The following is a 136,750-nucleotide window of genomic DNA, read 5'->3' as shown; positions in this document are numbered from 1 at the left end:
AAAAAGTTGGGATATCTCATTCTAGTGGTTGCCAATCTCTCTCTCCCCCCCACCCCAACACTCTCTCTCTCTCTCTCTCTCTCTCTCTCTCTCTCTCTCTCTCTCCTTCCTAAAAGGGGGGGGAGAGAGAGAGAAAGGGGTCCCTCAAAAAACGTGCTAGTCATTCCCATTGCATTTGTTAAGTAAGAACAACTGGCTTCATTTCTATTTCCTATCTACTCATGGTTATGCGCACCATATTGCTAATGATTTTCAACTTGTAGGTAGAGCCTCATAGCGATGTCATTGACCGTCTTTGTATACATCTTAATTAAGCTCTTTATACAATTGAGAATAAGAGTGTAAATGAACTAATCTTTAATTTCTTTGTGAAAGGAACAATTGTGCAAGAATGGAGAGCATGAGAAAGAGAGAGAGAGATAGAGAAGAGTGCACAAAGACTTTTGTGGAGCACAAGCACCACAATCGTGTAGCTCTTTATTTTCTATTCTCCACAATGTAAAGAATAATATATTAGTGATGGGTGTGTGTAAGGGGATGGGTTGCTACCATGTTTGGCTACTCGGTCATAGTGGCGTTTATCCCAACAGCCTCCCACCTAAAGACTAATGTGACCCTAAGTGTCCCAAAACAAGTAATATATACAAAACCTATACAAGTGTGAAGCATGTCAGTGGCATTCATCTTACACCCATCAACAAGTCCATGCAATGTGCTCTTCATAAGAGCATTCGCAAGGTTGTCATCAATATGAAATTCGACTAGCTTAATCTGCTTCAGCGTCACCACGAAATGCGTTTCACTCTGCCTAAAATGCGAGACATTTTATGTTGCACTAAAACACCATGACTGAAATGCCTAAGTGAAATATGCGGCAAATTTTTGGGAAACCCTTTGTACGGTGTAATGTTTTGTAGTGAGATTTTATGTATCATGTGGCATGCACTCATTACGAGTATCAACTCATGACTCATTTGCACTTTGGAATACACATTCATTTGTTTAGTTTTACCAGCTTAATTGTTTGATAGCTATGGAGAGCTCAGGCTCAACCCCACATACACATGAGCTTCTCCTCACCCTACTCATGGTCATGGGGAACACCACCCCTTACATGGGCAATTCCCCTCGATAGTTGACACTTGGCTTATTATCTTTTAAGCCTTATTATTTAAATCTACATGAGGTCGTTCATCTGTCCATGCCCCTTAGCTCCAAGTGTAGGCATGCATGTCCATGCCCAGCTATAGGATATCTCACATTCCTTCCCCCTTAAGAAGATTTTTTCTTCAAAACAATCTTTCCACTTGACTAAACGCTCTTTATAAATTGTAATTCCCGTTTTTCTCTAGTGTTTAGTATTTTTTATGGTTCATGTGAAAGAGGTTGAGTATCTATGAGTTCCACTATCTGATCATCTCGAACAAGATTATCAGATTGACCCAATTTCTTTTTGAGTCTACTAACATGGAATACTAGATGCATGCCACTTGTCTCTAGTAATTGGAGTTTGTAATCTATATCTCCAACTTTCTTTAGTATTTTGTAAGGTCCACAATACCTTGGTGATAATTTTGGGCATGGTCCCATCTTCATGGTTTCAAACTTTTAAAGCACCTTCAAATAGACTTGCTCCCCTTCCTCAAAGGTAAGGGGTCTTCTATGCAAATAAGTATATGTCTTTGCTCTATCTTGAGCCTTTTTAATACTATCTTTAGCAAGTTAAGCATTTCCTTCATATTTTCAAAAAAATAAATAAATGCTTGAGCCTTTTCCTTTTGCAATCCTAGTGCATAAGGAGCTCTAGGATGAAACCCATACATTAACACGAATGGACTATATCTAGTGGAAGAGTGCTTGGCACTATTATATGCAAACTCTAGGTAAGTACTCTTCCTAGTTAGTTTGTCGTTTACTTACATATCCTCATAGCATATCTTCTAGGATTTGATTAACCCTTTCAATTTGACCATCCGTTTGAGGATGTTCAGCTCTATTTGTGCTTAGTTTAGTGTCCAATTTCTCAAAGTACTGTTCCAAGTTAGTTTTCGTTTACTTACATATGCTCGTAGCATATCCTCTAGGATTTGATTGACCCTTCAATTTGACCATCCGTTTGAGGATGTTTAGCTCTGGTCATGCTTAGTTTAGTGTCCAATCTCTCAAACACAGTCCACCAAAAATGGCTATTAAACTTCTTATCTTTGTCTGACACAATGCTTGCAGGTAAACCATATAGTCGATAAAGATTTTCTATAAATAATCTAGCCAATTCAAGATTTTTAACATCAGATATGGTTGGAATAAACCTAGCCGTTTTGGTTAATCTATCCACTATTACCCAGACAGAGTCGTGTCCCCTCTGTGTTCTAGGTAATCCAACTATAAAATCCATGGAGATACGCTCCCCTTTCTTTGAAGGAATGTCTAATGGATGGAGTAGTCCTCTCATGTTAAGCCTTTCAAGCTTATTGATCTCCATTTACCACATTTAACTACATACTCTAAGACATAATCTTTCATTTCAACATCAGAGTCCTTATTTATGACAGATCGACACCAAAACATATATAAATCACAAGTCTTTTTATTTACAAGCTTTTGCAACTCAAGAGAACATATCATTTTGTACATCATGATCACCTTGTATAACAAACGTTTTGCCTTCTTTTTCAAATTTTAGTGAGATTTGTTGGTACCTCCATTGTAAAGAAGGTCCTAGTCCCCACAAACATTCCCTTCCCAAAACCAAGTCATGCACTATTCATATTCATAATTTGGAAGACAAGCATGTCTTTATACCCTCGTATCTCAACTTCCAAAATGGATACCAAGGTATTCCACATCTTCTTGTCTTCACCATGCATCATGGAGACAACATATTGTTGAGCACTTGGTTGTCAAGAAAGTTTTAATTTCTTGACACATAGTTCACAAAGTTATGTGCAGTAAAGTCATCTATCATGACCCTAACCATTTTCCCACTTACAAACCCATGCATTTTCACTAGTTCATGCTGACCAAAACTTGATTTCTACATATTGGTCAACAAATAACAATGATGCTCTTTGTTCTTATGCAACACTTCTATGAATTTATGCTTTTCATTTTCATTTATTGAAAGTATTTGGACCACATGGATTTGCATGTCTTTATGGTTCTTGTAAAGACCTTTACCCTTTTTATCGTCCTTTTTACTTTTGTTTTTTGGACAAAAACATTGAGAATGGTCGAGTGACAAACAAGTGAAGCACAAGTTTTCTTTTTTAGCCATTGCAAAGTCCTCTTGGTTCAACCTAGGTCTTGTTACAAACCTCTAAACAAAACAATGGCTTAGCCTCCTTATTAAATGGAAATTTTATTTTTCCTTTTAGGAAAGGCCATGGTACCCCCGTTTTTGTGGACTTGAGCAGGATTAGAAGACATCAAGCGAGTATTATCTTCATAAATTTGTGTAAATTTAATTGCTTCCTCCAAGGTTTTAGGCGCACTTCTTTTTATCTCTCGCTTGAAGTGTATATCTAATCCTCATTTAAACCCTCTTCTTTTATGAAAGTCATCTATTCCCTAAAGCCTGAGTATTATTTCTCTTTACTCTTATGAGGCCTGGGTGTTTGAAACCTATCTCTCCTCCTAGTCTCTTGCCCTTTTATAGGCAACCCCCGAGGTATGGTTCAAACTAGACCCCTAACCTCTAGACCCTTAGTCGGACATTAGTCCCCCCTTGGAGAAGTGTTTCTGTCCTCGAAAAAAAAAGTGGGAAATTTCTTCTTAATGTTTTTTCAAGTGGCACCTTCCTCAGGTCTATCTTTCCACCTGACTAATTCTTGATGACACACATGATGATGAGTACATAAATCATGATAATTGATAATGTGCTTAGGTTCATGTAGCTAGGTTGAAGGTATAATGAAATCAACCAAAATTTGTTGCTCAATTACATTGTTGTCCCTATGCAAGCGTTTATATAAACAGCGTACATGAAAAACCGGATGAATACGAGAGTGCACAGGTAAACACTACAACATAACATGAGGATATCGATGCATCATATATCGATGGTCATGCCTTTCCACGCGTATATCGACGTAATTATAGCACGTCGATATACGCGTCGCAATGCGCGTCGATATACACGTGGAAAGGCATTATTTGCCACGCGTATATAGACGCAAATTCCCACGGGTATATCGACGCTGGTTGTGACGCAAAAAATTTTGGGGAAAATCTGCGCGCAAGGGCCATTTTTCCCTGCTCAAATCTTAGCCGAAACCTGCTGCGCAGGTATTATGTCACTCCCCCCCCCCCCAACCCCTCTCTCTCTCTCTACATCGTGTCGTGTGTGTGTGTGTGTGTAGGAGAGAGAGAGAGAGAGAGAGAGAGAGAGAGAGAGAGAGAGAGAGAGAGAGAGAGAGAATTAATGTATGTGTAGGAAATTAAAATTAAAGAAAGAAAAATTAAAGAGAGAAATGAAATGAAATGTTATATTAACGTCTTCGAAAGGCCAAAGTGACCTATGAGACAAGAAAGTTACAATGTGGTGGATCTGATACAAAGTCAGAGTAAAAAGATGACAAAATAAAATATTATGGAATCCAAAACTGTTGGGTGTGGACTAAACGGTTAAAACAGCTAGCTGGGATAGGTAGATCATAGTGGATCCAGCATCTGTCGTTGGCGGATCTTATCAATCTCCTCCATGGTCAGTAGTCTGACCGGGCGTTGTGCATGTCGAGCCAAAGTGACCTGGATCGTCTGATGCAGCGTATGACTTCATTTGACCAGCTCAAAATACATTCGAATCTCAACTCTCACCTTTACACATGAAAGTCCTCTAGGGAGCAACAACAGCGCCGTCGTTGCTCTTAGAGATAAGCTTCCTCCTCAAAAAAGGTTGGGCGGGGGCATATAACAAGCCGTAGGTCAAACGGATAGGAGAAACGCCCAAAATACAAGCCGTTTTTTAAGTCCGGTTGGGTTTTTCTATGGAAAAACGCAAACGGACTTCATAAACAGCTTCTACACAGTAGGTCAAATCCAGTTGCGTTTTTCTATGGAAAAATGCAAACGGACTTCAGAAATGGATTCTATGCCTATCGAAACTATCCGTAGTCCATTATGTAGTCTTAAGGTAATGTCAAGAGCATGTATCGCAAGCTGTAGGTCAAACGGACAGAAGAAACGTCAAATACACAAGCCGTAGGTCAAATCCGGTTGCGTTTTTCTACGGGAAAACGTAGACGGTCTTCGAAAACTGATTCTATGCCTACCGAAACCATCCGTAGTCCATTAGGTAGTCTTTAGGCAATTTCAAGAGCACGTATGGTAAGCCGTAGGTCAAATGGATAGAAGAAACGCCAAATACACAAGCCGTAGGTTAAATCCAATTGCGTTTTTCTACGGAAAAACGCAAACGGACTTCGAAAATTGATTCTACGCCTACCGAAACCATCCGTAGTCCATTAAGTAGTCTTAAGGCAATGTTAAGACCGTGTATGGCAAGCCGTACGTTAAACGGACAGAAGAAACGTCAAATACACAAGCCGTAGGTCAAATTCGATTGCGTGTTTCTACGAATAAACGCAAATGGACTTCGAAAATGGCTTCTATGCTTACCGAAACCATCCGTAGACGATTAGGTAGTCTTTAAGCAATGTCAAGAGCACGTATGGCAAGCCGTAGGTCAAACGGATAGAAGAAACGCCAAATACACAAGCCGTAGGTCAAATTCGATTGCGTTTTTCTACGAAAAAACACAAACGGACTTCGGAAATGGCTTCAATGCCTACCGAAACCATCCGTAGTTCATTAAGTAGTCTTAAAGCAATGTCAAGAGCGTGTATGGCAAGCCGTAGGTCAATGGGTTTGAATTAACGCCAAATACAAAAGCCGTAGGTCAAATCCGGTTGCGTTTTTCTACGAAAAAACGCAAACGGATTTCAAAAATGACTTTTATGCCTACTGAAACCATCCGTAGTCCATTAGGTAGTCTTAAAGTAATGTCAAGAGCGCGTATGGAAAGCCGTAGGTCAATGGGTTTGAATTAACACCAAATACACAAGCCGTAGGTCAAATCCGATTGCATTTTTCTACGAAAAAACGCAAACGGATTTCGAAAACGACTTCTATGCCTACTGAAACCATCTGTAGTCCATTAGGTAGTCTTAAAGCAATGTCAAGAGCGCGTATGGCAAACCGTAGGTCAAACGGATAGAAGAAACGCCAAATACACAAGCCGTATGTCAAATAGGGAAATGGAAAGAGAGAGAGATAGAGAAGTGGAGAGTGAGACAGAGCGGTTTTGCTCGCTACATGCATTGCCATGTACACCTGGGAGTGCACGTATGTGTCTACCCATATAGGATTTGACCAATAAAGACAAGATTTTGACCCGGTGGTCCTGATCTCCGTACACCTCTGGACCGAGGTGTACGGAGATTGGGCAAGACTAGAGAATGCGAGGTAGTTTACATTGTGAGTAGTATATATATTAAAACAACTTTCATAATCATTGTAGATGGCAACGCCATCAACTAACATGGAGGAAAAGATTGCATGCTCGTGCACGCTCTGCAAGTATCAAATCCTGCGCAAGCGTAGGATATGTAATGAGCATGTGCACAAGTACGGAGAGTTTGCTAAAGAAACCGTACAGAATCTATGATACGACTCCTACGGAACGGGCATTGATTTTCGCGACATAGCACCTACATCTGAGAAAGAGAGAAAAAGGATTATGCGTGAAGGCCCAACCAATATAGAGCCAAGGATGGAAGCAGAAAAGGACTTACAGACAGAAGACGACGGCATGGAGGAGATGCTGGATGCCTTCTTCCAGACAAGCGAGGAGAACGCTAACGAAGCAGCACCAAAAGCCGTGCGCCTATCTCCTGAAGACATGTTGAGGAAGTTGGCACGTCAACCAATTTATGAAGGTGCCAAAATATCGACGCTTTGTACTTGTCTGGCGTTTTTGAATCTTCAGTCAGTGTACGGGTGGTCAGATGCAAGCGTCACTACTTTGTTTAGGTACGTAATTTACAAAAGAGATTTTCCGATTGCAACGGTGACATGCTTGGAGAGCTTTTTAATTTAATGTGGCTTAAACAGGTTGTTGCGGGAGCAACTTCTCCCGGCTGGCAATGAAACGCCCCTCTCCAGGCCAGACGCAAAGCAACTATTGACCTCAGTTGGCTTAGACTACAACAAGATTCATGCATGTCCAAATGATTGCATTCTTTTTTGCAATGAATTCGCAGATTGTCTGTCGTGTCCTAAGTGCGGAGCAATGCGCTACAAACAAGATGCAGTTGGCGAGACAGTGCCAGCTAAAGTGTTGCGGCATTTCCCTATTATTCCTAGGATAAAAAGTATGTTTTGTTTTGGTTCCATTGCAAAGTTGATACGGTGGCATTCTACGAATAGATCCACTGACGCAACATTTAGGGTGCCTGCTGATTCAAAGGCCTGGAGGCACATTGAAGATACATGGCCACATTTTAAGAGTGAACCACGCAATTTGCGTTTGGGCATGGCAATGGATGGAGTCAATCCATTTGGCTTGAGAAGCTCGTCATGGAGCACTTGGCATGTGTGCCTTATCAATTACAACCTCCCGCCGTGGCTTGCCATCAAGAAGGGTCATTTGATATTAAGCTTGATTGTACCTGGTAAGTTTCAAGGCAAAAAACATGGATGTTTATCTAGCTCCACTAGTTGACGAGCTCCAGGAGTTATGGCATGGGATCGACATAGCAGATGCGGTTGAACCAGTAGGACAACAACATGCAAGGATCCATGGACTTCTTATGTGGACTATGTATGATTGGCCAGGATACGGAGAAGCTTCTGGTAATGGTTCTTGATTTACAAAATTCTCGCTATTCGCAAGCACTTTACCTTGGCCTGATTCATGCTTTAATATATGCAGGGCTAACAACTTCGGGATACAATGCATGTCCAATTTGCGGGCAGTCTTTGGATGTGCGCTATTTTGCCTCTCTTCGAAAAACAATTTATCAAGGCCACCACCGTTATCTTCCAAATGGCCATCACTTGCGCGAAGGTCAGCTTGGTCGCAACGAATGTCGTCCTATGCATGTACAAGAGTGGCGTCGCCGATGGAAGCAACATGAGGGGCAACCTGTTCTAGGAATGAAACGTTTGTCCATTCTCCATACATTGCCGTACTGGGGTGATCTACTAATTAACCATTTGCTGGATCCAATGCATATATTCAAGAATGTGGGAGAGCTCCTCTGGAAGACAATCATGGGAATGAAAGACAATCGAGCTTCACGAGATGATTTGCAGTCAGTTGGAAAGATGCCAGAGCTGTGGCCTTTCACCAATGCAGCTGGCCAAACAAAACTTCCAAGAGCGCCATGGGTATTGCTAAAAAACGAAGAGCAACAAGTTAAAAGGGTGATTTCAGAGTTCAGGACGCCAACAGGATATATGCGATGTCTCAAGACAGCATTCACCCGTGACGATCAACTGTCAGGACTGAAATCGCACGACTGGCATAAGTTCTTGCAATTCATTCTTCCAATTGCGATCAAGGGGTGTTTAACGGAGGAAGTGCGGACCTGCATATACAAGATTTCAGAGCTAGTGCGGTGGATCTCTTCCAAGGAGATACAGGAGAAATCTATTGCAGTCGCAAGGGCTAACTCCATTGAGGCAGTTTGCATGATTGAGAAGTATCTACCCATGAGCTGCCTAACTATCCAAATGCACTTGCTCGTCCATGTAGTAGATGAGGTTGTAGTAGCAGGTACAATCCATAGCCGTTGGATGTTCTTTCTAGAGTGGTTCATGAAACACTTAAGGGTTTTGTTCGCCAAAAAGCGCGTCCAGAGGGGAGCATGGTAGAAGGATGGCTGGTGCAAGAGTCTCTTGTATTGACGATCGAATTTCTATCCGTTTCTGACCCAGAAATGCCTCGACTGTGGAGCGATGAGGAGGATGCAAGACTGGTGGGAGAGGAGCTGTAAGGGCAAGGGGTGCCAAAGAAAATGAACGACGCCATGCGAGAAAAGATCATGAAGTTCTGTATACTAAATTCAACGCCGATGCAAAAATGGCTTGAAAGGTACGAAGAAGAGAAAGAGAGACACAATAGGGAGCGACATGATTTCAGGCGAAGCCGAACGACTAGAGGTTTACCCTTGCCAGACTATCTCGCTCCTCTACCTGAATTCCCTACAATGGCATGGTTGGACAAGACAGTGAGAGCAGCTCGACAGATCGGAGAATCCATATCTCTAGAAGAGGAAGAGCTGGCTATTGGATGTGACTGGAAGTATCATACATACATGGCACTGTGGTCGCATGGAAAGCATTTCAGAACACAACAAATTGACAGCAGAAGAAACATGTTTGACAGTGGGATAATGGTTAGTTTCATGCAAAAGAACAGGGCTAGTGCCAGAGACATGAATGAGAGCACTAGCAACCTAGATTACTGTCGTTTGTTGTCAGGCATCCTGAAAGTAAGCTTCAGGCGGTTTGAGATGTTTTTGTTGGATGTGAAGTGGTTCAAGGTGATTACTTCTGGTCGCAATGCAACGGTATGCAGAGATGAAAACAAACTTGTGCAAATAGATTCTACAAAGTTTTGGACAGATGCGAGCGACACATTTGCTCTCCCCGAACATTGCGAGCAAGTGGTCTTTGTATCGGACCCTCGAGACCTACAGGGGTGGTTTGTGGTTCAGGTTGCTCCAAGAAATAAACAAGTATTTGAAGGGCAAGATCTCCTGGAGGAAAGTCAGTCAAACGACGTTCATACTACTGTGACATTAGATGAGATGGACGAAGTATGGCAGAGGAAGCTGACAGATATACGAGGGATGACGCAGATGAGCCAGAATTGACACTTGTAGATGAAGATGCAATGGATGAAGACAATCTGCCAGAATGAGTTGGGGCAGAGTTATGTTTGCAATTAGAGATAGACGATGAAACGGTGCAAGATCTTATCGATGATGCCTCACTCGTCGAGGCCTAGGCCTGTAAGTGTTTGTGTGAAGACGTTGATTTAAAATTAAGCTTAAAGTTAATTTAAACAATTGTGTTCTGACGCTTTATTTTACTTTCTTTATGCAGGACTTTAGTATGGCATACCAATTTCTAGATCTGGCTTCTATGAGTGCAGATGCATTCATGGGCTTCGTTACACGGATGACGTCTGCTCAGATGGCAGAGGCTTCTCAGTACTGGGTAGCCAGAGGCACGGGTACTACGCCTTCGGGCTTCACACCCGAGGGTCCAACGCCGGGGGGGGGGGGGGGGGGGGGGAGACGCCTATGGGTACGACGTCTGCTTCTCTCATCATGGCCGCTTCGACACCTAGGGGTGGGGCAGAGGTGGGTACGTCCTCATCTCCGCAGCACATGCGCACTCGCCGATCTCGGCGATCGTCAGGTGGAGGTGGTGGTTGCTGTGGAGGAGGGTCCACAGATGCTTCGACCCCTCCTCGCTCACGACCCCCGTCCTACCCAAGCACACCTCTCAACACACCTCTTGGCACACCTCAGACACCTTGGGGGGCACACGATCCAAGTGCCTCCAAGCTCTATACTGTACGGCTAGATGGTTCTGTTGACATGGATAGAGTCGGGGCTGAGATGAGACAGCGGATTCGCCAGCTCGTGGAGCTACAGTTTTCGACCAGCAGTCTGACATCTTGGGATCAACAGGAAAAGGACAAAGTCACTTACATAGTGGACACGATCCTGAGAGAGTACCAGACTGCTCCGGGTTCTGACGTTGTTCCGAGGAGGTGGATCAAGGGTGTTGCACGGGACACCGTGAAACATCGACGAGATCCAGCTCGGAAGGCTTTCAGGACCGGCTCGCCGAAGCCTTCAGGCATCCCACACGAGACATGGCTGCAGATCAGGGAGGATGAGCGGACAGCGGCCACGCGGTTCAGACAGCAGCGTGAGGCCGCGCAGATACGATAGATGACCAGGGGGACATCTCATCTTGGCAGCGGAAGCTTCGACACCTTTCGCTATGAGTTTGTGAGTTTCTAATCCAATCTTAACTATGGCGTTTTTTAAAACGCGATGAATCATGTATTCTTATTACTCTGATTTTTGTATAAACGCAGAATCTTGCGATGCATCGAGCCCCGACACGTCAGGAGGAGTCAGATGGATATCGCAGAGGTATCTATGAAGTATTGAATGATCTTGATGCTTCATGAGAGCCTGTAGACTGGGCGGCCTTATAGTCTCGTTGATCGCTTGAGGTGAGACGTTAATATGTGTGAGTTGATTTAATTAAGTATTGTATATGTGAAGTAATATCAATACTAATTTTGTGAGTTGTCCTATGTGCAGGTTGTGACGCCTAGTCATCAGTGGACCGGATTTCATATATATGCTTTGTGAGACACAGACACTCTTCTGTGTCTCCTTTTGTATAGACATATATATATGGTTATGATTATTGTTCAGACAGTTATTGTTTTCCTTATGGTTATGGTTATTGTCATTGTCATTGTATAGACATGGTTATTTCTCCTATTCTTGTATAGACATAGTTATGGTTCAGGTTTTGTTTATGGTTATGTTTAACTTTCTGGTTATGCTTATGGTTATTGTTAATTTTGTTTCTGGTTATGATCAAAGTGGTTATATTGGTCGGTTATGGTTTTAAGTTATGGTTATGGTTCGTTATGGTCATTGGCCTTAAATCTCATGTGAGATCCTACATGGATAGCATGTAGGAGGCGTATACATGATTTTTTTTTTGGAAAGTTTGTGTAAAAACGAAGGGAACTCTGCCGAAATTTCTGCGGGAGCACGGTTGATTTTGGTGCTGCTCGCTTTCTTGGGCAGAGGGCAGGAAGTCTGGCTATGGTGGCTGTGTCTATCCTTTCACTGGGCACAGGCCAGGCTACATGCCCTCTGTCCAAGATTTTTTTTTTTTTTGTTATGGTCGTCGATATATGCGTCTATATAGCTGTCCATATCTGCGTCGCTATCTGTGTCTATAATTGCGTCCATATCTGCGTCGCTATTTGCGTCTATAACTGCGTCTATATCTGCGTCGCAAATAAAGCCTTTCCACGCAGATATCGACGCAAATAGCGACAGATTCACAGCGTCGATATCTGTGTTGATGACACCTTTTTTTGTTGTAGTGTTAAAGAGAATTTGTAAGCCATATCTCCAACCTTCTTGAGTATCTTAAAAGGCCCACAATATCTTGGAGATAATCTTGGTGTTGGCCCAATTTTTAGACTTTTTGAATGTTCTGGCACACGTAAAAATACCTCTTTCCTTCCATAACGATTACTTGCCGATGTTTCTCATTAGCATACTTTTTATATCTATCCTAAGCTTGTTGAATATTTGACGAGTAAGTTTCAACATTTCCATGTGATCTTGGGAAAATCCTTGACGTGCTGAAGTTTCTCAGTCGCCACCCCTACCATAATTGGTGATCTAGGTTGAAAATAATACATAAGCAAGAAAGGACTAAAACCAGTTGTTACATGCTTTGCACTATTATAAGCAAACTCTAGAATAGGGAGATAATGTATACTCTTAGCATATCCTCTACCACTTGTTTAACACGTTCAGTTTGACCATCCATTTCTAGATGATCTGCAGTATTGGTGAGAGTTGTGTACCCAATCATTTAAACATAGCCCTCCAAAAACTACTATTCTTGGGATCACAATCACTCACAATATTGTTGGGCTTACAATCTATACAGATTGTCAACAAAATAACTTGGCTAACTCTGGAGTTTTAATTGTGGACTTGGTTGGAATAAATTTGCAAAGTTTTGTTAACCGATCTACTACCACCATATCAAGTTACCATCTTGTATAATGGTTTGTAAACCCACAATAAAAACCATAGAAGTACTTTTCCATTTACCATTGGATATCCTGAACGGATGCAAGAGACCTCCTACTTTCAAGCGCTTTGCTTTATTAATTTGACATTTTTGGCAATGCAAGACATAGTCTTGAACATACCTATATTAACATAGCTAGTAAAACTATCATTGTACGAGTACATAAGTTTTCTTTATGCTTGGGTGCCTTGCACTAGGAGTGTCATGACATTCATAAAGAATTTGGCACAAAATGTTTGCCTCCTTTGGTACACAAACTCTCCCCTTTTGGATTAGGTACCCACTACCTATGGAAAAATTATTCCACCTTTGTAGCTCATCACTCAAAAGAAGAGAACTGGGTATCTTGGAATGCATTGGTCACAAGATTTTCTTCATAGGGGAACACTCTAGTATGTTTCCAGATGCAAAGCAAGGGCCTCTCCACAAATGCAATCACCTACAGATGCATCTTGAAGGCATGTGGCTCTACGCAAGATGCTGATATAGGCGTAACCATTCACAATTCTATTGTTAGTCAGAGGTTGTTGAAAAATGATTTCGTGCTTGGCATTTCCTTGGTCAATATGTATGCCAAATGTGGTGCGCTTGAGAAAGCACAAAAAGTGCTCGAGGAGCTTCCTATGCGGAATGTCGCCTTTTGGAATGCATTGATTATGGGATGTGTGCAACAAGAGCAGGGCCGTTGAAATAAGATGTTGTGCTTGGAACTGTCATGTTCAATATGTGTGCCAAATGTGGTGCACTTAAGAAAGTACAAAAAGTGCTTAAGTTGCTTCGTGTCCGGAATGTTGCCTCTTGGAATGCACTGATTGCGGGATGTGCAGAATAAGAGTGGGGACAAAAAGCTCTAGGGTGTTTTCAGCTGATGCAAAGCAAGTGTATATCTCCAAAATCAGTCGCTTATACTTTCGTCTTGAAGCAAAGTGGCTCTACATAAGTGCTTGAGGAGCTTCTTGCCTAGAGTGTGGACAATTAGAATGCATTGATTGTAAGATTTGACCCACAGGGGCAGGGCCAAAAAGCTCATCTCCATTGAAAACAGAGATGAAGAAAGGTGCTATGTCCAAATGCAATCACCTATGAATGCATCTGGCTCTTCACAACTATATTGTTAGTCAGAAAGATCTAGGGTTGTTTTCAACTTCCTATATGGAGTGTGGACTCTTAGGATGCACTGATTGCAAGATTTCCCCCATGGGATAAATCTCTAGTCTTTTTTTGGCAAATGCAAAGATAGGGCATCTCTTGAGATACAATCACCTACGTATGCACCTTGAAATCATCTGGCTCTATGCAAGATGCTAATATAGGCACAAAAATTCAAAATTATATTTTTTTAAAAAGATGTCATGCTTGGCACTGCCTTGGTCGATATGTATGCCAAATGTGGTTCGCTTGAGAAAGCACATAAAGTGCTTGAGGATCTGGAGAGTGGACTCTTAGAATGCACTGATTGCAAGATTTGCCCCACAAGAGAAAGCTCTAATTTTTTTTAAGCAGATGCAAAGTGAAGGCCTCTCTCCAGATGCAATAACTTGTTCATGCAGGCTTGAAAGCATCTAGTTATACATAAGATGTTGATATGGGCACAAAAATTCACAATTGTATTGCTAGTTAGAGGTTGTTGAAAAAAGATGTCGTGCATGGCATTGCCTTGGTCGATACGTATGCCAAATGTGGTGTGCTTGAGAAAGCACAAAAAGTGCTTGAGGAGCTTCCTATCCGGAATGTCGCCTCTTGGAATGCACTGATTGTGGGATGTGGGCAACAAGAGCAAGGCTGTTGAAAAAAGATGTCATGCTTGGCACTGTCTTGGTCGATATGTATGCCTAATGTGGTGCGCTTGAGAAAGCACAACAAGCGCTTGAGGAGCTTCTTGTCCGGAATGTCACCTCTTGGAATGCATTGATTGCAGGATGTGCGCAACAAGAGCAGGTCCATAAAGCTCTAGGCTATTTTTAGCGGATGCAAAGCAAGTGTATCTCTCTAAATTTAGTTACCTATACTTTATTCTTGAAGGCATGTGGCTCTACACAAGTGCTCGAGGAGCTTCTTGTCTCGAGACTGTGGACTCTTGGAATGCATCAAGATTTTCCCCACAGGGGCATGGCCAAAAATCTCTAGTCTATTTTCAATAGATGCAAAGCGAGGGGCTCTTTCCAGATGCAATCACCTACACATGCATCTTGAAGGCATGTGCCCCTTCACAATATTGATAGTCACAAAGCTCTAGGTTGTTTTCACCTTCCTATCCAGCATGTGGACTCTTGGAATGCAGTAATTGCAGGATTTTCCCCACAAGAGAAAGCTCTAGTCTGTTTTTAGCGTATGCAAATCAAGGGCCTCTTTCGAGATGCAATCACCTACACATGCATCTTGAAGGCATATGGCTCTATACAAGATGTTGGTAGAGGCACAAAAATTCACAATCATATTGTTAGTCAGAGGCTGTTGAAAAAAGATATCGTGCTTGGAACTGCCTTGGTTGATATGTATGCCAAATGTGGTGAGCTTGAGAAATCACAAATAGTGCTTGAGGAGATTTTTGTCCAGACTATCACCTCTTGGAATGCACTTATTGCGGGATGTGTGCAACAAGAGCAGGGCTTCTCAAAAAATATGTTGTGCTTGGCACTATTTTGGTCGATAAGTATCCCAACTCTTCAAGAGCTTCATGTCTAGAATGTCACCTCTTGGAATGCACTAATTGCGGGATGTGTGCAACAAGAGCAAGGCTAGAAAGCTCTAGACCATTTTCAATGGATGCAAAGTATGTGTATCTAACCAAATTCAGTCACCTGTACTTTTGTATTGAAGGCTATGCTTACATCTTGAAGGCATGTAGCTCTATGCAAGTGCTTGAGAATCTTCTTGTCCAGAGTGTGGACTCTTGGAATGCATTGATTGCAAGATTTTCCCCACAGGGGTAGGGACAAAATGCTCTAGTATGTTTCAAATAGACGCAAAGTGAGGGCCTCTCTCGAGATGCAACCACCTACACATGCATCTTGAAGGCATGTGGCTCTATGCAAGATGATGATATAGGCACAAATATTCACAACTATATTGTTAAATAGAGGCTATTGAAAAAAGATATCGTGCATGGCACTGCCTTGGTCGATATGTATTCCAAATGTGGTGCGCTTGAGAAAGCACAAAAAGTGCTTGAGGAGCTTCCTATGCAGAATGTCCCCTCTTGGAATGCACTGATTGCGGGATGTGTGCAACAAGAGCAAGGCTATTGAAAGAAGATGTTGTGCTTGGCACTATCTTGGTCAATATGTATGCCAAATGTGGCACGCTTGAGAAAGCACAAAAAGTACTTGAGAAGCTACGTGTTCGGAAATGTTGCCTCTTGGAATGCACTGATTGCGAGATGTGCGCAACAAGAGTAGGTTCAGAAAGCTCTAGGCTGCTTTCAAGGGATGCAAAGCAAGTGTATCTCTCCAAATTCAATGACGTATGCTTTTGTCTTGAAGGCATGTTGCTCTACGCAAGTGCTCAAGGAGTTTCATGTTCGAAGTGTGGACACTGATTGCAAGATTTGCCCCAGAGGTGCAGGGCCAAAAAGCTGTAGTCTATTTTTAATAGATGCAAAGTGAGGGCCTCTTTCTAGATGCAATCACCTACACATGCATCTTGAGGGCACGTAGCTCTACGTAAGATGATGATGTGGCACAAGAATTCACAATTGTATTGTCAGTTAGAGGCTGTTCAAAAAAGATATCGTAGCAAAAACACTTGCAATGAATTGGTGCTTGATGGTGCTTTGATCAATGTATTTGTCAACTTTGAGACCCTAACAAAAGCACAAAAAATTCTTGATGGGAATCCTTTCTGAGATGTTGTCTCTTGAAGCCTCTTGGTTGTAGGATATGCCCAACATGGCTGTGGCAAGAAAGGTGAGGGGTGTTTTGACCAGATGCACAAGGAAGGCCTTTCTCCAAGCACGATCACCTATGCTTGCAACTTGAAGACATGTGGCTAGTGGCTTTATGCGAGGCCTGTACATGGGTGCAAGAATTCATGATAAGATTGCTTATCAGGAGATGTTGGAGAAACATGTTCTGGTTGGCAGTGCTTTCGTTGATATGTATGCCAAACGTGGGGCCCTTTCAAAATCACAAGAAGCTCTTGATGAGATTTTTTGTCCAAAACGTTGTCCCTTGGAACGCGTTGATTACAGAATATGCCCAACATGGGTATGGCAAAGAGACTCCATGCTGTTTTCTTGGGATGGTTAGGGAAGGCCCCTCCTTAAATGGGATTACCTATGCAACATGGGTAGGGAAAAGAGAGTCCATGTTGTTTTCCCATGATGCTTAGGGAAGGCCTCTCTTGAAATGCAATTATCTATGCTTGCAGCTTGAAGGCATGTAGCCTTATACATGATCTTCACACGGAGGAGAAAATTCATGATAAGATTGTTGGTCATGGGTTGTTAGATGTAAGACCTAGGGGACTGAGACGTAGGATCCTCCTCCCTACCGCCCTTTAGATAGGCTTAGCTCCTAGCTCTTGCCCTAAGCGGATCCCAATCCACACTGGTCTAGTCCATGCCCTTGGCCTAGGTCCCTGACCCCCTAGGTTGGGCCTTGGACCCTTGTCCTGACATTACTCCCCCCTTAAGGAAGAGTTTTCGCCCTCGAAAACTAGAGTGAAAAGAATAAGTTTTCACAAAAGTTGTAAAGCAATAGACTTGACTGTAGACTAGTCAAATCATCTTTAAACCGTACCATAAGAATCATATCAAGAGTTGTAATGTGCATATGCTATTTAGCATATCCTAAATGTATGCTCTTAGCACCTCTGAATGGTGTAGCCACCTTTATTTTATGCTCATAGCAAGTTTATGCTCTTAGCATGTCTATTCTCCTTTCTTAAGTTGCAGAATATAAACCTTTGTTTATAACATGCTCATAACTTAAGTTACAGGAATGATTGATGATTTACTCCTTCCCTTCGAAAGAGAGGTTTCATCCTTGAAACAACTAGAGATGTAGTCTCATGCCACCTTAGACGAAAGAGTGTTAAACACTAGGGCCCATAACACCTAGTGTGCATACAATAACAAACCTTTATCCTAGCCTGTAGAATACAATAATGCATGAATCATCATAGATGGATAGCATTCATTTACTTGGGTAACACATTAGATCACATGTTCCAGTCTAAAGTGTGTAACTTTTTTCAGTTTCCTTGAAAGTGACTTGCTGACGTAACTCATCAGCCAAGTTTAAGTCCTTGACTTGTTGTCAAATTTCATCAATAAACAACCATAACTAATGTTCAAAGTTGAGAACTTGACTTATACATGAAGACTAAACCTAGTCGCAAACATGCTTTAACTGATAGTAAGTAAACTCCAAATAGAGCAATAAATGCTTATTAAGTGGATATGCTTGGTGCTAATGTACGCACTTTGCATATCCTTTAGCCCAAGATTACACTTTGTAATCTGCCTATCCCCTTGGATAAGTGACAGTATTGAGGTGTGTTTCCTTATGGTTTACAGACATTCATCCCACATGACTGGTAAATGGGAATCACAATATCGTGTAACATTGTTGAGGAGTCAACAATGTCCGCAATAACCATCGTGGTTAACCTGAAAATTCCACAAACACTCAAACCGAGCCATGACCTCTTACTGCACATAGAGTGCAAAAATGCTTCATAAGCAACAACTTGAGGAATATGCATGCCGTTCCAAATCAGCCTTTGCTAAACACTAGGGCCCATAACACCTAGTGTGCATGCATTTAGCAAGAAACAGATCCGAACCTGTATATCCATGGTGATCATTGCCAATACTTATGGCAAATGTGATGCGCCTAGCACACATTAAAAAGGAATGTAAATAGTTCTGAAAAGAAACTAAATACTTTCAGTTGCAATCTTTTGCAAGCCTTGCTGAAACGTCTGAATCACAATAGAAGGTGAAACATTGATCACTTCTAGGTACAAACACTGAAACTTTTTCGTTAACAACTTATAGCCTTGCTATATGTCTAAACAACCATCTGTAATGTGTTTAGAAGTTCTTGTACCTAGACAAGTCATTCTAAGTATCAGACAATTTCTGGCCATGAAAGTGCTCCTGATACGTCGTGCTAAAAATGGTCCAGAAGATAGATTTAACTAGCACCTATTGGACTTTGTCGTGACACATAATTGAAATAATGGCGCCAGTGTCAGTCAAGAGACTCATATTCTCTGCATGTGGAATATGTCTCATGTAAGGATGTATAAAAAAGAACATCCTTCAAGTACAAGATGTACTTGTGTGTGGAGGTAACTCTAAACACTCGTGACAAGAGTGAGAGGGACCCTCATTCTTTGCTCCACACTGGCTAAACCAAACTCCTTGAGTTCATAGACCATGTTGTATCCCATGTGACAACATGTGCCAGATTGAACCCTACAAGTAGGTTCGTAACAGCATAAGGTAGAAAGATAGATTGGATACTTGGCCCAAAATACTTTGTACCGACATGTCCTTGGCGTGGCTCTGTAACATTCAAGCGTACTTATACGTCTTGAAAAACCAAGCAAAGCATACTAAAAATGTAATAACACCAAATCAATAAATGCGTACCTGGAGATTTGAACGTAATGTTCACTTACCCGTATTCAAATGGAGAGGAGTATGTCCCCTACCTGAAAAAACAAACAGCATTGCACTGGGAACCCTGGGTGTTCCCCTTGCAATCCAAGCCCTTGGATTAGAAGCTACGTAGTCAAACCCGTTGGTAAGACTCTTTGTAGAAACTGCTCAACTAGCAAATAACGGTAACCAACAGAGTCAACCGTGTACAGAATGATTGGAATCAACTTGAAAAGTGTGTTCGTCCGCTACCGCATGGTAGATTGCGGAATTCTTTCCTTGAAAGTATAACTAGGAGAGATCAACTGTGATCCTCAATGCAGATCAAACTGTGATCCTTAATGCCTATGGGGTGATGTATCAATCACCCGCCGGGTCTTACCCCAAAACAGTATTTCCATAGAAAATCCGTAGTGCTATAGAGAGAGCCGGAGATCCACACAAGTGAAATGCCTAGCCTTATGGAGAGCCATGCTGTCTCAACCTATTGCTGCATCTATACTCCGTGGTAGAGATCAGCTGATGGGAGTTTAAGGTTATCAAAAACTCAACTCGAGCGTCGCACTGAAAACATGTAGTGCAAAATGACACACTAAACATCCGTAATGGATAAGACTCTTGCTTGTCCATTAACGTCGATGTGTACTTCCTTGGGTAGATCTTGAAAACAATCACCCAAAGAATGCCAAGAGTTGGGTCTTACCCTTGTCCTGACAACGACTCTTAGCCTGTTTGGCGCATAGCCCTTATGCAAAATAGTGTTCAATCGACGAACCGACGAAGACTAATTTGAGTAGCATCTTAGCCACGTGCTAGCTGTGAGTTAGAGCACCTTGCTCAAGCTGACTCATGAGCAAAACATGTATCAAAAGCTTCTTAAAAGAGTTTCATTTTTTTTTCTTAGAGAGAGAGATAGAGAACGAAAAGAAGAGCATGATGGGCTAAGGAACTTTCCTTAAATTTCTAGTGTGTGTGTGCGCCCAGAATGTGTGGTCTTAGACATCTTATGCCTGACTGGCAGCTTATCCTATAAGCATGCAATAGCCTGCATGTATAGTGCTATCAACGAGAGAGGAAAGAGAAAAAACAAGCCACATCTTGCCCCGCTTACCACGTATGGGGTCTGACTTTAGGACGATGTAGCATTGGCACTTTGCCCGTACAATAAGTCCTTGATTTAGGTTTCTGTTAGTGTTGGTGTGTGTTGATAGCAACCAACAAGCATAGTAAACAATCCATCCTTAGTCTGTCCTTGAGAGAGTTGCGAGTGTTATAATAGAAGTGTAATGCATGAAGCGCTAGAATTGAATCCATCGCCCTAGCATGCCTTGCATGTAGAATTGTAAGCCCTTGCGGAGAGTGATGGCCTCCAGTGTGAGAACCAAAACTATAAGTGCCTTGCACAGTGTAGACTAGTAGGGATTCTTAAGTGCCTTGCACAGTTTAGACTGGTAGGGATGCTGTGAGCTGTGATTCCCTATTTTGCCAGTTCCCCGAATCCTTGTTTCATATAAAATTGCCAAAGCACTTTGCTTTGCACAATGACAGTAATCGCCAAGTAAAGTGTAAACAGGAAAAACTTAAACTTGGCTAACCTGGTCGTTGTTGTAACCAACATGAAAGTTGGAAGGAAAAACTCGTTCCAAAACGGCACAGACGCCATCGTATATCCTATACACCTGTCTACGTGGCTTGATTAGGTTGTCTTTGGGATATACGTAAATATTGTCCTTGACATATATGTAGATATAGAGCCCTCCTTTCGGAATCCTTGCTTCCCCCAAGTCAGCGACCATGCCCGTATATCGAAAGTGATTCCCACCACTCTGTGGCTTTGTCGAGAAAAATGCCGTACCCAAGGCATATAAATATTTACCTTAAGGGCACAAAGAAAGCATAAACGAAGAAAATAAAAATAAAAAGAATTAGTCGGCCATGCCAACATCTGTACCATACCCATTGCAGGCATTGCATGTACGTTCCTGAATGCAATTGAATAACATTACCAATTGGTAGCAACATCAAAACCGTTAACCATTCGTGCATGTTTTTCCTGAAAACTTTAGTCAAATACAAAAATTGTAAACTTTATTGAGATCCGTACCTCCCTTGCATGTCAAATTTAATCAGTGGCATTTGGATGAATGTTCCAATCCTATGACAAACTGGTCGTTTGTTATTTATGTGTAGATTTCTTCCCGAAACCGAGGAGCTTCCTTGCCACATGATTGGCATCCAAATTTCTGATTGGATGTACTTGACAGCTTGTGAACACGAGGTTGATTCCATGGTCATGATGTCCTGACATCATGCCGATGGATTTGCAAAGTGGCATTAATCGTCGACTTCATGATGTATTTGCTTGCCCTCCATGCTTTGAAACGCGGTAGACTTGCCCTCCGTGCTATCCGTGTCCTTGCAAAACTGCAATAGCCCGTGGGCCAACACCCCTAATTGGGGTGGTTAAATTTAGAGCCAATTTACTTTTTAAAAAAAATAATAATAATAAATAAATTGTGTTGGAAAGCTTCCATGGCGTGCTGCGGCTATAGTGCAGGGGAAACTCGAACGCAGGGGGTGATGGGGTCCTCCCCGAGGCTTGCGAGCGTGTCGAAAAAGGATCTCAATGGCATGGCGCTCTTGTTTGGAACCAGCGCCATTCGATTTTCTGAAGTCGCCGAAGGCGTACCCCTGTATGCAGGGGACGGTGCCCGCGCTGCCCTCTTCTTCATCGTCCTCCATGCAAGCGGCTTTTCACGCCATGCAAGCTTGCATGCAACCCTCTCGCACCCTCGTGGGTCATGCCCACCTCCTTGGCGAAAGCCATGCTTCACCATGCCAAGGTCCACGAACGAGAGAGGGAGAGGAAAAACCGAGAGAGAGGGAGAGAGAGAGAGAGAAGAAAACCATGCTTTCTCCCCGTCATGGCTCCACCCTCCTTCCTCCTCTCCACCTTGCTCTGATACCAGTCGTTAGGGAGGAGGATCCTACATCTCAGTCCCCTAGGTCTTTCCCTAAGCGGATCCCCAGTCCACACTGGTCCAGTCCAGGCCGTTGGCCTAGGTCCCTGACCCCCTAGGTTGGGCCTTTCCCCGCAGGACCCTTGTCCTGACATTAGAGATGTCGTGTTGTGCAATCTTTGGTTAATATACGTGGCAAATGTAGAATCATTATGAAAGTACAAAAATGTTACTTGATGAAATTTGTTTTTGAAATGTCATTTGTTGGAACCTATTCATTGCTCAATATGCCCATCATGTTGTGTCAAGGAAGCTCCTTGCTATCTTCATCAAATGCTAAAGTAAGGCCTCTCTCTAAATCTAACCACCTATGCTTGCACCTTGAAGACCTATGGCCTATGCAAGATGTTGACATAAGTGGAGAATTCATGATGAGATTGCTACTGGAAAACATTGTCATTCTTGGTGGTGCTTTGGTCATTTAATAGGTTCGCAACATCATCTCTGCTTTGCATATCTTAGATTCACATTATCGTAGCAAAAAAAAATCTCACACCTCTTAGACTCGTGGCTTAACAACAACGCAAGCTCACTACTTTATAGCTTTCTCAAAGGAAAAGTAATTGTTTTTATCAGATGCAATTCAAAAGCATGAAAGCACGAGAAGTCTTCATGGATTTCTATCCAAGATATCATCACTTGGAATGCATTGATTGCAGTGTGTGCCCAACATTGCTATGGGAAGGCAACTCCGTAATGTTTTCAAGGGATGCTTCATGTTTCCATATACAGTCACCTGGGCCTTGTGCAAGATGTGGGCATGGATTGTCTTCTCATGGCATGCGTTGATTGCAAGACATGCCGAAGTTCTCTGTGAAAGAAATTTCTAAGTTTTTTCTTTTAATAGCAAGGTGAGGGTCTCTCCTCAAACAAAGTCCCTTGGGCTGTTGTGACAAACTTTTGGCTTGGTTTAAGGGATCGCGCCTCTCCACACACTTCCACCAGTTCGGTTAGCTCTTTGAAGGTATGTGGCCTTACACAACACCTTCACATGAATAAGAATCCACGATGAGATTGCAAGATATACCAATAGGTGTAGACAAGCAGCATGTCGACAAACGCAGTCACAAAGCTTTAGCCAACATTATCGTGCAGAGGACTGTGCAAACTCCCCCATGCAAGGAGACTTGCATGTTTTCTTTTTTCTTTTTCCGAACATAAAAAGGGAACATATCTAAATGTGAACATACTTCAAATGATCCATATCATCTCTTTATATAAATTCTATCCTTCTTATGGTTCTTTTGCAAGGTACACGTCAAAATAGGGACATCACTATCACAGCGTACTAAAAACGATACCAATTAAGAAACAAGAAAACATGCTTTGATGAAAGGTAACAAGCTCTCTCTCTCTCTCTCTCTCCATTTTTTCCTCCAGGGATGTTTACTCTTGTTGAATCTTCAAATGACACAACCACACTCACACAAATGACAAGAATGCACACAATAAGCAAGATTGAATGAAAGTTTTAATACAATCTAAAAACTAAGGATAAATTTAGGCATATCAAAATTGGGACAACATGAAGATTGCAGCATTCTAAACACAAGACCGTATCAACTTAAGGTAACAAGATTTGTGGATAACAAAACGCAAGCTCTCTCTCTCTCTCTCTCTCTCTCTCTCTCTCTCTCTCTCTCCCCAAGCTTTTCTCTTCTAGGTGTTTGTTTATGGATGCGTACTCTTGTTGTATGTTTGGATGACAACAAAATGGTAAATACAATCTTGTATGTATGACACTTATGCACACAATAGTGAGATTGATTGAAAAAAATAGTACATCCAAATTTGCCCTCACTTCAATTCAATACACATGCAACTAACAAAGCACTCTAGTTTTCTCTGACGCTTGGACTCACTTCAATTCAATACAGATGCAGCTAACGAAGTACTTTAGTTAACATGAATTTTCATATACTAGTTAACTATTTTTTTTAAAATCATCACTTGCCAATTTCTCCCCTCACCTTGATGGCGCCTGTGCTCGCATGTGCGCCTTTGTCCTGCCTTCCCTCTCATCCCCCTCTACACTACGTCAACAACTCGTGTGCCAACATCAGCCCCATCTTACAGCTCCTGCGTCAATCTGCCTCTTCCCTTCCCTTACCACGACACTCCCTGACTAGCAATCTCATCGTGAATTCACACACACACACACACACACACAGCTTGGGCTACCTCTATATTGCGCCCTCCTGCAGTCTGAGCATTGTCTCCACATGTATGACCCTCCCCCTCCCCCCTGGTGCAATTACACCGGTTTGATTCACCTACGAATGCTAGCTAGTGCAGACCCTTCAATGGCTACTGCAGGTGCAACGAATGCTCTTTGACTACTTGTCCTCTTTGCGCCCTAGTTTCGTCTCTCGAGGACTAGAAGTTCTGGTGCAATCGATGCTCTACGACCCACCTACTTTTGTCCCTTGACTAATGCTCTCTAGCCTGACAACCAGAGGGCGCAATTGATACTCCTAGTTTCGTCCACACATACACACATCTAAATAAATAAATAAATATAAATATATATATATAGAGAGAGAGAGAGAGACGAGCGTGTCAGTTCTCGGCCGTCGTTGAGAAAAAAGGATGTGAAGAAAGAGCATATCTGAAGATGTCTCAAGTTTTTCCTTTTTTAAAAAGAACATGTCAGCTACATATATATATATATATATATATATATATATATATAGATATATATATATATATATATATATATATATATATATATATATATATATATATATTGATCTGTTCTAATTTTATTTATTTCTTTATGAGATGCCTCGGAATCCCATCCTCTCCATCCTTCCTACCATGAAAAAACTAGTCTTGCTTGTTGGGCCTTTGTCGTACATAATATGATATATGATAGATTCTAAAGCACATCTGGTTACTTGGTTAATTGGTTTTGATTGTTGTTGCCTTGGGTTTATTGTGGGGACACGAGAAAATGAGTAAAACCAATTGCGAGAAAATGAGTAAAACCAATTGATAGGCACCAAGAATAGCTTAGCTTGGGACTTGATGAGCATTGGGAAGAAGCAAATTGTGTCTCATAGTTCTCCATACACTACAAGAGGTCACTTGAATTCCGGCGCTACATTATCGGCGTCACTGGCGGGCATCGATATATGTGTGTGTATTTATGGACGGAGCTAAGGTTTTTTTTTAAAAAATTCATTTTCAAAATTCTGACGCCTATTCCGGCAGGTCTTCCAACGCCAGCGCGACTGCGCATTCCGACGCCCCTTCCGTTGACTATTCCGACGCCTGTACCGATAGCTGTACCGTCGATACCTGCAAAAACCGAAACCACGAGCTTTCTCTGCGCATTTCTCTTAATTCTTGCGCCACATCTCAAGCTCTTCTCCTCTTCACCCTCTCTCACAGATCTGCTGCGATACACGCCATCGGAGGTGCTAATCTTGCTTGTGGGTTAGCGCATAACACTAAGGTAAGATTATTTTCATGTTTACTTGTAGATTTAGGGTTTAGGGTTTAACTTTGTGTTTGTGTGTGTGTTTTTGCAGGTTACAGGACTTTAGGCGACGACTTTCATTGCTCAAATAGGACTAATGTAAGTGCTCAAACCTTTAAATGCATATTAAGTTCATTTAAATTACTTTGTATTTTTTAATAAAAAAATCATGCTTTAAACTTTCAATGCTTTAAAAGAAATTAGGATTTGTTATGTGAAATTTCATTTTAAATTATGGAAAAAATTTGTTTAAGTTTAGGAAAAAATCTTGTTTTGAAGAAAATTTTTATTAAATTATATCGTTTTTCAAATTATGTAGTTGATGGGGTTTATGTTTTAGGTTAAGTTTAAGTTATAAGTTAAGTTAAATTAGGTTAAGTTATGTTAAGTTAAGCTACGTTGTTATGTTAGGTTATACGTTAGGTTAGGTTGAGGTTATCTTATACGTTAGGTTAGATTAAGTTAAGCTACGTTAGGTTAAATTATATTAGCTTAGGTTAGGTTAAGCTACGTTAAGTTAAGTTAAGTTATCTTATATGTTAAGTTAAGTAAAGCTACATTCCGTTAGGTTAAGCTACGTTCGACAATACGACAGCTATAAAGCTTACCCACAGCGCATATTAAAAATAACACAATGGCGTTCCGTTCGTCAATACGGCAATCCATAAAGCTTACCCACAACACATATGCATTGTGGGCAAGCTCTATGGCTTTCCATATTGCCAACGGTTCGCCATTGTGTTGTTTATATGTTCGCGAGCAGATTTTAAGTCTTAAAATAGTACCATGACAAATCGTTTGGTAATACGACAAGTCATAGATCTTGCTTACAATGTATATGCATTGTGGGCAAGCTTTATGGCTTGCCGTATTGCCAAACGGCTCGTCATGGTGTTGTCTATATGTTTGTGAGTGATTTTCACGCGCTAAAATTACCTCGTGCCCCTAAAAACAACACAATGGCGATCCGTTTGGCAATATGGCAAGCCATAAAGCTTGCCCACAAGGCGTATGCATTGTGAGCAAGCTCTATGGCTTGCCATATTGCCAACGGCTCGCCATGGTGTTGTCTATATGTCTGCGAACGATTTTCAGGCCATAAAATCTCTTTGTAACTCTAAAAAAAACACAATGATGAGCCGTTTGCCAAATTGGCAAGCCATAGAGCTTGCCCACATCGCATATGCATTATGGGTAAGATCTACGGCTTGTCGTTTTGCTAAACGCCTCACCATTGTGTTGTTTTTATGTTAGGTTAGGTTATGTTATGTTTATGTTATATGTTAGGTTAGGTTAGAGCATCGACGGCATAATAGTCAAAAAAATACAAACGGACTTCGAATATGACGCATGTACTTCTAAAAACGCAATCGGACTTCGAAGTGACTCGTGTACTTCTAAAAACGCAAATGGACTTCGGTTAGGTTAGGTAGATGTTATAAGATATGTTACATTAAGTTAGGTTAGGTATAGGTTTTATGTTAGGTTAGATTATATTATAGGTTAGGTATAATGATTATAGGTTAGGTTAGAGCTAGCGTCAAATTAATAGTAGTAAAAACGTAATCGAACTTCGAAGATGACTCGTGTACTTCTAAAAACACAAACGACTTCAGATAGGTTAGGTAAATGTTATAAGTTAGGTTATATACATTAAGTTAAGTTAGACATAGGTTAGATTATAAGTTACGCATAACAATTATATGTTAGGTTAGAGCTTTCGTCAAATTAATAGTAAAAAAAACGCAATTGAACTTCGAAGATGACTCATGTACTCCTAAAAACGCAAACGGACTTCGGTTAGGTTAGGTAGATGTATAAGTTATGTTACATTAAGTTAAGTTAGGATTATGTTATAGGTTAGGTTAGATTAGATCTAACGTCAAATTAATAGTAGAAAAAACGTAATCGGACTTTAATAGTGCACACAAACTGAAAGAACCTTAATATATAGTCATTGACCAATAAAGACGAGATAATTACCCTGTGGTCTTAATCTCCGTGCACCTCTAGACCGATGTGTGCGGGGATCGGCTCTGGCTAGAAAATGTGAGGGTGTTAGAGCTAGCAGAAAATAGTTGAAAAAATGCAATCGAACTTCAAAAGTGCACACAGACTTCAAGAACTTTAATATATAGTCATTGATCAATAAAGACGAGATTATTATCCTGTGGTCCTAATCTCCGTGCACCTCTAGACCGAGGTGTGCGGGGATCGGGCCTGGTTAGAGAATGTGAGGTTGTTAAAGATTGTAGTTATAACAACTAGAGTGTTTTAATTATTTGTTGCATCATTGGTAGATAAAGTATGGACGATAGGATGGTGTGTCCTTGTGCGCATTGCAAACATCAGATCTTTTGAAAACGAAAAATCTGTGACCAACACATGCGCAATCACGGTCTCTTTCTATCACACCGTCGATCAGAGGCCAGACACAGATTCAACGACGGCGATCCCAAGCCAGCATGGTTGGACGCAGAGGAGTGGATTGAGATTGCACAAGAGACACAGACAATCCCAATAGATTTCAGCAGTAGAGAGATGCAGCCAGAGCACGTTTGGAGTCTACTTGTCACATCTTGGGAGTGGAGGCTACGATACGCTTTGACATGAGACCTTGATTGGATATGTGTTGGTCGCAGATTTTTCGTTTTTGAAAGATCTGATGTTTGCAATGCGCACAAGGACACGCCATCCTATCGTCCATACTTTATCTACCAATGATGCAACAAATAATTAAAACACTCTAGTTGTTATAACTACAAGCTTTAACAACCTCACATTCTCTAGCCAGGCCCGATCCCCGCACACCTCGGTCTAGAGGTGCACGGAGATTAGGACCACATGGTAATAATCTCGTCTTTATTGGTCAATGACTATATATTAAAGTTTTTGAAGTCTGTGTGCACTTTTGAAGTCCGATTACATTTTTTCAACTATTTTTTGCTAGCTCTAACAACCTCACATTCTCTAGCCAGGCCCGATCCCTGCACACCTCAATCTAGAGGTGCACAGAGATTAGGACCACAGGATAATAATCTTGTTTTTATTGGTCAATGACTATATATTAAGGTTCTTTCAGTCTGTGTGCACTTTTGAAGTCCGATTGTGTTTTTTCTACTATTAATTTGACGCTAGCTCTGACCTAACCTATAATCTAACGTAACCGATAATATAACCCTAACGTAACTTATAACTTAAACATAACCTATAACCTAACCTAACCGAAGTCCGTTTGCATTTTTAAAAAGTACACAAGTCATCTTCGAAGTTTGATTGCGTTTTTTCTACTATTAATTTGACGCTAGCTCTAACCTAACCTATAACATAACCCTAACCTAATTTAATATAACCTAACTTATAACCTAACCTAACCGAAGTCTGTTTGCATTTTTAAAAGTACACGAGTCATTTTCGAAGTTCGATTGCGTTTTTTCTACTATTAATTTCACGATAGTTCTAACCTAACCTATAATCATTATGCCTAACCTATAATCTAACATAATGTAAAACCTATATCTAACTTAACTTAACTTATAATATCTACCTAACCTAATTGAAGTCCGTTTGTGTTTTTAGAAGTACACGAGTCATCCTCGAAGTCCGATTGCGTTTTTACTACTATTAATTTGACGCTAGCTCTAACCTAACCTATAATCATTATGCTTAACCTAACATAAAACCTATACCTAACTTAACTTAATGTAACCTATCTTATAACATCTACCTAACCTATAACCTAACCTAACCGAAGTTCGTTTGCGTTTTTAGAAGTACACGAGTCACTTTGAAGTTCGATTGTGTTTTTAGAAGTACACGCATCATATTCAAAGTCCGTTTATATTTTCTCGACTATTATGCCGTCAATAGCTCTAACCTAACCTAACATATAACCTAAATCTAACATAACCTAACTTAACATAAAAACAACACAATGGTGAGGTGTTTAACAAAACGACAAGCCGTAGATCTTACCCACAATGCAAATGCGATGTGGGCAAGCTCTATGGCTTGCCAATTTGGCAAACGGCTCACCATCGTGTTGTTTTTAGAGTTGCGAAGCGATGTTATGGCCTGAAAACCGCTAGCAGACATATAAACAACACCACGACGAGATGTTGGCAATATGGCAAGCCATAGAGCTTGCCCACAATGCATACGCCTTATGGGCAAGCTTTATGGCTTGCCGTATTACCAAACGGATCGCCATTGTGTTGTTTTTAGGGGCACGAGGTAATTTTAGCGCTTGAAAATCGCCTGCAAACATATAGACAACACCATGGCGAGCCGTTTGGCAATGCGGCAAGCCATAAATCTTGCCCACAATGCATATGCATTGTAAGCAAGATCTATGGCTTGCCGTATTGCCAAACTGCTTGCCATGGTGCTATTCTAGGACTTGAAATCCGCTCACGGACATATACACAACACAATGGCGAACCGTTGGCAATACAGAAAGCCATAGAGCTTGCCCACAATGCATATGTATTGTGGGTAAGCTTTATGGATTGCCGTATTGACAAACGAAACGTCATTGTGTTGTTTTTAATATGCGCTGTGGGTAAGCTCTATAACTTGCCGTATTGTCGAACGTAGCTTAACTTAACTTAACCTAATGTAGCTTTACTTAACCTAACGTAACTTAACCTAACCTAACATATAAGATAACCTAACTTAACTTAACCTAACGTAGCTTAACTTAATCTAACCTAACGTATAAGATAACCTAACCTAACCTAACATAACAACGTAAATTAATTTAACATAACCTAACCTAATGTAGCTTAACTTATAACTTAAATTTAACCTAAAACATAAACCCCATCAACTACATAATTTGAAAAAACGACATAATTCAATAAAAAATTTCTTCAAAACAAGATTTTTTCATAAACTTAATGAAAATTTTTTCATGATTTAAAATGAAGTTTCACATAACAAATCATAATTTTTTTCAAAGCATTCAAAGTTTTAAGCATGATTTTTTTAAAAAATATACAAAGTAATGCATATTAAATAAACTTAATATGAATTTAAAGGTTTGAGCACTCACCTTAGTCCTATTTGAGCAATGAAAGTTGTCACCTAAGTCGTAGAACCTGCAAAAACGCACATACAAACACAAAGTTAAACCTTAAACCCTGAATCTACAAGAAAACATGAAAATAATCTTACCTTAGTGTTATGCACTAACCCACAAGCAAGATTAGCACCTCCGACGGCGTGTATCGCAGCAGATTTGTGAGAGAGGGTGAAGAGGAGAGCTTGAGATGTGGCGCAAAAATTAGTAGAAATGCGCAGAGAAAGCCCACGGTTTTGTTTTTTTGCAAGTACCGACGGTACAACTATCGGTATAGGTGTCGGAACATCCAACGAAAGGGGTGTCGGAATGCGCATTCGCGTTGGCGTCGGAACACTTGCCGAAATAGGCGTCGAAATTTTGAAAATGAAATTTAAAATTAAACCTTGGCTTCCTCCATAAATACACACACATATACCGACGCCCATCAATGACGCCGGTAATGTGGCGCCGGAATTCAAGTGACCTCTTGTAGTGCATTTGGCATACATGTCGACCAAGGCAGTGCCAAGCATAACAGGTTTTTTTGATGGCCCAGAGCTTCCTGGCGATGAAGTTGTTGAGCATATCCCGCAATCAGCGTGTTCCAAGAAATGAAATTCTTGACAGAAGCACTTTTTGTGTTTTCTCAAGCACATCACATATGGCATACGTGTCCATCAAGGCAGTGCCAAACACAAAGATCCTTTCTAACAATATCATTATTGCTCATATCGGAGTCCTACGTAGTGCCACATGCTTTCAAGATGCAAACATAGGTGATTACATCAAGAGAAGTGCCCTCGCTTCGCATCCTAAAAATAGCCGGCCAGAGCTTCGTGGCCTTGTCTCTTTTGGGCATATCCCGCATTAATGCATTTCCAGAGAAGACATTCCGGACATACATATCAACCAAGGCAAAGGCACATGCCATTAAGAGGAAAACATAGATGATTGCATCTGGAGAGATGCCCTCGCTTCGTAGCAATTGAAAACACCCCAAGCTTCGTGGCCTTGCCATGTTTGACATACATGTCGGCCAAGGGAGTGCCAAGCATAGCTTTTTGTCGATAGCCCCTGACTAACACTATCATCGTGAGTTCTATTGCCCATCTCAATGTCTTTGAAATTGCCACATGCCTTCAAGATGCAAGTATAGATGATTGTATCTTGAGGGAGGCACTTGCTTCACATAAGTTGAAAACAATCCACAACTTCTTGTATGGAATGTTGACCAAAGTAATGCCAAGCACAAATCCTTTCGCTAACAGCCCCCTTGATTAACAATATCCTCATGAATTTGTTGCTCATATCAGATTCTTGCGCAGTGCACCATGCCTTAAAGTTGAAAGCATAGGTGATTGCATATGGAGCGATATCCTTGCTTCGCATCTGCTGAAGGGTTTCCTGGTCAAACACATTTGGCATACATGTCGACCAAGGCAGTGCCAAGCATAATGTTTCTTCAGTCCCTGACTAACACACCAGTGATAGCACTTGAGGGAATATACTTGGTGAAGGGAGAGGAACAAAAGCCTGTAGTGTCGGGACCCCTCAATTAATGGCATTCACTTCTTCAGGCATTCGGCAAACGTTTCCTGCTTCTCATTGTTCTGGGTGAGGTTGTTGTTGCTTTTCAAAGTGCTGTGAATAATTTATGCGGTGTCGGATTTTGCAAATGATGGACACTTAAAGCTGTCTGATTTGAGTGAAAGTCAATGGCCTAGATCATGCCAAGTGGCCACATGTAATCTCAAGGAACCGGACCCAAGAGCATATTAGGCTTACCAAGTAAAAGATGACATTTTGAACAAAAGGCATATCAAGAACTTCATGTGCTTTTGTAAGGGCACCACATTTGATATACATATTTCATGCCAATGGCCTAGATCATGCCAAGTGGTTGCATGTAATCTCAAGGAACCCCAAGAGCATATTAGGCTTACCAAGTAAAAGATGACATTTTGAACAAAAAGCATATCGAGAACTTCATGTGCTTTTGTAAAGGCATCACATTTGATATACACATTTCCCACAGCATTGCCAAGCACAACATTGCCAAATTAGTAGAGATTCCCAGGTCTAACAAGCATGTGAGAGCTGAGGTCTCTTGCTGCAAGAGCATGCTCTAAATAGTATCCATGCTCACCGGTCATGAATCCAATTGCCTGTCTGCAACATACAAGTACTCGTACTTGATTGCTGCATTTTGGATGTTTAGCAGCATGTTGATAAGCTAACGCAGCAGTCGAATGGTGTGCATGTCTCTCTGTGAAAGCATTTCTGTGTAGCTTGATAAGTCTGCATGTGTTATTCCCTCCAACCTGTTTGCTTGCTTTTGTGAAATCTCTTGTAGCATTTCTTCCATCTTTATCTGGTATTTTAACTCCCCGATGTGTGCTACTGTGCTGCACATCTCCTACCCAAGCATGGCCACAGTCTTGCACCTCGCCTTTCACACAGCCACCAAACCAACCACATCTGTTGGCGTTTGCTTTGCAATAGCCTCCACCTCATTCACAAATTAGATCAACTAGCTGTCTGCATCTGATGGCATGTCTGGCATCTCGGGCGTGTCAACCAATTAGACGACCAAGGTTCTGCGCTCACAAGCTTTTCCTAGGCCCGCATATGTATTTCTTCTTTTTTTTACCAAGTTTCGATAACATGCTTTATTAATTGCTTCCTATACATATTGTAGATGCGCCAAGTGGTCAGTTGTGGGCTCAAAGAGTAAGGGATCGGTTTCGAACTTGACCATTGCAATCCTCACTCGCGTGGCTCCGCGACCTCTGTTTCTACCAACTTCTCAAGAGCTCCAAGTTGCCCTGGGAAAAGTGGAGCAGCTTTAAAATGTTGGCGATGATGGCATACACAGGGCCACCATCTCTCTCTCTCTCTCGCGCGCGCACTGCACACTGGCAGCCAATCCTACCCCCCCCGGCCGAGTCTGCGCAGCCCTCCTTGTGCATGCTGCGTATCTCACTTAACATACATACATACATACATACTGGTAACTTTGTTATATTGCCCCGAATCTTCCCAGATGTGCACACCGCCTCCTCCAGGTGGTTAACGCAGAGGCAACAAAACCCTATGTTAGTTTCGAACACGCGGCCATCCAACCCACGCCGTCTCCTCTAACAAACTCAGCTTATAGATTTTCTGTTCAAGACTGCGCCCCTTAAGAGTTATTAAAAAAAAAGAGGGCAAGGGAACAACTGGCAAAGCTAAGCAGGAGGGGACACGCTGCGCGGAAGATGGCAGGCTCGTGGACAAAAGCTACGATGCCTCCATGCAACTGTGCTTGTCCTGACGACGACAGGCCCTGTTTCCGAACGGGAGATGATAGATCCCGTAAGATTTTCCCTAATAAGTCTTTTTTCGAAATCGTTAGGACATACTAGTTGTTTTTGAAAAAATAAGAATTTTTAAAACAAAAACAAGGGTACGTGATTGACAGCTACTTATAGCGCCGCCCGCCCTTTTCCTTGCTCGCAAGGAAGGAAGGCCGCGATGAGGTGCAGCCCAGCTTCTGTAGATGCTGTAAAGCTTCGCAAACAGAACAAAGAGGAAAAGGCACGACAGAAGGAGCTGAAAAAACACAAAGCTGCAGAGAAAGCGCGAGCCCGGGTCGACGTCTGCAGCTCGACGTCTTCATGTTCACAAGTATGGACATCAAGTGCCCGGGTACTGGTGGGAAGCGGCATGCCCAACACGTATGATCCCGGTTCTGGAGAGGATCTCTGGTACCTGGCATGGGAGGAATGCGGCTGCTTTTCTGCTGCCCATGACGACCAAAGGCCCCCTTTTGTTATGGTGATTTTCTTCCTCTGCACCTTGTAGTATGAATCTATTAAAGCATATGTAAGACTAGGCGTCTCACTGCACTTCTGCTCTCTTTGCATCGTGGTGTACTAGGTGTTACCCCCTCCCAATGTCACTGGGGTCCTGCATATTGGGCATGCTCTCACTGCTGCAATTCAGGCAAGCCCACATTTTGTGATGTTTCTACCTTTCGTCGGCATGCATGGAACTAACCTGCAGGTTTTGTCACTGGTGGAACCATAGGATACTATGGCCAGATGGCATCGGATGAGCGGATTTAACGTGCTGTGGCTTCCAGGTCTTGACCATGCTGGAATTGCCACTCAGGTTGTGGTAGAGAAGAAACTAATGAGGGAGAAAGGCGTAACCAGAGATGATCTTGGACGAGAAAGGTTTGTCCAAGAGGTATGTCATTATTTGTCCTCGCTTCTTGCGTGCGGTCGGGTCGATGTAAAGCATATGAGATCAAAACGAACGAGGCAGAATCCCAAAAAAAAGATCTTCTACTCTGACGTGCGCTGGAGGAAGCTCTGTACAAGAAGAGCATCCAATCAAAGCTTACTAGAGTTATTGAAGGCCTTAACAATATATAGTGGGTAATATTAGGTTATGGCGCAGGCACCCAGCTTGTTGAATCTCCACACCTTTTGATGGTCTATTATTCACCTGTTAAGGGAGCAAGCTAGTCTCAGATTTAGGGTTGGGGTGAATACATCAGCGTGTAAATCATAAAACAATACAGTTGCGCATGGGTTTTCTGATGATGGCACGCAGGTGTGGAACTGGGTGAAGCGATACGGGGGCACCATCTGTCATCAGCTCAGGCAATTAGGATGCTCCCTCGACTGGTCTCGCCAAGTAAGATGCTTTTTTTTCTTGCCCATCTTTGGTGATGTCGGCCCTCTTTTATGCTGCAATGCCACTATATATAAATGGAGGGCCACAACCAAAGACCTGCTCACTGACTTTGTTGGTTATCTTCAGTGTTTCACCATGGATGAAAGGAGGTCCAAAGCTGTGGTAGAAGCCTTTGTGTGTTTGCATGGTAGTGGATTGATCTACAGGTACACCAATACATGAATTGTGTTGATAGACAAGGGCCATCTCTCTATGTAGGATGGTTCGCATTGTGATGACATCAGTGATTTGTGCTGAATACTCAACGCATAGCCTATGTTATTTAAGCTTACCGAATGCCACGTAGTTGCACAAACATGACGCTTAAAGGCAAATACATGTCCAGAAGGCTCGGGAACCATGCCCAGACAGGTTCCAGCCATCGTAATTGTGAACTTGCTGTGTCTGTAGGTGGACCATATTCTGCATCATATATTGATCATATATGCCTATTGATCTTTAATGTGTTAGGATGTGCATTTTGAGTAGTTGCATGGGCATTTCAATGTCTTGATCGTGGTACTGTTTATACCAACTAACATTACCAAGATACTATCCGTAACTATCAATTCAGGGTCATTAATCTGGTAGTAGGTCATTAAGATTATAAACAGGACAAGAGTTTTGTTTTAGATTAACGTTGGAACATTAATGGCAGGAGCAACCGGCTTGTGAACTGGGATTGCACTCTCAAAACTGCCATTTCAGACATCGAGGTAAGGTACATGTCCCTAAAACATGGACACTTCTCGTCTGGTACATTGAGTTTTATGCCTGCCACTATTGTGATAGGTTGAATACAGAGAGCTGAGAGGGCGGACTTCAATTAATGTACCTGGCTACAATGATCCTGTAGAATTTGGAGTGATTTATTCATTTGCATATCCTATCGAAGAGCAAAATGATGAAATTGTTGTTGCCACCACAAGACCAGAGACAATGCTTGGTGATGTAGCTGTTGCAATCCATCCCGAGGACCCCAAATATGCTCATTTGCATGGAAAGTTTGTAATCCATCCCTTCGATGGAAGGAAACTCCCTATCATATGTGATAAAGATCTGGTTGATATGAACTTTGGTACGGGTGCTGTGAAGGTAAGGAGCCATGCTTGTGCAAACAGGTCTTAATTTGTTTTTCCCCACATAAGTGTGTATCAAAGAAGTTTTAGATGAATCCGCATACTCGTTCCTGCATTGTGAATTATCACATCATCATGAGCTTCCGTTTGGAGGCACCACACAACTAACTAGGTGCTATTGGAGGCTCAATGGGGAGCCATAGTCCTCTGGCCCCAATCACATATTTATATAGGTGCAACTGGAGACAGAACAGCTCAGGATATTTTAAGCTAGGCTGTGTATGAAAACAATGAGAGTTTATTTTCCACTACGAGAAAATGTCTAAAGCTTCTTAAATTCTAATGATTATATATTGCTGACAAAATACATTTTGGTGCAGGTGACACCAGCTCATGATGCATCAGACCTTTTATGTGGCGAAAGGCATAATCTGCCATCAATAAACATACTTACAGACGATGGAAGAATAAACGATTTTGGAGGTCGCCTGTTTAAAGGCCTACCTCGTTTTACGGCTCGTAAAGCTGTGCTGGAGGCTTTGGAAAAAAAGGTTTTGCTGAACGCAAGTGATGGGAATAGGAGATCTCACTAGAGTTTTGATAAGATTTATTTCAGTGTGGGGTGCTTGCATGTGTGCATGTGTGTTTATACACTGTGCCTGCGTTTGCAGAGTGTGTGGGAGTCTCCACAAAAGAGAAAATGTGTGTGTGTGCGAGAGAGAGAGAGAGAGAGAGAGAGAGAGAGAGAGAGAGAGAGAGAGAGAGAGAGAGAGAGAGAGAGAGAGAGAGAGAGAGAGAGAGAGAGAGATGAAATGTTATATTAACGTCTTCAAAAGGCCAGAATGACCTATGAGACCAAACTGATACAAAAGTGGTGAATCTGTTACAATGCTGGGTACCTTAGTACTAAAGTACTAAGTGTGAAAAGTGTGAAAGTGTGAAAATAAATGTGAAAAACTAAATACAAAGTATTAAATAAACTTCTTAGGAGCATTCTGGGTGTCTGGCTAGAATGCTTCTAATCCTTTGTTGTAGTCTCCTCCGGTGAAGTGTGCTTCTGCATCTCGGTCGTGGTCGTCTCGATTTCCTAAGCTCAATCGCCCTGTCAATGAGGGTGCCTTTGGTATGAATGTGGGTACTCCTTTGTGCTGGCTGCTGGTCTCTTGCTTCGCCTGCCACTCCTGCTTCTCTCGATCCGAAGAAATCTGTGATCCGCCTCTGAGGCTGTAGTGTTCTTTGTCTTCTCATTAGATTATCCCTGTGCCGATGTAGTTCCAGTAGGTACAAGCCTAAGCATCTTTGATCTTGGTATTGCATGACTCTATCTAGAGGTCCAAAGCCTTCTTTAAATAGGCAATGGAAACGCCCACGTATCTCATAGTATACGGTGCAATGGCATATGTAGTGTAATTCTGTCTCCGCCTCCATTCCGCATAACTTGCAAATTCTACTCTCAGGTGGGATTCCCCTAAATCTGCCAAATTCAATTTCCAGCTGGTGTGAGGATGTACGAATCTGACCAATAGCACATCTCAAACCATGAGACAGGTGGGTATCCATGTAGCTCGGGCGAATCACAAATCCATCTTCAGATAGCTGTAGGAAGTTTTCTTTGTAGTCGGCCATCTTCGTGCCCAATTCTTGTGTAGGGTCTACCCATGTCCTCTTAGATCCTGACGGATGATTTTATTAATCTTTGTTCGTGTAATTGCCGGTGATGGAGCCTCAAGAGAGTATTGGAAGGGGGGTAATCTTTCCATATTGAACCCGTGTCTCTGAAACCACGAGGACAGTTGCGCATACCAGCATGATGTATTTCCTTTCATTGCTAATTGTCGAGAGGATTCAAGGGCCAGTCTAGTATATCGGCAATTATTTGTATCCCACAAACCACGTATAAAGGACACTGATCTGGTAAGAGCTTCAATTTCTATCGGAGGGGCAGCTAGTTCCCCTCGGGTAATCGCGTGTGGTACGGAGGCCTTGGCTCTAATCATTCGGGAAATCATAGATACCAAAGGTCTCTCCATTGACTTCCAATTATCCTGATCCACAGATTTGGGGACCCCATAAAGCATAGCCGAAGCCACCACAGTATCAAAGAGCCAAAGTTTTGTTCGTGGTTCCTGAAACTGCACTTGTGAACACTACAGACAGATGAAATGTTATATTAAACATCGTCAAAAGGTCAAAATGACATATGAGACCACACTGGTACAATCCTGGTGGATCTAATACAATGTTTGGGTGCAAAATAAAATGAAGTAAAATAAAAACTAAAATGAACATCAGTGTCCGAGGATGTGTGGCATCGGGCGTTGTCCAAGGATATTCTGTATTGGTTGTTGAAGAGCATCATCAATGTCCGCCTCTTCTGTAAATAGTTGTACTGGTGGACGTCTCCCATGTCGTGCTAGAATAGTTCCGATTCTCTCATTGAGCCTCCATCAATGTCGTGGTGGCCCTTGTAGATGTGGGTGTCTAGCTCTCCCAAGCTCAATGGCTCTGTCAGTCAATATACCTTAGGTATAGGTGGACTTTGAAGTCTGCTCAAGCTAATTGGATTGCCGAGTCTCTGCTATAAAGAAGTCAGTGATCTCCCTCCGTGAATGTCTCCCATTGTCTAATCTCCTCAAGAAACTCTCCCTGTGTTTGTGCAGCTCTAGCAAAAACAACCTGAGGTATCTTTGATTCTGATATCTCATGACTCTAGGCAATGGTCCAAAGCCCTCTCTGAATAGACAATGAAAGCGGCCTCGTATCTTATAGTATATTGGATAATGATACATGTGATGTAACTCTATCTTTGGTTCTATATGACACAATTGGCAAATCCTGGCCTTTGTTGGTACTCTCCTAAATTTGCTAAACCTCTAGTTGATGCGATGATATGCGCATTTGACCAATAGCACATCATATCCCATGGGATGAATGAGTGTCCATATAGGCATGTCTGATCACATATCCATCCTCTGTGAGCTGGAGAAGATGCTTTTTGTAGAAAGCCATCTTTGCCTGAAGCTTTCGTGTCGTCTCTGTCCATGTTCTCCTGGTGTCTATGAAAAATGGCTAGCTCAAATTTGGGCAAGAAGGTTCTCAAGCCGGTTCAAATTATGGATTTTTAAGTTATAATATGAGATTTGTAGTGTGATCATCCCTCTCAAATGTAGAGTTAACCTGCTCATATGCGTGTGAAAAGGTTCCAAAGCCGGGTCCACAAAAGATGTTTCTCGAGCCTTGGTCTAGCTGAATCTATTCTTGTTTGATGAGATGGGTAATCTTGGTCCATGTGAGGGACAAGGAGGGTGCATCCAAGCGAGTACTAGAAAGGGGGTAGTCTATGTCCGGTGGGGGAGCAGCAAGCTCTTCACGAATAATCTCATGCGGTATAGAGGCATTGGGCCCCCTAATAATTTGGGAAATCATAGAGACAAGAGGCATCTCTGCACATCTCTGCTCGGTTATGATGGGCTATTGATGGTCCGGATATTTGCACCCCATAGAGCATAGCTGCAATAGCCAATGTGTCAAATAGCCAGAGCTTTGTTCAAGGTTCTTGAAACTGAATCTGGGAACTCATCTTGTCCATGCTCCCTAAAGTTGCATATGCTCTCTGTTGCTAAATTGGCTTTATTTGACAGAAAAATAATTCTAAATAAATTATTGGAATTTTAAGTGAGAGGGTTTTTCTCAATGGAGACATCCGAGCATAGAGTATTTCTAGTGCGTCATTCAGAGTAATGACGGGAGCACTGCGAACATGATTATTTGTAAGGCCACCAAGAACGGGTACTTTTGATGCGTCACAGCGGATGGGTGACAAGGAGGATCGGGAAGAAGTATCCGACCATCGAGGAACGGACATCTTTGATGCGTCATATGATGGGTGACAGAGCATCGCAAAGGAGATTGTATCGTAAGTTCGGTAGGAAAGGGCTAGGTGAGGATATTCCTGATGCACCACAAGGTGGGTGGCGGGGGCATCAGAAAGGGAGTATTCCATAGTCGAGAGAAATTTCGAACTGTGTTAGAATTGTGCACAAGGATGAGCAAGCACTTGAATGAAGATGGATTCAGAGGAAACTTTGAGGAAAAAACAGTTGCTTTTTGAGAAAGCAAGTTGCTTTTCGGGAAAGCAGATGCTTTCCCCCAAGGAAGTCTATGTTTGCATTGCATCTGTGCCTGTGGTTGCATCCAGAAACATCTGGGAGGTGCCGTGTAAGCATTTGTTGTCAACTTATAAGGTTTATTGAGCTTTTGGGCAGGTTTAGACCAGTTTTTTAAGATTGGCCGGCTGCCCACTTGATAATTGAGCGGCCATCTGCAAAAATAGGACAAAAAGCTGGGCGCCCCTTCTCCTTGCTTTTCTTGGCAGCCAACGACCCCCCCGCCCCCCCCCCCCCCCCCTCTCTCTCTCTCGTTTTGTTTTAGGAGTCAGGTTGGGCACTCCCGGCCGTTCCAAAATAGTGCACAAGAAGAACGACCAGGAATATGTAGTATGCACCCAGGCTCCTAGGACAGACTCTCTCTCTCTCTCTCTCTCTCTCTCTTTCGGTGGCGCCCCCATCACCCCTATTCTAACCAGCCTCTTGGGCCTATAAAAGCACACAAGGTGCCCCTCTCACATGGATAGAGCGTTAGCAAGAACACTTTGCCGCCTTGGAGGAGCAAGAAAAAGGCCAGCGCATGGAACAAGGGAAGGCTGGTGCAGATTTCCGTCGCAAAGATGATGCCACTAGGTGATGCCCATGGCTGTCCAGAGTGTACTTTTTGTCGCCGGGACCGAGTAGGCCAATTGCATGGCGAAGAAGTGCCTATGGAAGGAGTTTCCGTCGCGACAAGCTGCTGTTTTTCTCTGTTTTCAGCCCATAAACGATGAAGACGGGGCTGATCTACGAGAAGGAACCTGAGCACACACCTCTTCTGTGTGTAGGATTGGAAGATATGTTTCTGTGTGCAAAGATCTCCTCCGCGGAATTGCTCTTCGAGAACTGAGTTGCATTTCAACGTTGAGACTTTGGAGGTAACGTTTTTCATGTTATGATCTCTGAGTGTTTGTTTGCAGGTGTACTACCTCTTCACAAGGGAGTAGGAGCAAAGGAAGGCATGACAGGAGAAAAGCGCTTTGAGGAACTAGAGGCCAAGGGTTTCGTACCCGAGTTTTGGGAAGTAGATCCACGGATCCGAGAGAGGTAGACTCTCGAGATGTGATCCGGAAGTTGAGATTTCCAAGGAAAGGACTTCACGTCCAAGAAAGTAGAGTTCTTCTGCAAGAAGAGGACTCTAGAACAGAGTTGGAAAGTTGCAAGGATACCATACCCTGAGTCTGGAAGGTGAGATCCACAGGCGAGAATCTTGGTTCTCGAGGATTCGGAATAAGGAACGGAAGCTCCTTGTAATAGGGTTCAGCCCTAGGAATTGGAAGCTGAGTCTTCCAGGAACCATCAAGTTTTATACTGGAACGAACATGGTAATATGTTCGGTTCAAGTGCTTGTATAGACTTCTCCTCAGTAATAAAGATACTATTAGGGGGGGGGGGGGGGGGGGAGGGAACAATTCATCTTCTGGTCCAAGTAGTGTGTCGATCTTCTCACTCTCTCTCTCTCTCTCTCTCTCTATTCATTTCTCTCTATATCCTCTAGCTTCAGTATTAAGTGATAAATTTTATTTATCCGAGTATATTCTATATTGTTATGTGCTTCCGTTTGTGACACTCATCGGTTTGGTTTGTGTTTCGGACCACTGAAGACCACTACTAGGTAAGTGTATACGTTTGTATACTCAACCGTCTGCTCACCATATGTGAAGGTCGGTGCAGATCACCTGACCCACTGTGCTTTGGTGTTGAACACTATAACTTTGGTCTTGCCAGGGTTCAACGACAAGCCTCTATCACTAACCAAAGTGTGCAATGCATCCAAGTGTCAATGCATCTCCTTTGGCGAAATTGAGATCAACACTATCTTCTGCGTACAGTAGAAATGAGATCCAAGTCCTTGCTAGCTGTGCTTCTCTGTCGCCTCCCCTCTCAATGTAATCTGAAACCTCATCTACATACAAATCAAAAAATGTAGGGGAGAGTACTCTAACATTGAATATGCTTAGATAACCCCTTGGGAGTATGAACTTGCCCCACGACTGTCCTATATAAAGCCATAAATTCCCAGAGCAGCTCTGTGGATACTCCCATCTCCTGTAGTCTGTGCATCAGTCGAGCTTTGGGAACAATATCAAATGCTTTGCAAAAATCCATAAAGGTACAATAAGTCCTCCTACCATGTGATCATGTTTCCTCAATAATAGCTCTGAGTATCAATATATGATCAAGAGTAGAAAAATCCCTCCTGAAACCCGCCTAGCCTAATGCCCGAATGCCTGCTCTCTCTACCCATCTACTCAACAACTGCTTAAGAATGGATGCATACAACGTGGCTAACGTGTGCCCAATCATGATAGTAGGGTAATTCCTCGATATCATGGGGTCTCTTGCCTTGAAGATAGGCACAATAGTAGACATGCTTCAAGTATCCGGAAAACTCTCACACATGGCTTGGTTGAACATTACTGTAAGAAGTTGTCATCAATCCATCATGATCATATGCTCTCTTGGTCCTCATCTTGTCAATGGCTTTCTTTACCATCTCGGCAGTGAAGAAAGTGCATGTTTATGGACGTGGCTCCGGAGGGCCGGGTAGAGATTGCTACCTTGGAACTGTGTAAAGAGATGCTGCATATGTGCCCCAAATCTTGGTTGATGTGATAGCTGGTGGGGGAGAATTGTCATGAAAAAAATATTCATGCTGCACTTGAGTCCAGGCTCAAGAATAGGTGGTACAACTCCTCTCTAACCAAGCAAGATAAGTCCTCTTCTTATGTCTTACTAGGCCCTAATTTTTGCCAAAAACCCTAAATTCCGGAAATCGCGGAGGCGGATTATTATAAAAAAAAAATAAAAAAAAATAAAAAAAAAATATTTTGGAAAATGATGAGCGACGCGAATTTTGCTTTTGCTTTTTTTTATAAAAAAAAAGAAAAGACTCTCTAAGAGAGAGAGAGAACTGATGCTTTTGATTTTAAAAGCTTTTGGGGCTCTGCTTTTGGGCATCCCTTGTAACCTTTAAATTAGTGGTGAGGGCCTCACTTCTCAGAGCATCCGGACGCAGAGTCTGAGAGTGAAACCCTACCGCTCTCTTGTACTTTGATGATTGATTAATATAAAAAGAAATACCGAAAGGGGCACCAGTCTTTGGGGCCAATATCTCTAGGCACGGAACTCCGCCGGGCCAGTGCAAATCTATTGTGATCTGTGAATTGTTTTGAAGTGGTTATTTGGTGCTGTCGCGGTTGATTCTTGACTTGGAGTGTCCAAGTTTGTTACAGTGGTATCAGAGCACGGCCGATTTCTCTTCTACGGGAAATCCGATCCCCGAATTTTTTTCCGCGGCATCTATGGCTTCAGGCAATGATCAGTCGACTCCCTCTGCATCTGGAGATGCGGGCTGGGATCACAACGAAGATTCAGACAGAGAGTATGGCCCGCCTCGGCCTCCTCAGGCGGAGCAAAGAGAGATGGAGCGTCGTCAATTGATTGGTGATGCAACAAAGATGATGCTCAATTTTGCCAAGGACCCGAAGATGGTAAAATATATGAACCAGACCTCTTTGAAAGAGGTACAGATGGAGTGGCAGAGAACCACAACACCACTCCCGAAACCCGCTCTCAAGAAACCTTCTGCCTCCAAGAAATATACGGAGAAGGAACTGGAGAACGTGGTTGATGCACGGATTGCTCAGCTTTTCGACGTGCAAAAGAAAGGCAAAAAGCACGGCAAAAAGCAGAACAAAGGTACTGACTTCCCGGGATATTTGGGTCGTCAATCGACATTCGACAAAGCAAAGAAACGGAAGAAGCGTGTTCGATTTGAAGGAGTACCCAGTTCTTCTTCTTCTTCTTCTGACAGTTCTTCTAGCTCCTCGGATTAGAGCGAAGAAGACAGAAAAAAGCAAAAAGCGAAGCAAGACACAAAGCTTCGGAACGGGCAAGAAAAAGGCAAAGAAGGCTACATCTTGCCCAGAGACTGACAGTTCTACTGAGGACTCGTCTACAGACAGCTCAGATTCCGATGACGGAAAGTTTTATGCGAACAAGAAGAATTTTTACAAAGCCAACCAGTATGACTTTCTCGAAGATAAAAGCAAGAAAGTCCGAGAGTTTAAGGAAGGTGGCCACTCGATCAAGTTTGATACTTTTCAGGATACTCAAATGCTTCGAAGGCTGTCTCTTTTATACAGCAGTTTGACATCGCTTTCGCGGGAGGACGCTATTCAGAGCACTCCAAGATTCGGAGAGCTGCCTCTTACTTTAAGGGGAATGCTCATACTTGGTGGTCCACGCTTCTATTAAGCAAGACTGTGCCAGTTACATGGCTAAAATTCAAGAGGCTTTTTATTTCTTCTTGGTTGACTCAAGAGTTTGAGCAAGATATACGAGCTGCTTGGAACCATCTCCGGATGACCAAGAGCGATACAGTGAATTCTTATTGTGAAAGATTCTGGAGCTCTTTTCTACCCGCCTCTTCATTCAAGAAGATCTCATTCAGAGAACAGATTGAGCGGTTTACCTTGGGTCTACCTACAGAGATCCGAGACCACTGCTTGGAACAGAAGTCAGCTTCTATTCAGGAGTTGATGAGTCATGCGAAGCGGGGCTTTGCAATTCACTCTGGCAGTTTGACCTACCCCACAGATGAGGCCATGACACAACGAGCCGAACAGACTTCTGGGAATGAAAGTAGAATGAAAAAGAGCAACCCAAAGAAAAAAAAAAAGGATGCACGACCCAAGCTTACTCCTGAGGAGAGAGCTCGCTTCATCAGAGGGGAAGTGCTTTGGATGCGGGGAACATGGACATATTTCCGCAAAGTGCCCTGATAAGGCACAGAAAGAACAGAATGATAAAGACGACGACAGGTCTGAGAGTTCGAGAGCAGCTGAGGAATGTGGCAGAAAAGGCAGATAGAAAAGCAGAACTGGTACCACATGGCGTGGGACCTGCACCGAATCTAATGAATGAAAGTACAAACTTTGCCGCTTTCGGGGCAAAGTGAAGGATCAGGAAGCTCTTTTGAAGGAGCCAAGGCCAACTTCTTTTCACTTGGAATTGGCGGCTCGATTTGGAACTACGCCCGGCAGACTGACGCCACAGGCGGAGGTAGTTCGACTGGCACCCGGATGGGATGTTGCCATTACACCGAGCATTGGCAAACTTCGTTTGCAATGACAGGGGTGTTCAGGGCACGTGAGTGACGTTCTACTCGCGATCCCTTGGTACCACAAGAACTACGCCGTGGTTGACTACCGGGCTGAGAAAGCGACTTTGATAAATGAAGGGTTTAGAGATTGTACTTGATGAACTTCAGTTTTCTTACTCATTCTTTTGGGAGAACTGAACGATGGATAAAGGTTGAATATGTTTTGACCTGAAGAAAAGAATGCCAAGATTTTTTTTCTCCACGCTCATGCCGATTGCTTTTGAGAGGGCCTGAAGATCATACCATTGATCTGATATCTGGAAGCACGCCACCGAATCGGCCACCTTATCGTGTGAGCCGAGTACAAAATGAAAAGATTATGAACTCAGTGAAAGACCTCTTGGAAAAGGGTCTTGTCCAGCCTAGTACTTCACCGTATTGCTTTCCAGTGTTGTTGGTTTTGAAGAAAGACGGATCTTGGAGAATGTGCATCGATTATAGCACTCTCAACGAAATCACCATCAAGAACAGATTTCCGATTCCTAGGATCGATGATATACTCGACAGGTTACAGGGATCCTCATGCTTTAGCAGGATTGACTTGAAGAGTGGATATCATCAGATCAGGATAGCACCAGGAGATGTCTACAAGACAGCTTTTCGGACGACTTTTGGGTTATTTGAGTTTTTGGTGATGCCTTTTGGCTTAACCAATGCTCCTGCGACATTTAACCGGACGATGGACAGGATTTTTCGAGAGTACAGGCTATTTGTTGGCACTTTCTTTGACGACATCATTGTTTTCTCCAAGAATGAGGCAGAACACAGAGATCATCTGCTTCAAGTCTTTTAGGCATTACGAGATCACACGTTAGTGATTAATGCAAAGAAAAGTGAATTTTTCCTACTAGAGATACACTTTTTGGGACACATTGTGTCAGCAGCAGGAGTGCGAATGGACCCGGCCAAGATAGAGACTATCCGTGATTGGCCCGATTTGAGGAATGTCCAGGAAGTTAGAAGCTTCTTGGGACTGTGTTCGTACTACAGGCGGTTCATACGAAAGTTTGCAGAGGTTGCTTCCCCTTTGCATATCTTGACACAGAAAGGAGTACCTTTTTCGTGGGGACCCACAGAGGTGACTGCCTTTCAGACATTGAAAGAGAAATTCACTACAGGACCAGATTTGACTTTGCCGGACTTGCAGAAGTCATTTGAAGTATTTTGTGATGCTTGTGGTCGTAGTCTGGGTGCGGTCTTGATGCAAGAAGGCCATGTCATAGCTTACGAGAGCCGTTTGTTCTCTAGGCCGGAGATGACAACACAGATTTATGAGAAAGAGCTTTTGGCGGTTATCCATGCTCTTACTCAGTGGCGGCATTACCTACTCGGAGCGGATTTTACTGTCTTTACAGACCATCAGAGTTTGCGCTACTTCTTGTCACAGAAGCAGCTTTCGGAAAAGCAGATGCGGTGGGTGAACATCTTGTCACAGTTCCACTTCCAGATTGTCCATGTGCAGGGACAGAAGAATGTGGTGGCAGATGCTTTGTCTCGGAAACCGTTGGTTCTGGCTATTTCCGCTATACATCATAGGAGCTTCGAGGATATGGTCGATCAGTGTGCCACAGATACAGATTTTGCAGATATTTTCACACGGATGCAGGATGGGGAGACAGTAGCTGGATACTCCCTTCGGGAAGGCTACTTGATGAAAAAGACTATGTTGTGCGTTACACAGCCGTTGAGGAAAAAGGTTATGATTGATTGCCACTGTCCACCTTTTACGGGTCACCGCGGCATTGCTACCACCATGAAAGGGGTAGAGAGAGATTTCTTTTGGCGGAGATTGAAGAAGGATGTGGAAGAGTTTGTGTGCAGTTGCTTGGTATGCCAGAAGGTCAAGTTTGACAGGCATAAGGCACAGGGATTGTTACAGCCTTTACCCATACCCACCCGCCCCTGGGAAAATATTGAAATGGATTTCATTTTTTTAATCTCCCGAGAATACAGAATGATCACGATGATTTTCCGATTACATGGCACGCCTGAGACGATTGTCTCCGACAGAGACCCCAGATTTATGAGTTTGTTTTGGAAGGCAATTTGGGAGAACATTGGCACGCGGTTGCAGTTCTCGTCATCGTTCCACTTGCAGACTGACGGGCAATCTGAGATTGCCAATTCAGTGATTTATTGAAGTCTTGTATCTCACATCAGAAGACTCAATGGGAAAAGAACTTACCTTTGGTGGAATTTGCCTACAGTAACACGATACACTCTTCGACGGGGAAGATGCCATGTGAGATTGTTGAAACTGCTGCGAAGGTTCCATCCTTCCTGAGCACGAAAGATTAGAAATTTGAAGCGGATGTATATTCGCGAGATTTGGATACGGCTTTTGCCAAGGTTCGCGAGACTTTGCAGGAGTCTCAAGAACGACAGAAAAAGGCAGCGGATCGCCATCGTCGCGACTTGAAACTGAAGAAGGATGATTGGGTGCTCTTACTTTTGAGAAGGCACGTCTAAGAAAGAAAAAGGGAAAGGAGAGGCTTTTTCCAAAGCTTGGTATGTGATACTACGGACCTTTCCAGATTACTGACAAGATAAATGATGTCTCCTTCCTGAAACTGCCAGATACTTGGAGGATTCACAATGCATTGCATGTGAGTCTCTTGAAACCTGTTAAGGGTGATGTGCCTGATGATGGGGAGCCTGATGAGCAACCCAAAGTGGAAGAAAACGAGGAGATCCTTGTTCCTGAACAGATTTTGGCACATAATGATACGAATAAGGGTAAAGTCCGAAGGCGGGTTCTTGGTTAAGTTCAAGAACTTTCTTGCATTTGATGCGAAGTGGATGGAGGAGGAGGACCTAGCAGATACTCCTCGGATTGTGAAACTTTACCTCGATGTTTTGGTTTAGCATAGTCTACTCCAAACGGAACCCAGAAACTCAGCTTGGCCGAAGATCTGGTGCAGTGGGATGCACAAGAGGGGAGTCGCTCCACTCCTTTGTCAACAGATGCCTCGATTTTGATACTAAAGTCACTAATGTCTCTTTGAGCTTCAGGGATACTGAGAGCTGACAGTATTCTGCTGGATGACTTTATGAAATGGAATTCCTGATTATGATACTGATTTGTTCTTGACTTCTTGTGAGTGCAGGAACTGATAGCCGAAATGACTGCAGCATTTTGGTCTGATTGATCTCGAATAGACATGGTTGCAATAGGGGTTAGTCAATCGGACATCGATGAGGTCCCGATTGGACCTAGATGTGATTGCTAGCTACATTGCCGATAAATCATGGCCTAAGATCCGAATGAATGTTGAATGTCATGTGATGTCCTGTGATGTCTGGTGATGTCCTGTGATGTCGTGTGATGTGACTGTCGATTTTGTACATGTGCTAGATGTGCGTTCCTAGTACGTAGGTACTAACAGTCAGTGTTTGCTAAGACGGTTTATGGCTTTTGTCGGTTTTGCAGGCGTAATCGCGGTCGATTACAATGCTTTCAAGAGGGGGGTATGTCACAAAGTGATGATGTGGCGGACAGTAGAAACCCTAAAATTCCTGCAAACCCTAATTTTTGCCAAAAACCCTAAATTCCGGAAATCGCGGAGGCGGATTATTATTAAAAAAAAAAATAAAATAATTTTTTTTTTTGGAAAATGATGAGCGACGCGAATTTTGCTTTTGCTTTTTTTTATATAAAAAAAGAAAAGACTCTCTAAGAGAGAGAGAGAACTGATGCTTTTGATTTTAAAAGCTTTTGGGGCTCTGCTTTTGGGCATCCCTTGTAACCTTTAAATTAGTGGTGAGGGCCTCACTTCTCAGAGCATCTGGACGCAGAGTCTGAGAGTGAAACCCTACCGCTCTCTTGTACTTTGATGATTGATTAATATAAAAAGAAATACCGAAAGGGGCGCCAGTCTTTGGGGCCAATATCTCTAGGCACGGAACTCCGCCGGGCCAGTACAAATCTATTGTGATCTGTGAATTGTTTTGAAGTGGTTATTTGGTGCTGTCGCGGTTGATTCTTGACTTGGAGTGTCCAAGTTTGTTACACTATCTGTGTCTGTCTATGAATAATGGCAGCTAGAAGCACCTCTCTGAAAGTCCTGCGGTATCTTGTGTCAAAGTCGACGGTGCGGAACCGTAGAGACCAAGGGAAGAGAGAGAGAGAGAGAGAGAGAGAGAGAGAGAGAGAGAGAGAGTCTCCTGAATCAATCAACCTTGGCAATGAATAACTGAATGTGTATACAATGGAGGCAAGAGGTTGCTTACATAGCAAACTCAGTAAATTGCCCTACTAAAGACTTTGACAAATAAGTAAAATAAATACCTAAAAGCCAAACTAAATAATGGGATCACATTCGGCAGTTTACTTGAGATGCCAAAACTCTTAACACCCTCTTTACAGCTCATAGTGGACATCAATAGTGAGACCAAGTCGATGAAGAAGCTATCATGGATACCCCAGCACCGGCCGGGATACTGGATACACCTTGGTGTTGCTCTCCTCAACTTTGTACTTGAAAGTAATGCCATCTTGAGCATCGTTTGCCTTTTAGAAACTTTGAACTGTAGTCCACACTACGTCCAATAATCCCAAATTGTGAACTGTGAACACATCACTTCAAAAATATAAAACTCCAAGACAATGAACTGATGGAACACATCCTGTCCATGATCTGACCAACAACAATGGATTGGTGCTCTCATCCATAGTGTTTTAGACATCTGATTGGTTTCCTGCTAGATGCATGTCCATTGAACTCCGACCTACGGGTCCAAACACCAATAACTTGAACTCCAACACAAGGGTCCAAATTAATTATAGGGAGCATTCATTGCCTCTCTCTGCCACTCACAAGCCTCTCTGGCTGAAGCTAGTGGTGACACCAGTCATTTGACTAGAAATTTGACGTCGAGGCCACTATGACCGCCGCCACGTGTGCCATGCCGATCTCCTCTATCCAATCTTTATTACCGTAATCTCTGTCTAGCTTGCCTTTGTCCTTGTCTTCCTATGAGTTCCTGCTTTTGGCTTTGGCTTCAAACTCTCAAGCCAAACAAAGCGTCGAGTCACATTCATGACTATTGTGATCGTACCTCGTGGGTACCAAGGCAGCTAACTGAGCACTGATACTGTCATCCTTGTCCAACTGACCTTTGCCGCTATCCTCTAGCGAACTCCTCCATTTGCTTTTGACTTCACAAACTCGAGCCACAATTTTTTGGGTTCCTTGAGAACTGTGCCGGTGCATAGGTCGCTAAATCGATGGTTGACGATCCATTATCCATAGCTTTTGGTTGGTTTTGGTCGATGTCGTTGGCCCTTGAGCAAGGTAGGGACATATTGAAGTTGCAAGATCTCGTAATCGAGTACCTTCTCGCACTCCAAAAATGGCCTGGGTGCATAGTCTCGGTCGTTCTTCTTGTGCACTTTTTTGGTGTATGAGGGGAACGGCCAGGAGTGCCAAACCCGACTTCCTGAAGTGTTGCTCTAGTCTCTCTACACTCCTCATGTAAGGTGCAGCGGAAGTGAACGTTGAACTTTGCTCAAGATGAGTGCTCTGATTTGTGCTCAAGGGTTCCTTTTACTTACGGAAGGGAGAGCCTTCCGTTCCTTTAGTGAGAGAGTGCAATGGACACAAACGAAGTGGATACACTGGGAATGAATGTGCTAAGACGGAGAGTTATAGAGAGAAGAATACGACACCAGAATGTTGTCAAATCCTCCTCCGAAGGCCCCACTCTCTATGGCGAGAGCGGTCTACTTATGATTGCACAAATCTCTACAATGCTTTGGACTTGCAGACAATGTCGACGACGATGAGGACGACAACGAGATAGAATGAAATCTGGGAATGCTAATGGCTGAAATCTGCTAATCTTTATTTGCTGAATTCTGACTCTATGTCGATGACGATGTCGATGGCGACGGTACGACGACGATGCGCTGAAAACGCAGATGCTGAAATCTGCGTTTTCTGGGCTGAAACTATAAACTTCGATGGATTTGACCATGCGGCGAGGATCTGTTGTGAGGAGGTGAAGTCTGCGAGGTTTGGGACTTCTATTGCTGGTACTGACTGTTGAAAATTGAAAACGCTAGTGTTCTTGATGGTCTTGTCGCGAAGATATGCAAAAACGTTGAGGATCAGGCTGATGCAAAAACGCTGGGCTGAATCTGTATTCTGCTCCAAAAACTCTAGGCTGAATTCTGTCCTGCGAGGGAATCTGCTAACGCTAGAAGATCTGCTGGTCTTGCTGTCGCCAAGAATTTGCAATTGCAAACACGTTGGCTGATCTGATGCAAAAACGCTAGGTTCTCAGATGGCTAAAAACGCTAGGTCTATTGCGGGTGTTGGTCTTGCTGAGAAGTTGCCTGTTGAGCAAGGTGCTCCTGTTGCCTCTTCTGCCAAAAAGTGCTAGCGCTAGGTTTCTATATATACAACTTAGCAAAAGTCTCCTACCTACTTTCCAACAAAAGTCACTTAAAAATAATAAGTGAAAAATGTCAAAAATAGGTCTATGCACTGTAAAAATGCTCTTGATGGGATTTGATGGGAATCTGATGGTCATGCTGTGTGCAACCAGAGGATATGCATCTAATCTAAGTGTCTAGACATGCACGGTTTGCGAACAGACTCACAAAAGTGCCAATACACTTTGTATTCTAGACTGACTTGATTGAACTGAACCCTGGTCATGTTGTACCTTGTCCACGGACACATAGGGTTGGATGTGTCACGTGACATCCCTTCCTTTTCAAAGTGAGGTACTGATACTGAACTGTATGGCGTCGAGGGAGATCACCAACAAGATCCGGAATCCTGGAAAGGACTCTTCGCCGGCCCACTCTAATGTTGGGTCGTGCGATACTTGAACTTCATAAAGGTCTGCAACGCTTGCTTCTTTGGGCCGCGCCGAAAGCAACACAAAGTCTTTTGTAGCTCCTTCAATGCTTCAACTTCGTCTAGAGTCATGCGTCTACCTTCTTCAAGAATATCCGAGGCTGAAAATTCTTGAAACCACTTTCAACACAAAAACATGAAGATACCCATTCCGTGTAAAGTGACTGGAAAAAATCTAGTCTTCCTAAAAGATTGTGCATGCAATGTAGATGAACAAATAGACGGAGTGCCAAACGGTTCACCACACACACACAAACAATGAGATCGAATCTTGTCTTTCTGATCTAAATCAATCAACTGTGGCAATTCACAACGGAAATGCCCATGCTTGGTGCTCATACTTTCTTGTGCTTGTTCTACGAATGTGTCACGCCAAGGAAGAGACATGGAATGTGACTTCCTAGAATGCATACTTTTCAGCTTTTCATAGAAATCCGCATACATCCGTGCTCATTATGTCATGCCTAGGAAAAGGGATCACATAAAGACGCTGACTAAAATACAGGAAACGATCACAAATGAAACATTCGAACAATGCGTGTTGACTAATCATTCGAACACATAGTACTTCCTATGAGGGTTCTTGAGACCTAGGCTCGAGGGCCAAGATCGGTTCTTCCCGAGGAGGGGGTTCTTTCTAGGGGGTTCTTCTTGAGGGGGGTCTTTGGACCTCCACTCGAGAGCCAAGATCGGTTCTTCGTGATTGATCGAATCTGCAATGAGGTTATCTTCACTAGAAAAAGTATCAACTAACACATCATCCTTGTGAACAATCACGTGATCTTTATCTTGCAAATCATCATGCTTGTGAGAAATCACATCTTGATCATCATGCTTGTCCTTATCATCCAAATCATCATGCAGTTCATCATGCTTATCATCATGCAAATCATGTGTGTCATGCTTTGGAGAAGAAGAGATTGAGAGAGTCTCCTTTTCCTGATTCTGTGCAAACTGTGCCTGCACAATAGAAAAGAGTCGCAAGAACTCTTTCATGTGTTGGTCGCTCTTTTCTTTTCTTGCTTTGTTCTCGCGATCAAATTCTGCTTGTCTTGCTTTGTTCTCGGCGATCAAATTTGGCTTGTCTTTCCAATCGTGCTTGCTCGTGCTCACGCTCTATGGCTTCCATTCTTTCTTCGTATTCACTATCTATGGCTGCCATTCTTTCTGCTTTACTTGCTTCGCATTTTAACTTCCTTTCCATAAACAACTGCTTCAACTCCTCCATAGGAGTTAGTGCAATCCTTGGCGTAGATGGGGAAGGGGGAGGGTCGGAAAAACCTCCTGGCGGGGAAAATTCTTCTTCACCTCTCTCATGCTCATCACCTCCAAGCGAAGTATCCATTCCGCTTCAAGTGATGACCACCCACTGAAGTCGTGGGTTCTTGTGGGTTCGTGTGGTCTTGGGTTCTTAAGTTCACAAGGAACTTGGGTTCTTGTGGGTCTTGAGGTTCTTGGGTTGTTGGGTTCTTGAGGTTCTTCTTTTACTTGCAATCTGTGTTAGAGAAGGATCTTCTCTTCAGCCGAGCTTTGCTCTTTTCCGTGGGCGCACCCCTTGGCGGCCTTGCGATCACACCAAGGTTGCTTTTTTCCACCTCATGTCGATTGGCCGGCCGCTAAGTGCACGGTCCGCTCTCAATGAGTGAAAAGAGGCACAAGGGGAGGCTGGACAACCCTTCTTTCTTGGGTTTCCTGTCACTCTTCAAAAACATGATTAGGAATTGACACGCCCAAGTGGACTTGGGTTATGTACGACCGCAACAAGCAAAAAAAAATTATGTGGTGCTTGTGGTTCTTTCTTTGAGTGATACAGAACATTGCCAAAGCTCTAATACCAATGTTAGGTGCAGTGGAAGTGAATGTTGAACTTTGCTCAAGATGAGTGCTCCAAACTGTGCTCAAGGGTTCCTTTTTCTTACGGAAGGGAGAGCCTTCTGTCCCTTTAGTGAGAGAGTGCAATGGACACAAACAAAGTGGAAAAAGAGTGTGAATGAAGATGTTGAGACTGAGAGATAGAGAGAGAAGAATATGACACCAGAATGTTGTCAAACCCTCCTCCGAAGGCCCCACTCTCTATGGCGAGAGCGGTCTACTTATGATTGCAAATCTCTACGATGCTTTGGACTTGCCGACGATGTCGACGGCGATGAGGACGACGACGAGATGGGCTGAAATCTGGAATGCTAATAGCTGAAATCTGCAAATCTTTATCTGTTGAAATCTGACTCTATGTCGATGACGATGTCGATGGCGACAGTACGACGACGACGTGCTGAAAACGCAAATGCTGAAATCTGCGTTTTTCGGGCTGAAACTTTAAACTTCGATGGATCTGACCGTGCGGCGAGGATCTGCTGTAAGGAGGTGAGATCTGCGAGGTTTGGGACTTCTACTGCGGGTACTGACTGCTGAAAACTGAAAACGCTAGTGTTCTTGAAGGTTTTGTTGCGAAGATCTGCAAAAATGTTGAGGATCAGGCTGATGCAAAAACGCTGGGCTAAATATGTATTCTGCTCCAAAAACGCTAGGCTGAATTCTGTCTTGCGAGGGAATCTGCTGACGCTAGAGGATCTACTGGTTTTGCTGTCGCCAAGAATCTGCAATTGCAAAAAAGCTGGCTGATCTGATGCAAAAACGCTAGGTTCTCAGATGGCTGAAAACGCTAGGTCTACTGTGGGTGTTGGTCTTGTTGAGAAGCTGCCTGTTGAGCAAGGTGCTTCTGCTGCCTCTTCTGCCAGAAAGTGCTAGCGCTAGGTTTCTATATATACAACTTAGCAAAATTGCCCTACCTACTTTTCAACAAAAAGACACTTAAAAATAATAAGTGAAAAATGTCAAAAATAGGTCTATGTACTGTAAAAATGCTCTTGATGGGATCTGATGGGAATCTGATGGTCATGCTGTGTGCAACCAGAGGATATGCATCTAATCTAAGTGTCTAGACATGCACGGTCTGCGAACAGACTCACAAAAGTGCCAATACACTTCGTATTCTAGACTGACTTGACTGAACTGAACCTTGGTCATGCTGTAGCTTGTCCACGAACACATAGGGTTGGATGTGTCACGTGACACCTCATCATACCAACTGTTATGGGGCATACTCCCAGAATGTCGTGTGTGTCCAGGTTGGGTGTGTGGATATGCCTCTATTGCTGAATCATGTAAAGTCTGTCAATATTTGGGTAAGCTCCTCTAATGGGCGTAAGAGAGAGAGTCGATGGGTCATGATGCAAGCTAGAGAGAGTCTATGGGTCGTGATCCAGCTTGCATCAGATGTCTACTGAGGACTTTCGAGTCTCCAATACATTGTCTATGGTCTTGTCATGCTTCTCATCATATTTGGAGAGCGGAAGCTTTACTTCTTAGTAGAGCAGGGCAACAATTTGGTTTTCTCACCTGAGGTTCCTTGGTTTTGCTATGCCCTTATGTTGGCCCACATTTGTTCTTTCACGGTGGCGATTCGGATCCGTGCTTCATGCTTACAGGCACAAGCAACCTTGGTATGCACCCAATTGCGGCTCGGACTTGCACAAAGATGATGCATTTACAGCTGTGTTTTTGATTGCGAATTGGAACATTTCGAAGGCACGGGGTCTTCATGTTTAGAGTCATACTCCGACGGATCCGTAGGATACTTTTTCATTGACTTGACTGGACATCATACGCACTCTGAGATGACAGTTTGATGAGTCCAAAGCTCCGTCCAGATCAGCATAGGGCAGACACCACACCTTTTTCATACAATGGAATAGGTCCAGTCTGTTCTTGAGCATTATAGGAAGGCTCATTAGGTGGGAGTACTTCCTGCCACTATGGTTTATCTTACATGCATCACATGCTCCACCAGGACTTGTATCTAGGATTAGAATGAGACATATTTCCATGTTTTGTACAAAGAAGAAGAAGAGGAAGAGGAAGAGGAAGAGGAAGAAGAAGAGACCATGGTGAAATCCTAACCCTAAGCTTGCTTGCAGACTAACCCTAAGGCAGAAACCCCAATCTGCTGTCATCAATGTAACAAACTTAGACACCCCAAGTCAAGATTCTACCACGATACAGTAGAGATTCATTTCAAAATACTTCAAAAGAGAGTCGACACGACCCGACGTTTATATTAATCTGAGAAAAGTACAACCGGCCCGCAGGTGCTCGCTCTCAGACTCTGTGTTCAGATCCTCTGTAGAGTGAGCCCCTTGGGTCACTTATAAAGAGTTACAAGGGTTGCTAAAACTAGAGCCCCAAAAGAAGGCAATCTCAAAAGCAAATTGTCCCAACCAAAAAAGCAGCCAACGCAACCTGCAAAATCCGGACAGCCACGTCAGTATTGTCAGCGTGATCTGCGGAAATTCGTACAGCCATGTCAACAGCCAGCGTGATCTGTGGCGTCCATACAACTGCCACGTGAGCAGGCCTTTACGCAAATGTTTATGGTCTTTGTGTTCCTTGGGTCCCTTGTTCCTTGGCCATAAGTTGAGACAACTTTATTAGGGTCATGCCACGTCATCAGTTTGTGACATATCCCCCTCTTGAAAGAATTATAATCGCCCTAGATTACGCTTGCAAAACAGACAGAGGCCATAAACTGTCTTAGTAGACACTGATTGTTAGTACTAACGCACTAGACACGACACATCTAGCACTTGTACAAAACGATAGTCACATCACAGGACATCACTTGACAAATCACAGAAAAAAAATCATTCCAAATCTCAGACCATGACTGCTATCAATGTATTTAGTAATCGCATCTAGATCCATTCCGGACCTCACTGATCTGTGATTAAGTCCGAACGGTCAGAGGATGACTGTCACAAACTGCTGACGTGTCAAGCCATTGAAGAACGGAGCCACTGTGCAGATCACCGGCCGAGGGGCCTAAACCCTAAGAAGCAGAAGCAATAGAAGAAGATGACGTGGAAATCTGTACAGAACTTTGGATTTTGCGTTGGCTTGCTGACGTGGCAGACTGTATGGAATTTAGCATTTCATGCTGACTGCTAACGTGGCAGACAATACGGATTTCCGTGATTTGCGTTGACAGGTGCTGATATGGCATTGTACGGATTTCCGTAATGTGCAGATCACCAGTCGAGGGATGTAAACCCTAAGAAGCAGAAGCAATAGAAGATGACGTGGCAAACTGTACGGAACTTCGGATTTCACGCTGGCTTGTTGACGTGGCAGACTGTACGGAATTCCATGTTTCACGTTGACTGTTGACGAGACAAAGTGTACGGTTTTCTGTGATTTGCGTTGATAGGTGTTGACGTGGCACTGTATGGATTTTTGTAATTTGTGTGAACAATTTTTGGACAAGATGGTTTTATACCAGATGCTTTTGAGTTTAAGGTTTTTCATGTAACTGCTTTTGAGCCTAGGGCCTTTAAATATGAGGCCATGGGCTCATTCTCTGGCATGCTTCTGGACGAAAGTGTAGAGGATGGAGTACTGGCTTGTACTTTGATGATGCAATATAAAGAAATACCGAAAAAGGCGCCAAGGTTTGGGGCTAATACTCTCTGGGGTGGAATTCTGCCACTTTGTGTCGCGTGTCGTCTCTCTCTTTCAGTTCAGTTGTTATTGAAGTGCTAAAAGTTTGTTCAGTCTGTTCTTTTCTATTGGCACGTGGTGCTCGTCTTGTGACAATGACTCCTCCGTAGAGCTATCAGAAACTGGTCGGAATCTAAGTTTCTTTTCCTTTTTCTTGCTCTTTCCAAAGCTTTGCTTTTTGCTTCGCTTTTTGCCCTTTCTGTCCTCCTCGCTCGAGTTGGAAGAGCTAGAAGAATTGTCAAAAGAAGAGGAAGAAGAAGAACTGGGTAGTCCTTCAAAACGCACACGCTTGTTTTGCTTTCTTGCTAATGCAAAAGAAGATTGATGGCCCAAATGACCAGGGTAGTCAGTCTCCTTCTTGCGCTTCTTTAATTGCTTTTTCAATTGATTCTTCGTGTCCAAAAGCTGACTAATCTGGGTCTGAACCACCTCTTGAAGTTCTTGTTCTGCTGTAAACATCCTCAAAGAAGGAGGTACTTGATTGCCGGTTTAATTGGTGGCTCGATGGCTTTTTGCCACTGAGTATGCACTTCAGTCATGGAGTGTTGAGACAAAAATTTTGCAAACTAGGGATCTTTAGCAAACTGAAGCATTTTCTTTGTGCCTCGTCAACTTGTTGTTGATGTTGCATCTCCAAAAGTTCATACTGTGTAGGCCGAGGTTCCCCGTACTCATCTTCTATTAATTCATTTAAATCTTCGGCATTGTCTCCTTCCGCCTCAGCGGTTGCAAAAGAAGTTGATTGATTCTTTTTTGAATCCATCAGTGTTGCGAGAAAAGGGATCGGATTTCTCGATAGAAGAGAAATCAACCGTGCTCTGATACCACTGTAACAAACTTGGACACCCCAAGTCAAGATTCTACCGTGACACAGTGTTAAGTATGGAGCTTGATTTACCCTTGTAATTTTCTGTGGTAAAAGCGTACATTTGTAAGGCCCCCATTATGCGGAGAAGCCATCGTGCGTGAAGGAAAATCACTCACCGGAAACCAAAATTTTCACGGACAAGAATCAGGGGCAACTTTAAAGGCCCCCGAGACTTTTTTTTTCCCGCCGGAATATTCTTTTTCGACGGAATATTATGGCCGGACGGCGGCCGGAAAGTGGTCGGAAAACAATCGATCGGTTGGCCGGTAGTCAATGGCCGGTGGCCGGTGGCCGAATTCAAAAGCGGACTTGTCTTCTCAAGGGCGGCCACACATGGGCGGATTGGAGGGTCCGATTTGGACTTATTCGCACAAGGGCGGCTACACATGGCTGTCTCTCATAAGAGAGGGCAGGCCTTTTGGCCTATAAAAGGAGGCCATTTCTACACACATTTCATAGTGTGAAGTTGATGCAACAAGGTGAGTGTGAGGTGGTGAGAGTGAAGCAAGGCGGAAGCTCCATTAAGGGTATAATCCCTTTGTAAATTACTTCTTGTTTTAAAGTACTAAAGCCATTGAGTGGCTGCTTTCCCGTGGACGTAGCCCACATTGGGTGAACCACGTATATCGTGTGTACTCTCTCTCTCTCTCTCTACTCTATAATCTCATGTATATAAATCTGTCTCTCTCCATTAAGTAATCTACTCAATTATCTATTTAGCTACGTCTTATTTCCTAACAACCGGTATCAGAGCAAGGTTTGCTCGTAGCTAAATTATCTCAAGGAAAGGATTCCTTGAATTGAGTGGGAGTTATGGCGGAGGAAGGGAAGCTCAAGATTGAGAAGTTCAACGGCAAAAACTACCAACATTGGAAGATGCAGATTGAAGACTATCTCTACCAGAAGGACCTCTATTTGCCACTAGGCGGTCTTGCGAAGAAGCCCGCAACAATGGCAGATGAAGCATGGATTGTCCTTGATCGAAAGGCACTGGGAACAATCCGGTTAAGCTTGGCGTCAACGGTGGCCTTCAATGTTTCGGAGATGAAGACCACGGAGGACTTGATGAAGTCACTTGACGACTTCTACGAGAAACCATCGGCATTCAATAAGGTATTTCTTATGAAGCGCTTGTTCAATGTAAAGATGGCAGAGAATGGTTCAGTTGCAGAACACCTAAATGACTTTAACACAAACATAAGTCAACTTCGATCAGTGAAAATCAATTTCGATGACGAAGTGCGAGCTCTCCTTATACTATCATCTCTACCGGATAGTTGGGACAGCCTTGTGATGGCTGTAAGTAATTCTATCTCTGGCACAAATACTCTTAAGTTTGATGATGTTGTGGGTGTTCTCCTAAGCGAGGAAATGCGAAGGAGAAGCACAGGAGAATCATCAAGTGCTGCACTATCAATGGAAACAAGAGGAAGGCTTAAGGAGAGGTTTAAAAACTAAAAGGGTCGTGATCGCTCAAGGCGGAGCAAGTCACGCACAAAGTCAGTTCTTGAATGTTGGAACTGCGGCAAGAAGGGCCACGTCAAGAAGGATTGTTGGTCCAAGAAGAAGAAGGAGACAGAGTCTCAAGACAACAAGCCAACATCGGAGGCCAATGTGGCAGGTAAAGTAGAGCAAGATGCTCTAATTCTCTCATTAGACAATGTGTCTAATTCCTGGATAGTAGATTCCGGGGCTTCATTCCATGCGACACCACACAAGCAACATTTCCAAGACTACACCAAAGGTAATTTTGGATATGTATACTTGGGAGATGATGAAGCTTGTGAGATTGTCGGCAAAGGTACAGTTTTTGTCAAAACTGCTAACGGAAATGAATGGAAGCTTAAAGATGTTAGGCATGTTCCTTCTCTTCGCAAAAATTTGATCTCTACAGGACAATTGGACGATGAAGGTCACAACATTGCATTCGGAAACAAACGGTGGAAGATCTCAAAGGGATCTTTGGTGGTTGCCAAGGGTGAAAAGTCGGTACAGTTTACTTGTGTACTGATAGCACGCAACCTTCAGCTTGTGCAGCAACTACAAAAGTTGACAGTGCGGTGTGGCACTACCGACTTGGGCATATGAGTGCCGAAGGAATGCAAATCCTTCAAACAAAGAAGCTTCTACCAGGTTTGAAAGAAGTGGACTTAGAGTTCTGTGAAGATTGTGTTTATGGTAAACAAAAGAGGGTAAAATTTCAAAAATCAAGAAATGAAAGAAAAAATTAAAAACTTGAGTTGGTTCATTCTGATGTTTGGGGTCTTGCAAGTATACCATCGCTTGGTGGCTCATTGTACTATGTAACATTCATAGACGATGCGACTAGAAAAACATGGGTTTATGTCATGAAGAATAAATCCGATGTATTTTCCATATTTCAAAGGTGGAAAGCCTTTGTGGAGAATGAAACAGGTACCAAGGTTAAATGCCTGAGATCCGACAATGGAGGCGAATATTGCAGCCAAGCTTTTGAAAGCTTTTGTGCTAGCAATGGCATTCGGAGGCAAAGGACAACCCCAAGGACACCTAAACAAAATGGGATTTCGGAAAGGATGAACAAGACAATCATGGAACGAGCACGAAGCATGCGGCTACATGCAGGCCTACCGCTTGAGCTTTGGGCGGAAGCTGTAAGTACGTCTGTGTACTTAATCAATCGGTCACCCTCAACGGCATTGGATGGGGGAGTTCCAAAAGAGGCATGGACAGGTAAACCGGTGAATTATGCATTTCTCAAAGTGTTTGGGTGTGAGGCTTTCATGCACATAGATAGAAGCCTAAGATCAAAGTTAGATGCAAAGTCCAAAAAGTGTTTCTTCATTGGCTATGGAGAAGGAGACTTTGGGTATCGCCTATGGAATCCTGAAGATGGTAAAATCTTAAGGAGTAGGGATGTAATTTTTAACAAACAAAATATGTACAAAGATTACTTGGAAAGAAAACAAACAAAAGAAACATGTGATGATTACATGGAGCTTGAGGACGGTGAAGACTCAAGGACTGCAAACGGTGACAATGTGCAACAACGTCAACCAAATGAGGAGCCTCAACCTATTCCCCGAAGATCTACAAGAGCAAGTAGACCTCCAGAAAGGTTTGTTCCTTCCTTCAACCATCTCTTGATCTCAGATTCTGGAGAGCCGGAATCATACGAAGAAGCTATGCAACATGAATCCAAAGAAGAATGGACGAAGAGCATGCAAGTGGAGATGGACTCACTACATCGCAACCAAACATGGGAGTTGGTTGAGTTGCCTAAAGGTAAGCGGGCACTTCAAAACAAATGGGTGTACAAGCTAAAGGAAGAAGAAGGTGGGAAGAAAAGGTACAAGTCTAGGCTTGTGGTAAAAGGTTTTTCTCAAAAGAAAGGTATTGACTTCAATGAAATATTTTCTCCTGTTGTAAAACTGAACTCAATTAGGCTTGTCTTAAGCCTTGTGGCTGCTCATGATCTAAATCTCGAGCAAATGGATGTAAATACGGCATTCCCTCACGGTGACTTAGAGGAGGAAATCTACATGCTTCAACCAAAGGGGTATGAAGTAAAAGGTAAAGAGAAAATGGTTTGCAGATTAAAGAAGAGCTTGTATGGTTTAAAGCAAGCATAAAGACAATGGTACTTGAAGTTTGATCGATGGATGTTGGATCATGGATTCACAAGATGCAACTCGGATCACTGCGTCTACACGGAGAATTTGGGAGATTGGAAATTCATCATCCTAATGTTGTATGTTTATGACATGTTGATTGCAAGTGCTAACATGCAGGACATCAAAGACCTAAAAGAGGAGCTGTCCAAATCTTTTTTAATGAAAGATTTAGGTGCTGCAAAGAGGATACTTGGTATGAAAATATCAAGGGACAGGACGAAGAAGACAATAAAGCTATCTCAAGAAGATTACATCAAGAAGGTACTAGAAAGGTTTGCAATGCAAAATGCAAAACCAGTTTCTACACCTTTGGCTGGTCATTTTAAACTAACGAAGGATATGTGTCCAAAGACACAAGAGGAGATAGCCTATATGTCTAAAGTTCCATATGCTGCAGCGGTAGGTTCTCTAATGTATGCTATGGTCTGGACAAGGCCAGACATTGCACATGCAGTGGGAGTTGTGAGTAGGTTCATGGACAACCTAGGTAAAGAGCATTGGCAAGCTGTGAAGTGGATACTTACGTATCTAAAAGGGACAACAACAAATGCTTTGTATTTTGGAGGAACTGATATTTTTCTAGAAGGGTATGCTGATGCAGATATGGTAGGTGACAAAGATACTCGAAGGAGCACTACTGGCTATGTGTTCACGGTTAGAGGCACAACAGTAAGCTGGGCTTCAAAGCTGTAGAAAGTGGTTTCACTTTCTACCACGGAAGCAGAGTATGTAGCAATGACGGAGGCAAGCAAAGAAATTCTGTGGCTTCACAGATTCTTAGAAGAGCTTGGATTCAAACAAGACAATTGTGTCTTGTACAGTGATAGCCAAGGCGCTATCCATCTTGCGAAGAACTCAGCCTTTCATTCAAGGACAAAGCACATTGAGGTGAGATATCACTTCATACGCACTCTTTTGGAAGAGGGACAACTAAAGCTAGGAAAGGTGCATACAAGTGAAAATCCTGTAGACATGTTTACAAAGGTGGTCAACAAGGAGAAGTTGAGCTTTTGCTTATCTTCAATCGGCATTCAAGGATAAGAAGCCAGAATGGAAAGCAGTCACAGGTTTGGTTTGGAGATCAGTCTCCAAGTGGGAGATTGTTAAGTATGGAGCCTGATTTATCCTTGTAATTTTCTGTGGTAAAAGCGCACATTTGTAAGGCCCCCATTATGAGGAGAAGCCATCGTGCGTGAAGGAAAATCACTCACCGGAAACCAAAATTTTCACGGACAAGAATCAGGGGCAACTTTAAAGGCCTCGGGGACGGAGGCGCCCTTTTTCGCCGGAATATTCTTTTTCGCCGGAATATTATGGCCGGACGGCGGCCGAAAAGTGGTCGGAAAACAATCGGTCGGTTGGCCGGTGGCCGGTAGTCAATGGCCGGTGGCCGGTGGTCGGAAGTCAATGGCCGGTGGCCGGTGGCCGAATTCAAAAGCGGACTTGCCTTCTCAAGGGCGGCCACACATGGGCGGATTGGAGGGTCCGATTTGGACTTATTCGCACAAGGGCGGCTACACATGGCTGTCTCTCATAAGAGAGGGTAGCCCTTTTGGCCTATAAAAGGAGGCCATTTCTACACACATTTCATAGTGTGAAGTTAATGCAACAAGGTGAGTGTGGTGGTGAGAGTGAAGCAAGGCGGGAGCTCCATTAAGGGTATAATCCCTTTGTAAACTACTTCTTGTTTTGAAGTACTAAAGCCATTGAGTGGTTGCTTTCCCGTGGACGTAGCCCACATTGGGTGAACCACGTATATCGTGTGTACTCTCTCTCTCTCTCTCTCTCTCTTTACTCTATAATCTCGTGTATATAAATCTGTCTCTCTCCATTAAGTAATCTACTCAATTATCTATTTAGCTACGTCTTATTTCCTAACACACAGTAGAGATTCACTTCAAAATACTTCAAAAGAGAGTCGACATGGCTTGGCGTAGTTCCATGCCAAGAGATACTGGCCCCAAAGACTGACGCCCCTTTCGGTATTTCTTTTATATTAATCTTTGAGCAAAGTACAACTGGCCCGAGGGTGCTCGCTCTCAGACTCTGCGTCCAGATCCTCTGCAGAGTGAGCCCTTTGGGTCACTTATAAAAATTTACAAGGGTTGCTAAAAACAGAGCCCCGAAAGCAGGTAATCTCAAAAGCAAATTGTCCCAAAAGCTGCCAGCCAAAAAACAGCAGCTAGCGTAGCCTACGAAAATCTGTGCAGTCACGTCAGCATTGTCAGCGCGATCTGCGGGAATATGTACAGCCACGTTAGTAGCCAACTCAATCTGCGGAAATCCGTACAGCCACGTCAGCAGCCAGCGCGATTTGCGGCGTCCGTACAGCTGCCACGTTAGCAAGCCTTTACTCAATTTTTAATGGTCTTTGTGTCCCTTGGGCCCCTCGTCCCTTGGCCATAAGTTGGGACAACTTTATTAGAGTCATGCCACGTCATCAATTTGTGACAATCAACCCTTGTGGCCATCAGCGTGCAGGTGTTGTCACAAACTGGTGACGTGGCTGCCCAACACACACACATACACCCGCCCGCCGGTCCCAAATGAAATGGATGACGTGGTTGTATTGTACGGACAGGCCCGCATTTTGCGGCGCGAATCACGGAAAACCGTACAGTGCTGACGTGGCAGCCCGCGTTTTGCGGCACTGATTGCGGAAATTTTGGTAGCTTTTGGGCAATGCTTTTCCTACGCAAAGGATGCAAGAGAGAGGTACCCTTTTGCTTTATTTTATTAAAGCATAAAGAGAGAGAGAAGCCTTTGCTTTATTTTATTAAATCATAAAAGAGAAAGAGAGAGAAAGAGCTTTTGATTTTCAGCTTTTGGGACTCTGCTTTTGGCATCCCTTGTAATCTTTAAATATGTGAGCAGGCCTCTCACAACTTAGAGCATCTGGACGCAGATTCTGAGTGTGAGCGCCTACCCGCACTCTTGTACTTTGAACTCAGATTAATACAAAAAGAAATACCGAAAGGGGCGCCTGTCTTTGGGGCCAATATCTCTAGGCATGGAACTCCGCCAGGCTAGTGCCGAATAAATTGTTAACTGTGAACTGTTTTGAAGTGGTTATTTGGTGCTGCCGAGGTAGGTTCTTGACTTGGAGTGTCCAAGTCTGTTACAGTTGTATCAGAGCACGGCCAATTTCTCTTCTGCGGGAAATCCGATCCCAAATTTTTTTTCCCGCGGCACCTATGGCTTCAGGCAAAGATCAGTCGACTCCCTCTACATCCGGAGATGCGGGAAGGGATCACAACGAAGATTCCGACAAGTAGTATGGCCCACCTCGGACTACTCAGGCGGAGCGTCGAGAGATGAAGCGTCGTCAATTGATCGGCGATGCAACAAAGATGATGCTCAATTTTACGAAGGACCCAAAATTTGCAAAATATATGACTGAGACTTCTTTCCAGGCGGTGCACGAGCAGTGGCAGAAAACCACACCACCACCCCCAAAATCCGTTCTCAAGAAACCTTTTGCTCACAAGAAATATTCAGAGAAGGAATTAGAAGAGGTGGTTGATGCGTGAATTGCTCAGCTTTTTGACGCGCAAAAGAAAGCTAAAAAGCACGGCAAAAAGCAGAAGAAAGGCATTGACTTCCCAGCTATTTGGGTCGTCAGTCGACATTTGAAAAGGCAAAGAAACAGAAGAAGCGTGTTCGATTTGAAGAAGTACCCAGTTCTTCTTCTTCTTCTTCTTCTTCTGGCAGTTCTTCTAGCGCATCTGGCTCAAGCAAAGAAGACCGAAAAGGCAAAAAGCGAAGCAAGAAACAATGCTTCAGAAAGGGCAAGAAAAAGGCAAAGAAGTCTAAATCTCGCCCAGTGAGTGACAGTTCTATAGAGGACTCGTCTACAGACAGTTCAGACTCTAATGAGAGCAACTTTTATGCAAAGAAGAAGAATTTTTACAAAACCAACCAGTATGACTTTCTCGAAGACAAAAGCAAGAAAGTCCGAGAGTTTAAGAAAGGTGGACAGTCAATTAAATTTGACACGTTTTTGGGATATAGAGATGCTTCGAAGGCTTTGTCTTTTCTACAGCAGTTTGACATCGCTTTCGCGGGAGGACGTTACTCAGAGCACTCTAAGATTAAGAGAGCTGCCTCTTACTTTTAGGGGAATGCTCGAACTTGGTGGTTCACGCTTCTATTAAGCATGACTGCGCCAGTTAAATGGTTGAAATTCAAGAGGCTTTTTATTTCTTCATGGTTGACTCGAGAGTATGAACGTGATATACGAACTGCTTGGAACCATCTTTGGATGACCAAGAAAGATACAGTGGACGCTTATTGCGAGAGATTCCGAATCTCTTTTCTACCCGCCTCTTCATTTAAGAAGATCTTGTTCAAGGAACAGATTGGGCGGTTTACCTTGAGTCTACCTACAGAGATCCGAGACCACTGCTTGGAACAGAAGTCAGCTTCTATTCAGGAGTTGATGAGTCGTGCGAAACGAGGTTTTGCCATTCACTCTGACACAAAGAGATGAACAGACTTCGACAAATGAAAGTAGAAAGAGAAAGAGCAACTCAGAAAAGAAAGATGCACGACCCAAGCTTACTCCTCAGGAGCTCGCTTCATTAGGGAGGGGAAGTGCTTTGGATGCAGGAAAACTGGACATATCTGCGAAGTGCCCTAAAAAGGCATAGAAAGAACAGAACGACAAGGACGACAACAGGCCTAAGAGTTTGAGAGCAGCTGAGGAACGTGGACGAAAAGGCAAGATGAAAACAGGACTGGTTCCAAATTGCGTGGGTACCGATCCCAGTACATTGGACGAGAGTACAGAACTTTGCCGAGCTTGGGGCAAAGTGAGACCAAGAGGCCCTGATCTTTTTTGATGGAGGAGCCAAGGACAACTTCATCTCACCGGTATTAGCGGCACGGCTCGAGATCTGGGACCACTTGCGGAGGCAGTTCTAGTGGCACCCGGCAGGGACATAGCCATTACACCTATCATTGGCAAACTTCGGTTGCATTGTCAGGGGTATTTGGGGCATGAGGACTTTTACATAATGCCTTTGGAAGGTTGTGATGTTCTCTTGGGAATTCCCTGGTACCACAAGAACAATGCCGTGGTCGACTATCGGGCGAGGAAAGTAACATTGACTACAGAGAAGGGCAGAACCATTGTACTCAATATAAAATTGAAGGGCGAGTCTATCCCTATTATATCGGATTCGGCCATTTCTAAATTAATGAAATCTAGTCTGTTTGTTTACTCGATCTTTATGAAAGAGTTGAGCGATGAGGATAGAACAAATATGTCTAAATTTGATAAAGAACGCAAGATTTTCTCCACTCTCATGCCGATTGTTTCTCAGAGGGCCTGCCAGGCAAGTTACCACCTGCTCGTCCTGAAGATCATACCATTGATCTGATACCTGGAAGCACCCCATCGAACCGGCCATCTTATCGTGTGAGCCGAGCATAGAACGAAGAATTAGGAACCAAGTGAAAGACCTCTTGGAAAAGGGTCTTGTCCAGCCTAGTACTTCACCATATTGCTCTCCAGTGTTGTTGATTTTGAAGAAAGACGGATCTTGGAGAATGTGTATCGATTATAGACCTCTCAACAAAATCACCATCGAGAATAGATTTCCGATTCCTAGGATTGATGATATACTCGACAGATTACAGAGATCCTCGTGTTTTAGCAGGATTGATCTGAAGAGTGGATATCATCAGATCCGAATCGCACTGGGAGACATCTACAAGACAGCCTTTCGGACAATTTTTGGGTTATTTGAGTTTTTGGTGATGCCTTTTGGCTGAACCAATGCTCTCGCGACATTTAATCGGATGATGGACAGGATTTTTCAAGAGTATAGGCTATTTGTTGACACATTCTTTGACGATATCATTGTTTTCTCCAAGAATGAGGCAGAACATAGAGATCATTTGCTTCAGGTCTTTCAGGCATTATGAGATCACAAGTTAGTGATTAATGCGAAGAAAAGTGAATTTTTCCTACCAGAGATACACTTTTTGGGACATATTGTGTCAGCAGCAAGAGTGCAAATGGATCCGGCCAAGATAGAGACTGTCCGTGATAGGCCCGATTTGAAGAATGTCCATGAAGTTAGAAGCTTCTTGGGACTGTGTTCGTACTACAGGCGGTTCATTCGGAAGTTTGCAGAGGTTGCTTCCCCTTTGTATATCTTGACATAAAAAGGAGTCCCTTTCTCGTGGGGACCCACAAAGGTGACTGCCTTTTAGACTTTGAAAGTGAAATTGACTACGGGACTGGTTTGGCTTTGTCGGACTTGCAGAAGTCGTTTGAAGTATATTGTGATACTTGTGGTCGTAGTCTGGATGCGGTCTTAATGCAAGAAGGCCAATGTCATTGCCTACAAGAGCCGATTATTCTCAAGGCCGGAATTGACAGCACAAATTTGTGAGAGAGCTTTTGGCGGCTATCCATGCTCTTATTCAGTGGCGACATTACATACTCGGAGCCGATTTTACGGTTTTCACATATGATTAGAGTTTACGCTACTTCTTGTCACGGAAGCAGCTATCGGAAAAAAGCAGATGCGGTGGACAAACATCTTGTCACGGTTTACTTCCGGAGTGTCCATGTGTAGGGACTGCAGAAATCAGTGGCAAATACTTTGTCCCGAAAGCCGTTGGTTCTGGCTATTTCCGCGATACATCATAGGAAATTCAAGGACATGGTCGGTCAGTATGCCACAGAACAGATTTTGCAGATGTATTCAGTTGAATACAGAAAGGGGAGATAGTAGCGGACTATTCTATTCGGGATGGCTACGTGATGAAGAAAACCATGTTGTGCGTTACACAGCCGTTGAGGGAAAAGGTTCTAACAGAATGCCACTGTCTGCCTTTTACGGGTCACCGCGGCATTGCTACCACCTTGAAAGGGGTAGAGAGATACGTCCTCTTGCCGAGACTCAAGAAGGATATGGACGAGTTTGTGCGCAATTGCTTGGTTTGCTAGAAGGTCAAGTTTGACAGGCATAAAGCACAGGGATTGTGACAGCCTTTTACCCATACCTACCCGCCCTGGGAAAGTACTGCAATGGATTTCATCTCCCAAGAACACAGCGTGGGCACGATTGTTTATTGCCCAGGTCTTCAGATTACATGGCATGCCTGAGACGATTGTCTCCGACAGGACCCCCGGTTCACGAGTTTGTTTCGGACGGCTTTTTGGGAGAACATAGGCACGCGGTTGCAGTTCTCGTCATCGTTCCACCCGCAGACTGACTGGCAATCAGAGATTGCTAATTTAGTGGTACTGGATTTGTTGAAGTCTTCTTTGTTGGATCAAAAGACTACTTGGGAAAGGTTTTTACCTTTGGTGGAATATGCCTACAGAAACACGATTAACTCTTTGATGGAGAAGGTGCCATTTGAGATTCTTGAATTTGCTACGAAGGTTCCACCCTTCCTTAGCACGAAAGATAAGATTTTTCTTTGAAGCCGACTAGTTCACGAGGAACAAGGCTTTGAAGAAATTTCAGGAAAGACAGAAAAAGGTAGCAAATTGCTATTGTCGCGGTTTGAAATTGAAGGAGAATGATTGGGTGCGCTTATATAATGGGAAGGCACGCCCGAGAAAGAAAAAAGGGGAAGGAGCGGCTTCTTTGAAAGCTTAGCATTAGATAGTGTGGACCTTTCCAGATTTACCGAAAAGATAAAGGATATCTCCTTTAGATTGAAGCTGCTAAAATACTAGAGGATTCACAATGTTTTTCATGTGAGTCTCTTAAAGCCTTTTTGAAGGCGATGTGCCGATGATGGGAAGCCAAAGGTGCAACCCAAATTGGACGAAAACGAGCAGATACTTGTTCTAGAACATAAATTGGCACAGAAAGAAAGAAAGAAATTAAAGCAAACTGACGGTTCTTGATTAAATTCAAGACCCACTTTGTGATGGATGCGGAGCGAATGGAGGAGGAAGACCTAGCAGATATTCCTCGGAATGTGAATCTTTACCTTGAAGCTTTTGGTTTAGCATAGTCGATTCCAAATGGAACCCATAATTCAGCTTGGCCGGAGATCTGGTGCAGTGGGTTTACACAAGAGGGGAGTTACTCTGCTCCTTTGTCAACAGATGCATTGAATTTTGAGAATACTAGAGTCACTGATGTCTCTTTGAGCTTCAGGGATACTGAGAGCTGACAGTATTCTGTTGTATGACTTTTTGAAATGGAATTCCGGAAAATATGAAACTGACTTGTTGTTGACTTGTTTAAGTGCAGGAACTGATAGACGAAATGACTGCAGCATTTTGGTCTAAATGATCTCGAATAAACATGGTTGCAGTAGGGGTTATTCAATCGCGCATCTCTGAGGTCCCGACTGGATCTAGATGCGATTGCTAACTGCATTGCCGATACATCATAGTCTAAGATCCGAATGAATGTTGAATCTGGCATGTGATGTCGTGTGATGTGATTGTCGATTGGTACATGTGCTAGATGTGTGTTCCTAGTGCGTCGGTACTAACAATCAGTGTCTGCTAAGACAATTTATGGCTTCTGTGTGTTTTGTAGGCGTAATCGCCCTCGGGCGATTACAATGCTTTCAAGAGGTGGGTATGTCACAAACTGGTGACGTGGCTGCCCTGTACGCACACATACACCCGCTTGTTGGTCCCGACTGAAATGGAAGACGTGGGTGTATTGTATGGACAGGCCCGTGTTTGCGGCATGAATCACGGAAAACCGTACAGTGTTGACATGGCAGCCCACGTTTTGCGGCGCTGATTGCGGAAATTTTGGCAGCTTTTGGGCGATGCTTTTCGTACGCAAAGGATGCAAGAGAGAGATACCCTTTTTGCTTTATTTTATTAAAGCATAAAGAGAGAGAGAAGCCTTTGCTTTATTTTATTAAAGCATAAAAGAGAAAGAGAGAGAGAGCTTTTGATTTTTAGCTTTTGGGGCTCTGCTTTTGGCATCCCTTGTAATCTTTAAATATGTGAGCAGGCCTCTCACAACTCAGAGCATCTGGACGTTGAGTCTGAGTGTGAGCGCCTGTCCGCACTCTTGTACTTTTAACTCAGATTAATACAAAAAGAAATACCGAAAGGGGCGCTAGTCTTTGGGGCCAATATCTCTAGGCACGGAACTCCGCCGAATAAATTGTGAACTGTGAACTGTTTTGAAGTGGTTATTTGGTGCTCTCGAGGTAGATTCTTGACTTGGAGCGTCCAAGTCTGTTACAGTTGCCTTGTCGCTTGTGCTGCCTTTGCCGCCCCGTTTCTCCTTTGCAGCCGCCTGCAACGTGACCCTTTGCCACCGTCGTTGAGCCTCTTGGAGCTTGGACCTGTTACAGACTTGGACACCCCAGGTCAGAAATCTAGCACGACGCTTGAGAGAATCAGTAGAAACACTTCACAAACTTAATCACAAGTCGAAAGAATTCGACACGGCTCGGTGTACTTCCATGCCCAGAGGTATTGGCCCCAAACTTTGGCATCCCTTTTGGTATTTAATGCTTGAGCAAAGTACAAAGACTGAGGGTCCTCTTTGCTCAGTTTCTCGTCACCAAACTGAGTGGAAGAGTGGCACTGGGTTCATATTTATACGCCCATGGCCTTCAAATTCAAAAGCAATCACATGAAAAGCTGTAAACTCAAATGCTTCAGGTCCAAAAAGCTGCCAGCGTGAATCACAAAAATCCGTACAGCCTACCATGTGGCACCACTAGCTCAAAATGCAAGATTTTTGTTTTGTTGCCACGTCAGCATGTCTGTGCAATTTGCGGGATTTCCGTACTCCTTTGCCACGTCAACACAACAACGTATTTCTTGGGACCGCCATGTCCTCAGTTTGTGACATACCCCCCTCTTGAAAGAATCATAATCGCCCTTGATTACGCCTGCAAAATGAGACATAAGCCATATACCAGTTTAGTAGACACCGACTCTTAAGTACACAAATCAAGCACTTGCACAAAGGCGGCAGTTACTGAACATTCACATCACATTAAGATCACATTGCATAAAAATCCATCCAGATCTAGGACCATGATTCCTGGAAACGTGTGTAGCAATCGCATCACCGGACCTCACTGATGTCGGATTAACTAATTCTTATTGCAATCATGTCCATAGAGTCTCAAGGCCAAAATGTTGTAGTCATTTCGTCTTTCAATTCTGCACTCAAACACAAGCACACGAGTGAGCAGTCAAAATTCAGATTCATTTCCGGGAATGCCAGTTTCAAAGTTCACAATCAAACACTTAGTTCATATTGAACACATTGTTTCAATCATTCAGTCTAGTCATCTCATTGGTTCAGAAATCTTGATGCAACTAGATCCCTGTGTAGCTATCTCATCCCTCCGGAACTCTTATGCGCTCACCACAATATCCAGTCATCTCATTCAATCATTCATCATTAGTCATTATCATCATTCAAAATTCATGATTCTTATCTTGAATCGTGGTCGGGTTCATTCTTGAGTCGTCATTACTCCCAATTGCATTCATGTGCAAATTCCTCACCATCTCATCTCGATTTCACCTACAAAATAGGCAAAAACAGTGAAATGATACAAATCAAAGTAGGCCGTCCATTTCGCCAGTCATGAGTCAATGGCAATCTTCTCACATCCCTTCTTTGCTCATCTAAAGGGGTCGGGATGGAACTGAAGAGGTAAAGTGCTCATGGTCGCGGGCGAAAATGGGACCTGCGTGGCACGTAACTCCCCAAGTTGCCTCTACATCTCTACTGATTGCTGCTGTAGTATAGCGACGAAAGGTGCATCAGAGGTAGAAGACGAGGGAGAAAGACCCTCGGGACAAAGCCCGTGCATGTGTGTGGAATCAAGAGGAGAAAGAAGCATCTCCTCCATAGGTTGAAGCGTGCTAGCGAGGCCATTCTCGGGTGGTGAGACAAAGGTTGGCAGAGGCAAAGAAACCCCCAAAGAGATCTCCGGAGGAGAGGTTACTAGACCAGGATCAAGAGGAGGTTCCAGGGTAGTTAGACAAAGGGATAGAGCAGTCGATGGCAGTTCAGGAGGGTCTTGAGTTGCCCCAGGATAGACTAGTTCAGCCGGCTTTGGATCTCTTAGAGATGCAGTTGTAGGTGCCTCTCACAGTAGACATTGTTCAAGGGGCACTGGAGAGAAAGTCTTTGCAGTTTGCTGAGGATTTTGACTATTTAGCAAGCTTTGCATCTCTGGCAGATGTCCCGCTTTCTGAGATCTTGCCACCTCAGTTCTTGGCAGTCGGCCCATGGAGATCTCCATATATTTATTTGAGGAGTGGGCTACTATGTGACGACATAGTCCTTAAGCTTTTCTTTCGGGTGTGTGTGGGTTTTGGTTTTGGTTTAGGTTGTTGCTTGTTTGCGGTTGGTTTGTTCAGGGTTGGCCAGCTGCGCTCCTCTCAACTCTGTCTACCAAGCTTCTTTAGCGAGTTTCCACCTGGATGTTGTGTCAAAGCCTCCTACATTGCATCCTACAAGTTCCCTCTCAAGCTACGGTCTTTAGGAGCCACAAGAAGTGGACTGCTTGCTATTCTGGATGAAAGCTCCTTGTCAGCTCCGGTGGAGTGCTTAGTCACCCAACGTTCCATACTCATGAAGTATCTTGGTGATGCTAGTCACCGCTTCTCCCTCATCTTCTCCATAACTGCTCTCTCCCTTTTGCTCCTCCATTACCTCTTGTTGTCAGATTTTACCAATTGGCGGGCATCTGCCCGACACCGAGCTTCTCGTAGCTGCTCACTGTCATTGTCATCGCTGGTGGCTTTTGGTGGCTTCGGTTCTTGGTTTACAGTTGCTGAGTAGGCTTTTGGTCGAGGTGCATATCTATCAAAGGCTACTGACATCCTATCTCCACTTAGCTTTCCAGGGCACTTATTACTCTCTTTAGGAGAGGCTCCTTTGCGTGCGCGCGAGAGAGAGAGAGAGAGAGAGAGAGAGAGAGAGAGAGAGAGAGAGAGAGAGAGAGAGAGAGAGAGAGAGAGAGAGAGAGAGAGAGAGAGAGAGAGAGAGAGAGAGAGAGAGAGAGAGAGAGAGAGAGAGAGAGAAATGAAATGTTATATTAACGTCTTCAAAAGGCCAAAGTGACCTATGAGACGAGAAAGTTACAATGTGGTGGATGTGATACAAAGTCAGAGTGACAAAATAAAATGCTATGGAATCCTAAACTGCTAGGTGTGAACTAAGCAGCTAGCTGGGATATCTAGATCACAAGAGATCCAGTATCGGTCGCTGGCGGATCTCATCAATCTCCTCCATGGTCAGTAGTCTGACTGGGCGTCGTGCATGTCGGGCCAAAGTGATCCGAATCCTCTGATGCAGCCTCCGTCGATGTTGTGTAGTCCTCCGCAGTCGTGGGCATCTAGATCTCCCCAGCTCAGTCGCTCGGTCGATCAGTGTGCCTCTGGTGTGAGGCGACGAGCTCTGCTGTGGTAGTAACTCCTCCGGGTGTCCAGTGGAAGCTCTAAAGAAGTCTGTGATCTGCCTCTGAGACTGGCTAGCCTCTCCTCTCATCAGGCTCTCTCTGTGTCTACGCAGCTCGAGCAAAAACAAACCCAAGCATCTCTGATCCTCGTACCGCATGACTCTGGAGAATGGTCCAAAGCCCTCTCTGAACAAGCAATGGAAGCGGCCTCGTATCTCGTAGTAGACGGGGCAGTGGCATCTGTAGTGAAACTCTGTCTCAGGCTCGATGTCACATAGGGGCATGTCTTGTATAATGCCATGACCCCCCAAATGAGCTCTGTGGGTATTCCCATCTGCTGTAATCTGCGCATCAATCTAGCTCTGGGCACTGTGTCAAATGCTTTGCGGAAATCCACAAAGCTACAATAGATCCGTCTCCCACATGATCTGCCCTCCTCAATGATGGCTCTGAGTGTCAAGATATGGTCAAGAGTAGAAAAACCCCTCCTGAAACCTGCCTGCCCGGCTGCGCGTATCCCCTCCCTCTCTGCCCATCTACTCAGCTGCTGCTCAAGAATAGATGCGTACAACCGTGCCAATGTGTGTCCAATCATGATAGTGCGATAATTCCCAGGCTCCATAGGGTCTCCCGACTTGAAGATAGGTACAATAGTAGATAGGCTCCAAGTATTAGGCAAGCCCTCACACATGGCACGGTTAAACATAACTGCTAGAAGCTCTGCTAGTAGATCTCTGGCATGCGTGAAATGCTCAGCCACTAAGCCATCATGATCGTATGCTCTCCCAGTCCTCATCCTGTCAATGACCTTCCTCACCATCTCAGCGATGAAAAAAAAAGCACATGTGTGTGGGCATGGATCGGGGGGGGGAGAGAGAGAGAGAGAGAGAGAGAGAGAGAGAGAGAGAGAGAGAGAGAGAGAGATGGAGATGGATGTTAGGGGCTTGTTATGGGGTAAGTTGTGCGAACTTTTGGCTCCTGTATTGAATTTTGCAAATGGTTAACCATTTCAGAAGCTATACGGAGGCTCAATAGAAAATACTATGAAGATTAGTGTCTGCTCTAGGACTGGTGATTTGATAGAGCCGCTTCTCAAGCCTCAATGGTATATCAAATGTGGTAGTTTGGCAGCAGAGGCAAAGAGTATTGTCAAGAGTGGTGAACTTCAAATCCTCCCCGAACGGTCAAAGGAGACTTGGTATAGGTACGTGTCGAATTCCTTAGTACTGTGTTAGGGTTCTTATCTCTTTCTTTCCTCTCTATCCAGCAGTACGCATTATACAGGTGGCTGGATAACATTCAAGATTGGCGCATCTCACGGCAGCTTTGGTGGGGGCATCGTGTACCTGCTTGGTACGTGACTCTAGAAGGGGATAAGAATAAAGGTATGGGAGCATATGATGATCACTGGGTAGTGGCCAGGAGTGAAAGTGAAGCTAAGAAGCTAGCAGGAGAGAAATTCCCTGGGCAGGAGCATAATCTGGACCAAGATCCGGATGTTCTGGATACTTGGTTCTCATCTGCAATATTCCCATATGCTGCTTTGGGATGGCCAGATAACACACCTGACTTCCGGACGTTCTTTCCAACATCTCTGCTCGAAACTGGACATGATATTCTTTTCTTTTGGGTTGCTCGAATCGTCATGCTAGGAGTCAACCTCACTGGCCAGGTTCCATTTAAACAGGTTGGGTTTTCTGACAGTACAGGATTTCTGGAATTTTCTCTGCTGCCAAGTGTTTGTCTCAGGGATGTCTCAGCTATCCATTCTTTATGCAGGTGTATCTCCATGCAATGGTGAGGGATTCACAGGGCCGCAAGATGTCAAAGTCTCTGGGAAACGTTGTCAATCCCTTGGATGTTATGCATGGGGCCACTTTGAATGAACTATACAAGGAGTTGGAGAAGAGTGGGCTTTCGAAGAGTGAGGTGGAGAAGGGTAAAGAAGGGCTGAAGACGAGCTTTCCGAAAGGAATTCCACGTTGTGGAGCTGATGCACTGCGATTTAGCCTCATTGCTTACACTAGACAGGTAGAATCTTGGACACTGCCCTGCTGGTCAAGGAAATTCTTTCAAAAGTTTGTCTCATGTGCGTGTTTTGACAGGGGGTGAGCATTAATTTGGATATCAAAATCGTGGAGGCATACAAGCGATGGTGCAACAAAATCTGGAATGCGGTTCGGTTTGCCAAGTTGCACTTCCACAAAGACTTCGTGCCACCGAAGTGTGATATGAACCCGAGCTCATTGCCATTTTGCTGTCAGTGGATTATCTCAGTTTTAAATGAGTCCATACAAAAAACAGTTAATGGCCTAGAGCGCTTTGATATTTCAGCAGCTGCAATAGCGGTGTACTCGTGGTGGTATGACTACTTGTGCAACATGTTCATTGAGCTTGCCAAGCCAATCCTGTCAGGGGATTCTCCAAGGGACATCAAGTGCATACTGGATACTTTATGGCTGTGCATTGACAATGGGCTGAGGCTTTTACATCCTTTTATGCCATTTATAACTGAGGAGCTATGGCAGAGGCTTCCGAGGCATTCGCCATCGAAACAAACAATCATGCAGGAGCCTTACCCAAGTCCTAGAGAAGTAGGTAAATTTGAGTGGCATAAAGCATGAATGGCGTCCCTTTTGTTGGTTCTGATTGGCTGAATTGTTTGTATCGAAAAGCAATGGCGAAATGAGATCGCCGAAGCACAGATGACGGAGGTTCACAAAATAGCCGGATTAGCACGATCATTACGTCGTCACTGTGGCTTGGACTTCATCAACCAAAGGTGAGTTTCTCTCTGGTGTATAATTTGCACAACTTAGGGATCGGAGTCTTCATTTATCTTTTCTGTACTTCATTTTTTGAAGGGGGAAGATGAAGTTATATGTGGTATGCAATAATGAGGAAGAGCGAAGAGTAATGGTTGAAAGAGCAGCAGAAGTGTCAACTCTGGCAGACTTGGATTCTCTGGAGGTATGTATATTCATGAATCACATGGTCACACGAGGCTAAGGTACTTTCAATTAACTAAGCCTGATGCATGGTCACATGCTAGTATCTTTGCCTTCTCTTTTGCAACACCATTGTTTAAGCCATACGGGTGAATGTGGGGGGGGGGTGCGGGGGGGAGCTATTAGTATCAACCAATGACGTTCTTTAACCGCAACCAGAAGAAATCTTGGGTCACTTTCTGATTATATACCCAACATCATGAGCTTCTGCAAAGGAAGTGTCCCATACCTAGCAAGGTGTGGGGATGGTAGGAGGTTGCACCAACAAGACATATGGCACTTCATCTGCAGAATTTCATGACGATGTTGCATTCTGCAAAGATTAGAATGTGATGTATTATGCGAAATTAGAATGTGACATGAAGGTGTGTCTAAAACTCTCATTGTCGGTGTGCAGGTTTTGAGAGCAGGAGAGCAGGTGCCACCCGAACTAGTTTGTGCAGCTAAACATTTAGCTGATGATGGCAAATACAGACTTTGTGTCCAGTCTGACGACCCCTTTGTAGACAGCATGAATGATGCATAAGGTTAATGAGAGTTAAATGAAGGCTGCTGAGAGCCTTGTCTCGTATACAACAAGAAGTTTTAAACAAATTCTCACAATAATTCCCACGTTATGACTTCCCTCAACATCATGAGCTTCTGTGAGGGAGGCACCGCATACCTAGCTAGGTATGCGGTGCCTCTCGATCAGAAGCTCATGATGTTATTCATTGTATGAAAAACATTGGAAAAAGACTCCGTTTTCCTACATGAGAAAATTTCTAAATCTTCTTGTGTGTATACCAGGGGACCCAAAACATTTACACCGAAATGACCCAGACTATACAGATTCTTGGGTGTTGCAATACAAATACATTCGTGTGGTGTTAACGTGGTGTCAAGAGCTAAAGCTCTTCGATGTAAAATGTAGGCAAGCCTCATCAAGTCACACTAGAATGCCTCCCCTTTTATGTTTGTTAAACAATTTTCAACCTTCAAAAAGAACGACATACTTAACTTTAATATAAAAAGAAACAATCATTGGGGGGTGTTTGTAAGGGAAGCTAGGCACACTCATCATATTGTCGTCGCCAACTCCACAACCACCACCTCATGTGGTACATCCGAGACTCTTATGAAAGTAATTAATTACCAAACTTAATTGCAAAAAACTAATTTTGGAGTTGTAGAACTCATGTTTGCCAGCTGCTTCCATCTAGTTGTATCGTGCCGATTCCAATTTCAAAATGTTGGTTAAGGGCAAGCGGAAAAGGAGAAATTCCACCCCAAAATAGAGAAAATCGGTGTAAAAACCCCAAAAAACAACGTAATTTTTTAAATTTTCTCTTGGCAAATTCAAGGAAAGGAATTTTGTATGTTTGGAAAAATGATTTTTTCCGAACATGGTCCGAGGGACCATTCCCAGCCAGGGTCGGGGGACCAATCATTGAGAAGGGAGCTAAGAAATCATTGGTTGAACACCTCTCAGTGCAAACTTCAGATACTAGTATTGTGCAAGGGTTGAGGTATGCACATCAGCATTGTGCAAAGGTTGTAGGCATTGTGCAAAGGTTGTAGAGATGTCGGGGACTTGTGCTCTGGCTACTGCAAGGCAATATTCCAAAGACTTGAATTGGCAGCAGCAGAGGCCTTTCCAGCTAGTGAGTTGGTGCACGTTGATTGGAGAATGAGGCATGCATTTCGAGAGTTGAGGTGGCAACGGTGCAGGCCATTCCACCTGTTGACTTGCCATCACCTAATTCGATAGACGTGCAAGCTACTATTCCGGCGTAGAATTGACAGGAGATGGACGACGTAGATTCAACGCCCTTCGACCCTTCCTTTTAGGAGTGAAACGGTATTACATTCTGGCAAAATCAGTGCACCATGATCGTAGGCAAGGCATCCTGTTGAGAGAGTTGTGATTATATTTTAATTTAAAATATGAACATTATTTAATTACTTTCTTACATTAATTCATCAAAATGAGTATGATTGTATTTAATGAAGGTTATAACTTTAGATAGGTTAAATAAAAAATATCGTTATGATAATACTAGAAATGGTGCAACCATAATATATCATGACAGTAATATAGTTGTTATTAACGTCGAGATTATAGTAAAACTATATGCTCTTGCTTATCTTTGGTGATACTACCATTGGTAATCTAGCTAGGCACTTCATAATGAAATCACAATTGGCATGCGGATAGTCATAGTTTAGTTATTATGGGGACTCGATACTTTTGAGCAAGGCTCGAGAAACATCTTTTGTGGACCTGGCTTTGGAACCTTTTCACACGCATATGAGCAGGTTAAACTCTACATTTGAGAGGGATGATCACACTACAAATCTCATATTACAACATAATTTGAACCGGCTTGAGAACCTTCTTGCCCAAATTTGAGCTAGCCATTTTTCATATTGAACAGGCTTTGGATAAAGCGAACCTATCTTTTCCTGAGCGCTGCTTTTGAGCCTCCTAACCGTAGAGCAAGGGCAAGCAAAAGATCACTTCAATAAATTATTTTAAATGATGGCAATGAATCCAACTTCATGATTTTTTGATTCTTTGGTTTTTGTTGGCCATAACAATACGAAAGAACATGTCTTAGGGCACATTGACCCAACCATAAACACACACACACTCGCACAATTAGCACGAGCAGCACTCATGCACGCAGTCAGTTGTAACTTGTACTATATTTTAGTATGTTTACACTATTTTCTCGCAAAATTCAAGCAAAATGTTACCTTTTGGAACTCCTCTTAACTGGTTGCCATGAATTTCTAACCAGCTAAAAGCTAAGTTGAGACACACTATTCTCGAAAATTGTTGACTCTACCTTTCATTGTGAAGGCCATAAAGAAACTCCTTTTGTCTGTGCACACAAATTGGAAAGTCATACAACTATTTTTCCAAAGTTCTTACAATTCTTGTGAAGAGTAGTAAATGGCCTATATAAAGAGCATGCACACCTACTATGTTAAGCATGCTATGAAGATATACATAATGGTCCAATCTTATTGCTAGCTTTCTCTAAGGGCATCAGTGGAATTTCTATGTCCACCCAACACATGGTGTTTCCTTGTCTATCATACCAAAATCCACACTCACATAACCAACAACCGTAAAGAGTATGCACACCACTATGTTAAGCGTGGTAAGGGTGTGGTTATGGCCCTAAGTGTCCACCCTTGTTGCTAGATTTCTTTGAGCATAGCCATAATGATGGAAACTAGTAGTATATTTTGTTGTGAAAAAGCCTTCAAAATAAGTTACATTTTTTCAACTTTTGTATTTCCTTGCACTATCTACACTCATAATCAAGCAAGAGCAGCTGAAAGTTGAAATCAAAGCTAGGAGAACATGAAACTTGGAAATCCTAACAAAAATAGTTTTCTTATTATATGACAAAAAAACCAATGAACATCATATGGATACAATCCCACCATTGTTTAATGTATCCAAGATAATGAATAAGTAACCTAGCTCTTCCTCCACCAACTAGTTACACTCTCTAGTAAGAGACATGCATATATATATTATTTAAAGAGAGTACAAGAACTTCGAAACACACACACACACACACACACACACACACACACACACACACACACACACACACTATGTACAACGGCCTCACAGGTAGGGAGAGAGGCATCCCATCACATGCACACACCCGCATATGGGAATAGTCCCTAAGGACTTGGAACATGTGTTTAGGTCGCCAAGGGGGGATTGAACCCAGTCTTAGGCACAAAGGCTATGACTCTACCAACTGAGCTAGCACCCGTTTCTATACATTGCAAACATTTCATATTCTTTTTAGACACAATATATATTGATGACATACACAACATTATATACAAATTGTATTCTCCACAGCATGTAATTTAGTCTCTTACTTGTTTGGCAACAATTGATTCTCATTACAACGTGTTGTCCTTTCAACAGTCATGCTATTTCTTGGTAAAAATGTAGCAATTTCGGTATTAAAAATTTCCAAAATTTCCAAAATGGCCTATGAGAGAAAAGAGTTACATCATGGGGTCTAGTGTAATTACCAAAAAATGCTGCCAATGTTGACCTTAAAACTAGAAGAGTTGTAAGTGTGACCTTATTTTCTTTGGTTATGAAAAATGTTTTTGGGAGGCCTTGCTCTAGTTAAAAGCTTCATCTACCCTATATGTAATTTTGAATATTCAACTAGTCTTTGCAATTTTGCATTCATCTAATTATAAGTTTCATATGGATATTAAGCTTTAGCCTAGGATTAATAATCCTTTAAAATCACATGACCTTTGCGAGGTAGTGACAAACACTTTGCAAGGTTGTAAACTCCACAAACTGAACACCAAAATCACAATCGAGAACCTCGCATTTCATATTGCTTTGTGATCAAGGAGATTTCGGGTAGCGAATGAATAGGCATGAAGATATTGATGCCATCAACCTTGCAGGCCCTACGAGGTTCCACCTCAAAATAGATACAACAATAGCTTCCTTCATGACAACTTTTCTTGCATCATAGAGTGGTAGGATGGTCTATGGGATTACTCAAGGGATAAATATACTCAAGGCAATATGCAAAGGATTCCTTTACTTAAAACGTTTTTATGAGCAAAAAAATTCATAATTAGATGTTCGGTTGGGTGGTCTTGGGTTGTGTATTGTGTGTGGAGATCTCTTTATCACCATGTCGGTAATGGGACACTTATGTGTCCTGAGACATTTGTATGTCCTGTTTAGTGATCAATTTCCTTGAAATATTTGAGGAGGTACAAAAATGAAACTTCTAGTCCTACATATCCACAAAGTTGTCTTATGAGCAATGCTCGATTTTATTATTTCCAAAAACTTGGCAAACCTACATATGAGAAATAGTAGAGGTAAATTGACTGAATTTGAAGGTGCTTGAATCACACTAAATTTCTCTAAATTTTGTAGGTTTGTCACCTCAAATTTCAAATTTAGAGGTAGATCTCGATATTCATTGTAGGTGGGATTACGCTGAAGCCATGTTTTTTCCAAGCACTATGTATGAGATGAAAAAAATTTGGCATTTTTTTGGGTTATGAATTTCACCTCTTGCAAATTATTTCTCGACCTAAACTGTGCCAAAAATCATGTGATATTTTTGGCTATTTTTCAAATTTTTGCAGCTACGCACTTTTTTTATTCTTTTGGTGACTTTAGTAAAATCCAAAGGCAATTTCAATTCTGAATGTATTTTCCATAACATGGAACTTTTCTTCCTTGAGTTTTGGGACACATAATACCCCATATAGCTAATTATTGAGTTTTTTGGTTCAACAAGAGTCGGGGCCATTCTAAGTTGGCAAGTACAATCTTTTGAAGATTGCCAATTTAAAAGGCCAAGTATGTAAACTTAGTAGCTTATACTAGTATCTAATAATAACTTCTATATTTTCAATGTCAGGCCTAAGGTAGGACTTGGCAGGCTGAGGGCCAAGCCAAGGGCTAGGATGCACATGTATGTAAAGTATGTAAACTCTTTTCTTATATAAGTACCTAAGTATTACTTCTACATTTTCCTTGTCAGGCCTAAAGTATGACTTGGTAGGCTAAGGGCTAGGATGCACATGCGGTATGGGGCCCCTATATTTAGCAGCCAAGGGCCAGGATACACATGCGATATATGGGTCTATATTTAATAGGCAAAGGACCTATATATGGCATGGTTGGGTTGAGAAAAGCATGTGCTAGTTCCTTGTCTCTTACAATGGTATCGGAGCTCAGGGGAGAGGGGTAGCCATGGAGAAGGGGGAGCAAGAAAGAGGTAGTGGCTCTCTATGATCTCTCTCTCTCTCTCTCTCTCTCTCTCTCTCTCTCGGGGTGGAATTGACAAAGGGGTGCAAGGACCCTCCCTTGATGAGGTTGACAAAGAGTGGGGCTATAGAAACAGCTGCTTGGGGCAAGAGATACCTTTGACCCAACCTTCATCAAACCAAATGAGACGTGGCTTGGGAGGTGCATATCATGGAGAGGATCCAAAATCGCTTCTAATTAGTAGCAGTAAGACGAGTGAAGTATGGCGAGCTGCGTCCTCTCTTCAACCCCGTGCAAGTACAACCTACTACCATCGCTAACTCTGAAGTATTTTCTATATTGTTCATAACTTCAAAATTCCTTTGGGCACCCAAGGGTGCCCAAGGGGTCCTTCCCATTGGATTAATAGCCGCACAAAGTGTATCCAAAATCGGAGAACCTTGAGGACAAGGTGCCAAGGTGATGGCATGGACAAAGACATGCTGCATATATGAGGTTGACAATGGAAATGGCCGTCAAGACGAATCTCCCCAACAGGGGTCAAGGATCGCCAATTTCTCCACGTGCATGGTTGGCAATGTTGGGTTAAAGGCCCGTGTGCCCGGCTGCCCGTTGTTCAGCCGTCCATGTACAGCCATTCATTTACTCATTTATAATAACTATACTCATAACTACACATTGTAGTGTGAGTACCGCCCCGCCACACACTGCGTCTATCTCCTTCTTCATGCTGGCTCTCTGTGTGTGTGCTCTCCGATCCCAACAAGTGGTATCAGAGCTTGGTAGTGAGAGCATTGAGAGCTTCATCATCATTGTTGAGTGTGTTGAAACTTGCTGCTGTTTCATTGCCGTTTTTCGGTTTCGCGCACGCGCGCATTTCTAAAGAGCAGAAGGTTTTTCTGAGCTTGGCATTGGAAGGTTCAGCACTCCGCGAGTATTTTCACCAGGCGTCCTGAGGTTTAACCCCCCTTTCGGAGCCATTCGTGCCATTAGAAATCCCATCCGAGCTACAGACTAGGAGCTGCGTTTTTCAGCTCTCTTTGGTAGTTTTCTGCTGCCAGAGCTTCCATAGCCATTACAGGTGCCATTGTTGTAGTGTCTTCCACTTACGTGAGCCCACAGCTCATTTGAGAGTGTGTAGCCTCTTCTTGGAGTGGCCTCATACACACAGATAGAGTGGGAGTTTGGCGACATTGTCTTCTTCGACTACAGGTACAGGTACAGGTACGGGTACAGGTTACAGGGAGCTTTGGATACAGGTTTCTTCTGTGGTTACAAAACATGTATTTTGACTATGGGACAGCCATGCATATGGTTGTGGTTTGAGTGGGAGCTTCTACTCTTCTGGGGAGTCTTTTTATGCGTGTTCTTGAGCTACAGGTTGACATCATCTATGTATGTTGATGGATGTGGATATGGCAGTTTGACAGACACTCTTTATGCATGATATTGTGGAGATTTGGTTCACTTATACATGGAGCGGGTTTTCTCTTGCTTGCAGTGTTGCGTTTTGAGTACGGATAGGTACTTGGTTGACAGTAGAGATTGGACTTCGTTGAGCTTGTGCATTGGTTATATGCTCACTTGGATCCATTTATGCTCACGAATTTGTGTAAGCTTGGTCAGCTTATGTCTCTATTGTGGTTATTCAGACATGGAGTATGTTTATGCCTCTATGACAGCTCATTGTTGATGCATTTTGTGGCACGGTTTGCCTAGGCCGGTTGAGTTACAGGTGTCACGGGTTTATGCATTTGTTTGTGGATTTCTACGTACGTTTTTTTTTGTGACCATATTATGGGCTGATTTATACTCTATGCGTTTTCTCTTTGATTGAGCAGCAGGTGTTGTCAGATTTGCAACACTACTTTGTTGTGGCAGTTTGTTGGTTGGTTACAGGTTTCTCATTGTTGCATTCTTGTTGTAATGGGCATTAAAGAGGACACAGTTTTCAATATTGAGAAATTGGATGGTGCTAATTTCTCATATTGGAAAGATCAGATTTGGGATGTCTTGGTGCAGAAGAAACAGATTCGACCTCTAAAGTTGCAGGGAGTTAAGCCAGAGAACATGGAGAGGGATGATTGGGAGGAGTTGGATGAGATGTGCAGGTCTACCATTACGCTTTCCCTTTCAAAGTCTGTTTATTACAATGTGAAAGATGCACAGGGTGGAGCTTATGAGCTATGGCAGCAGATTTGCGATATGTATGATAAGCATTCGGCTGCTTCTATGGTGTATTGGATTAAAAAGCTTATTGATTTGCGAATGGAGGAAGGTGCTTCCATGAATGCGCATTTGAATGAGTTCAATACAATTTTCAGCCAACTTGCTACGTAGAAAATTACGTTTGAGGACAATGTAAAAGCTATGTTTTTACTTGTCACGTTGCCTGAGTCATGGGACACATTTAGGACAGCCATAAGTAACTCGGTTCTTGCGGATGAGTTGACAAGTACTAATGTGGAGTCTAGTCTTCTCACGGAAGAGATTAATCGAAAGAATAATGCAGGTAGTAAGTCTTCTAGTGCAATGGTTGTCAGAGGCAGGACTATGGACAAGTATAAGTCCAACAGGGGTAAATCTAGAAGCAAGTCCCGTGCAGGCACAAGTAAAAAGGATGTGGAATGTTTTCATTGTGGTAGAAAAGGCCATTTCAAAAAGGATTGCTACAAGTGGAAAAGGGAAAATGGAGATGGTAAGAAGAAAGACCATGATGCTAAGGACAAGCCTAAATCCAATGTCAAGATTGAGGAGTTAAATGCAACACAGGGAGAGTGTAGCTCTCAAGATGACCATGTATGTGCTCCGACTAGTGCTACTAGTGAAGAGCTTGGTGATGTGTTGCTTGCATCCTATTTTGATGACGCTTTTCTTCTCACTCATGAGAGTAGTATGCCTATGGATTGGGTCATTGACAGTGGTGCTTCTTTTCACGTTACGCCTCATAGGTCGTGGTTTCATGACTATGATGCTTCGAGCACAGGTACTGTTCGGATTGCCGATGGGCGTTCTATGCAGATTCATGGCATTGGGGATATTCATTTGGCTATGCCAAACTCTACTACATTTGTCTTGCAGCGTGTGCGTCATGTGCCGGCTCTTGCAAAAAGCTTGATTAGTGTGGGTCAGTTGGATTCACTTGGTTTCAATGTATCTTTTGGTGATGGAGGTTGGAAGATCACTAAGGGCAGCCTTGTTTTGGTTAAAAGTGCTAAGAGGAATACGTTGTATTTCCTTTGTGTAGCTAGTGTGGCTGATCACATTGTGGGGATCGCTGAGCAACCTCCTGCTTCTTTATGGCATCAGCGTTTGGGACATATGTCACTAAAAGGTTTGAAGTTGTTGGCACGTGCGGATTACATTCCCGTTTCAGATTTTGGTGGTTTTGAGTTTTGTAAGCATTGCCTTTATGGTCGACATGCTCGGTCTTCTCATAAGAAAAGTGTTCCACACAGATCTTTGGAAAAGCTAGCTTTGGTGCATAGTGATGTATGTGGGCCGATGCCCAATGCTTCTCTTGGAGGTGCTATGTACTTTGTTACGTTCATTGATGATGCTAGCAGGAAGGTATGGGCATACCCCATTCGTAAGAAGGATATGGTGTTTGATATATTTAAGCAATGGCTGGCTCTTGTTGAGAACCAATCAGGTTGTAAGTTGAAGTGCTTACGTACGGACAATGGGGGTGAATTTATGTCTCATGCTTTCACAACATTATGTGTTGAGAAGGGTATACGGCGCGAGCTTAGTGCTCCCTATACACCTCCTCAAAATGGTGTGGCAGAGCGCATGAACAGGACTATACAGGAAAAAGTCCGTAGTATGCTTTCTATGGCTGGTTTGTCAAATGGATTTTGGGCTGAAGCTGTTGCCACTTCTGTGCATTTGATAAATTGTTCACCTAGTGTTCCTTTGGGCTTCAAAGTGCCTGAAGAGGTATGGACAGGTTTGCCACCTTCGTATGGTCACCTTCGTGTTTTTGGCTGTGAAGCTTATGTACATGTACCTAAGGCAAAACGCAGCAAATTGGATCCAAAGAGCAAGAGATATATCTTCTTGGGTTATGGTAGCTCTGGTGAGATGGGTTATCGATTGTGGGATCCTATTGACAGGAAGATTGTGCGCAGCCATGATGTTGTTTTTCATGAGGACTCTATGTATAGAGCATCACCGCGAACTGTTGAGGTTCGGCGTGTGATATTTGAGGAGGATGGTCATCGGTATGATGGTCCCATGGCTGCTCGTGGGCAGCCCATTGACCCTCAAGTGGGAGATCAGCCCTTGTTGGGAGATCATGTAGATGTGGGACAGCCAGATGCACCTCCTGCACAGTCTTTGAGGCGTTCAGAGCGGCGTGCAAGACAGCCTCAACGTTTTGTGCCTTCTATGGATTATGTATTGTTGACTGATTGCGGGGAGCCATCATGTTATGATGAGGCCATGTCTAGTGTTGACAAGCTCAAGTGGGAGCAGGCTATGCAGTCAGAGATGGATTCGTTGATCCAAAATGAAACGTGGGAGCTTACTCCTTTGCCAAAGGGTAAGAAGGCACTACCATGCAAGTGGGTTTACAAGATAAAATTGTGTTCAATGGATGCAAAGCCTAGGTACAAATCAAGGCTTGTGGCTAAAGGATTCAAGCAACAGAAGGGCATTGATTTTGACGAGATCTTCTCCCCAGTGGTGAAGATGTCTACTTTGCGTATCTTGTTTGCTTTGGTAGCTACAGAAGACATGGAATTGAAGCAAATGGATGTAAAGACAGCTTTCTTACATCCGGACTTGCACGAGGATTTGTACATGGAGCAACCAAGTGGGTTTGTTATTCATGGTTCAAAGAAGATGGTATGCCGGCTTCTTAAGACCTTGTATGGGCTGAAGCAATCATCTCGTGAATGGTATCATAAGTTTGATGCATTCATGAGTTCATTGGGTTATGTACGCAGTTATGAGGACCCATGCCTCTATACTCGTAGGGCTGCAGATGGTAGTCTTATTGTTTTGGTTTTGTATGTGGATGACATGCTGATCGCAGGGAAGTGTATTTCTGATGTGGATGCCTTGAAACATAGGCTACATGAGACCTTTGCCATGAAGGATCTTGGGGATGCCAGTCATATTTTGGGTATGCTGATCACTCGTGATCGTTCTCGCAAGATGCTCTTTCTTAGTCAGAAAGAGTACATTGACAGGGTGCTTGAGCGTTTTCATATGGAAGGGGGGAAGGCCATTAGTACCCCGTTGCCTCCATATGTAAAACTCAGCCATGATGACTGCCCTCAGACAGATTTGGAGACTACAGAGATGTCTCAGATTCCCTATGCGTCACCTGTTGGTTCCTTGATGTATGCCATGGTGGCTACGCGTCCAGATCTTGCTCATGCAGTTGGTGTGGTTAGCAGGTACATGTCTAACCCGGGCAAGCGTCATTGGGATGCAGTGAGAGGTATTCTCAGATACTTGAGAGGGACTTCAGAGTTGTCCCTATGTTATGGTGAGAAGGATATGTCTGTTTGCGGATATACAGATTCAGACTATGCAGGGTCAGTGGACTCGAGGAAGTCTACTAGCGGCTATGTGTTCACAGTTGCAGGTGGACCGGTTTCGTGGGCATCACGTTTACAGCCATGCGTTGCTTTGAGCACTACAGAGGCTGAATATATGGCTGCCTCTGAGGCTGCCAAGGAGGCCGTATGGCTCTCACGACTAGTGGGAGATCTTGGTATGGCTGGTGATGCTCCGATTCTACATTGTGATAGCCAGAGTGCCATAGCGTTGGCACAGAATACTGTCTTCCATGCAAAGACAAAGCACATTGAGGTGAGGTATCACTTCATACGAGAGGTGCTAGAGGACAAGCGCATAGAGCTTGTCAAGGTACACACTGACGATAACCCTGCTGATCTACTCACGAAGTCGTTAGCCTCACAGCGGTTTGCACACTGCAGATCGCTGATGGGTATGGCTTGACTTCTTTTGCTGTACTTTGGCCACTTTAAAGGTACACTGCCTTTAAGTGGGAGATTGTTGGGTTAAAGGCCCGTGTGCCCGGCTGCCCGTTGTTCAGCCGCCCATGTACATCCATTCATTTACTCATTTATAATAACTATACTCCTAACTACACATTGTAGTGTGAGTACCGCCCCGCCACACACTGCGTCTATCTCCTTCTTCATGTTGGCTCTCTGTGTGTGTGCTCTCCGATCCCAACAGGCAAAGTTAATGAGAAATGTCGAGGAGCACATTGACAAGGCTCTCAACCAAGCTATCTTAGCATGGAGATCTTAGCATGTAGTAGTCCTTTGGTAAACATGTTTGGTGGTAGCCTTGTAAAAGAGGGACTTCGACACTGACCCTTCTATGCAAAGTTGCAAGAAATTGGGAAGCTATAGGAGATTGCTAAGAAGTCATCTAGCAAGATCCGATGTCCTTCCAAGGATAATCAAGAATGGTTGCATGCAAATGAGTATTGGGAAACCTGGTAGGCTTTGTCCATGTGATTATGATGAGCAATTATTGTATATTTTTATGCTTCCAATATGGTATCCTACTCAACAAGATAGAGGATTGCCAGGGTCAATTTATTTTAAGTCTGTCTAGTTATGACTTTTGAGCATGGAAACAAGGTATCATAGGAGTGTATCGACAATGCAATGGCCCTAAGATGGGCCACAATACATCGATCATGTTTTGACTAAGGAGCAAGTTTGAGCATAGATGCACATTCAAGTGTTAAAAATCTACAAGCAGCAAGAGGCATGAGAAAAAACCCAAGCTATGCTGAGGTAGCCTTAATTTTGGAAGGATGCTCAAATTGAAATTTGAGCTGCATTATACATTCAAAGAGTTGTAAGGTGGAGCCAAGGTAATGATGAGCTTTACATCAAACCTAAGTTTCCTTGAATGAGCTATCTAAGGAGTCGGAGCTTACAAGAAGGTGAGGCTTCAAAGTAGTTGCATGAGTGGCTCAAACTTAAGTTTGAGCCTAGTTAGTCATATAGCTTTCTTTGAGGATAGAACATTAGTTTGAGTATAGGTGGCCATGGAGATTATGCTATGACAATTGAGCCTTGATGGAAATTCAAAATACAATGAGTTTTTTGTCTTAATTGTTTATGTGTAAATCGAATCTTGGTGATTATAGTCCTCGTGTTTTACGTCTTGTAGCAGGCCAAATTTACATGCATAAAGGTGCCAAGAAATCGGTTAATCAAGAGGGTTGGTGGACATGGGTCCCTCACTCATTGATCCTAAGAGGTTTTAGCCAAGGGATGTCAAAACTATGTCCAACTTGTGAGTATTTTTTTCAAAAAACTCTAAAAAAACTAGTTCTAGACACCCCTAACTTCGTCGAATTTTTTGACCCTTTAAACGTCATTTTTTTGAGAACTGTTCAAAATACATGTTGTTTCACAGGGTTTGTTCACAAAAGTGTAGAGCCGCTCTCAAGCGATAGGCTCATAAAAAAAGTCTTGCAAGCGAACTCCGTATGTTATGTTGATTTTTGTGAAAAGTTTTTTTTCCACTTCTTTTAACCATTGTAACTTGTCTTCTGAGATTACATTCACAGGTCCTAAACTTCTACTCTCCTCTCAGATACTAACCTTTTCCTCTCCTCTAATCTATTGTCCTTTTTCAATTTTGAATGCATTTCAAAATTCACTCTTCAATCTCATTCTATTAGTTTCAAATCTCTATGTAAACCTCTTCATTAATGATTAGACACACTCATAATTATTTGCTACCGCCTCCTTGATACACCTTTTAAACTCTTTCACTAAGTTAATCAAACTACAACTATGTCTAAAATCACGCTCTATAAATTGAAAGTAAGTGACTATTCTCTAATTAGAGTACTTAATCAATAAGTACTCTAATTAATGTTTTTTAAAGCTCTAATTCAGTACTTAATCAATAACCACTTAAAGAAAAAGATAGATAACAACACTTACTTGGTTGGGTACTGAATTTGACATTGCCACTTGACATAGATTCTTTGCGTATGATATTTAGCTCGTTTTTGGTGCCTTGTTTCCTTGTTGAGAAACTAGAACAATGAGCTCATGTAGCTTAAACCTCACCTTCTAATGCTATCAAAGCACTAGCATATTCCACTCTAGTGTGGCCTCATGAGCTTATTGTGGATATTTTAGCATGATAGTGTTGCCTCATGCAAGTGCTTGAGACTTAACAGGGCCAAAGAACAATAGCTCTAGGATCGAACTTAAGTTTGAGCCTCAACTACATGTGCCAGCGTAGCACGAGGGTTTAAAGGTAGCCTCATTAGATCCTTGGCTAGCAATGGCAAGAGGCTCAAACTTAAGTTTGAGCCGTTCTTAAGTTTGAGCCATTCATGTCTATGCTAGTGTAGAAATATTGTGCAATGCTACCTGCATGACATCTTTGAGGCTACTACCAAGGGCATGGAAGAACACATTTAGGCTCAAATTTAAGTTTGATACTTAACTTTCTATGCTAGTATAGCAAAGCACTATTATACAAGCCTCTGCTCCTGACATCCTTGCAGCTACCAATGGTAAGAGCCTTGGTTGCAATGTAGGCCTACTATGCAAGGGCACAACCTAATGACATCCTTGTGGCTATCAAGGACATGGACAAATATCTTTAGGCTCAAACTAAAGTTTGAGTATTTAGTACTGTAGCACTAGGGTGAAAGGTTAGCCTCGTGAAATCCTTGTAGCAACCAAGGGCATATAATAACATCCTTGTGGCAAACAATGGGAAGAGGCTTGCGCTTAAGTATAGACCTTGCCTACATATGTCAGTATAACACTACGATGCAAGTCTAGCTTCATGACATCCTTGTGGATACCAAAGGAAAAGAAAAACACTTTGAGGATCGAGCTTAAGTTTGAGCCTCAACTGTATAAGCTATTGTAGAACTAGGGAGTATGTCTAACCTCATACTTTAGAGATACTAATTCCAAGAGGGTCAAACTTAAGTTTGATCCTCACTTGCATAGGCTAGTGTAGCACTAGAATGCAAGGCTAGCCTGATGACATCCTTGTGGCTACCATGGGTATAGAATAGCACCTTATGCTTGAGCCTAAGTTCAAGCCTCATTTGCATATGCTAGTGTAGCACTAGGATGAAAGGCTTGCCTCATGACATCCTTGTGTCTACTAAGGGCAAGAGGCTTGAACTTAAATTTGAGCCTTGCCTACGTATGCTAGTATAGCACTAGCATGAAAGTCTAGCTTCATGACATCCTTGTGGATACCAAGGGAATAGGAAAACACCTTTAGGTTCAAACTTAAGTTTGAGTCTCAATTGGTATGATATTGTAGCTCTAGTGTGTAAAGCTAGACAAGGGACATCCTTGTGGCTACTTAGGGAGAGAGGCTCAAACTTAAGTTCAAACCTCGCATGCATATGCTAGTATAACAAATCTAGATTAATGAAATCCTTGTGGTTACTTAAGGAAAGTGGCTCAAATTTAAGTTCAAACCTCGCCTACATATGCTATTGTAGAAAGTTTATCTTAATGACATCCTTGTGGCAACTTAGGGAAAGAGGCTTGAGCTTCAATTTGAACCTCGCTTATATATGCTAATATAGCAAGTCTGGCTTGAACTTAAGTTTGAGCCTCAACAGCATATGTTATTTTAGCACTAGGGTGTAAGGCTAGCCTCATGACATCTGTGTGGCTACCAATGCCAAGAGGCTCAAACTTAAGTTCGATCTTCACTTGCATACACTAGAGTAGCACCAACATGTAGGGCATGTTGCTACCAAGGGCATAGAAGAACACCTTAGGCTCGATCTTAAGTTCAAGCCTCAACTGCATATTCTTTAGCACTAGGATGCAAGGCTTACCTCATGACATCCTTGTGGCTAGTCTTATCTGCATATGCTATTGTAGCACTAGTGTTGGGGGTTTCCATCGTTGCATAGCTCCAATGACCAACAAAATTATCAATCCGGAGGGATGAGCTACTCGGCTAGGGCATGGAAACACTCACACAATTAGTGAGCTAATAATGGCAATATGAATGGTGACTCTATGAGGTGAGCTTCTTGGCCTATGGAGGAGCTAGGCCACAATAGTTGTCCATCTCCACATCCACTTCCCTTCACCTCCAATCAACCCAATCACACACACTAATGATTGCAAGATGCACACAACACTAATCCTATCATGAAACACACTAATCACAAGCACACACACATAGATCTATCAAGCACCACACTCCAATCAAACCTACATGCACACACAAGCAAGAGAGGGCAATTACACAAGATTAGATAGGAATTAACCACTAATTAGTTAAGATCTAGCTAATCAAAGCATCATAGGCAATAATAAGAAGCATGAGAGAGGCATATTGAAAGAGAATTAAGCATTGATTAGTGTTAATAAAGTCACATGAGCAAGGAGAAGCTCAAGGACTCCATAGCCACACACCTCAAGAGTTCTCACCAAAGAGTGCTCTCAACAAATGAGCTTGAGACCCCTAATTTCTTTTACACACTGCCTCATATACCTAGGGTAAAAATATGCAATGTCTGGGCGTCCAAATCCTTTAGGGCTCCACCACTTATTGAATCTGCTACCTAGGCACACTAACTGACCTGTTCTTTATAGCTTGGAACTCCCATTGAGCCCGTAACACATTAAAATATTACAATGGATGGAAATAAATCAGGAATTTACAATACATGACCATTTTGGAAAAATGTGAAAAATGTGTAACTCCAATCTTCACTGCTTCTTTGTATTGATATTTGATGTGCATACGTAGGTCTTCAGTCTTTAGCAGCTCTTGTTAATTGATGTTGACTCAGTTAACATCTCCCTTCCGAATTTAGTGCCCGTCCTCGCGCACTATTGAAAAGTGTTCGTGGAGGTTGTGGAAGGTTTTTGATTGGTTGTTGATGGGTTGATTGTCTTCATTTTGTCATTGAATTTGTTGATGAGGTTGACTTTGCTGCAACATCTCCAATTTTCCGAATATGTCTGATGTGAGAGATGATGTTGCATTTGTCCGTTGTAATAGCATAATGATGATGTTGATGTTTATTTATGAAAAGTATGTTCAAGAGAGGTAGAATGATGAGATTCTCAATTAGGGTCTAATACTTGGATGAACGAAGGAAAAAAACCCAACAGGAAGAAAGTGCCTTTGGGATACATGCATTATTGGAGTACTTACTAGCATGGAAAACATTAATAAAGTACTCAAGGGATTATTTGCTGATAGATATGGAATTAAAAAGGCAGCAAATATGAAAGGGTAGCATGATCAACATTGGTTTGCCTGTTGTAGTCCACTCAAGGTGCATAGGTGGAAGAAAAAAAGAGTGTCTAATCCATATCTCCAATGATGGGACATCCTATTTATGCATACACAGAAATGCATGGAAAATAGTATGTTGCCACAAGAAGAATTTTGAGGGGTTCTTCAAAAAGATGGTGTAGCTATAAAAACATATGACATGGCTTTGCAAGCTGGCACCCCTTTAAGAATGGTTTTCTTTGACGAGGATATGTGCTCTCATCTTACTGTGCATTGTGCGCATGAGTGTTGGACTCTACGACACTCCACCAATTGTATTTAATAGACTTTGACTCTTATTCTCACCTCATCCAACATGAATGAAATGACTTAGATATACTCAACTCTTCTAGCTTGAGCATAAGCCTAATAACTATGAATCTTAGCAGAGTTTAATATGACGTGAAGCTTTGGGACTAATGCTTTGCTCATTTTATGGCTTAGCAGTCCGACTTTGACTATGCCAAAGAGTATTTTTTGCACCCTGGCGACTTGAATTTTTACATTCTTGTGCTTACTACAAAAATTTCTTCAGGTAAAAGTAAGCTTGAATGCTCAAAAAGAGGATTAGTGAAGGACCAAGTTGGCATTGAAGGTTTCTTTTGCCATACCTGTTTTATCATCTTTGAATCTACATTCGTGTTGTTTGGTTGGTCCTTCTTTGATCGTGAAGACTCCATTATCTATTTGATTCTCCAATTAGGCCTGCTGATAGGAGTCTTTGATGTTGTTGTAGGCCTCTGCTTATTGTCGGCCTTTGGCTTTTGATTAGGATCATTGGAAGACTTAGGAATCCAAATCTCTTGATGGCCCTTGAATATCCATTGTTGACTATGCCTTGCTCTAGGTCTTGTTGAGTTCTTGAGATCTTCATGCAGGTCTGGTATAGTTGCAGTTGGCTTATGGTTGACTGGTAGCCAAATCTTTGTATACCTTGTGTAGAATCCTTGTCCAAGATGAAGATTCTTTGAGATCCGTCTCTGTTCTGTATCCACTTGAGATTTGTGGTAGAATTTAGCATCTTCCCATGTTGTTCTATTGTATACGTGCTTCTTAGGTATCCTAGGATATTGTCGAGGTTGATACCTTGTGGTCCTTCTTTCTTGGGAGAGACTTGGAGTTACTTCATATGCTCTAACATGCGGTTTTGGTACCCATATTTGTATGTTACCTCTATAGTACTCTTGTTCTTTTAAGCTCCATTGTGATGCTATCCATCCCATGTGTTTGTCTTACTCTATTGATTTCCCATCCTTAATCCAAATTGGATCATTGACTTTGACTAAACTGCTCGAAACAAACACTTGCTTGACTATCTTTTGATTTCTTGAGTACTTTGGCTGAAATATCTTTGCTTTTTTGGTTTCAATCGGGTCAGCATTTGACTTGAAGTTTTGAAAGCCTGCTTTGCTTGAAGATGCTGATCCATGAGGGTTATCTGATGTAGAGGCATATGTTGTCACTCTTTTTCTAATCGGTGGAGGACCCACTTCATCTTTACCTTTGTCTGCAAGATTTGTCTTTGATTCTTGTAACTTTTGCAACTCTAAATCTGGCATTAACAGTACATGTAAATGCTGTGGGCTATCTCTTGGAAAGAGAGTATTAGCATTTTATCTTCTTTGTATGCTTTGTGCTAATCTAACCACTGATGTCCAAGGATGACATCTGCAAGCATTTCTATTGAAGGCTTCACCTGAAACTTAACCTGCTCTTCATGATTTTGGATGCTAAGGGTAGCAACCATTTCTTCTTGACTTGTACACTTACCCATGATTTCTCTATTACCTGGCTTGTTTTGAGTAATCTTGAGAATGCTCTGGATGTTGTCTGCAACCATATTGAACTTTGCTTCTTTATCCAGTAGAGCATTGCATCTGACACTTGCTCCTTTTGTACTACTGAGAACTATAGCTATTCTTGTTGTTGGTTCTATTGAAGATCTTTTTCCTGCTCTTGCCATGTTCTCATCTTGATCTAACTGTGTCTCTATGGAGGTTGGTTTGAGACTTTTTGTTGCCATCTGAATTTCTTCAACTGATTCAACTGGCAGTGGGTGATTGATCTTTGGACTTCCTATTTCTTCCTGGTTGTCTGCAACCTTGTGCTTCTTTACTTCTAGCTTTGGTGGCATTCTCTGCTCAATATCTATCATGGTTACCCTTTTCTCTATTTGATATGCTCTTCTTATTTCTTGATTTGCTTTAAGCTCTTCTGAAGTTCTATTCGATGGAGATGAATCATCTTCAATAAGCTTTGCTTTGGCATCGATCTCCATTTTAACTGTGCTTGAGGACTTTGTGCTATCGTACGCGGGTGACCAATCTTGGTCTTCATTCTTTGTTGTCTGTGATGACTGCATCTTCATTCAGCTCTGTATCTCTAGGACCTTTTGGACCATTGGCATTCCCATATGATGTTGTCTGCCATATCCTTTGCTGTGATCACATGGAATTGGACTTTAATGATCTGTGAACTTACGTCAATGGTGGTGGAGATGATTTCCTAGCATTTTGCTTGTTCGTCTCCAAGTATGCTCACAAATTCAGGAGCATCTTCCGGCCGTGGTTGGTGGCCACATCTTTTCCAAGTGCAAAAAGAAACGAGGTTCTTATCTAGCTGAAAATCTAGCTTTACTTCGCTTGAGAGTTTTTCTTCATTCTCACCAACAATGTTGCACTTGATCGTCTTAGGATGCGTGTCTGAATTGACTGCTTTTGCTGTGGCAGTATCCTTTTGTTAACCTTTATCTGTAGCTTCTTTGCTTTGACCACCTGCTTCAATTGATGTTGACTCCACTGGCTGTAATATTGCAATTTTTGGTTGCAATTGTTGAGCATTATCTACCTACATCTGAGTAACCTTTGATCTTAAAAGATCCATTGTAATGTCTGGCAAAATCTGTCTCTTCGAAGGAGATTTTGGTAGTGACCTTTGTGTAGCTTTCTGGATTTTAGCTTCGATTGACTTTGACTTTTCTGTCACCTGTTCTAACAGCTTGAGGCTTTGCATCATCTCTAGATAGTCTTTGACTTCAGTCTTACCATCCATGGGGGTTTGTACAAGATCATGAACTTACTGATATTTGTTACCATGTGCATCTTGATATGCATATGTGAGCTTGGTCACATGTAACTGTTTGAACACTATTGGATTCATCGGCTTTTGACTTTGATTTGTGGAGATCAGCTGAAACTTTTGTCCTTGGCATTTATCTGTAGACTCTGATGGAATCTGGGCCAATTGGAAACTTCCAACAACCATATGATCTTTCAATGGTTTCTGCTTTGAAGAGTTTTGTTGGGTAGAGGCTTTAGGGCTTCTTACTGCTCTTGTGATTCCTGATACATAATTTGATTTTGATGGATTTGCAGCTCCCCCCTTCTTAGGGTGATCACTATAGCCTGCTTCATTATAAGAGTTCAAAATTGTTTAGCTCTGGTTCAGTCTCACCGCTTGGGACTGTGAAGATACACTTTGGGTAGCACCGTTGATGTTTGGCATCTGTAAACCTTCTGCATAGTTTCCTATGTATCTCCTTGAAACATGACAAATTATTCCCCAAGTCAAGTTGTAGATAGCATTATCTTTGCCCTGATATTGTCTATCCCATGGGTCTCCTATGATATGAGCTTCTGTGACTTCAAGACCCAAGGCATCATAGATGCTAGAATCTCGTCTATATCTACGACTTTTTTGGTCAAAGTATATGTTTGTTTGGCTCTGAACAGATTTTTGGGTTCACTTGGGTAATATCCTTCAGCTCTAGAGAGGATGGGCTATAATAGATTCTTTCCTCTGAAATGAATCATCCTTTGTGATCTATCACTGCACGCACTTCTATGAGTTGGTATGTGGGCCGTTCAAACATTGGTTGATCCTTTTTGTACAGTTTCCATTTTTGGTCTACATAGTGTGCATATGAAATTATGTGTACCATACAAAGCTAACATCATTCTGTTTGATGTTACCCTTAGACTCGTGAGTGATTGCACACTTGTGGTAGTGGATGGAAAATCATTTGCAAACCTAACAATCGTTTCAATATTCGGTGATATCTCAACACCTTGACCAAATTTATGCAGGAATTTGTTGTTCAAAGGATCAATTTTAAGCTTTTTAGGTGCCTTTGCATCTTTAAATTGATTTTGAACTTGCAGTGCTTTTACTGGTTCTTCTAATGGTAATGTAGAATCATATGATTGCAGTAAAAGTGACGAGTTAGATGCACTTACATTGAGATTCGCATTTCCAATTTGCTTGGCAGTTGATATATGTCCCTGTTGTCTGGATTTCTTGGACAATGTCCACCTTTTTGTCCACAATCTGAGCAATATGCCATGACTAGTGGTATTTCATTTGATTCTGTCATGTCAAGCTCTACTTGAGAAGTTTCTGATTCTATGCTTGCCAAGTTGTCGGCATCTTCTTTTAAAACCGTGAGCATCAAGCTGTAGATTGCTCCATCTTGACCTTTGGACCGTCTTTGGTTTGGTTTTCCAATTAGATTGGCTTCAATTGGATGATCTGTTGGATCTTGCATTTCTGGTTCACGACTATATATCTGACCACTGTAGTCCATGTACAATGATCCTGATTGCATATGCACCAACTGTATGTTTTGCTGGCTTGTGCAGATTTCTAGATGAACACTTTGGTCAATTTTTTGCACTTCTATCTGCACTTCATCTTTGAGCTTGCAACACCTGGCTCCACTGAAGTCTTTGAACATTTGGGAGTTTTCTAAATCTGGCTTTACCCTGATCAATAGGATCTTGGCTCCTGTGCTGCTTTTACTGCTCATCAAGTATCTATGGACTTCTGAATATGCATATAAGACTTTATCTCCATTGTAGCCATATAGCTGTAAAATTTCCCCTGTTGCAGTTTTGCATGTGTTGCCACTGCTATTAGCTTGCTCTGCTGTACTTGAATTCTCGGCTCGATTTGAGTCCATGTTGGCTTGTTCTGTAGAAATTGTCTCCTAGCAGATTTTGGTATCGCTTAGCAAATTTTCTGCTTCTTGTACTAGCCTAATCTATAATTACATGTGAGTGGCCCCTGTTGTCCAATTGGAAGCTAATTTGCAATGCAATTTATTACACATGCCAATTTCTAGCGTGCCAAATTCTGAAATTTGTCAACCACTCATTCGGCTTCGAGTTGGTCGTTTTGCTCACTTTTTTGGCTGATCTGATTCGCTTTGCGCGGTATGTAATTTTCTCGGCTTTGCTTTTTTTGACTTGATCGCTTTTGCGCGGTTTGCTCAGTGTGTGACTCGTCTAGCTTCGATTTTTTTGCTTTTTTGTCTCTTTCAATGACTTTCTTTTTATTTTTATTGGTTTTTTGTGAAATTTTGAGCTTCCTATTTTTTTAAAGTATTTTTATGATTTTTTAATTTTGTTTTGTGAATTTTGGAATTCTTATGGTATTTTTGAAGGTTTTATGAAATTTTTATGATTTATTGTGGTTTTTCAAGTCAATTTTTGATTTTCTATAAATTTTCTTTGAGTCTTTATAAATTTTCTATAATTTTTTTATTTATCTGTAAGTTTTTTGATTTTTTATATGAGTTTTCTATGAGTTTTTTATTTTTTACAAGTTTTTTTGGTGATTTATCAGTGAATTTTTTGATTTTTTATATGAGTTTTCTATGAGGTTTCTATTTTTTTACAAGTTTTTTGGTGATTTATTTGTGATTTTTTATAAGTTTTTTTTAATAAATTTTTTGGTGAGTTTTTCTTCTTTTTTGTGATTTTCTAATCCTTTTTTTGAATTTTTATTATTTTTATGTTTTTTCAAATTTTTTATGTATTTTCATTAGTTTTTGTGAGTTTTTCTTCTTTTTGTGATTTTCTAATCCTTTTTTTGAAATTTTAATTGAATTTTTATTATTTTTATGTTTTTTCTTTTTTTATGCATTTATTTTTTTTAATTTTTTAATTTTTTTAGTCGACAAAACAACAAAAAATAAAGAATTTAATCACCTTATTTACCTACTGGCAGTCGTGGACATCGCATGGATGGTGCAGCGTTGACCTGCCGGGCTGACAACGGCCTTGACATGCAGGATTGAAGGCGGTGAGGTCGTGGGTGTCAGGGAGTTGACCAGCAGTCCGTTGAAGGCGCCGAAAGGCAGGGGCCCGTAGGCAGCGTGCAGGTGCTGACGTGGCAGCTTGTGGCGGGGCAGGGAGAGGACAACCTATGGCACGCGCTAGAAAGAGAGAAGAGAGAGATGGCGCGTAGGCTTGGTGTGCAACAGAGAAAGACAAGAGAGAGAGGGCGCGAGAGTAGGAGGAGAGAGGGTACAAGAGTGTGTGTGTGTGTGTGTGTGTGTGATTGTGGGTGCCCTTAATGGTGCCGGACAAAGAGGGAGAGAGGCAACGGGTACACGACAGAGAGAGTAGGAGGGAGAAAAAGGGAGAGATAAGAGGGTAAGTGAGGGTGTTAATAATCACTAGTTGGGAAGGGGAGGGGAGAGAGTGAGGGAAATGAGAGATAATATAAATAATCGTTGGTGTTAATCATCGTTTGGGGAGGAGAGAGAGAGTGTGTGTGTATGGAGGGTGTTCACGTGGAGAGAGAAAAAAGAAGAAGAGTATTTTAATGTCGAAGGAAATTATCCCAACAGACCGTAAAGATCTATCCGATGAGGAATTTTATGTGCTGCAAGGCAAGGGCATCCAGCTCGAAAACTAGTTTTTTTTATTATTTTATTTTCAATTGTCCAAAAATGCCAAAATTAGGCCGAAAATCACTCCAGAACACACAAAATCATCCAAAAATCCCAAAAATTGCAAAAAAAATCCAAAAAATCCAGGAAAAAATCCAAACATCTCTAAAAAATCATTGGCAATCACAATCAAACACTTTCAACACGCATAAGCACCAAAAATAGTAGTTTTTACCAAAAACATAATTTATGACAAAATCAACAACCCGATCTCCGAAAATAGCAAAACGCTCAAAACTTGACCAAGGAGGGCACAAATGCGCTGAAAATGATTTCTAAATATGCAAATAAAATAGCTTATAAAGATCACACCATATCAATGTTTTACGGAATCAAGCAAAAATCAATGCAAAAAATAGCAAGAAACTACAAAAAATTTGCAAAAAATAACCAAAAAATACATTAAATTTTTTTTTTCTCCACACATAGGAGATTAGTGCAGCCAAATAAAATCACAAAAAGCACATCAATTCAATTGCCAAATAATTTGATCAATAAAATCCAAACTAAGCAATCAAATCGGCAAAATTATGTCAAAATTTGACGCATTTGAAGTGTGTAAATTCCTGTTTTGAGCTAAAAAATGCAACAATTAACCATTACACACATCAAATATACAATCAAAACATTGAATTAATCATGCACATTAAACACGTTTTAAGCACGCGCGCACACACACACACACACACACACACACACACACACACACACACTAATTGGTAGTTTTTATCAATCTTTAGGTGCGCACACAAAAAGGTAAATCTTGTCGAAATTGCAATGTGATTTCACAAATCTCTACTTGGGCATGACCACAACACAAATCAATCATCACAATTGAAAAATCATTAAGCACACATTGATTTTTAGGTGCACAATTAAGGGCAAAATAGTGTACACACACCTAAAATTAAGCATACACACTCAATTAGAATGCACACACACTTGATTTTAGTGCACATACACTTGCAATTGACCATTCAAGTATGCAATTAGATCAATTAGGCACACAATTAGCAACGCACATTCACTAATTAGCAGTTGAAACTTGTCAATTTCATATCCCACCAAATTTGAAAAATTTCGGCATTACGACGGCATGAAAACGAACAATCCAAAATTCTTCAAAGCATCAACAATGCATTGCAATTAACATAGCATTGATATTACATTGCATCATTGTGGAGTCTCTACACAATTTTTCAAAGCATCAACATTGCATTGCAATTAACGTAGCATTGACATTACATTGCATCATTGTGGAGCCTCTACACAATTCTACACATCTTTAGATTCTAGGGAGGTTAAGAATACCACCTTGATTACCTTTCCAATGAAGATCAATTGAACGGTTGAAAACTCCAATCCTTCGTAGAAAATTAGTGCGCAAGTTAGCAAAATTAGTGAAATTAGCAAGGGGTTAGTGTGAAATTAGAGTTTGTCAACACACAATTGGCAAGATACACTGACAATTAGGGAATAATAAACACATTGCTTTATACACACATATCCAAAATCCACAAAAACATACACACACAAGTGAAATTAGTAGTAAAATTAGTGAGAAAATACATCCAATTATGCCACAATTACACTAGCATAAGCCATCATCCCCGGCAACAGTGCCAAATTTGGGGGTCCCATTGTTGCATAACTCCAATGACCAATAAAATTATCAATCCGGAGGGATGAACTACCATGTTGGGGCATGGAAACACTCACACAATTAGTGAGTTAATCATGGCAACATGAATGGCAACTCTATGAGGTGAGCTTCTCAGCCTATGGAGGAGCTAAGCCACAGTGGTTGGCCATTTCCACATCCACTTCCCTTCACCTCCAATCAACCCAATCACACACACTAACGATTGCAACATGTACACAACACTAATCCTATCATGCAACACACTAATCACAAGCACACACACATAGATCTATCGAGCACCACACTCCAATCAAACCTACATGCACACATAAGCAAGAGAGGAAAATCACACAAGATTAGAGAGAGATTAACCACTAATTAGTTAAGATCTAGCTAATCAAAGCATCATAAGCAATAATAACAAGCATGAGTGATGAGAGCAAGGTGGTAAGCAGCTACAGAGGCTGTTGAAGTGGCTGCCATATCAAAAGGAGGGCAAAAACAAGGGCAACCTGAGGAGCTCCTAATGGCCACATGAAAAATACGAGGCTACGAGGACTCCCAACAGGAAGAGGAAGCAGCATTATTCGAGGTTCAACAGCTCGATCCACAAAAACTCTCGGTCTTATACTCAAAGCTCAATCCAAGCTCGTCATAGCACAAATTGCTCTCAATTAAGCACACAAAGTTCGCTCCTAAATTAAGCCATTTAGTCCCCTAGTTCTTTTGAATTGAAAGGTGAGCTTGAAGGGGTTCTCGACGAAGGTGAGCTTGAAAGGGGTTTCGGGGAAGGTTAGCTTGAAGGGAATCTTGACGAAGGCAAGCCGGAAAGGGATCATCCACGGGCAAGAAGGATGGGAGGGAGAAGCTTTCATGCTCTCTCTCGATCAACGAGGATAGGCAAGTGAAGCTAAAGGGGAAGGAAGGTGAGAGCTCTTGCTCTTGCTCTCATTCTCAATCAAAGTGGTGCATGAGCGGAGGAGAGCCGCCAAGGAAAGGGTAGGGAAGTGAATACAAAGCAAGACAATTGCTTTCAATGGGCAGGGAGTTTTTGATAAGGGGTTTGTAAAAAGGAGAATCTTGGGGAAGAAGACAACATAGGGATTCAAGAGAAGTACGGGGATCAAAAGGGGGTGGAGATTTGGCGGTCAACAGGGTGGGGTTCTTTAACTCGGGGATTTTTGATCAGGGGTTTCAGATCAAGGTGCATACCAACGTTGGCGTATGCGATCGAATTGTAACAAAGTCGTCAGAGATCATGATTTTGTTGTTTGTGACATCAAAATATGTGTCATTTTCTTGCTCTTTCTTCCTATTAGCCGTTAATTATATTCTAATCCTCAATTATCTCTCGCATTTAATCTCTAATCATCGATATTCACCCTTTGCTACCGCTTAACACACCACTAACTGCGCTCCATTCACTTGGTGGGAGCCGACACCGACTTGCTCTCTCACAGCCAGAAGCCCCGCGCTTTCCCGGTCACCCATGGAGAGCTGCACACTCCGATATTTTTGGTGAACCCGACGTGAAATTGACCGGGGTGAGAGAGAGAGAAGATGGAGCCACATGAAGGAGTGCAGGAGGTTTTACAAAAACTTTCAAATATAGGCCGAACGTACTTCTCCGTAAAGGTACAAAATACACCGGATTTTGTGAAGTTGATGCAGATGATGGAAGCATTGTCAAGCCAGACAAGGATACAAGAAGCAAAGGAAAGGAAATTAGAAGATACTATGGACGCGGCATTGGATGCAGTGTATGCCAAGTGCAATATGTTCGAGTGCTATGATCCGATGGGATACCTTTTGTGTTGCGAGATAGAGATGCGGGCCCGTGAAGTTCCAGATGAGGTTATGGTGAAATCATTTCAATGGTTGGTTATTCCAAGTTTGACTGCACAAGTTGAAGATCTTGCTTGGGATTATGCACACTATTGGGAGTATTTTCAAGAAGCATGTTTGCATGCTAATGATGAAATTATGGTAGAGGAAATGGGAGACTAGGATGAGCAGGTACCAGATTATGAAGAATTTTGGAAACAGGTTTGTGTAAAATTAGCAGCAAATCAAGATGCTTTGGGAGATGTTGCACAGATTGAAGAGCCAAAACTTGAAAGCAGTTCAGGTTTTCCAGAATTATCTAAAGCTAATGGCTGTGTCACTAGGAACCTAGATGAAGCTAATAATGAAGATGCCAATTGTTTTGATGTCAACTCACAAAGGGACATTATACATGTGGATTATACACAGGTATGTGACATATCTTTGAATCTAAAAGAGGATGCTTGCCATGATGTGGAAACTGCACAGGATACCATGGATGTGTCATTTGATACATCTGAAAAAGAGCAAGAGTCTAAATTTATGGAGGAAGTGCGTATAGATGGTGATGCTGCTGAACAGGATGAGGATGGCATCATTGATGCTTTCCTTTGTGACTTACATGCATGTTGTTCAGTATGTAGTGATACCCCTTTCGAAGGGAATGTCAATTTAGAGGGGGTGAAGGTTTACAGCAGGAGGATGGGTTTACATTAGGCACTGATCTTTTTGAAGAAGAGAAAGCCAAGGACTTATGCATAGACAAGCATATTGTATGGTCTCCACCTTTCTAGCTGTCAGGAATTAACTCAAGCTTTAGGAGAAAGCATTGATTAGGAAATCAGGTAGAAACACTATCTCAAAAGCAATAAAAAATGGTATTTTGGGAATCTTAAGCACAACAAACCCCGGGCTAAAAATTTTCAGAATTGAATTCCGATAAAAACTGGCATAGTTATGGCCCTTGGAAGTTTACACTCTGAATTGAGTAAATTAAATAAAATTGTAAGGTTTTAGTAATCATTACCGCAAAATAATTTTATCCTAAAGTTCTTAGATATTTAGAGATATTTGCAGATATTTGCAGATATATCCAAAATTAATCATTAAAAGTAAACAAAATAGCATAAAATCGATTTTGTGTATCTGAGGGGCTGTGTGGGGCAGTAATGAACTTGCCCAGGTTGAAATTAGCAGCCTTGTGGAGCTGTAGGGCTGCCTTGGGATGCAAGGTATTGCCATTTCCAGCCTATGAGTGCCTAGAAACCTATAAATAAGACCCCTTGCTTCACATTTTGAATAGACTCGGAGTATTGATAAATTATCTCTCATCTAGAGGGATCTCTACTCAGAAATCACTAGAGAGCAAAGCTCTAGTTGGTTAATCAACGATAATTAGCACTAACCCTTTTTAATTGGTAGAACTTTGTTAATCTATTTATGTTTTCTTAATTAATTCAATTAATTAAAAATATTAAACCTATTTATACTCTAAAATTCTCTCTTAATTCTAAATTCTTTGCTGATTATTGAGATTAAGCTTAGGGATACTAATCTAATTAATTATTATATTATATTAGAGTTGAAATTATTTATTTTAACCATAAATTAATGATAATTATACTAATTAAGCTTAGATTAAGATGACATAATTATCAGAGCTCTCTTAGACTGTCAATATGCTAGGAAAATTATATTTTAATTTTGTGAAATATTTTTATAATTATTTAAGCAGAACTATACTATTTTTAAGAGAAAAGTAAAGGGGAAAATGATCACATTAATCCAAATATCTTTGAGATAATTATCAAAGGTAAAATACATCTTAAGAAACCGGTGATATTTATCTTAACCTCAGATAATTAGTTTATCTAATTATCTCAATAGAAAAATACTCTTTTTAAGGGCAAATTTAAAGGGGAAAATAACAAATTAAATTAAAAAGCTTTGAGATAATTATCAGAGATAAAACACATCTTAGGAAACTTGTGAAAATTATTTTAACCACAAATACTTACTCTAGCTAATTATCTTAGTAGGAACATTGTTTTTAACACTAGGTTGGTAATGGGACACTTTTATGTCCTGGGACACTTTTATGTCCTGGGACACTTTTATGTCCTGTTAAGTGACCATTTTCCTTGAATTATGTCAAGAGTTTCAAAATGGATTTTGAGGTGCTATCTATCTAGAAAGTTGTCTCATGAGCTGAAAAAAACTTGACATTTTTTTGGAATATCAATTCCATCTTTAACCTTGTCCTTGCACAACATGTCACAACCTAAACTGTGTGAAAAAACGGGTCCTGTTTTTGGCTTTTTTCAACTTTTTGCAACTATACCACTCTAGAACTCATGTTTATGAGGTCTATAATGCTAGAGAACTATCTTTAGTAGTCCTCAACATGTCTTGATGCTTCTATGGAGAAATAAATGTTAAAGTTGTAAGTTATGACCAAATTACAAAAATTATCAAATCCAGTTTTTTAGCCAATTTTAGCTCTTCTATGATTTTTTTGGTGGATTTCATGATATCCAAATGCGGTTTTGATTTTCTATGTCGCATATTGTAACATAAAGCTAATATTCCTTGAGTTTTGGGGCACCTAATACCCTATTTTGCATAGTAGACAACGATGGTTGATTTTTTCAATTATAGAAGAAAACGAAACATTCTAGTATATCAAGTATAGCTTTTTCAATATTGTTAGTTTCTTGTGACAACTACATGCATTTTGTAGGTAGTAACCATAGCTAGTCATAAGGATCAAATTTGGCTAGATATTGAATAGTTTCTATGGGATTCTACAACTCATAATTTTGAACCCAGTTTTTCCATGTTTGCTGTATTTAGCACTTCATCTTTGTCCCCAAGATTCCCCTTGGTAAGAGATGTATTATTCTTTTGTCATGCTCCATGGCTCCTTATGAACCTAAAGGACAATAGGGAGCTAAGAAAACATGCATATATTATTTGTATTGAGCGTGGCTATAGAAACTTTGATGATAGGTTTGCAGAATGGTAAAAATTCAACTTTTTTGTACCTATTTCTTTTGGCAAAACAAAAAATAGTGAGTGAGAAGCAATCATATGTTCTAATCACCAACCCATTGAAGTTAACCAGGGAATTTATCTCAAGTCCTACAAAAATCCCTAATCTTATTTTTATGCAACAAAATGTAAGAAATGACTTTTTATATGAAAACGTACTAGTCCATCAACTTTGGAGGCTTGGTGTGACCAAAAGATGAGAAATTTTACAAGTTTCTTATTTTTTCCATGTTAAGTAGGCCTTGAACTATAACCTCATAAAAGGATTTTACAAAATGAGTGGATCTACTATGGTTTTGGAGGTTTTTTTCAAAACCTTGAAAGGACACTTTTATGTCCTGTTAGGTTACCAACCTAGTGTTAAGAGAAAACTTAAGGGGGAAAAAAGCAAATTACACTAAAAAGCTTTGAGTTAATTTTCAGAGGTAAAATAAAACATTATAGAACTATGATAATTTACTTAACCAACTAAAGTTAATTAAGCTAATTATCTTAGTTAAAAGACCCTATTTTTGAAGATAAATTAAAAGGAGAAATTAGTAGATCATGTTATATGATTACATTCTATTTATCAAAGTTAGAATACATAATAAAAAGGCCATGATAATTATGCCAAGGTTGAAAAATTAGTATAGATATTTATTTGAGTCAAATTATACTAATTTTAGATAAAAATTAAAGGGAGAAATTAGTAAATCATGTTAGATCATTACATGCTATTTTTCAAAGCTATATTACATCATGGAAAAGCCATGATTATTTTGTCAAGGTTAGAAACTTAGTATAGATATCTATCAATGTCAAATTATACTAATTCTAGCTAAAATTTAAAGGAGGAAATTAGTAAATCATGTTATATGATTACATTCTATTAATCAAAGTTGGATTACATGATAAAGAGACCGTGATAATTATGTCAAGGTTAAAAAATTAGTATATATATTTATTGGAGTCAAATTATACTAATTTTAGATAAAAAGTAAAGATGGAAATTAGTAAGTCATGTTAGATGATTACATGCTATTCTTCAAAGCTATATTACATCATGAAAAAGCCGTGATAATTATGTCAAGGTTACAAACTTAGCATAGATATTTATCTAAGTCAAATTACACTAATTCTAGTTAAAATTTAGAGGGAGAAAGTAGTTTATCATGTTATATGATTACATTCTATTTATCAGAGTTAGATTACATGATAAAGAGACAATGATAATTATGTTAAGGTTAAAAAATTAGTATAGATATTTATCTAAGTCAAATTATACTAATTTTAGCTGAAAAGTAAAGATGGAAATTAGATAATTAAGTTATAAAATCAAAAGATAATTACCAAAGGTGAAAAATATCCTTATCTACTTTTGATAGTTATACCATAGTTAATTAGCGATTTTAGGAAATTATAATCAACCAAAAGTCTTATTTTTAGCAAAAGATTGATTGAAATAAATAGACTTTGCGGTCAAAAGTTTTTAGAAAAATTATAGTAAGTGTAAACCTGTGATATAAAGTTGAGAAAATGAAATCTCTGAGAGAAAATAAATAGAATAAATATTAAGCTCAAAATAAGCAGATTCCAAGCTTAAAATTCGATGGAAAAATTAAGAAAAAGATATACAAAACTAAGATAGCTTAGAAAACCCTTAGGGAGGCTTTGGAAAAAGTTATCATGCCTATATAGGAGAATAAGAAATTACTAGGTTCAAAATTTACCAAATAAAACTATAAATTTAACCTAGATTTGGGTAAAATTGGATACAAAGGTTAAGTCTAGCTTTCAGATAATTTACCTAATGATTAGACATTCTTTTTATATGGAATTAGAAGTTATGGCACCTAAAAGGACCCTAGCCAATCCTACATCTGATGATGAGGACAGAGCTCTAAAAAGAACTAGAGCGTCACACGACGATGAAGTTGGGCCTAGTAGTAGACCTACGGAGGAGAGTCTTCACGCGCCGGTGCAACATCACATGGCCGATCAGTCCCAAGTGGGTTTCCCATTACTCAATTAAGTCTTTAAACAGTTTAAGCTCTTTTATAAGCCAACATTGCATACGTAAGGAGTGAGTAAGAATCAGAAAATGAATAATTGACAAAAAATGGAAGGTAACTTCCAACGTGCATTTGTTTATAATGTAGGAAAGAATTGTTTGGGTTAAAAATGGTTGACTAAGATATGGTTGATCATCCTTAAGATAGCTTGTCTCAAGACACCTCCGACTCCTTGGTATAAATTGATGATAATGATGGCTTTCTAGCCACGGATAAGTCGGTTACTCCCATGAACGATGAGTTTCTACTCCGTGTCATCTCTCGATGTTTCTACATAAGTTAGGATACCGTTTTTATCCTAGGGGAGATGCCTAGTTGTATGGGCAATTGGTTTGGTGTATGGGCACGCGGAACCGGGGGTTTATCCACTCTGGATTGTGAATAAAGAATGGGTGCTGTTTTTTCACCCTTAGGTGGTCTTGAGACAAGAAGAGTATTAGACATGGTTATTATAAACAATGTTTTGATTGACAGTACCCTGTCTTAAGTTTAAAGATGCCTGTTTGCTAAAAGAATGTTTTCAATATTGTTTTCAAGGGCTATTTTAATGAAATTCAGTTATGAAAGTTAAAATAATCATTATTTTAAGTGTGACAAGAATGTGGTAGTAATTAAATAAGAAAGCAACATGTGTGAGTGCGGGGTGGTAAGTGGGGATTGACTAAGGTTGTAAATCACGGACGGGTGGACCTGATTAGTCAGGTAACTATCCATTCCCACGCACTGAAAGCGTCTAGAAACTCTCCACTTGGAAGAGGAGTTCACCAGCGGCTGTGCCCTCACATATGTTGGGGGGAAAAAAGCAATGGTTGAGGATACCTTAGCCCAATTTGTGGAAGTTATAGGGCCGAAATAGTTTTTTGGACTTTTAACATGTTGTCTCGTTTTCATTGCGAAACATGACTAGGTTTTCTTCTAAGGCTATAGACCCAAGCCATTGTCAATGGTAAAGGTCTATTCCTTGGATTTTTCTTGTTTAGAGACTCCGATTTTCATCAGACCTAGAGACCTGTCAAGGATCCCATCCCGATCTTGGTATTGGCGGGTTGGGGATCTCTCACATATGTATCAGAGTGTGTGTTAATTAAAGTCTTGGACCTAGGAAAAAGCTTAAGGTGTTAGGTTGAAATAAGTGATCCTAACGCGTTCAATTAAAGAGATATTTAATAAAAAAGAGGGAGAGAAAGAAAGAGAGAGAATTATCCTTATCTTTGCAGGAATATTTCCATCAGGCCTACCACAAATCCATGGATTTCAACATTAGGTTTATGAGAGCTTGCCCATCCCGACACTATTCAATGCGAAAAAGCGTGATGAAATGGCTAGATAAGCAATTTTCTCCTTCCACTTGGAGGATCGACTAGTCAGGATCTGGTGGAATTTTCTTCATTGATGCGGGAGATTTAGAAGGTTTATAACTAAATATGAAAAGACTTAAATGGGCCAAAGATCTTCAAGTGATTGAAGTATATTTTTTCATTGGAACGGAGAATCCAGAGGAAACCCTTGTAATAGATGATGTCCAAGTATCACAAAATCAGTGGGTTTGATCAGGTGTCTAAAGTAACCTACCCAGGTAGAATTAGACCCATAGGTGTAGGCCCTAGTTTTAATGGACCAAAAGATGTTGTATATTTTGATCCTATATCTGATCCACCCAAAGTCCACAAGATTCTAGTATAGGTTTGTCGTCACCCTTGTACATAGTAGGACCTTCATGAATTGTATTAACTCTTGTACATATTATGGTTCTTATGGGTATGCTATAAGCAGTTTTGTTTATGGCTTGGCAATTGTCTTCATTGTGTGTGCAAATAAGTTAAAAGCATAAGTAAGAGAGATTTCATTTGGTACTAAATTTCACTAACTTAATCTCAAGGAAATACTCGTGTAAATAGCCTTTACACTGTTGCTCAAGAGAAAAAATTACTACTAAAGCAAGTTCAACTCCCTACTTTAAAGGGAGAGGGACCCAATTTAGAGTGAGATGCCGAAGCATGGTTAGATGCTATGGACGAGGATTTTAAAACTGCAAGAACTGCTCAGGAAAACCAAACAATGTTGGGTATGTTCCATCTCATCGAAGATACCAAACTTTGATGGAAGCAACACTGCAGAGATAATCCCATGAGTAGTCTGTCTTGGGGGGAAATGAAGCAGGCAATCAAAGAACGCTATCTTCCTCCTGCACACCAGGCTATCAAGAGGAACGAATTCTTTAGTCTAGTCCAGCTAGGACTTTCATTAGAGGAGTACTACACCAAGTTTGTGTCTTTACGACGCTTTGCTCCTCAGATGACCATGGAGCAACAAATTGCTCGTTTCTATCAAGGCCTCAACAAACCCCTGAGTACTCGTCTCAAAGCCATGAGGCCTACATCAATACAGGATGCCCTTCTCAGGGCTAATCCTCTTGCAGCCAAAGGAACCAACTCCACAAGGAACTTTAATGGAATTAATAACTTGAGGGGAAGAGCCAGAGGAACTTTCAACCAAAGATATCAACAACGTGGAGTAGCTACAACAGTGAACTTGGAGCAGAACTTCCCAAATGTTAGGTGCTATGGATACAATCAAATGGGGCACAATAGAAATAACTGTCCTGAAGAGAAAAACCCTCGAACTACTGCTAGAGTCATTCCTCAAAATCAAGGAGATAATCTAAGAGAAGGTAGAAATGGAGGACGATGTAGAGGAAGAGAAGAGGAGCTAGAGCTTATGCAATCATGGGAGAACCAACCTTAATGAACGAGGAAGATGAAAGAGCCACTTGCTTGGCTACAGTTAGTAATCCTAGAGCTCAACAATGATAGGTAGTTTTGTAAACCACTATAAGTCGATAATATAAAACTTTGAGTTACTTATATAATGGTACATTATTTTCTTTCCCAAATTACTTAAGCAATCTAAAGTTAAATTAGCATTCAATCAAGAAACTAAGGGTTGATCTAGCAAATGAGACAGAGGTTCTCGATAGTATGAAAAGAATTTGAATCTTGAGATTGAGATAGTTATTGAGAAACTAACTCACATTCTTTGTGCACACGATAGCCTTCCTTGAAAAATGACCTAGATATGAAAGTATTAATGTACGAGACTAATAGGAAGCCAAAAAGAACTCTTGGTATGATACTTCTTAAAACCCTTTACATAATGTTGGTCAACCAGGTTAGAGCACAAAGAGGGTACCTCTGGTGCAATGGTGGAAGCTTGTGCCGAATGCAGATTGCTCAGAATGGCAAGAACACACCGAGCGTGTTCAGATTGGCAAAGTTGGAATATATGATACTTGTCGAACGCTGATTGCTCTGAATGGTCAGTTAGATTGAGCGCACGTTCATGTTGACAAGGTGGATATATGGATCTTTTATGGAATTAATTTAACCTGGTTTTTGAGATGATACAAATGGTTTGTAAAGGTTTTTAAGATGAGCTCAACACTGAGAGTTTCTTGGGGAAAAATTGACTAGCAAGTAACTCCAGCTAGATTGAATCCTTGAAACTAGAACGAACTTTTAGAGTAATCAGTAATGCTTGGTAAAGTGGAAAGATTATCCCACTAAAGGTGCCACTTGGAAAAATGAAACCTGTTTTTCTCAAAGACTTTTGTAGTTTCAATTGAGATGAGGACATCTCAAATTCTTAAGTTGGGATGATTGTAAGGTCTTCATCTTTCTAGCTATCGAGAATTAACTCATGCTTTAGGAGAAAGCATTGATCAGGAAATCAAGTAAAACACTATCTCAAAAGCAATAAAAAATTGTATTTTTGGAATCTTAAGCACAACAAACCTCGGGCTAGAAATTTTCAGAATTGAATTCCGATTAAACTGGCATAATTATGGCCCGTGGAAGTTTACACTGTGAATTGAGTAAATTAAATAAAATTGTAAGGTTTTAGTAATCATTACCGCAATAGATTTTTATCCCAAAGTTCCTAGATATTTACAGATATTTGAAGATATTTCCAAAATCAATCACTAAAAGTCAAAAAATAGCAAAAAATTGATTTTATGTATCTGAGGGGCTGTGTGGAGCAGTAATGAACTTGCCCATGTTGAAATTAGGAGTAGGGGGCGCTTGTGGAGCTGTAGGGCTGCCTTGGGATGCAAGTTACTCATTTCCAACCTGTGAGTGCCCAGAAACCTATAAATAAGACCCCTTGCTTCACATTTTAAAGCTAGAAGAGATGAAGATGGTATACCGGATCGTCTACCAAGGTGGCAAGACAACCAAAATTTTTGAAAGATGTTTACAAGGTTTATCAGAGGATATACACGGTATGGCTTGTTTATTTTATTTCCCTTACTAGTCATCATGTCAGGGATCTTATGGTTGCCACCAAGCGGAGTAGCTGCTCATGTGTGCATGCCAAAGGACAAATTTCTGTTCCCAATTACCGATAGGGTTTGGGTGCTTTCACTTGATTATGGACATGTTTCCTTGTTTTGCGAAGAATACAGGTGCTATGTGCTCAACATGAAGTTCAAACCGAGAGCATCCAATAGATTTTGGAAGCAGATTCAACATGGTTGCATGCTATTGGGGCCAAGCCATGCTGTTATGTTATGTGACGCCTTCAGAGTACGCATACACTATGGGTTTTTAAAGCCACATATACCGGAGGGGTATTATGAAGATCCAATGTTTGGGCAGTTTCTTCTTGTTCCGTTTGATTGAGGAGGACTAGAAGATGTCTATGGCTTGAGCAGGGCATGCCTAGGTGCCATAAAACAAGGATTCATTATGTTTTATACTAAACAAACTTATGCTTAAAGATTTGATGCGATTGGCACATACCAAAGGATGTGCAGGTTCAGAGGGGGTGAATGTCATGCCGCTTTGCGGGCACGGGTTGAATATGGAGGATGAGAGAGCCACTGCATGTTTTGACAGAATTGATATAAATCTTCATAATGCCTTTTTGCCAAACACGGCTACTAGAGAGAGAATGTGGTTGAGATTTGACAATACTTTGATTGATATGCATGCAAATTGTTGTGCTCAACAATGCTTTGGAAGGGATGTATGCCAAAACTGTTGACTTGGCAATGCTTGACCGACATGTATGTCAAAAGTGGTCCACTCCAGAAGCATCAGAGTCGTTATGCTTGGCATAACCTTAGTTGCTATGTATCAAATGTGGTGCCGCTACGGAGTTTTTTTCTCAACAATGCTTTGCTCAGCAGGTATATGTGCTACACTTTGGAGGTGAGTGGTCCTGTGGGAACAGAGGCGGGTAGGTGGAGCGCCATCTATTTTTGAAGTTTGAGAGCAGCGTGTGGAGGGCGGCTCCATTGCATTGGGGGCCAAGTGTAGAGTTGGGAGAGCTGATTAAGGGAAGGGAGAGGAGGTCCGCCAGGGGACACTGTGGAGACCAAGGAAGGGCCGCTAGAGAGGGAGGGGTAGCAGATAGCAGGGTTGCCGACTGCATGAAAAATGAGGACTGAAAAAGCCTTGGGAAGGACACATGGAAGCTCGATCAAGAGCACAAGGGGAATGTGGCAAAGCATGAGAGCAAGGTGGTAAGAAGCTATAGAGGCTATTGAAGTGGCCACCATATCAAAAGGAGGGAAAAACCAAGGGCAACTTGAGGAGCTCCTAATGGCCACATGAAAAAGACAAGGCTACGAGGACTCCCAACCGGAAGAGGAAGCAACATTACTCGAGGTTGAAGAGCTCGATCTAGAAAAACTCTCTTGCTTATACTCAAAGCTCAATTCAAGCTCGTCATAGCACAAATTTCTCTCAACTAAGCACACAAAGATCCCTCCTAAATTAAGCCATTTAGTCCCCTAGTTCTTTTGGATTGAAAGGCGAGCTTGAAGGGGTTCTCGATGAAGGTGAGCTCGAAAGGGGTTTTTGGAGAAGGTGAGCTTGAAGGGAATCTCGCCAAAGGCAAGCTGGAAAGGGATCATCCACAGGCAAGAAGGATGGGAGGGAGAAGCTTTCATGCTCTCTCTCGATCAACGAGGATATGCAAGTGAAGCAAAAGGGGAAGGAAGGTGAGAGCTCTCGCTCTCGCTCTCGCTCTCGCTCTCATTCTCAATCAAAGTGGTGCATGAACGGAGGAGAGCCGCAAAGGAAAGGGTAGGGAAGTGAAGACAAAGCATGACAATTGCTTTCAATGGGCATGGAATTTTTGATAAGGGGTTTTTAAAAAGGAGAATCTTGGGGAAGAAGAAAACATAGGGATTCAAGAGAAGTACAGGGATCAAAAGGAGGTGGAGATTTTGCTGTCAACAGGGTGGGGTTCTTCTACTGGGGGATTTCTGATCAGGGGTTTCATATCGAGGTGCATACCAACGTTGGCGTATGCAGTCGAATTGTAACAAAGTCGTTAGAGATCATGAATATGAAGAATTTTGTTGTTTGCGACATCAAAATATGTGTCATTTTCTTGCTCTTTCTTCCTATTAACCATTAATTATATTCTAATCCTCAATTACCTCTCGCATTAAATCTCTAATCATCGATATTCGCCCTTTGCTACCGCTTAACACACCACTAACTATGCTCCATTCACTCAGGGGGAGCCTACTCCGACTTGCTCTCTCACAGCCAGAAGCCCTGCGCTTTCCTGGTCACCCATGGAGAGTTGCACACTCCGATAGCGTGAGGGTGTGAAAGGGATTAGGGGCGATATGTGGAGTGTGTGTGTGTGTGTACGAGAGAGAGAGAGAGAGAGAGAGAGAGAGAGAGAGAGAGAGAGAGAGAGAGAGAGAGAGAGAGAGAGAGAGAGAGAGAGAGAGAGAGAGAGAGAGAGAGTTACTGTTCTGCACCTTCAGGCTCTTGGGTCGACACAGGCGAGAGCGAGAGAGGGAGAGAGGGTGTGTGTGAGTGGTGAGGAAAGAGAGAAAGTGAGAGGGGTGTATGTGGGCGAGGGTGTGTGTGTGTGTGTGGTGAGGGTTAAAAGAGAGAGAGTTTTTCCTTGCGCGCCTGCGGGCTGGCTGTGGCAGCACCGAAAAGGGGGGGGGGGGGGGGGGGGGGGAAGGAGAGTCAACGTGAGTGAGAGAGGGGCTGAGCTGTAGCAGGCTAGTGAGGGAGAACAAGGGGGTAAGGGAGAGGGTGAGGGGAAGGGTAGGATGTGTGTGTGAGTGTGAGTGGAGGGAATGAGAGAGGTGATATTTTATGCATGGCGGTCCCCTTTTCGGCAGGGTGACGGACGTGGAAGAGAGAGAGAGAGAGAGATATTATATGCTTTTATATGTTTTTTCATGCACCCTTTTGGGCCTGCCTACAGAGAACAAAAGAGGGAGGGAGAGAGAGTGGCAAGAGGGAGAGGCGGAGTGAGGGGTGTTTTGGCAATAATGGAGGGGAGAGAGGGGATAATGGACGAGAGGGAGGGAGTGGTGCTAAAGGGAGGCGCGACGGGTTATGGTGCACCATTGCGAGCAAGTGGTTTTTGGCAACAGTGATGTTTTTTTTTGGTTGTTTTTACCTCCTTCTCTTTGAATGTGTTAATTCCTGCGGCATTGCTTTTGAAAGCTGGCCAATCTTTAGTTTTCTCCGATCGGGCTAGAGGGTGGTGTGGCTAAACCAGTGTCATTAGCCCCCCCCTCCCCCCAAGGTTAGGGCATTTATGCCTCTAACTCATTTATTTGATCATTGTTATCGGAGGTGGAGGTTGATGGTGCATCCTCATCAGGAATGTCGATAGGGGGGGCTTGATCAAAATGTAGAAAATAAGGTTTAAGCCGCCAGCCATTGACTCTGGTGTTATGAAGCTTACCATCAGCTTTCATGAGCTGGTAACTCCCATTGGCATATTTCTTTCTGATGATGAAAGGGCCTTCCCATTGGGGTAGGAGCTTCTTATCTTTGCGTGTATCGAAGCGATTGTCGTAGTAGAGCACCAACATGCCCTTCTTTAACTCTTTGCACCGAAGATGTTGATTGAAACTAAGCCGTATGTGTTTTGCATGTGCCGCATAATACTTGATTGCTTCTTCTCTATCCAGTTGTAGTCGTTCCAAGTCAAGGATGTGATCTCTCAAATGCATGTTGGGTCGTTGAAGCTGGCTTACCATCACTCTGAGACTTGCTAGTTGCACCTCAATAGGTAAGATTTCCTCCTTGCCAAATACCAAATGATATGGGGTGAACCCCAAAGATGTGCGGAATGAGGTTCGGTAGGCCCAGAAATCTAGGAGTAGATACTTATCCCAATCCATCAGATGATTGTTAACCTGCTTGGTGATAATTTTACAAACCATTCCATTAACTTTTTCAACTAGGCCATTACATTGAGGGTAATATGGTGAGGAGTTCCTCCTTGTAATGCCTAGTTTTTGCATTAACTCTCCTACCAAGTCTGCTCTAAAATCTGGCTCTCTATCAGAGATGATTTCTAATGGTGTGCCAGACCTGAAACATATGTGCTTGTAGACAAACTTAGCTACCTCCACAGCTGTGATCCTAGTTGTGGATGTGGCTTCCGTCCATCTAGTCATATAGTTGACTCCCATGATGATGTAGAACTTCCCTAAGTTGGCCCTAGGCAATGGTCCTATGGCATCTATACCCTATTTTTTAAATGGCCCATCTGAAAGGATAGGTGTCTGTGGTTTAGACATGAGTGACCTGGTGCCGGCCTTTTGACGCAACTTACATGTCTTACACCAGAGATGCACATTCCGATTGAGACTAGGCCATACAAAACCAGCTTGCAAGATTTTCCTACTTGTTATATCTAGGGCAAATTGACCGCCACAAACACCATCATGACAACTAGCAATTACCCCCGTAATTTCATTAGAGAGAGGGACCTTCCTGAGTACTTGGTCCTTACTCTTACAATAAAAACCGTCATTGATAAGCCAATACCTTGTGGCCTTTCTGGTAAGCCATTGCTTCTGCCCTTTTGTTCGATCCGATGGACATTCCCCCATTTCCAAGAAATGCATTATGTCGAGTAAGGTGTCACTACCTTGAAATAGAGGGAGATTTAGCTTTATAGCCCCAACCACCACTTCCTGTAGTCTTTTGCTTGCTAAGGCATTAGCTTCATGGTTTTGAGCCCTTGGGATGTCGTGTAATGGAACTGCTTCAAACTTACCCAACAAAGTTTTTACACAACTTAAGTGAGTCCTCAAGCTAGGATTTTTACATGTCCATACTCCATTTACTTGCCTTACCAAAAGTAGAGCATCCCCAAATACGTTAAGGTGCTTTACCCCTTGCAAGATGCACCATTGCAACCCCTTGGTTAGTGCTTCATACTCAGCTTCATTGTTAGAATGTGATTGTAATAAATAGCCAAGCGAAATACCTTGATACCTTTGTCATCAAAGACCACTATGCGTGCAGCTGCTTTGTCAGATGCTCACTTGTAGGCTCCATCAAAGTAGAGAGAGTGTGCTCTTTCTACCACCGGTGGCTCTGAAAGTGGTTGAATTCCTTCCCCTTTAGATTGCTTTACCTTCTTCTCAAAGTTTTGGTAGATCATGAGTCCCCCCAAGCTTGCCCTTGTCGTGCTTTCCATCTGTAACGTGTAGTCAAACTCTTGCAGGCAAACTAGCCATTTAGTAATCCTAGCAGAAACATCCATGTGTTGTACAACATAGAAAAACATCTCATCCATGGTTAAAATCACAAATTGCCTAGGCAACAAATATGACCGAAACTTTGTAGTTGCAAATCTAAGAGCTAGGACTAGGTGTTCCACATGGTAAAACCTTTCTCTACTATTGTCATCATTCGACTGGATAAGTAGATTGGCCTCATGAAATATGTTGTTGTATCCTTCTAGAGTAGCACAACCGCCAAGGAGTCATCACCTACGCTTGAGGTGACATAGAATTTTTCGTCCCACTTAGGCAGTGAGATAGTTGGTAGGGTGGCTAAGACCTCCTTTACCTTGTTGTAGTGATGTTTGCTCTCCTCATCCCATGTGAGTCGATCGTTGTGTGAGCTGTTGCAGTGGTAGAACAAGTTGTGATAGTAGATGTATGAATCTACTCAAGTACCTCACTTTTTGTAGAAAAGAGACTAGTTGACCTGTGTTTGTTGGTGAAGGTAGCGCAATGAGTACTGACACCTTACTTTGACACCTTACTTGGATCGGCATTGATACCTTTAGCTGAAATTTCATGGGTATCATCGATGTAGAGATGACAAGATTTACCAAGCCATTATCTACTGACTAGTCATTGTCTTGAGGTTTTGCAGATTTTGCCCAAACTAGCGTCTCTGATTCCATGGTACGTGAAGCCATGATGGTGATTACTATTTTATAAATTTTATTTGATTTGAAGAAAAAGTTTTTGATGCCATGGTACGTAAAGCCATGATGATTGCTATTTCCCCCCCCTTGCTACCTCGAATACGTTTGTATCTGTTTGAAATAATGTTACACGGTAATACCTACGATAATAGCAGCAATAATAGTCACGGTAATAGTCGCAATGATGACTGACGCTTAAAGAAAGAAGAAGGGAAGAGTATGCTGTGTTTTTTGTGGCATATTCTGCCCTCTTCTCCACCATTTTCACTAAAGAGAATAGCAAATTACACTAAAAATCTTTGAGTTAATTTTTAGAGGTAAAATACAACGTTATAGAACTATGATAATTAACTTAACCAAATAAAGTTAAATATCTTAGTTAAAAGACCCTATTTTTGAAGATAAATTAAAAGGAGAAATTAGTAGATCATGTTATATGATTACATTCTATTGATCAGAGTTAGAATATATAATAAAAAGGCCATGATAATTATGTCAAGGTTGAAAAATTAGTATAGATATTTATTTGAGTCAAATTATACTAATTTTAAATAAAAAGTAAAGGGGGAAATTAGTAAACCATGTTAGATCATTACATGCTATTTTTCAAAGCTATATTACATCATGGAAAAGCCGTGATTATTTTGTCAAGGTTAGAAGCTTAGTATAGATATTTATCAATGTTAAATTATACAAATTCTAGTTGAAATTTAAAGGGGGAAATTAGTAAATCATGTTATATGATTACATTATATTTATCAAATCTAGATTACATGATAAAGAGGCCGTGATAATTATGTCAAGGTTCGAAAATTAGTATAGATATTTATTGGAGTCAAATTATACTAATTTTTGATAAAAAGTAAAGATGGAAACTAGTAAATCATGTTATATGATTACATGCTATTCTTCAAAGCTATATTACATCATGAAAAAGCCATGATAATTATGTTAAGGTCACAAACTTAGCATAGATATTTATCTAAGTCAAATTATACTAATTCTAGTTAAAATTTAAAGGGGCAAAATAGTTTATCGTGTTATATATGATTACATTCTATTTATTAGAGTTAGATTACGTGATAAAGAGACAATTATAATTATGTCAAGGTTCAAAAATTAGTATAGATATTTATCTAAGTCAAATTATACTAATTTTAGCTGAAAAGTAAAGATGGAAATTAGATAATTAAGTTGGAAAATCAAAAGATAATTACAGAGGTAAAAAATATCCTTATCTACTTTTGATAGCTATACCATAGTTAATTAGTGATTTTAGGAAATTATAATTGACCAAAAATCTTATTTTTAGCAAAAGATTGATTGAAATAAATAGACTTTGCGATCAAAAGTTTTTAAAAAAATTATAATAAGTGTAAACCTATGATATAAAGTTGAGGAAATGAAATCTCTGAGAGAAAGTAAATAGAATAAATATTAAGCCCAAAATAAGCAGATTCCAAGCTTAAAATTTGATGGAAACATTAAGAAAAAGATATACAAAATTATAAGAAAACTAGGATAGCTTAGAAAACCCTTAGGGAGGCTGTGGAAAAGTTATCATGTCTATATAGGAAAATAAGAAATTACTAGGTCAAAAATTTACCAATTAAGACTATAAATTTAACCTAGATTTGGGTAAAATTGGATACAAAGGTTAAGTTTAGCTTTCAGATAATTTATCTAATGATTAGACGTTCTTTTTATATGGAATTAGAAGTTATGGAACCTAAAAGGACCCCAGCCAATCCTATATCTGAAGATGAGGACAAAGCTCTAAAAAGAACTAGAGCGTCACACGACGATGAAGTTGGGCCTAGTAGTAGACCTACAAAAGAGAGTATTCACACGCCAGTGCAGCAACAGATGGCCGATCAGTCCCAAGTGGGTTTTTCATTATTCAATTAAGTCTTTAAACAGTTCAAGTTCTTGAATAAGCTAGCATTGCATACGTAAGGAGTGAGTAAGAATCAAAAAAGGAATAATTGACCAAAAACGAAAGGTAACTTCCAACGTGCATTTGTTTATAATGTAGGAAAGAATTGTTTGGGTTGAAACTGGTTGAATTAGGAAAGATATGGTTGATCATCCGTAAGACAGCTTGTCTCAAGACACCTCCGACTCCTTGGTATAAATTGATGATAATGATGGCTTTCTAGCCACGGATAAGTTGGTTACCCCCATGAACGATGAGTTTCTACTCCGTGTCATGTCTTGATGTTTCTACATAAGTTAGGATACCGTTTTTATCCTAGGGGAGATGCTCGGTTGTATGGGCAACTGGTTTGGTGTATGGGCACCCGGAACCTTGGGTGGGGGTTTATCCACTCTGGATTGTGAATAAAGAATGGGTGCCGTTTTTTCACCCTTAGGTGGTCTTGAGACAAGAAGAGTACTGGTCATGGTTATTATAAACAATGTTTTGATTGACAGTACCCTATTTTAAGTTTAAAGATGCTGTTTGCTAAAAGAATGTTTTCAATACTGTTTTCAAGGGTTGTTTTCACCCTTAGGTGGTCTTGAGACAAGAAGAGTACTGGTCATGGTTATTATAAACAATGTTTTGATTCACAGTACCCTATTTTAAGTTTAAAGATGCTTGTTTGCTAAAAGAATGTTTTCAATACTGTTTTCAAGGGTTGTTTTGATGAAATTCACTTATGAAAGTTAAAAGAATCATTATTTTAATTGTGACAAGAATGTGGTAGTAATTAAATAACAAAGCAACATGTGTGAGTGCGGGGTGGTAAGTGGACATTGACTAAGGTTGTCAATCACGCACGAGTGGACCTGATTAGTCAGGTAACTATCCATTCCCGCGCATTAAAAGCGTCTAGAAACTCTCCACTTGGAAGAGGAGTCCACCAACGGTTGTGCCCTCACATATGTTAGGGGAAAAAAAGCAATGGTTGAGGATACCTTAGCCCAATTTGTGGAAGTTATAGGGCCGAAATAGTTTTTTGGACTTTTAATATGTCGTCTTGTTTTCGCTACGAGACAGGACTAGGTTTTCTTCTAAGGCTATAGACCCAAGCCATTGTCAATGGTAAAGATCTATTCCTTGGATTTTTCTTGTTTAGAGAGTCCGATTTTCATCAGACCTAGAGACCTGTCAAGGATCCCATCCCGATCTTGGTATTGGTGGGTTAGGGATCTCACACATATGTATTAGAGTGTGTGTTAATAAAAGTCTTGGACCTAGGAAAAAGCTTAAGGTGTTAGTTTGAAATAAGTGATCTTGACGAGTTCAATTAAAGAGATATTTAATTAAAAAGAGGGAGAGAAAGAAAGAGAGAGAGTTATCCCCATCTCTGCAGGAAGATTTCTATCAGGCCTACCGCAAATCCATGGATTTCAACATTAGGTTTATGAGACCTTGCCTATCCCGACACTATTCAATGCGAAAAAGCGTGATGAAATGGCTAGATAAGAGATTTTCTCCTTCCACTTGGAGGATCGACTGGTCAGGATTTGGTGGAATTTTCTTCATTGATGCGGGAGATTTAGAAGGTTTATAACTAAATATGAAAAGACTTAAATGGTCCGAAGATCTTCAAGTGATTGAAGTATATTTTTTCATTGGAACGGAGAATCCAGAGGAAACCCTTGTAATAGATGATGTCCAAGTATCACAAAATCAGTGGGTTTGATTAGCTGTCTAAAGTAACCTACCCAGGTAGAATTAGACCCATAGGTGTAGGCCCTAGTTTTAATGGACCAAAGATGCTGTATATTTTGATCCTATATCTGATCCACCCAAAGTCCACAAGATTCTAGTATAGGTTTGTCTTCACCCTTGTACATAGTAGGACCTTCATGGATTGTATTAACTCTTGTACATATTATGGTTCTTATGGGTATGCTATAAGCAGTTTTGTTTATGGCTTGGCAATTGTGTTCATCCTGTGTGCTAGAGCTTATGCAATCATGGGAGAACCAACCTTAATGAATGAGGAAGATGAAAGAGCCACTTGCTTGGCTACAGTTAGGAATCCTAGAGCTCAACAACGATAGGCGGTTTTGTAATCCACTATAAGTCAATAATGTAAAACTTTGAGTTACTTATATAATGGTATACATTATTTTCTTTCCCAAATTACTTAAGCAATATAAAGTTAAATTAGCATTCAATCAAGAAATTAAGGGTTGATCTAGAAAATGAGACAGAGGTTCTCGATAGTATGAAAAGAATTTGAATCTTGAGATTGAGATAGTTATTAAGAAACTAACTCACATTCTTTGTGCACACGATAGCCTTCCTTGAAAAATGACATAGATATGAAAGTATTAATGGACGAGACTAATAGGAATCCAAAAAGAAGGCTTGGTATGATACTTCTTAAAACCCTTTACATAATGTTGGTCAACCAGGTTAGAGCACAAAGAGGGTACCTCTGGTGCAATGGTGGAAGCTTGTGCTGAATGCAGATTGCTCAAAATGGCAAGAACACGCCGAGCGCATTCGGATTGGCAAAGCTGGAATATATGATACTTGTTGAACGTTGATTGCTCTAAATGGTCAGTTAGACCGAGTGCGCGTTCATGTTTTTGAGATGATACAAATGGTTTGTAAAGGTTTTTAAGATGAGCTCAACATTGAGAGTTTCTTGGGGAAAAATTGACTAGCAAGTAACTCCAACCAGATTGAATCCTTGAAACTAGAACGAACTTTTAGAGTAATCAGTAATGCTTGGTAAAGTGGAAAGATAATCCCACTAAAGGTGCCACTTGATAAAATGAAACCTGTTTTTCTCAAAGACTTTCGCATTTTCGGTTGAGATGGGGACATCTCAAATTCTTAAGTTGGGGTGATTGTAAGGTCTTCACCTTTGTAGCTGTCGGGAATCGACTCAAGCTTTAGGAGAAAGCATTGATCAGGCAATCAAGTAAAAACACTATCTCAAAAGCAATAAAGAATTGTATTTTTGGAATCTTAAGCACAACAAACCCCGGGCTAGAAATTTTCAGAATTGAATTCCTATAATAACTGGCATAATTATGGCCCCTAGAAGTTTACACTGTGAATTGAGTAAATTAAATAAAATTGTAAGGTTTTAGTAATCATTACCACAAAAGACTTTTATCCTAAAGTTCCTAGATATTTACAGATATTTGTAGATATTTCCAAAATTAATAATTAAAGGTCAAAAAAATAGTAGAGAATCGATTTTGTGTATCTGAGGGGCTGTGTGGAGCAGTAATGAACTTGCCCAGGTTGAAATTAGCAGAGGGGTCGCTTGTGGAGTTGTAGGGCTGCCTTGGGATGCAAGTTACTCATTTCCAGCCTGTGAGTGCCCAGAAACCTATAAATAAGACCCCTTGCTTCACATTTTGAATAGACTCGGGGACCTGGAAAATTCTCTCTCATCTAGAGGGATCTCTACTCAGAAATCACTAGAGAGCAAAGTTCTAGTTGGTTAATCAACGTTAATTAGCACTAACCATTTTTAATTGGTAGAACTATGTTAATCTATTTACATTTTCTTAATTGATTCAATTAATTAAGAAGATTAAACCTATGTATACTCTAAAATTCTCTCTTAATTCTAAATTCTCTGTTGATTATTGAGATTAAGCTTAGGGATACTAATCTAATTAATTATTATATTATATTAGGATTAAAATTACTCATTTTAACCATAAATTAATGATAATTATAGTAATTAAACTTAGATTAAGATGAGATAATTATTAGAGCTGTGTTAGACTTTAATATGCTAGGAAAGGTAATTTTTTGAATAATTCTTTGATTATTTAAGCAGAATTATGCTATTTTTAAGAGAAAAGTAAAGGGAGAAAGGATCAAACTAATCCAAAAATATTTGATATAATTATCAGAGGTAAAATACATCTTAGAAAACCCGTGATATTTATCTTAACCCCAAATAAATAGTTTACCTAATTATCTTAGTAGAAAAACACTCTTTTGAAGAGAAAATTAAAAAGGAAAAATAGAAAATTAAACTAAAAAGATTTGAGATAATTATCAAAGGTAAAAACATTTTAGGAAACCTATGATAATTATCTTAACCACAGATAATTAGTTTAGCTAATTATCTTAGTAAAAAAACACTGTTTTTAAGGGAAAATTAAAGAGGGAAAATAGCAAATTATACTAAAAAGAATTGAGTTAATTTTCAAAGGTAAAATACAACATTAGAGATCTATGATAATTAGCTTAACCATATAAATTTAATTAAGCTTATTATCTTAGTTAAAAGATCTTATTTTTGAAGATGAATTAAAGGGAGAAATTAGTAAATCATGTTATATGATTACATGCTATTTATTAGAGTTAGAATACATAATAAAAAGGCCATGATAATTATGTCAAGGTTAAAAAATTAGTATAGATATTTATTTGAGTCAAATTATACTAATTTTAGATAAAAAGTAAAGATGGAAAGTGTAAATCATGTTAGATGATTACATGCTATTTTTTAGAGCTATATTACATCATGCAAAATCCCTGATAATTATGTCAAGGTTAGAAACTTAGTATAGATATTTATCTGAGTCAAATTATACTAATTCTAGCTGAAATGTAAAGGGAAAAATTATTAAATCATGTTATCTGATTACATTCTATTTATTAGAGCTAGATTATGTGATAAAGAGGCCGTGATAATTATCTTAAGCTTAAAAAATTAGTATACATATTTATCCAAGTCAAATTATATAAATTTTAGCTATAAATTAAAGATAGAAATTAGATAATTAAGTTGTAAAATCAAAAGATAATTACCGGAGGTCCAAATATCTTTATCTAATTTTGATAATTATACCATAGTTAATTACTGATTTTAACAAATTATAATTAATCAAAAGTCCTATTTTTAGCAAAAGATTCATTAAAATAAATAGACTTTTCGGTCAAAGGTTTTTAGGAAAATTATAGTAAGTGTAAACCTTGATATAAAGTTAAGGAAATGAAATCTTTGAGAGAAAATAAATAGAATAAATATTAAGCTCAAAATAAGCAGATTCCAAGCTTAAAATTCGATGGAAAAATTAGAAAAAAGATATACAAATTTATAAGAAAATTAGGATAGCTTAGAAAACCCTTAGGAAAGCTGTGGAAAAAGCTATCATGCCTATATAGGAAAATAAGAAATTACTAGGTCAAGAATTTACAAATTAAGACTATAAATTTAACTTAGATTTGGGTCGAATTGGATACAAAGGTTAAGTTTAGCTTTCGGATAATTTACCTGATGATTAGATGTCCTTTTTTAAGGAATAAGAAGTTATGGCACCTAAAACCCTAGCCAATCCTATATCTGATGATGAGGGCAGAGCTCTAAAAAGAACTAAAGCATCACACGACGATGAAGTTGGGACTAGTAGTAGACCTACGGAGGAGAGTCTTCACGCGCTAGTGCAACAGCAAATGGCCGATCAGTCCCAGGTGGGTTTCCCATTATTCAATTAAGTCTTTAAACAATTTAAATTCTTTTGCAAGCTAGCATTGCATACGTAAGGAGTGAGTAAGAATCAAAAAAGGAATAATTGACCAAAAACGGAAGGTAACTTCCAACGTGCATTTGTTTATAATGTAGGAAAGAATTGTTTAAGTTAAAACTGGTTGAATTAGGAAAGATATGGTTAATCACCCTTAAGACAACTTGTCTCAAGACACCTCCGACTCCTTGGTATAAATTGATGATAATGATGGATTTCCAACCACGGATAAGTCGGTTACCCCCATGAACGATGAGTTTCTACTCCGTGTCATGTCTTGATGTTTCTACATAAGTTAGGATACCGTTTTTATCATAGGGGAGCCGCCCGATTGTATGGGCAACTGAATTGGTGTATGGGCACCCGGAACCTTTGGTGGGGGTTTATCGACTTAGGATTGTGAATAAGGAATGGGTGCCGTTTTTTCACTCTTAGGTGGTCTTGAGACAAGAAGAGTACTGGTAAAGGTTATTATGGACAATCTTTTGATTGACAGTACCCTGTCTTAAGTTTAAAGATGCTTGTTTTCTAAAAGAATTTTTCCAATACTGTTTTCAAGGGCTGTTTTAATGAAATTCACTTATGAAAGTTAAAAGAATCATTATTTTAATTGTGACAAGAATGTGGTAGTAATTAAATAACAAAGCAACATGTGTGAGTGCGGGGTGGTAAGTGGGGATTGACTAAGGTTGTAAGTCATGGACTGGTGGACTTGATTAGTCAGGTAACTATCCATTCCCACACACTGAAAGCGTTTAGAAACTCTCCACTTGGAAGAGGAGTCCACCAGCGGCTGTGCCCTCACATATGTTAGGGGAAAAAAAGCGTTGGTTGAGGATACCTTAGCCCAATTTGTGGAAGTTATAGGGCCGAAATAGTTTTTTGGACTTTTAATACGTTGTCCCATTTTCGATGTGAGACAGGACTAGGTCTTCTTCTAAGGCTATAGACACAAGCCATTGTCAATAGTAAAGGTCTATTCCCTGGATTTTTCTTGTTTAGAGACTCCGGTTTTTATCAGAACTAAAGACCTGTCAAGGATCCCATCCCGATCTTGGTATTGGCGGGTTGGGGATCTCACACATATGTATGAGAGTGATGCTCCAAAAGTTATAGATGCAGAGAATATTAGAGATCCTTCATGTGATGAAGTGGATGACGAGGGAATGGGGTATCAACAGGTGCATCAGGATTATAATGCTAGAAGAGATGAAGATGGTATACTCGGATCGTCTACCAAGGTGGCAAGACAACCAAATTTTTTGAAAGATGTTTACAAGGTTTATCATTGGATATACACGGTATGCCTTTTTATTTTATTTCCCTTACTAGTCATCATGTCAGGGATCTTATGGTTGCCAGCAAAGGGAGTAGCTGCTCATGTGTGCATGCCAAAGGAAAAATTTTTGTTTTCAATTACCGAGGATTTGGGTGCTTTCACTTGATTATGGACACGTTTCCTTGCTTTGCAAAGAATACATGTGCTATGTGCTCAACATGAAGTTCAAACCGAGAGCATCCGAAAGATTTTGGAAGCAGATTTAACATGGTTGCATGCTATTGGTGGGGCCAAGCCATGCTGTTATGTTATGTGACGCCTTCAGAGTACGCATACACTATGGGTTTTTGAAGCCATATATTCCGGAGGGGTATTATGAAGATCCAATGTTTGGGCAGTTTCTTCTTGTTCCGTTTGATCGAGGAGGACTAGAAGATGTCTATGGCTTGAGTAGGGCATGCCTAGGTGCCATAAAACAAGGATTCATTATGTTTTATACCAAACATACTTATGCTTAAAGATTTGATGCGATTGGCACATACCAGAGGATGTGCAGGTTCAGAGGGGGTGAATGTCGTGCCGCTTTGCGGGCACGTGTTGAATATGGAGGATGAGAGAGCCACTGCATGTTTTGACAGAATTGGTATAAATCTTCATCATGCCTTTTTGCGAAATAGGGCTATTGGAGAGAGAATGTGGTTGAGCTTTGGCAATGATATGCATGCAAATTGTTGTGCTCAACAATGCTTTGGAAGGGATGTATGCCAAAACTGTTGTACTTGGCAATGCTTGACCGACATGTATGTCAAAAGTGGTCCACTCCGGAAGCATCAGAGTCGTTATGCTTGGCATAACCTTAGTTGCTATGTTTGCCAAATGTGGCACCGCTACGGAGTTTTTTTCTCAACAATCCTTTGGCCAGCAAGTATATGTGCTACACTTTGGAGGCGAGTGGTCGTGTGGGAACGGAGGCCAAGTTAATTGATTATTATTTTTTTGAATAGCGAGGTCACCACTGGTCACTAGAGAAGAAGGGGAGAGAGGTGGCATGCAGGGGGAAAAACGGGACACTGTGTGTGCATGGGGAAAGGTGGCTAGAACGGGCAGTTGGAAGGGGATAATGGGGAGCCAGGGGTGGCGAAGTGGAGGGCCGACAGGAGGTCGAGTGAGGGAGGAACAAGGGAGGATGACAGGTTGGGGCCAGGAAGTGGCACCGTTTTACAAGGGTAGCGGGCTGTTGCGAAGGGGACCCGCCATGCCAAAGGGCGGCCAGAAGGTGGAGCTAAGGCACGGGAAGGTCTGCAGAAACTGAGAGCCTCATGGTAGGTAGGTGGAGTGCCGTCTGTTTTTGAAGTCTGAGAGCAGCGTGTGGAGGGCGCTCCATTGCATTGGGGGCCAAGTGTAGAGCTGATTAAGGGAAGGGAGAGGAGGTCGGCCAGGGGACGCTGTGGAGACCAGGGAAGGGCTGCTAGAGAGGGAGGGGTAGCGGATAGCAGGGCTGCCGATGGCATGAAAGAGGAGGACTGAAAAAGCCTTGGGAAGGACGCAAGGAAGCTCGATCAAGAGCACAAGGGGAAGGTGGCAAAGCATGAGAGCAAGGTGGTAAGCAGCTACAGAGGCTGTTGAAGTGGTCACCATATCAAAAGGAGGGCAAAAACAAAAGGAGGGCAAAAACAAGGGAACCTTGAGGAGCTCCTAATGGCCACATGAAAAAGACGAGGCTACGAGGACTCCCAACCAGAAGGGGAAGCAGAATTATTCGAGGTTGAAGAGCTCGATCCAAAAAACTCTCGGGCTTATACTCAAAGCTCAATTCAAGCTCGTCATAGCACAAATTGCTCTCAATTAAGCACACAAAGCACCCTCCAAAATTAAGCCATCTAGTCCCCTAGTTCTTTTGAATTGATGGTGAGCTCGAAGGGGTTCTCAACGAAGGTGAGCTTGAAAGGGGTTTTCGGGGAAGGTGAGCTTGAAGGGAATCTCGACGGAGGCAAGCCAAAAAGGGATCATCCACGGGCAAGAAGGACGGGAGGGAGAAGCTTTCATGCTCTCTCTCTATCAACGAGGATATGCAAGTGAAGCAAAAGGGAAAGGAAGGTCATGAGAGCTCTAGCTCTCGCTCTCATTCTCAATCAAAGTGGTGCATGAACGGAGGAGAGCCACCAAGGAAAGGGTAAGGAAGTGAAGACAAAGCAAGACAATTGCTTTCAATGGGCAGGGAATTTTTGATAAGGGGTTTGTAAAAAGAGAATGTTGAAGAAGAAGACAACATAGGATTCTAGAGAAGTACGGGGATCAAAAGCGGGTGGAGATTTTGCTGTCAACAGGGTGGGGTTCTTCTACTGGGGGATTTCTGATCAGGGGTTTCAGATCGAGATGCATACCAACGTTGGCGTATGCGGTCGGAATTGAAACAAAGTCGTCAGAGATCATGAATATGAAGAATTTTGTTGTTTGTGACATCAAAATATGTGTCATTTTCTTGCTCTTTCTTCTTATTAAATGTTAATTATATTCTAATCCTCAATTATCTCTCGCATTTAATCTCTAATCATCGATATTCTCCCTTTGCTACCGCTTAACACACCACTAACTGCGCTCCATTCACTTGGTGGGAGCCTACACCAACTTGCTCTCTCACAGCCAGAAGCCCCGCGCTTTCCCGGTCACCCATGGAGAGGTGCACACTCTGATATTTTTGCTGAACCCGACGTGAAATTGACCGGGGTGAGAGAGAGAAGATGGAGCCATAGAAAGGAGTGCAGGAGGTTTTACAAAAACCTTCAAATATAAGCCGAACGTAATTCTCTGAAGAGGTACAAAATACGCCAGATTTTTTGAAGATGATGCAAATGATGGAAGCATTGTCAAGCCAGACAAGGGTACAAGAAGCAAAGCAAAGAAAATTAGAAGATGCTGTGGACGCGGCATTGGATGCGGTGCATGCCAAGTGCAATATGTTCGAGTGCTATGATCCGATGGGATATCTTTCGTGTTATGAGATAGAGATGCGGGCTCGTGAAGTTCCACATGAGCTTATGGTGAAATCATTTCAACGTTTGGTTGTTCCAAGTTTGACTGCACAAGTTGAAGATCTTGCTTGGGATTATGCAGACTGTTGGGAGTATTTTAAAGAAGCAATTTTGCATGCTAGTAATGAAATTATGGTAGAGGAAATGGGAGACCAGGATGAGCAGGTACCAGATTATGAAGAATTTTGGAAACAGGTTTGTGTAAAATTAGCAGCAAAGCAAGATGCTTTGGGAGATGTTGCACAGATTGAAGAGCCAAATCTTGAAAGCAGTTCAGGTTTTCCAGAATTATCTAAAGCTATGGTGAAATCATTTCAACAGTTGGTTATTCCAAGTTTGACTGCACAAGTTGAAGATCTTGCTTGGGATTATGCAGACTGTTGGGAGTATTTTAAAGAAGCAATTTTGCATGCTAGTAATGAAATTATGGTAGAGGAAATGGGAGACTAGGATGAGCAGGTACCAAATTATGAAGAATTTTGGAAACAGGTTTGTGTAAAATTAGCAGCAATGCAAGATGCTTTGGGAGATGTTGCACAGATTGAAGAGCCAAAACTTGAAAGCAGTTCAGGTTTTCCAGAATTATCTAAAGCTAATGGCTGTGTCACTAGCAACCTAGATGAAGCTAATAATGAAGATGCCAATTGTTTTGATGTCAGCTCACAAAGGGACATTATGCATGTGGATTATACACAGGTATGTGACAAATCTCTGAATCTAAAAGAGGATGCTTGCCATGATGTGGAAACTGCATAGGATACCATGGATGTGTCATTTGATACATCTGAACAAGAGCAAGAGTCTAAATTTATGGAGGAAGTGCGTATAGATGGTGATGCTACTGAACAGGATGATGATGGAATCAATGATGCTTTCCCGTGTGACTTACATGCATGTGGTTCAGTATGTAGTGATACCCCTTTTGAAGGGAATGTCAATTCAGAGGGGATGAAGGTTTTACAGCAGGAGGATGTGTTTACAATAGGCACCGATCTTTTTGAAGAAGAGCAAGCAAAGGACTTATGCATAGACAAGCCTATGTATGAGAGTGATGCTCCAAAAGTTATAGATGCAGAGAATATTAGAGATCTTTCATGTGATGAAGTGGATGATGAGGGAATGGGGTATCAGCAGGTGCATCAGGATTTTAGAGCTAGAAGAGATGAAGATGGTATACCGGATCGTCTACCAAGGTGGCAAGACAACCAAAATTTTTGAAAGATGTTTACAAGGTTTATTAGAGGATATGCACGGTATGGATTTTTTATTTTATTTCCCTTACTAGTCATCATGTCAGGGATCTTATGGTTGCCAGCAGAGGAGTTGCTCATGTGTGCATGCCAAAGGACAAATTTTGTTCCCAATTACCGATAGGGTTTGGGTGCTTTCACTTGATTATGGACACGTTTTCTTGTTTTGCAAAGAATACAGGTGCTATGTGCTCAACTGAAGTTCAAACTGAGAGCATCCGACAGATTTTGGAAGCAGATTCAACATGGTTGCATGCTATTGGGGCCAAGCCATGCTGTTATGTTATGTGACGGCTTCAGAGTACGCATACACTATGGGTTTTTGAAGCCACATATTCCGGAGGGGTATTATGAAGATCCAATGTTTGGGCAGTTTCTTCTTGTTCCTTTTGATCCAGGAGGACTAGAAGATGTCTATGGTTTGAGCAGGGCATGCCTAGGTGCCATAAAACAAGGATTCATTATGTTTTATACCAAACATACTTATGCTTAAAGATTTGATGCGATTGGGACATACCGGAGGATGTGCACGTTCAGAGGGGGTGAATGTCATGCCGTTTTGCGGGCACGGGTTGAAAATCGAGGATGAGAGAGCCACTGCATGTTTTGACAGAATTGGTATAAATCGTCATCATGCCTTTTTGCCAAATAGGGCTACTGGAGAGAGAATGTGGTTGAGCTTTGGCAGTACTTTGATTGTTATGCATGCAAAATGTTGTGCTCAACAATGCTTTGGCAGGGATGTATGCCAAAACTGTTGTACTCGCCAATGCTTGTCCGAAATGTATGTCAAAAGTGGTCCACTCAAGAAGCATCAGAGTTGTTATTCTTGGCATAACCTTAGTTTCTATGTATGCCAAATGTGGCGCCGCTACGGAGTTTTTTTTCTCAACAATGCTTTGGTCAACAAGTATATGTGCTACACTTTGGAGGCAAGTGGTCATGTGGGAACGGAGGCCAAGTTAATTGATTATTATTATTTTGAATAGCGAGGTCACTACTAGTCGCTAGAGAAAAAGGGGAGAGAGGTGGCATGAAGGGGGAAGAACGAGACAGTGTGTGTGCATGGAGAAAGGCGGCTAGAACGGGCAGTTGGAAGGGGAGAATGGGGAGCCAAGGGTGGCGAAGTGGAGGCAAGGGCGCAAGGAAGCTCGATCAAGAGCACAAGGGGAAGGTGGAAAATCATGAGAGCAAGGTGGTAAGCAGCTACAGAGGCTGTTGAAGTGGCCACCATATCAAAAGGAAAGCAAAACAAGGGCAACCTGAGGAGCTCCTAATGGCCACATGAAAAATATAAGGCTACGAGGACTCCCAACAGGAAGAGGAAGCAACATTATTCAAGGTTCAAGAGCTCGATCCACAAAAACTCTTGGGCTTATACTCAAGCTCAATCCAAGCTCGTCATAGCACAATTTTCTCTCAATTAAGCACACAAAGATCCCTCCTAAATTAAGCCATTTAGTCCCCTAGTCTTTTGAATTGAAAGGCGAGCTCGAAGGGGTTCTCGACGAAGGTGAGCTCGAAAGGGGTTTTGGGGGAAGGTGAGCTTGAAGATAATCTCGACGAAGGCAAGCCGGAAAAGGATCATCCATGGGCATGAATGATGGGAGGGAGAAGCTTTCATGCTCTCTCTCGATCAACGAGGATATGCAAGTGAAGCAAAAGGGGAAGGAAGGTGAGAGCTCTCGCTCTCGCTCTCATTCTCAATCAAAGTGGTGCATGAACGGAGGAGAGCCGCCAAGGAAAGGGTAGGGAAGTGAAGACAAAGCAAGACAATTGCTTTCAATGGGCAAGGAATTTTTGATAACGGGTTTTTACAAGGAGAATCTTGGGGAAGAAGACAACATAAGGATTCAAGAGAAGTACGGGGATCAAAAGGGGGTGGAGATTTTGCTGTCAACAGGGTGGGGTTCTTCTACTGGGGGATTTCTGATCAGGGGTTTCGGATCGAGGTGCATACCAACGTTGGCGTATGCGGTCGAATTGTAACAAAGTCGTTAGAGATCATGAATATGAAGAATTTGTTGTTTGCGACATCAAAATATGTGTCATTTTCTTGCTCTTTCTTCCTATTAACCGTTAATTATATTCTAATCCTCAATTATCTCTCGCATTTAATCTCTAATCATCGATATTTGCCCTTTGCTACCGCTTAACACACCAGTAACTATGCTCCATTCACTCAATGGGAGCCTACACCGACTTGCTCTCTCACAGCTAGAAACCCGTGCTTTCCTGGTCACCCATGGAGAGCTGCACACTCCGATACTGTCAGGGTGTGAAAGGGATTGGGGGGGATATGTGGAGTGTGTGTGTGTGTGTAGGTGTGTCTGTACGAGAGAGAGAGAGAGAGAGAGAGAGAGAGAGAGAGAGAGAGAGAGAGAGAGAGAGAGAGAGAGAGAGAGAGAGAGAGAGAGAGAGAGAGAGAGAGAGAGAGAGAGAGAGAGAGTTACTGTTCTGTACCTTCAAGCTCTTGGGTCGACACAGGGGAGAGCCAGAGAGGGACAGAGGGTGTGTGTGAGTGGTGAGGAAAGAGAGAAAGTGAGAGGGGTGTATGTGGGCGAGGGTATGTGTGTGTGTGTGGTGAGGGTTAAAAGAGAGATTTTTTTCTTGCACGCCT

The 136,750-nt window shown here is 41.7% G+C and overlaps 1 protein-coding gene across 1 annotated transcript; it reads left to right on the top strand.

Annotated features, from left to right (window-relative positions):
- The first annotated feature begins 34,134 nt into the window (after positions 1–34,134).
- LOC147449595 (valine--tRNA ligase, mitochondrial 1-like) lies at positions 34,135–79,122 on the top strand. Its single transcript, XM_086522018.1, has 16 exons — positions 34,135–34,409; positions 34,516–34,871; positions 34,974–35,039; positions 35,124–35,285; positions 35,655–35,738; positions 35,865–35,944; positions 36,436–36,493; positions 36,570–36,872; positions 37,237–37,407; positions 76,506–76,696; positions 76,777–77,179; positions 77,272–77,523; positions 77,598–78,086; positions 78,168–78,274; positions 78,357–78,462; positions 78,898–79,122. The coding sequence occupies exons 1-16, from the start codon at positions 34,313–34,315 to the stop codon at positions 79,024–79,026; spliced, it is 3,054 nt and encodes a 1,017-aa protein (XP_086378144.1). The 5' UTR covers positions 34,135–34,312; the 3' UTR covers positions 79,027–79,122.
- Positions 79,123–136,750: the final 57,628 nt, after the last annotated feature.

Source organism: Adiantum capillus-veneris, chromosome 10, assembly GCF_014529385.1.
Source record: "Adiantum capillus-veneris isolate H3 chromosome 10, ASM1452938v2, whole genome shotgun sequence".
In the NCBI taxonomy this organism is placed as follows: Eukaryota; Viridiplantae; Streptophyta; class Polypodiopsida; order Polypodiales; family Pteridaceae; genus Adiantum; species Adiantum capillus-veneris.
The sequence above is the reverse complement of the archived record's forward strand: the minus strand, read 5'-3'. Positions and strand labels throughout refer to the sequence as shown.

Bases quoted from the DNA above. Each gene is read 5' to 3' on its own strand.
- LOC147449595 (XM_086522018.1), top strand. From the start codon at position 34,313: ATGGCAGGCTCGTGGACAAAAGCTACGATGCCTCCATGCAACTGTGCT. The intron at 34,872-34,973 runs GTGATTTTCTTC...GTGGTGTACTAG, and splicing joins AAAGGCCCCCTTTTGTTATG to GTGTTACCCCCTCCCAATGT. The intron at 77,524-77,597 runs GTAGAATCTTGG...GTGTTTTGACAG, and splicing joins TCATTGCTTACACTAGACAG to GGGGTGAGCATTAATTTGGA.